General features: G+C 42.6%; 2 protein-coding genes across 5 annotated transcripts; both read left to right on the forward strand.

The window, feature by feature from the left end:
* Positions 1-21,451: 21,451 nt before the first annotated feature.
* MLH1 (MUTL-homolog 1) lies at positions 21,452-86,676 on the forward strand. Of its 3 annotated transcripts, none has more exons than XM_086482543.1 (16): positions 21,452-21,811; positions 21,984-22,156; positions 22,274-22,346; positions 30,888-31,022; positions 31,119-31,329; positions 31,423-31,571; positions 31,811-31,909; positions 31,991-32,060; positions 32,142-32,277; positions 53,515-53,609; positions 53,707-53,815; positions 53,901-54,066; positions 54,472-54,633; positions 54,722-54,890; positions 85,408-85,574; positions 85,657-86,676. In XM_086482543.1, exons 1-16 carry the CDS (start codon positions 21,581-21,583, stop codon positions 85,699-85,701), a joined length of 2,190 nt encoding a protein of 729 aa, XP_086338669.1. In that variant the 5' UTR covers positions 21,452-21,580; the 3' UTR covers positions 85,702-86,676. The 3 variants fall into 3 exon arrangements, with proteins under 3 accessions (XP_086338669.1, XP_086338670.1, XP_086338671.1); XM_086482544.1 differs by having other exon boundaries at positions 21,455-21,811; positions 54,722-54,851; XM_086482545.1 differs by having other exon boundaries at positions 21,458-21,811; positions 30,927-31,022.
* A 27,811-nt stretch (positions 86,677-114,487) lies between these two features.
* Positions 114,488-117,415, forward strand: LOC147440700 (uncharacterized). Of its 2 annotated transcripts, XM_086482547.1 has the most exons (3): positions 114,489-115,112; positions 115,392-116,455; positions 116,928-117,415. In XM_086482547.1, exons 1-3 carry the CDS (start codon positions 114,593-114,595, stop codon positions 116,997-116,999), a joined length of 1,656 nt encoding a protein of 551 aa, XP_086338673.1. In that variant the 5' UTR covers positions 114,489-114,592; the 3' UTR covers positions 117,000-117,415. The 2 variants fall into 2 exon arrangements, with proteins under 2 accessions (XP_086338672.1, XP_086338673.1); XM_086482546.1 differs by having other exon boundaries at positions 114,488-116,455.
* Positions 117,416-144,179: the final 26,764 nt, after the last annotated feature.

The following is a 144,179-nucleotide window of genomic DNA, read 5'->3' on the forward strand; positions in this document are numbered from 1 at the left end:
TTATTGTGCACAAATGTTAATAAGTACGCATGCTTAGGTGTGGAGATGACGTCTCCCGAACACCAAGTAGAGCTTGTCACTCTACTATGGAGATTCATACAGACTAATGTACAGACATGCTTGCAACAGATAAGGCTCTCAAGCACCAAATGGACTAGTCATCCATTCTAGAACGGTGTCGTAGGGTAAAATAGGGATCCTCTACCCGCTAGCAAACGGACTAATGACTAGGCTTTATCTTCTCTACCTCATGGTTGAGGACGACTCAGATTTCAAGAGAGGTAATGTCATAAAAACTTATATCTAATATTCCCAAATGATTTTCTCATGTTAAACTGATCATTTACTATGGGGAAGTACCAAGGGAGTAAAAGCTAGAATATTGGTAAGGTTGCCAGACCGGTCTCTGTCAGGGATCCAAAGGAGGGAAAATAGGGATCCAAACGGGAAAAGTCTGCAAAAGAGCAATGTGCTTTCAATGGAGCTTAAAACACCTAAGCTTCAACCCCATTAAGACTTCCATAGGCTAAAGTTCTTAATTTTAATTGTATTGTCCAAAGGCCAAAGTAGGGGAAATATTGGATGGTCATGGAAAGACTAAAAAGTCTTCCCACATCCCTAGGAAGGAGGGGGCAATCCCTTATTGTAAGGGATGAGAGAGAAACACACACACACACACACACGCCAAGGCTCCCCCTTTACACAAAGGGAATACTGGACACATGTCAGGCTCCTAGGCCAATTGCCCCCAATCTCCCCTCAGATCCTATTGGATGGCCATACAGGTGGACCAATGAGAATTAGGCTAGAGTAAATTTAGTCTAATCAATCTAAAAATGCTTGATAAAAGAACCAATAGAATTTAAGCTCCCTAGAAGACTATTGGACAATCTACCAAGGGGTCCAATGAGCATTCAATAGCCCAATGGCTTGCCTGATTCCTATTGGCTAGAAGACTAAGAGGTCCAATGAGAGTTTAGTTGAATTATTTAATTACCTAAAGCTCTCACAAAAGGGGAAAGGGGGACACTTGTCAAAAGGCTATCAAATATACTTCTAATTTGTGACTGGCTAAGCTTTACAGGAGCCAATGGGAGGCCAGCATGAGCAATTAACAAGAGGGGTCGACCAAGATGAGAGTTGCATTTTTATCTAAAACATTTCCACACACACACACACACACACACAAACAACTCATGTGTGCAAGAAGAACTCCATCTCCTTCTCCAAGCATTGAGAAGTAGAGGCCTACACCAACAACTCTTGGCTATGGAATGCAAATCCAATCAAGAGCCAAGTTTCAATGGCATGCTCGTCTCCTCTACCATGCTAATTACTAAGCTAAGTTATGCTATTAGAGTGATTATGTGAGGATAATACTTCTTTCTCGTAAGATACCTCTTCTTCCTCTCAATCTATCCTCATTCCCTGCTAGCTCTCACCATTTTTGAAGGTGTGTGAGGTCTTGGGACTGAGGCTAGGGACACTAGGTGTGTTTTTCAAGCATCATTTGGTGCATTAAGCTTCCATCTTCATTGCACCAACAAGTTTTGTCAAGGAACACAAGAATTGTATTGTACAAAAGTCTCCTTTGCTGGGAGAAGCTATAACACAAAGCCTTTATGGAGGGGGGACCGGCTCCATATAAATCCGGTCCTCAACTGTTTTCATTTGTTCTATTTCTCTCTCTTTTCAAGTATTGTCAATGCCAAATTAGCTAGGTATAAACTATTATGTTGCTTTCTCAAATTAAGTACTCTCTCTATGCTCATTAGAAACTTATTCTTAATAAAATGCTCACTATGTTATCAATTTCCGCTACACACAAGTTACTAGTGCATTAAATGTTACAAATCAGATCAAATCCTATAAAGAAAAGATTAAACACATCATTTAGAACATTCTCTCACTTGGGTGTTATGTGAAAATTCCACACGAGCAAAGAGTTATGGTCATAATACAGTTTGTTGCCCACTGCACATTTTAAAATTTTGGCCAAGCTCCTTGGAGAACCACTATATAGACTCATCGGATGAGCGAACCCACTTAGAAAAATCAAAATCTTGATCAAACTTGCTGATAAATGTATTTGAATTTTTGAGGTCACTTCGTGAGTGGAGCTACTAAGCATTCCATTTATGGGGTTACCTACACATGTAGGGGTGCTACCAAGGGGGAGTACCATATGATGTCGTGAGTTGGATGATTTGTTCATATATGTTTTATGGTTTGCTTTGGTGATTTTATTTTAAGTGTTTGATGTCCATAAACTTATATGGGGGTATATGGTTAGCCAACCCTAACAGTGCGGGTAAATATAAATCCGGTGGCCTTCTTTTTGTGTTACTATTTCTTGCATGAGTCTCGTATGGGCAAAGCGATGTAATAAGGTGTCAGCCAATCATGCATATCATTGAGTTGTTTGTGGTATGCAAAGAGAGCGAGAGCGAGGTTTTGTGAAAAGTGAAGACTAGTACATCTGACGGCTGCGGCATGTCAAGAATAACATCAACATGTGGAGACTCAACGACATTGAGCTCCTCTATCTTCATACTACTTTTAGGAGGTGCAAGACTTACAAAAATGGATTTACCCTTTTCTCTTTTCAATAAACAAAAATCTTTCTTCATGTGTCCATTCTTGTGACAATGGTAACATCCAATGTTCCTGACAAAGAGCATAGCAAGAAAATGGCTTTTGTTTCATCATTGAATTTCAATCTTTAGAAGTCATCTCTGTGAAAACACTATTGAACTTGTTCAAATGCAAACTAACACCACACACACACGCACACGCACACACACACACACACATTCAGTGTGCATAGAGCTCTTGGCCTTGGACATAGAGCCATTGAGAGCTCTCTACTTCCATCGTGAGCTCTTGGCTTCAAGCATCAAGCTTTGGCATCCACATTGACATTCTTCTTCATCATCCAAATCCTAACATACAATTTTTGACATCCCTCTTTGGCATTAACATACGAATCGACAACATCAGCATCCGCATTAACTCTTGGTTTTTGCATCAACTTTGAGATGTGGCTATAGGATTGCAAGGGGACTTTAGCTATGCACACAAATGTTGTAGGTATATTTTTGTGCTTTTTGGAGAGCCTGTTTATGCCATATGCATCCAGGATATATGTATGATGCATGTGGGATTTATTGAGACACTCAACCTTTGTCTTTTACCTACACAAGACATATATAAGCCTCTTTCTATACACATATATAGGATTTTTAAAGGCACTTTTGGTAGTGACCTTTGCAGCAATTTCACGGTGAAATGATTTATGCATTCATAGGTGAGTTCTCAGAGTGCTAGTGAGCTCTTTTGAGAGTGGTATCCCAACAAGGATTACTATTTATTGATAACTTCCCATATGGTGCCAATTTGAGTGCACTCTGCATCTTGCACTAGTTTGGCACACTATATGGAGTTTTGGACACTGCCCTCATATGTCGTTGTGGACCCTATTTTTGGTACTTACCTAATCATTTTTTAGATTCGGTTCAAAAGATATTTTGAAATTGGACTGTAGTTCTCATGTTTTCTAAGCCTTTGGAGGGTCATGATGATGAGGTTTTCTTTGAGCTAGGATATTCTCAAATATTGAGATACCTTTGGTGATATAGGTTTGCTAGAGCACCCTTTTTATGAGGCCTCACCATAGGCTATGTATAGAGAGTACTAGGTGCATTTGATGCAGTTTTGGTAGTCTATTTTGGGTCAATTTTGACTTGTTTTATTTATCCTCTTTTTATTCTATGGTTTATTATATGCATTATTGGGCTGAGATTTTGCTCTCCGTATAGAGAAGACTATGTCTGATTTCTCCCGCGAGCCTACTTCATGCATTTTTTGCCATTTTGAGTCCTATTTTGAATTGAGATTTTACTCCTATTATAGAGGAGATTCTACCAAGATTTCCTCAAGATTCTCACCAAAATTCTTGGTATTCTTGCCATAGTGCTTAAATCTTGCAATTATGGCATGTCATCTCAGAAGGGCATTTACAACATGAAGGAGTTTGATAGCAGAAACTTTTCCATATGCAACGAGCATATTCACGATGTCTTAATCTAAAAAGGTCAATTGGAGCTCCTCTCTCTTTGAGTGCTTAAAGGGCGATGGCTACATGGTTGCATAGTGGAAAATGCTTGATGTCAAAGTTAGGTCCACTATTTGTATACACCTTATAGAGTTTGTGTACTTCACTATCGGTCGTGAAGCTATTTTTTAAAGCATTATGGAAGACGTTTTGCAATACATACAAGAGAAAGAGTACAAGTAACAAGGTTTACTTGATGAAGAAGCTATTTGAGCTTTGCATAAAAGAAGGCTGAATAGTTTTTGAACACTTAAACATGCTCAACGTACTTTTCAATTAGTTGGCATCACAGGCTTGATTTTGACAAAGAGGTGTGGTCTATCTTCATGTTATGCTCTCTACCTTCCTCATGGGACATTTTGAGCACATCCAGAAGCAATTTCTATGTGAGAGAAAATTTTTCTACAATGATGTGGTTGGTAGTCTGCTCAATGAAGCAATTCATAGGATATCTATGGAGCGTGCTAAGCGAGGTGATGCTTATGTCGTTAGTGTCAAAGGACAAAGGGGTGGGTTGCACTTAAATTGTGCTAAAAGTAAGGATCATAGGAAATCTTGGAGTAAATCTAGAGTTTCTTTGCGCAATGTTGAGTGTTGTCATTGTCATTGCAAAGGGCATATAAATAAAGACTATTGTGCATGGCAAAGGGATAATAAGAAGTCAAAGGAGCAGTCTAACAATGATGGAAAGGGCAAAGCTAAGATTTGAGGAGCTCAACATGATAGAGTCTCCTAAGACTTTAGATGTGCCTAGTGTCCTACCTCCCTTAGATATTCTAGTCTTTATAAGAGATCTTAGCCTAGATGATCTTGTTGTAGATTTGTTAGAATTGGATCATAGAATCAAGAGCAAGTTTCCATGTGACACCTTACAGAGAGTAGTTTTCTACTTATGCGCATACATATGTAATAGTGAAGCTCGATGATGCTTATGAGATTCAAATACATGGTGTTGGAGATATTAAGTTAGCTCTACAAAATGGCATGGAGTTCATACTCAAGAATATCATGGGTGGGAGATTGAGCTTTCTTTGAGCTCAAAGAAAGAGAGAAGCAGGTTACTCAATTCAGGGCAATTTGATAGTAGGTCATTGTTTTGCTCATTACTTGAATTATGGAAATCCCGATTCAACAACTTATTTTATCAAAACGTAGATCTCTTTGATCTCTATGATTTTATAGAAGATCTCATTAGATGGTTTAAGTGTAGTAATGTAAAAAATAAAAAACACAGAGGCTATTTTCTCAGGATAGGTTGTGAATTTGAGTTGAGTAAGAGAGAAGAGAGACTCTAGAGAGAGAGAAAGAGATAACTTCATCTCAACTTTTTGAAGGCCTCAAATACACACACTCTCAATAAAAAAGTGAAAGGGGCTTTGACAGAAAGAGAGAGGGATTGTGTGTATAGTACGACACACACACACTTCAATTCTCAGCATTCACAACCTGTTTTCCTACTTGCAGCATCGACAAATTCTCCTGCGACATCGACATGCATGAGTGAGGTGCCTCTTCCATAGAGGAGTGATACTCGACATCTACATCAACTTTGATGAAATTGACTACAAGTTTTCACATGCTCTCTAGTAGAAAGTAAGACAGAGAGATAATTTGTCTGCAATAAGATGCAGGTTATAAACTACTACTCATATCATTTTTATGCATTCTCTAAGAGCGGATTTGGGTTTCCATATGCGCGCTTGGACATGATGTATGTTCTTTGTGGTATTTCTTATGCATAGTCATTGACGGCTTCTTAGAGACGTCTCTTTAACATGCACAAAAAACTTTGGACACAATAGATCTATGAGCATCTTTGGTAATGATGGCCATAACAGTTCCAATGGGAGTTTGGATGCATATGGTTTATGCATGACTAGCACTTGAGAGTGCTTGTGCTCTGTTGAGAGTGTTTTACTCCTCGCAAGGAGTTGGTTCTGTGCTTTTGCTTGCATACTCATTGGCACCTCTTTGAGTGTGTGTCCTGCGGTTTTACAGTGACAGTTTCATGTTTTCCTCCAGTTTGCTTACACCGCTCTTTTGCATTGACATTGCAATGATTTTTTTCAGTTTCTCCGTTTGCTTACACCGCTCTTTTGCTTCTAAGAAGATCCTCCCATGCCATCATCGTAGCTCTGATACCAGCTGTGAGAGTACAGTGGTGCATGATGCATGTACATTGAGAAGGAAGAGGAAAGACAAAAAGGGGGAGATGGTGGAACCACACTTTGAAGTGAGTGTGTCTAGGGTTCCTTATTATGTACATGAGGAGGAAGTATAGGGAGTTAGATATTGCGGTAACCACTGGCTCTATACCCCAACATGTTTTCCTTGCTACATATGTGAGACCCTTAATGTTTTAGCATGCAACACTTTTCTTTTTTAATTTTGAAGCATGGTCTAGATCCTTTGGAACTTTATAAAAAAAGAAATGCATGATATTAAATTTGAGCCATGATATGGTTGTGATTCATGTGCGTTATTGGAGATTCCTGACAAGTTTATGTTGCGACCATCATATTAAACAGTCGATGTTGTTTTGTATTGATGAAATGGAGAATAGTAACATACATTTCAAAATGTATCAAGATTAAAACATAAAATTATTCAAATGAACCCATTTTAAGGCTTTGAGGCTATGATTCTTAGTTAGCTGCTCGCTTTATTACATTGCTTGGACTTTTGGGCTCAGTTTTTAGTATTCCTCCCTTCTGTCGTTCAAGTAGTACAGATAAACAAATGGTAGATTGTGCCCCTCTGATCTCATCACCTAGAGCATCCTACCATTCTTCAATTTCTCTTCATTGATGAGATTTGTAGGAAATGGCATTAAGGGCTACTAGGCTATACACAAAACCTTGCAAAGGAGGTCATATATGACTTATTTGCTACAATAGTTTAGGATTCCTCATCCAAAAACTTAAAGAAATCACGGAGAAGATAAAGAACCTATAATCCAAATTGAATGTAGCTTAGAGAAATAGAATTGTGGTTGGGGTTAGCAAAGAGAAAGGAAAATTGAAGAATATTGAAGGTCTCAAGCAAAGATGGGAGGCTACAATAGGACAATCAAAAGTATGGAGGTAAGATCGATTCAATTTCTTTGTTCGTACTTTGGATCTCTTTCTTTCTTTGAAAAACCTACTTAGTGTGTGTGCTCATAATGATTTGATGTAATATATTTCTATAATTATTCAAATCAGGTCCCTAGTTTAGCCAACTTACTCACATCGAAGCATGAAAGGTGTATCACAATCATTTTGTTAAGTGATACACCAATTGTTTCCTACAACGTGTTAGATGAGAGAAGGTTCAAGAGTAGTTGGTTTTAGAGTAGGTGTTTGTTTGCTGGCTTGGATCCTTTTCCATGAGCACCTTACACAACCTTGCTACGAGGGGGCTTGTTATACACGTGGTGGGAGGCCTATCTCATGGGGTGTTGTAGTCTTCATCCTCCTCAACTTTCCATTTGGTAGATCACATGTCACCTCCAGAGATGTGCCAATTTGGGATATTTTCACTAAGGAGCATGCTCGATCAGGCATTGACCTTGCACATTCTATTATGACTTTGGTTGGCTACTTATTATGGCATCTGCAACTAGTGAATATATCCAATGCTTTGCATGGTCCTACTTATCTCTAATACTACAAGTCCTTAACGTGTTTTGACTTTTTTCCAAATAATACGTATGAGATAGTATTGGATGGCTTGAGAGTGTGTCGAGCTTCATAAATGATAGTGGAGCATTGCATCATGGTACTGCATCACTCTACTTATGACTTCATCGAAAGCTTTGGAGTTCACTTTGAGGTATTTCTTTTAGTTCTTTGACATATTGGCTTGTCCATTGCCTTTACTATGATTATGTTCATCTTTCTTATTGTAGTGTAATTGCTCATTATTTTCATGATTCATCGAGCTGGTTCTAGACCCCTTGCTATGTTGTAGAGAGCCACTCCCCTATTTCATCATCCAGGATTGTAGCCTCTTGAATCTTACATGTTGTAGTAGCTCCCCAAGACATCACATGCTAGTTCCTGATTAGATTTGGTGTGGCTCCATGCAATAGAGTCATGTATTTATTGCTTGCTTCATATAGCTTTTATGTCAGCCCAGAGGTTTATGTATAGACCTTGTTTATGGCACTACTTCTGTCTTGGTAACTTGCTTAGCTACATGTCAAGTTTGTGTTTTATTGAATCATGATGATGCCATTATAACTGGATATGTGTAGCCTTTACTCTACCCTAAAAAGCAGAGTAGAGAGGAGATATCTACCACCGTTGATTTGGAGGATGAGGCTGACATTCCATCTAGTGCCTACCCATGTGATGGAAGTTAGTTAGCACTTTTTACTAGAGTTAGAATCACATGGCTCCTTTTCGAATTGTGCATTCATGTACCGGTGTCTTTGTTATTGTATTTGTTGATATTACTATAGATCGTGCCTTATTTATTGGAATGTGGTTTACAATTGTGTATTAGTTTTTGTCTGACCTTAGTAGAGGATACACAGTTGCTATCTCTAGCACCAACCACACAAGAAAGAAATGCACATCAATGGATGATCGTTGTGGCTATGGTGCCAGTGCCAGAACTTTTATTGGCAAGTTAATATGGATGTACATTATACAAAAACCAGATTCTCATTTATTGATGCCTACATCAAGTCATATAGCAAGAGTTATTGAATGAACATGTCCACATCTATGAGCTAGAAAACATGGTCTAAGCAAAAACTATAGAGCTCGAAGGTCTATGAAAGAAAGTGGGAAAATTTTTCAAGGAAGATTCAAAGTGGAAAGGAATGCATTGTTTTATGACGCGTTTTGAATCTAAACTTTAGTATATTGTATCATTATTAGATGCCTTGGTAAATGTAGTGTTTTTGCATATCCACATATCCACAATCCATCATCGAAAGCAGTGGTGGGGGCTAGACAGATCGCTATGTCGGTTTGAAACCGCAAGTTTGTAATTATGTGTCTATGTAAACAATACAATTATAACACTTATTAAGGCCTACTTTCGATAAATCTTCCCCACCCCTTACCTTTTGCAGGCCATTGTGACTCCTCACCTTGTTTGAAGGTGGTCTTTGGCAAACCTCACACACCAAGTCTCCAAAGAAAAGCTACACAAACTTAACAACGAATTGGAGCAGTCCAAGTGGTTCAGCCTCTGCCTTTCATGCCGATAGCTAGGGTTCAAAGCCTACGCCATTGCTTTGCACATGCAGTTTTCACAAATGGTCTGTGTTAGGTGAACTTGGCTAAGGGTACGAGGGTGTTCCTTTGACAAGAGCTGGATGCCAACTTTTCCTTTTTTGTTTGCAAATGGTTGGCCCCCACATCGGTGTGGCCAACCCTTGCCTACCCCAATGTGACCCAGGCTTCATCCCCTCCACTATTATACATTGAGTCCTCTATATAATAAGAGCACACACCCCCCCCCCCCCCCCCCCCCAGCCCCCCCCCCCCCCCCCCCAGCCCCCCCCCCCCCCCCCCCCAAATGGCAATTATAGGGTGGCCCTCTAGCTATAAACTTTGTGTCCCATACCACCCATCTTGAAAAAGCAACTCTTGTCCTCAAGACGCGGCCTATAGTCTAGAAATTTTACTAGGACCCTCGTTGAAGTGCATCGTCACCAGCAATCGATGGTATTTTTGTGTTATCCTGGCACTTCACGAGCCTTTGACTAGCTACCACCCTCGACTTGCAGTGTGGATGGCTCGCTCAATTAAGCATAGTAGTTGGTGTCGTGTTTGACATCGGCATCATTTTCAACGGGCATGAACAAGGATAGGGAACTGAGCTCGAACAATGGGCAAGAATAGGGACAAGGAACACTTGTCGAAGCGGGGGAGAATGACACGTGGAGGAGGGGTTGTCGAAATCCCTCCTCCTTTTATTGAATCTACTTACTATATTATGGAAAGACTTATTCAAGCTTGCCACGTGGCTATAAATAGGAGAGTGTAGGTTGTTCTATTGGCCGAGAGTACAATCAACAACGTGAAAGTGAGCTGGGGAAAATGGCTAATCATGCAAGATGAGAAAGAGAGAGTAAACTCAATTGATGAATTAACTAGCTTGAAAAAGTGATCATAAAAGGTGCTTATATAGCACAAAAGAGGCATCTCCACTTGCCACATGCATCTACTAAAAAAAGAGCTTGGATTTTCGGATCCACCTTTGTAGGGCACTTTTAGGTGAGTCAAACTACTCCAAAATGGGTTTACTATGTCTAGAAAACTCCCCCATGGGTAGTACCATGACTTGGGCCACTTTTGGTCCATGCTCCACATGCTCTAGGCCACCTAGGATGCCATGTAGATAGGGGGTGTTCTCATAGATTCATTTTTGGGCTAGACCAAAGCCCACAATCCCAACAACCCTCCCCTTGGGCTTTGGGCTAGAACTAGATGAAGAAAGATTAACACTCCAATCCAGAAGCATGGACAAGATACATCAAAATCCAAGAGACAAACAACATAACACTCCAATCCAAGAGCCACACTCTAATCTAAGAGCAAAAACAACGCTGTAGTCCAAGAGCCAAATCCTGAGAAATTTTTGCTTCTCTCTAATCCAAGAGCACCTTCGTCTTCTTCAATGCTTTGTCCTCAATTGCTTCATGGCCTTTGTCTTTGTATCCTCCCCTCAAACAAGTGCTTCTTTCCTCATTTGTCATGTGTCATAATGACATGCAACAACATGCTAAAAGATCCTATGAAAAAACTTATGCAAAGAAGTAATGCTTCTTTCATCGTTTGTTGTGCAATCAAGCTTTATTCCATGTGTCATAATGACATGCAACAACATGCTAAAAGATCCTATGAAAAAACTTATGCAAAGAATTAATGCCTCTTCTTCCATATTGGTCAAACTCTGAGAGCCTAAGCCTGCGATGTCTTTCATACACATTGTCACAAAGTTCTCACACATGGAAAGGTCTTAGCAGTTTTTAGACTCTCCAACGACAGTGTCTATCCCCTTACAATTATGCGTTTCAAAAGCAATGTTTTGCTTAGGATGCAATGCAAAGTGGGAGAGAGAGTTCTCACTTTATTTGTTGAGGAGAAGTCTACCTGCACCGGTGCACTTGCAAAAGAAAAGCCGCCATGGAAAATGCGTATAGCAGACCCACCAAGCTTTTAGATCTCAATTGCAAAAACAATGCTTTAATCCAAGAGCAAAATCTTGAGAAATGTCTGCTTCACTTTAATCCAAGAGCACCTTCGTCTTCTTCAATGCTTTGTCTTCAATTGTTTCATGGTCTTTGTCTTTATCTTTGTATCCTATTCTCAAACAAGGGCTTCTTTCCTCTTTTGTTGTGCAATCAAGCTTTATTACATGCATCATAATGACATGCAGCAACATGCTAGAAGATCGTATGAAAAAACTAATGCAAAGAACTAATGCCTCCTCTTCCATATTAGTCATACTCTAAGAGCCCAAGTGTGCGATGTCTCTTCTACACATTGTTACAAAGTTCTCACACATGAGGTCTTAGCAATTTTTAGACTCTCCAATGTCAATGCCAATGTCTATCCCCTTACAATAATGCGTTTCAAAAACAATGTTGTGCTTAGGATGCAATGCAAAATGCGAGAGAGAGTTTTCTCTTTATGTGAAGCTCCTCTTCATCGAGGTGAAGCTTATCTTCACAATAAGAACAATGAAAGCATTTCTTCTTTTTCTTGAAATTTTTGGTCTCCCTCCAGTTTCAAGTGATGCTTGACTCGTGGGAAGTGTTACTTAGGTAGGGCAGTCAATGGTGTGAAATGCCCCTTAGGTTCAGCTACTATGACTGCGTGAATGCCCTCCTCTATTGATCGGGCAGTATTGTTGATTGCTTGCGGTGTGGGAAATAGCTCTTGCCAAGGTGAAGGCTAAGGGCTTTGGTGGCTTCAAAGTAGAGTGCTGGATTGGGCTCTTGCGGAGCCGAAAAGCGATTACGTTGCAATTCACTATCGAGGAGGAGTCCGCATGCACCAGTGCACTTGCAAAAGAAATGCCTTCGTGGGAAATACCTCTAGCAGACCCCGCCAAGCTTGTAGAGCTCAATTGGACGGATTTTGGCATCCACTCGCCCTTGCCAAATAGGTCGATAGGGTTAGACCCCACAACACTCAGAACCAACACCCTATCTTGGGCAAGCTAACCAATTGGGCTCTCACAACTTGTTGTTTATGAGCTTCACAAAATGTATTCTTCAATTCAGTTGTGCAGAGTGTACACACACAAAGAACCCAAGAGCAGAAAGTGAGGTTAAACACCCTAATGAGATCCAAATTTAGAGCTTGAGGATTCAAATGGAAGCTCTTGATAGAGGCTACTTAACACACATAATAAATGCAAGAAAAACTCAAGCGAATTAATGCTAAGGGCACAAAAGAGGATGCAAAAACTACACTAATTGCAATGCAATGAAAACCTAGCAAAGATCCTAATGCTCCACTAATGCTCACTGACTGGCTCATTGGTATTGCCAAGAGCGTGCCCAAGTTTATTAAGATCACGAGTGATCAGGAAATTTAAGCTAGGAAGAGAGTTAAGGATCTAATTGGTGAGATAAGAAAATACTAATCCCTTCATGGCTTTGATAGCACTTGTAGGATCAAGAGGGATTAAGTAGAGTAGCATTCATGCTAACACACACTAATTAATTTGCGAATTATGCAAGATGAGAGAGAGAGAGAGAGAGAGAGAGAGAGAGAGAGAGAGTATGTAGATTCAAATGATGAATTGACTAGCTTGAAAGAGTGATTACACAAGGTGTTTATATAGCACAAAAGAGGCATCTCCACTTGCCACATGCATCTACTAAAAAAAGATATTGGATTTTCAGATCAACCTTTGTAGGGCACTTTTAGGTGAGTCAAACTATTCCAAAATGGGTTTACTGTGCCTAGAAAACTCCCCCATTATTGTACCATGACTTGGGTCACTTTTGGGCCATGGTCCATGTGCTCAGACATAATATTTTTTGGCGAGCGTTTTTTGGCGAGCGCTTTTTTGGAATCCAAAGTGCAGATTTCAAAAAGATTCTCTCTCTCTCTCTCTCTCTCGTTTGCGTGTGTGCTTTGGTATAACCTTTCTATCACCCAATTGTGGTAGATTGGTTATGCCATTTCCATCTTGAATAACATGTCTTGAGTTCAACTCTCTTCATCTGATAGATCTTCATGGTCTCTTGGAATAGTTTCCTATGATGTTAAAACAATCTTCTTCTTCTTCTCTTCTCTCTCTCTCTCTCTCTCTCTCTCTCTCTCTCACACACACACACACACACACACCTCGATCAAACATCCATCATTTATAAATCTCTCTCTCTCTCTCTCTCTCTCTCTCTCTCTCTTTCCTCTCTCATGTACACTCATACAAGCACATAAATAGATCCGAATCATTGCACGCTCTCTCTCTCTCTCTCTCTCTCTCTCTCTCTCTCTCTCAAACATCATAACCTATGTCAAGCAACAAAATAACCACCAACTGGACAATGCTACAATCGAGGTTAGTTTCTGCCTCACTCATGTACACTCGTACACAAGCACAAAAATACACAAGAATCATTACACACGTAGTCTTCTCAAATGTCATGATATACATTGAGCAACAAGCTTAACCACTAACTTGATAAGTCTCTCTCTATTCCATCACACTTGTGTGCACTCATACACATGCACACTCGTATACAAACACAAAAAATATACCTAGATCAAAGCACACACACTCTTTTCAAACAACATGATATACACCGTGCAACAAGATTAGCCATCAATCGGACAATGATACGTGCACACAAATCATTTGTAAGCCAATTTCAAATGTTAACAGTCCATAATAATCCAATTCAACTTTGAACAACATTAAAAGATTGCAATAACAAACCCACATAGACTAATATTAAAGGGGTTGAAAGTACACATCTTAAAACAACAACTACAATAAAATAGATATGAACCAAAACAAAACATTATAATATATTCATATGGTGTCAGGGGCTTATTTCTCTAACACTAGTGAAGAAAGGTGAAATATAGTTGTCCTCATTGCTAGTGTCATTGTTGGCTTCGTTGTTGTGATCGTTGGCTCCATTGGTTTGTCCTTGCTCAATAATGTATGCCATCCACACTTCTACCTAATGTCGTTTGAAGGCTATACACTCTTGTGGGGTGCGATAACCATGTTCCCCCCAAATCATGAGTGCATTGTCAAGAGCGACAACTTGCTCAATATCCCCTTCGATTAGATGTGCATTTAAATCAAGGCATACATGGCATTGAATATGGACATTGTGGCATCGTCGAATGCACAAAAATCCTCCGTGTAGTTGCGTGCACTTTTGTGTTGTGCATAAATTACTTATAGCATACACATTGTTGAGAATGTAATTAGCATGCACATTGTTGATGGGATCAACACAGGGGGGTGGTCAATCATGATGAGGGCCATGTCCACATTGTGAGGGTGGTCCACGCTGATCGTGTTGTCTGTAGGTTCCCCTCGGCATGGTAAATACGTCAATGAGAGAAGGCTAAAAGATTAGCTTGATCTTCCTCATGCATAATATTTGACTCCAGCTCTTTACGCAGCAAAGCAATCTTAGCCTCATTGCAACTTGCATAAAGACCAGCCAATATATCCCAAGCCTGTTTTGCAGATTTTGCTAAACGTATGTGAGGAACGATGGTGCGCTTCACAGACAACGCAATCAATGCATGAGCCTGCGTATCCTTTACATCCCAACGAGCTTGTTCTGTCGTAGGCAAAAGAACTCTAATAGCAGCAATCCTTGCAGCAAGACCTGCAACATCCTCAACATCGCCTACATCTTCAGAACCAGGATGTACATCAATGCCCTGCACAATATTCCAGATGCCCTTTGACACAAGAACGTGTTGCATCATATAAGCCCACATAGGGTAATTATCCCCATCCAACCTGTCCTTAGCAGCAAACATCTTGAAGACATCTGTGTTGTTGTCAGCTATGGTAAATGTTGCACCTGATGTGAAAACTGCCCGAAAATAGGAGAAACGGGGCGGGAACAACACATGCTATATAGCACAAACCATAGAGACTGCAAGGCACCTGTTATGCAAAAATCGGCACTAACAGAAATTTTGCACAAAATGACGAAATTGCATGTGTAGACCTATGAACGCTTGCCAAACCTCACTGTAATCGGAGAAAGTGAGCAGGCGTGTGTTGGAGCAGCTGGCGACTAAGCCCAGGAGGACGTAACATGCTCTGATACCAATCGTTGGAATTAGGGTTGCAGAGAAACGCACACAACTTGGAGAAGACGAAGGAAGCTCAAGGCACACTATAGAGAGTGTGTTACTTAGTGTGCAATGGAAAGATAGATAGCCCTAGAGTGATGGGTGTATATACAATGCTCAGAGGAAAAAACCTCCTAAAGAGGGAAAGAATGCCCCGACGGTCCTAGTTAGTTCACACACATCACTACCACATGTATATGGTAACATGATGTTGCTGCATCTATAGTTTTGCTAACCCTTGCTGGATCGCACTATGCTTGGGCCTTGAAGCCAAGGCTCTACTAGGGCTCCTCAACATTGGTGGCCCGTGTTGTTATCTACATGTCTTGCAAACTTGGTCTCCAACAACCCCTCGACTCCCTCCTCCCTGCATCTGCCCACTTTAGTCCCCCCTCGACTCCCCCGTTCAAATTTATTCAAATTTACCTAGAGTAATTGTTTTATTTTTATTTTTTAAAAGCACGCTTGCTAGATGAAGAGGTATGGTTAAGGTTGTTTCCAAGAATAGGAGTAAAGGAATAAAAATAGCCTTTCCATGAGGGATGTAGGCCAAAAGACATGGTAAGACCTTTTGCCCCTCTTAAGAAGGCCATTCAATGTTTACGAGATAAGGTTTCACATGTCCCAGATCATCACTGCTTTGAACAACTTGTGGGCTTTGGGATCAAAAGGAAGGGATTGTGCATGTGCCCCAAATAGCCACACATATGATTGTTGATCATTGTTCGAAACAAAAAAACCCAGGGTTGGTGTAATCCCACCTACGTATTTTGAAAGTGAGAACAAAATGTTCATGCGTGCATTTTTCAAGTTTTAGAAGAGAGTCTTTTTTCTAGCACTTTTGTTAATGCAATTAAAGGATCTTTTCTACTCTACTATGGAGAAGCTAATTCTCGGAGGCTACATGGTTGAAAATGCACGCAACAATGCAACGCTTGAAAAACCAAGGGGGTTTCTTTCTTTTTGTCTATGATGTTAGAACATCTGTCTGCTCACCTCCCCACCTCTATCGAATCTTGACGCCTGAAAAACCAAATGGTTCCTCTAGCACGAGGTTAGAACTTTTGTCTAGCCACCTCCCCACCTCTGTCGAATCTTGATCAACAAGCCAATTGTGTCGTATACTCTTTCTCTGTGTGGTCTTGTGCCTTCCTCTGTTTTGGCCTACCTACCACCCACTACCTCCACGTCTAGGGGCCACGTGGCTCAACATGGGCACTCAAGCCCCGTCCCCCATCTCGTCATTGCTCCTATGCATAGTTGTTCAACACTTTTGGCATAGAGGATTGTGATTGTAGAATGGTTGTCTTACTTCGCATGGCCTATCGGACTGTATGCTCTCTATGAATCTCCTCTCTCTCTCTCTCTCATCCCATGGCATGCAAAGTGCACGTAGCTTCCTTCTAAAAATTGCAGTTGGAGAAAATGTCAAGAGCGAATGCTCAATGCTCATCATAGGAGTGACCTTAGTGGGATGGGCCATCCATCTCTCTCTCTCTCTCTCTCTCTCTCTCTCTCTCTCTCTCTCTCTCTCTCTCTCTCTCACACACACACACACACACACACACACACACACACACACACACACACACACACACACACACACACACACACACACACTTTTTTTGTAAATTTATTTGATTAATTTACTAGCGGAAAACCTCAAAGCGAGGAATCCCCACCAAAAGGGTAATGTACAAGGGGAAGAACACAGAACTACTCAGTGGTAGAAAGTAGCTAGAAGCATTCATAGGAAAATCATGTCTCTAAGGTGATATCACCAACTTCCAAAGCAAACCGTAACGATTGCCTGAGGGAAAGCTTGAAGAGTGGAAACATGTTTGCATGAGTACGACGAAACATGTAAGCATTACGCTGACTCCACAGGGGTCCAATAAGCCCAGTATCTGACCCACATAAAGAAGACCGCAAAACGATGTAGGGCCGAAGAGAAAATGCCAAATACCCAGAACCTTTTGTGAAAAACAACCCCAGGAAAGCACAGCCACATACAAGCCGATACACGGCAGAGAGAAGCTTCCTCCACCAGAGATCAGATTTATGTATGTGCCAAAGGGCATTGCAATGATCAGCAAGCCATGATAGTGGTAGAAGAAGAGCATAAATTCGAGCTACAGAAATCTCTCTCTCTCACACACACACAAAATACATCAAGAGAGAGGACTCAATTGAGTGGGCAGTCATCTTTCTCTCTCTCTCTCTCTCTCTCTCTGCCAAAACCTAACCTCGTGCATTACTATAGGATTTTCAAGACCGAAATCCCTTAGCATAGCTACTCTCGAGTAATGGTGGCACAGATAGTTGCCTACAAAGAAAATGGTAGGGCCACTAGCTAGTCTGGGCCTTGGTGTGTAGGAGCCGCTAACAAACATGTCTATCAAGCTACAATCATGGAGAGAATGCATTAACGAGGGCTGGGATGCCATCTTCATGCGTGAGGAGTAGACACAGACTCCGCTGTCAATAGATGCAAGGTGTGCAAGTGCGACTGATGACGGGGGTGGTCGGACACATAAGGTGAGAAATGACACGTGTGCAACGAGGTGTGCACATGCACATGCATGTGTGTGCGCATGTACATCTGTTAGACTCATTGGAAAACCAAAAACGAAAGATGAAATTTAGTGTGGAAAGCTTCGAATATACTTTTCCATTAGTAGATTTTTTGAGTGTTTAGAGAAAGATTTAGTTCGAGCGTTGATTTTGGCTACGACATGCTGTGACATTCATGTCCAACATTCTTTTTAGTCCCTACTTCGACTTGCAAACATTAACTGTCTAGGGGTAGTGATTGAATGAAACCAAAACTATGTGTATAGGCTACCTGCACAAATGTCCCTCGCTTTCTCATCGTTCAAATCTCAAGGATGGGAATTTCGTGCACCTCTTGCTTATAACTAATGTCATAGTTACTTTGATGGCCCCGTCCATATTACTACTACAACTTTGTCATGCTCTCTTCCTAATGCATGTGATGTGGTTGGCTGCATGAGAGAGAGAGAGAGAGAGAGAGAGAGTATTTTTAAATGGGTGCTAGTGTATCTGCTCAACCTCAAGACTTGTTGAAGGCTAGTAGCCAATGGGCCTTCATGTTAACTAGAGACCTTCTAAGGTCTTGTCCTAGGTACTAGAGATACAAATGACACCACGCCCACTAGATCCTTGTGCTTGGAGCATGGTCATGCACAAGGAGTGTCCCCTGAACATAAATAAAGGGTAGTAAACTTTGGGAATAAGTGGCATCTTTACACGTAATTACTCATATTTATTAAACAAAGGAAAAATATAGGTTGATAGCAAGAGGGCCCTTGCTATGACGGTTCCAGTGATAAGGCCCTCGACACGTCACACCCACTGCCATCTGAGCACACTTGGGGCTTCCAACTGGCTCTCAAGTATGTGATAGATAGCCACATTTTCTCTTAGAATCTATGCCTGCCGTGACATGCATAACATGATGTGTGTGGGCATAGCATGCGCGGTGCTTTGGCCACATTGTGTGCCAAGTGGTGTTGAGAGGTGGCCTTCCCCGACAGCAGCCTAAGCTGTCGCATGGTGAACAAGCTTGATGTGGTGCCCTAAGTGCCGAACCTGTTGACATACCCAGTCTTTGCCTTGGCCTACAAGCATGTGGCCCAACCCATTTATCTATACAGGGACGCGCTCGGCCAAGAGTCTCCCATCTCGAAGGCCGCCATCCCATTGAGCTCAACTTGGGCTTCTCTGACCACATGACAACTTCTTACATAGCTTCCACAAGTGCGGTGCTTCAAACTGCGGGCTTACTTGCTAGCCATGGAGAGAGAATTTAGGCCATTCTGTAGCAGCCATTGAGAGATCATATCGGCTACAGCAGGTCCCGCGAGCTCGTAGAGTCGATCTATACTAAAGATAATAGGGGAGGGGATTCCGACTCCCCCCCCCGACACGTGGCGAAAGCAGGAGATCCGGCAGGTGTTCCCTGGCGCGCGGCAGCGGACAGAGCACTGCACGAAGAGAGAGAGAGAGAGAGAGAGAGAGAGAGAGAGAGAGAGAGAGAGAGAGAGAGAGAGAGAGAGAGAGAGAGAGAGAGAGAGAGAGAGAGACGGGACCAGTGTTCGGGAAAGAACGTTTTTCCAAACATACAAAATTCCTTTTCTTAATTTTGTCAAGAGGAAATTTTAGAAAATCGGGTCATTTTTTTTGGGTTTTTATTCTATTGTTCTCTATTTTGGGGCGGAATTTCTCCTTTTCCCCTTGCTCTCAACCGACACGATATTAAGCCGAGACACATTTTTCCCGAACACTGGACGGGACTGCCCCTCTAATTCATAGGCGGTGCTACGCAGCACAGGCGCCCACTGCTAATTTGTGGAAATTCCCTCAAATTCCTTTGCCTTAAATTTCATTGCCCTTCAAATTTTCCAAAGTTCCCAAAATACTCATGATTGTGAGATTAAGCAGATTGATTGTCTTTGGAGATGCTAAAACTAAAATTTGAGTTGGTTATGTAGGCTTTGGAGATGAACCTATCTATAAAGGGGGAGGGAATCCCCCCCCCCGCCCCCACCCCCCATGCCACGTGTCACTGTCTGCTTAATCTCGACGCCCTCGCGGCAGTGGCCTCTGAGCCAAACGCGCTGTTTCGCCACTGTTCGCGTTGAAGCTTGAGAGAGAGGGGACGCGAGGCGGGCCGTTGACACTGCGCACTCCTGCCTGTTCGCGCTGAAGCCTGAGAAAGAGGGGACTGCGTGCAGGTCTAATTTTTGAAGGCTTTGACGCCCTTCGAAGGCACTTTTACCCTTTAGTGAAGGGCAAAAATATTTTTACCCTTCAAAAGAAGGGTAGAATATTGAAAAATCTATGAGTAGCCCTTCTAATTTTTGCCTAAATATAGCTTAATGAAGGATAGGTAAAAATTTACCCTTCAAATTTACCCTTGCCTTGACTGCGCGCAGTGCAAGAGAGAGACGGCACGCGAGGCGGGGCCCCGACACTACGCACTCCTGCTCCTATGTGCTCGCGTTACCAAACGGCAGAGAGAGAGAGAGAGAGAGAGAGAGAGAGAGAGAGAGAGAGAGAGAGAGAGAGAGAAGACTCAGTAGAGGCGGCTAGGCAATGCTCTTTGCGCGCGAACACAAAGAGAGAGAGAGAGAGAGAGAGAGAGAGAGAGAGAGAGAGAGAGAGAGAGAGAGAGAAGACTCAGTAGAGGCGGCCAGGCAATGCTCTCTGCGCGCGAACACAAAGAGAGAGAGAGAGAGAGAGAGAGAGAGAGAGAGAGAGAGAGGAGGAGGAGGAGGAGGAGGAGGAGGAGGGGGAGCGAGAAAGAGAGCTAGAAAGAGCTAGAGAGAGAGAGAGAGAGAGAGAGAGAGAGAGAGAGAGAGAGAGAGAGAGAGAGAGAGCTTTACACACACACAAAGCGGAGAGAAGAGAGAGAGAGAGAGAGAGAGAGGGAGAGCTTGAGAGAGAGAGAGAGAGAGAGAGAGAGAGAGAGAGAGAGAGAGAGAGGGCGGCGAATAGACAATGCCTCTTTGTGCATGAGCTACATGTCTATTTGCGTGCATTGTAGATAGTGGTCGGGCAAAATCATTTTTTTCCAAACTTACAAAATTCTTTTCCTTGAATTTGCCAAGAGAAAATTTTAGAAACTTAGGATTATTTTTTTTGGGTTTTTACACTATTTTACTCTATTTTGGGGTGGAATTTCTCCTTTTCCCCTTGCCGGCGAGAGAGAGAGAGAGAGAAGAAGAAGAAGAAGAAGAGAATTTTTAACGTCGTGGGAAACTATCCCAAGAGACCTCAAAGATCTATCCGACAAGAGTTGAACTCAAGACTTGTTATTCAAGAGGGAAATGGCATAACCAATCTACCACACTTGGGTGATAGAGAGAGACTTGGGTGATAGAGAGAGAGAGAGAGAGTGTGGGGTAAGAGGGGCCATGCCGCCTCCCATTGTTATTCAAGAGGGAAATGGCATAACCAATCTACCACACTTGGGTGATAGAGAGAGACTTGGGTGATAGAGAGAGAGAGAGAGAGTGTGGGGTAAGAGGGGCCATGCCGCCTTGGGAGGCGGCGCCGTTTTACTAGTATAGAATAATAGAAGGTATAGATGACTATTTGAGGAATAACTTGAACTCCGAGCGAAGCGCCAGCTTGGCACAAGCGAGCGATGGAAGTAGAGGCAGTAGCGCCTGCGAAAGCTCTTCCTCCTCAAATTCGGCGTTTGGACGAAGCAGTTGTTAATCGCATTGCAGCAGGCGAGGTCATTCAGCGCCCGGCCTCTGCCCTCAAAGAGCTTCTTGAGAACAGCATCGACGCTGGTTCCTCCTCCATTGCCATCACTGTGAAAGAGGGCGGCCTTAAACTCATTCAAATAGCTGACAATGGCCATGGAATTCGGGTGAGCTAGATGGATAGATACGTTCCTCTATAAATGTACCGAGTCTCGAAAACAATTCCGCGCGAGCGAGAGAGAGAGAGAGAGAGAGAGAGAGAGAGAGAGAGGAGGTTGAACATGGTCACTAGTCCTTTCCCAGATAACGCTTGTAAAGATTATATTTTTTATTTTGTAGTACGAGGATCTTCCAATATTGTGTGAAAGACACACTACCTCTAAATTGAAAGAGTTTGAAGATCTCCAAACGATCAACACATTGGGATTTAGAGGCGAAGCGCTCGCCAGCATGACATTTGTTGCTCACCTCACTGTCACTACCATGACGGCTGATCAAAATCATGGTTATAGGTATGAGAATGTTGTTGATTTTAGGATGTTCGCTACAAGAGAGATGTGAGAAATCTACTTCTTTGGTTGATAGAGATGATTCACTTGTATCGACTCATGTTTTTCATACATTCGTAGAGCGTCATACAAGGATGGAGTTATGGAAGGTGAACCACGACCATGTGCTGCAGTCAAAGGAACTCAAATTATGGTATGATTTTCATAGCTATGTTTACATTTACATAGAGGTATTTTGTTTTCCAAAAAAAGGATTTTCAATAGAAACAAGATTCGAGAGAAACAAACATATCATAGTATAGTACAAAGGGAAGACATAACAGAGCTGTTCAGAATACAAGATTTTGAAGTAATAATCATAATCACAGGTGTTGTGGCATATAATAATGTTTTCTTTTCACACTGGTCTGGTGGGCCGAGCAACCTATGTCTTTACCATCAAGATAAGGCCATAGGACTCTAGAACCACGGCATCTCTCTGTCCTAACATGAGAGTACTACACACGTTAAATAAGGTTCCCTTGAACCATACATTTATTGCTCGGTGAACTAGATTGAGCCGTTTCAATGTTCTTGGGATCGTCTCAATGCTCAGGGGAGGCATTTGGACACATTTGAAGTATCACGAATGTGCGACAGATCTGGCTTCATTTAGATCAGGTGAACAATTGGATGGCACCCTTGAAGCAGGCTCCCTTGAGGTACAATTGTGGACTCTTGACCCTCAGAAGTCCGCATATATGATACAACAAATCCACAAAATGTATGAGATGCAGTAGGTGGCCTTTTCAGGTAGGAGAACGATTTTGCTGGGCTATATGGCCTCATTTACCAGCAGATTACGGTGCCTTTTATTACCCTTAATTACTTTGGGAACATGACATGTGAGGAACTTGTTTCCATGGTATGTGATCAGGGAGGACAAGTTGGGATAGAGAGGGGGATCCTTCCATGGTTAAATAGACAACGAGGATGTAAAATCCAAAAGAGATAAGTCAAAATGATTTGGATCTAGAGGAAAGCGCAATGAAGGACACACTTGTAAGATAAGTGTTACCATGATTTGGTAGTGATGTGTGTAAACACGCTTAGGAACACTGAGGCACTTTTGCTCCCTACTGGGAGGTTTTTCCCCAGATGCCAATCTTTCTAGGGTAACCCTTATCTTCATTTTAGTACACTAAATAATACCATTTTTGTTGTATGCTTTTGAGATTCTTCTTCTTCTTCTTCTTCTCCATCTTTGTATGCATTTCAGCAAGTGTATTTTCAACAATCGGTACTAGAGCTGCCTTCGACTACCGAGGCAACGTTGCTAGCACTCTTTTGGATCACTTTCTCATATTGAAGTGATATTTGGTGAGCACTCAAAGGTTGATTTGGGTGTCACTTTACCTTGTCATCATAGGCTTCTAGCAATCCTGTTAGGTCGATACTTGCAATCAGCATCTTCATGTTTCAATGCATGTTTGCAACGATGTAATTTGTAATGTCGAAGAAGTGCAAGGCCTCAATATGTCTAGTGCTCACACCAAGATAGCTACCGTCTTGGTGCTCATAGGTGCACTGCAACTGTAAACCCCGGTATACAGTGTTAGTGCTTCCGCCATAGCAGGACCTGTAGTTCCTTGAGAGAGAGAAGCCTCCTTGGGCAAAACGGTTAAACACAAACTCACATTCAAGAGACAAAAATCTCAAGGATTAGATAATAGTGCGTGAAATCAAAGCTTTGATACCAATGTGTCGGGTGCAACGGAAGTGTTTTAAGGATTTAGCTTTGATCTAGTACTCCGCACAAACACAAGGTTACTCTACTTAAAAAGAGAAACTGAATTGAACACAATGAATGAGAAAGAGAGAGAGAAGAGAGATGACACGGCATATCGGGTCCCAACCACCCTCAAGGGCCCCCTTGCTCTGTTGCCAGAACAAGTACTTGCTTTTATTACTTGCACAATGCTGTTACAATGATCCTAGATGCTGATGGGTACTTGCTAGTGGATACTTGGTACTGCGAGGCTAAAGACTAGGTGCTGAAACTCTAATGATTCTGACTAGGATCTGCAACTTGTTGGTGACATGGGCTGAATTTTGCTATGGCTGGAAAACGCTAGATGAGGCCTTGATCTGCGACAATGGGCTGTTGGAAACGCTGATGCTGTTGCTGAAGATGCTGAGGATAATGGCTGAAAACACTGGTATCAATAGGCTGAAACGTTGGAGTGAATGGGCTGAAAATGTCACAGGCTTGGGCACCCCAAGTCGGGAATCGGACACAACACACGAGAGAATCACTTAAAATACTTCATTACTTTATCACTCTTTATAATTGAGTCGACAGGGCCCAACGTAGTTCCGTGCTCAGAGGTATTGGCCCCAAAACCTGGCGCCCCTTTCGGTATTTCTTTATTGTATTAATGCTTGAGCAAAGGATAACTCCCGAAGGATCCTGTGCTCTCAGACTCTGCGTCCACATGCTCCGAAGAGTGAGGCCCCTAAGGGTCCTTATATTCTTACAAGGGATGCCCCAAAGCAGAGCCCCAAAAGCTATTCAACTCAAAAGCAGTCAATCCAAAAGCATCTGGTCTGAAATCTGCCCCAAAAAAGCAGTTTGCGGAATTCCGTATAGGCTCCCACGTCAGCACTTGTCAGTGTGAATCGCGGAAATTCGCATTGTCCGCCATGTCAGCATGTCAGGGTGAATTCTGGGATGCTGTATGGTTTACCACGTCATCAGCCAACTCTGTCCACGGATGGTCATGCCACATCATCATTTTGTGACAGAAAACGCCGGAGGTACTGGTTGAGGTGCTGCGGGTGCTGGTCTGATACATGGCGACAGGCTGGTCGCTGAAAATGCTGGAGTGCTGAGGGTAAAATGCTGGTTGTACTGAAGTGCTGACAGTCCTTAATTGCGGGTACTACGGGTCCTTCTTCTTCTAGTCCTGACTTGCTTGAAGTAAATCCCCATGTTACTTATATAGGGTTTTCCATGCTGGGTCGAGCAGAACTCTAAAGCCTCCACGATCTTGAAAATATGGGCTGAAATGTTACTCTTTATTAAATGACTTAAGAGGCATTTCACACGCCTATATGCTGAAATGACGATACTGTGCAAGAGAGGGTATGCAACTATGGCCCGCCTGAACATGCACGCCTTGCTAGAGGCTCACAAAGTGCCAGGCTAGGTCCTAACCTAAACTATGACTGATGCTAGAGTGTAACAGAAGCTTGTCCATGTGGCTCAACTGTAATGCGTACATGACACAATGTTAGGTGGAGCGGAATGACTATACTGTGCAAGAGGGGGTATGACCCGCCTGAACATGCACGTCCTGCTAGAGGCTCACAAAGTGCCAGGCTAGGTCCTAGGCTAAACTATGATTGATGCTAGAGTGTAGCAGAAGCTTGTCCACGTGGCTCATCTGTAATGCATACGTGGCACAATGTCAGGTGGAACGGATATATATATATATATATATATATATATATATATATATATATATATATATATATATATATATATATATATATATATAGAGAGAGAGAGAGAGAGAGAGAGAGAGAGAGAGAGAGAGAGAGAGGCACCGATGGGGTCCACCCTACCCTCTCAAGGTCCCCCCACATCGTAACCAATATGCTATATGCAAGATTGCGTAAATGGAATGTACTCAAATGCAATATCTCAATGCAAGACTCTACCCAACTCGTTGGATAATGGTACAATTAGTAACTCTTCAAAATGAAGCGCCTCTAGGGCTAATTTGACTTGTGGATGGGATTAGACTCAATGTGGGTTGTTGATTTGCACACCCATGGTAGAGGAATCAAGGGTTGAATGTTGGCTTAGATGAGGCGAGGGTGGGGCAGCAATAGAATCCCAACACCAAGCACAATGGGGGCGCCTAGAGAGGGAGAGGGATGGTATGCCAATGCATGTGTCAAAAACGCAGATGTAGGGTGACAAAGGGTTTGACAACGCAAGACCAAGAAATATGTGCACAAACCATTTATGCTAGAGGGTTCCACGACTAGAAAAGCCTATCTGTGGATGTGTGTGGACATGCATGTCCTATGAAGAGGCTCACAAAATTGCCGGGAATAAATCCCTTGGATTTTACGAAGATGAAGTAGTAGTATGTCCACATGGCACTTAAAGCCATGTGGACTTGACAACTCGAGAGTGGCAGAGATTTGGGGAGTTGACGTTCGAGAATGAGAAATTAGGTGCGAAGTCACTAGACAAGGGCCTAGACAAGGGGCAGAAGGAAGGCGAAGAGGTTCATTGAGAGGAAGCTAGGATAGCAGTTACACGTGGGGAACATGGCTTTTTTCGACCGAGTGTTTGACAAAGGAGGAGAACAAAGCAAAGACATTAAAAGTTGTTGAGGAGAGGAATGCAAAGAAAGCAAAGAAAAATTTGATGTTTCAGAGACGTTGTCACAGGACGAGCACCACGTGCCAATAGAAAAGAACAGACTGAACAGACTTTTAGCACTCTAATAACAACTGAACTGAAAGAGAGAGAGCACATGTGACACGAAGTGGTGGAATTCCATCCCAGAGAATACTGGCGCCAAACCTTGGCACCCCTCTCGGTATTTCTTTATATTACTTGAACTTAGTACAATGCCGGTACTCGCATGCCAGAGAATGAGCTCTCTGTGTTGCTAATTGGACTATTTTCTTATTTTTAATGATTAAATCTTTTTTTAAGGATATTTTATTATATGCACTAAGGACTGTTAAAAGATTGTAGCTACAGGAACTGCCATCAGGAACGGACAACTCTGAAGTGTCAATTGATGGGTGACGGTAAACATCGCGAAGCAGTTTCCGTAAGTTCGGTGGAAAGGGCAGGGTTACAAGTGCCCCTGATGCGTCACATGATGGGTGACGGGTGCATCAGTAAGGGGGCATCCCGTAGGCTAAGGAGGAAATCCGAACTGAGTAAGAAAATACGCGTAAGAACGTAAGCACAAGAATAAAGATGGGTTCAATGAAGCTATTTACGAAAAGCAGGAACAATCGCGGGAAGGCATACGCTTTCCCGCGGGGAATCTATGTTTGCATTGCATTCGTGCATGTGGTTGCATCCAAGGACGCCTTGGAAGTGTTGTTAAATGCATTGGTTTTAACTTATAAGGTTTTATTGAGTTTTTGGGCAGGTTCAGACCAATTTTAAAATATGCCGGCCGCTCACTTAATAAGTGGGTAGTCACTTAGAAGATAAAGCAACAAAACTAGCCAGCGAATTCTCTCTCCCTATTCCGGGTAGAACAACAGAAAAAAAAAAAAAAAAAAAAGACGGCCGCGATCTCTACGCGAGCATGTATTTGTGCCGTGGCCAGGGAGCTATAAAAGCACCACATGCCCTCACTCACAGGAGGTACCAACATCAGCAAGAGAAGACTCTGCCGCAAGAGATCGCGAGACTACGAAGCACGGAAGTCGCTTTTCCCGCGCAAGAGCGACAGGTATCTATTGTGGATTCGCCATACGAAATGTTGTCGCGTGTTTGTGTGGTTTGTTTTGCAGGAATCTCGCGTCTTACGGGAAGGCCCTTCACGGGAAGTACGGCTTCACGCCTAAGTCCCTTACAGGAAAGTACGGCTTTGCGCCTAAGTCCCTCACGGGAAGGAATGGCCTTGTGCCCAAGCCCTTTACGGGAAAGCACGACCTTCGGGTCTAAGATTACAGAACGGAGGGGTTTCCTCGGGTTCTCGTGCTTGTATAAGAATTCTCCCTGAATAAAAGAATACTCTTAACGCGGGGGGACCAGCCCATCTTCTGGTCCCCAATACTGTGTCGATCTTCTCCCTTCTCTCATGTTTTCAAAGAATTATAATTTTCAGATTTTCTAAGTGCTCGTGTACGCTCCCGTTTTGTGACACTCTGCACATATTTAAAGGCCCTTGGCCTCAAAAGCAGTAAATTGAAAAGCATCTAGTCCGAAAGCTTCCAGCGGAAAATCAGGAAACCCAGACAACTCTGCCACGTCAACAGTCGGCATAAAACGCGGAAATCCGTACAGCTCTGCCACGTAAGCAGGCCAACGCAAAATCCGAAAATCTATACAATCTGCCACGTCAGCAGGCCAACGCAAAATCTGGAAATCCGTACTTCTTTGCCACGTCATTAGCTTTTGTGTGTGTGAGGGTCCAACTTTATTTTAATGCTTTTATGTCACTTGGGACGGGTCCCATAAGTTGGTGGGAACTTCTTCCGCTTCTTCTTCTGCTACTGCTTCTGCTCTTAGGGTTTAGGCCCCTCGGCCGTGATCTGAAGGTTGGCTCCGTTCTTTAGTGACTTGACACGTCAACAGTTTGTGACATCCCCCCTTCTTGAAAAAAAGTAATCGTCCGCGACTACAACATACCTGCAAAACAAGTCAAGTTAGCTCAAAAATTTCCGAGGGTCATTCCGAGGGACAGGCCGAGAGACTAAGTTTTCTCATTCCAAATCGGAACTCTTGATTTCTTGGGTTGTTGGCTTCCCAGAAGAATCTTATCCAATAAGGAGCGTCATTCCAGATCGGAACTCTTGATATCCTGGGTCGTTGACTTCTTAGAAGTATCCCAAAAAAGAAATATTTAGTGGTTGGCACATCACAATGCAACACAAATGCTCACATATGCATGTTACAAGACATAGAAACATAAAGGCACTGATGAACACTCCCCCTGCAAATAACCATCTTGGTCCGAGCCATGAGCTGTTCATACTCATGGCCCAGACCCTTGTGGTTAGTTGCGGGGGGAGTATTGAATGATTGAAAAGCTGTTTTTACTCATGGCCCGGACTTGGATGGTTATTTATGGGGGGCGTATTAAGAAGTCTAAGCAGTGGTTACTCTCAACACCTCCAAACGACACATGTTGCGGTTTGGGGGGCATTTGGTTGTAAAAGGTCTCCATATCTCATGGCCCGGAACTTTTTAGGTTATTTGCGGGAGGAGTGATGAAGAAGTCGTTCTTGATACCACTGTCACAGGACGGGCACCACGTGCCAATAGAAAAGAACAGACTGAATAGACTTTTAGCACTTCAATAACAACTGAATGAAAGAGAGCACACGCGACACGGAGTGGCGAAGTTCCACCCGAGAGACTACTGACCCCAAACCTTGGCGCCCCTTTTGGTATTTCTTTATATTACTTGAACTCAGTACAATGCCGGTACTCCACCCTTTGCACCTTCGTACCGAAGCATGCTAGAGAATGAGCCCTCTGCACATATTTAAAGGCCCTTGGCATCAAAAGCAGTTACATGAAAAGCAGTAAACTCAAAAGCATTTGGTCCAAAAGCTGCCAGCGCAAAAGCTGGAAATCCATACAACTCTACCACGTCAGTAGTCAGGGTAAAATGTGGAAATTTGTACAGCTCTGCCATGTAAGCAAGCCAACGCAAAATCTGGAAATCCGTACAATCTGCCACGTCAGCAAGCCAGTGCAAAGTCAAGAAATCCGTACTTTGCCACGTCGTTAGCTGGTTACGCTGTCTTTTGAGTGTAGAGGGTCCAACTTTATTTTAAGCCTTTATGTCACTTGGGATGGGGTCCCATAAGTTGATGGGAACTTCTTCCGCTTCTTCTTCTTCTATTGCTTCTGCCCTTAGGGTTTAGGCCCCTCGGCGTAAACCGTGATCCGAAGGTTGGCTCCATTCTTTAGTGACTTGACACGTCAGCAGTTTGTGACAGATGTGGTAAGATGATGAGTCTTCAAAGCTTTGTAGAGGGTGGGGCAAAATGCGGGATCAAGTGGCACTGATTTTCTTTCGCAGCGGAGCCAAGGCCAACTTCATTTTGCCATAGATGGCGGTAAAGTAAGGAGTGAATCTTGAGGAAATGGGGCCACAAATGGATGCGACTTAGTGGCACTAGGGCATGAGGTTGCAGTGACATCTTTGATTGGCAAATTCCGTTTGCATGTTCAAGAATACGTTTGATAGGAGGACTTTCCATTTAATGCCTTTGGAGGGGTGTGATGTTCTCTTGGGGATGCTTTGGCACTACAAGAACAATGTTATAGTGGACTCTCGGGCCAGGAAGCTCTTGTTGAAGGACCTTTTCTTCTTGTACAATTCATAGGGGAGTCTGGCCCTATTGTATCTGCGTATGTAGATTTTGAATTGAAATCACACTCATCTTTGTTAGAGAAGGGATTCATCTGAGTGTAATTGAAATGCTTCTGAGTTAGGGTCTGAGCGATTGAATTTTCTCAACCTGCATCAAGATGTTTTTTGAAAAGCCTTCTTGGCGATTGTTCTCCTGAAAGACCAGAAAACCACACCATGGACCTTGTACCGGGCAGCTCACCTCCCAATAAACCTGTGTACAGAGTTAGCCCAACATAGTAGGAAGAGATCATGAGCGAACAGAATCAGCTTTTGGCCAAGGGTTTGATTCAATCAAGTTCATCTCCCTCTTGTTCACAATGCTTCTTGTTCATGAGAAGGATTGACCTTGGAGAATGTGCATTAGACTACCAGGCTCTTAACAAGATCACCATCAAGCGTAGATTTCCAATACCCAGGTTTGATGATACAACGTAAATTAACCGTAGAAGACTTGGACTATTAGGTACCTGTAGCTTAAACTGCAGAACATTTCAAGCAATAGAGTTGAAAATTAAACAACAATGAAGGCCCAGGCCTTACAAAAGTAGCTAAAGACTTTTCAGTGGGTGATAAACTGGATCTGTGTTCTTGCGTCTCTTTCTGCCTTTTATTTTCAGGTAGAAAATTTATTCTATAATGTTGCTGCTCGAAGAAAGGCTTTCAAAAATCCAGCTGAAGAATATGGACGAATACTGGATGTAGTTAGCAAGTTTTCTATTCACAAAAATGAAGTGAGCTTTTTGTGCAAAAAGGTGCAGAACAGTTGCTTACCATGTTTTTTTATTAGGGCAGTCCAATCTTTTGAGCTTGAAACTAATTTGCAGAGTTTTCCTTTTGGTTGTTTCAAGCATGGGGACAGTCGTGCAGATGTTCATACCATGGCATCAACAACCAGGTTGGATGCTATAAGGGCTGTTTATGGCCCAGGAGTTGCACGTGAACTGATTGAAGTGTCAGCTTCTGATGATGATCCCCTACGAGCTGAGTTTGAAATGAAGGGTTTCATCACAAGTGCCAACTATAGTGCAAAGAAAACAACTTTCGTACTGTTTATCAATGGTATTTATCGCTTGCTTGTGGATGGATAATCTATACATTTGTACAGGCTTGAGCACGTAACATAATATTTGACTGATTTTTTTTATTGAGCAGACAGACTTGTGGAATGTTCTGCTTTGAGGAAGGCCATTGAGGTTGTTTATGCAGCTATTCTACCAAAAGCATCAAAACCCTTTGTGTATATGTCTATCTGCTTACCATCTGAACATGTGGATGTGAATGTCCATCCAACAAAAAAAGAGGTGAGTGCCTTCAGTATTTGTGTATGAGTATAAATCTGGGGACTTTTGACAGGTTCTACAGCCAAAAAGGGAGAGTGGAGTTTTGAAAATAGTACAAATGTACAAGTTGTCCTCCCATTATTAGGGCTGGTCTGCACATAAATTGTATTCCTGCACTGCATCTAAAATGTTTTGTTTTTTCCCGCCCTGTTCATTCATTGTGTACCAGGAAGTTGAGGTTTTGAATTATCTTGCATCAGGTGAGTTTCTTGAACCAAGAGGCTTTGGTGGACAGTATCCAGAAAGCTGTTGAGGCGAAGCTTATGACCTCGAACACTAGTCGCACATTTTATACTCAAGTAAGCTTTCACACTGTATTTGATATTTGTGCGATCTTAAAGGTTCAAGTCTTTTGTGTGTCTATTTTCTGTTTCTCTCAGACAATGCTTCCTGGAGCTGCTCAAGTATCAAATGGTATCTCTAGTGAAGGTTCACCAACTGCAAATGCAGGTGCTGATGGTTGGATCCCCGCCTTTGGTCAAAAGATACGTATGACTAGATGAAATGTGTAACCTTATGTGACATTTTCAGGTGTACAAAGCCAAAAGGCACCTGTCAATAAGTTGGTCCGTGTAGATTCTTCCAATCCTGCTGGAAGATTGCATGCATTTCTGCATAAGAAAGACATGATGGCATCAAATAGTGACAGAGAACTGGCAGCTACAAGGTTTCATATTACACTTTAACGGCTGTTTTTTGTGCTTTATTCTTGTGCTCTAGAATAAAGTCAGATTTTCTGATGTGTTGCTTTTGTCTTCGTTCCCAACTTGTATATTTTTGTTTCTATAGTCAACGAATTTTTTTTTTCCCCCTAAATAATAAAGTCTCTGAGATTAGTGGTTTCCATAATGATAGATTGCTAAGCTCACCTTTGTTTACTTTAGCTGTATAGGTTCCGTGTCCACGAGGTCCTCGATCTTCGTAGTTTTCACAAGGCTTTTGCCATAGTGCCAAGGGGCATTGACTTTGGGGATTGCGATTTAATGCATTGAGGGTGAGGAATCAGGACACTTATGGGGCTTATATAATCCTTTCTTGAAAGGTGATCCACACCATTGGTGGTCTACACTTTTATTACAAGGATAAGCTCCAAGGACTGGATTAGAGTTCAAGCAGCCTTCCTCTTTGTTATGGCTTACATAGTCCCATGAGGCAAATGTTTTATAACACACTACCAGGCCACCGCCTGCACACCTCTCAATGCACACACGCTTAGCAAGACCACCATTCAACGCAAACACGCCGCATCTGCAATTTCACACTCTTTGCACCACAAAGCGGTTCGCGGGCACACACCTCCGCTGGTACCGACACACACACAAAGAGCACGAGAAAAGAGGGGGGAAGGGGTAATATTGCTTAGCAAAGTGCACATACAACCATCACAATGCCGATACGGCAAGCTCCAACAAAAACCAGCCCTTAAGGCTTCACTCTTCGCCTTTTCAAGCTCTCACATTGCAAAAACTGAGAAAAAAGCCCCTAAAAAAGTTCAAAAGGTTTGTTTTATAGGGGGCCCTGCCCATTTTTGGAAATTTTGATCTTATTGGACCCTTCTGGCACCTCATTTGGCAACTCGGACACCACCTTGAATTGGCCCTTCAATCCTCTCTCTCTATCTTTGCCACACTTGTGATCTTGAGGAGGGGGGGCTAGCGCTAGTGCCTCTCTGCCTTCAATTAAAAGATTTGGCCTGCGCGGGCGTGTAAACCCACCTGCTAGGCGGCCCGGCCACATCATCACTCTGCAACGCCGACGCGCCCGACGGGCCTCCAACAAACAGCGCCGCAACACCAACCACCGCCATCGGAACACCACAAAGGTGCAGAGCACCACCAAATGGCCGCCCAGTAGGGCCAGGGCCGTGGGAGAGCCAACGAACTCCATAGCCTAGAGCTCTAAGAGCCCACGCCCCTTGTCATACCTTGGATATAACCACAACCTACTATATATACTATGCACTCTGCCGAGCTGCCCCCTCATGTGGGATTTTTAACGCCACGTGGCAGCTGCTCCTCATTTCGGCCCTCCAAACCCTCTCGAATCCTCGACAAAGACCTTAAAAAACCAAGTTTTCCTCCCCACTTTAATACTTTGCAACTTGATGCCTGGTGCTCAGATGGTCAAGCCGGCAAAACCACTTGAAAGCTCCGGCCCCTAGCTTTGATCCCTGAAACCCGTACCGCATTCCAAGATTCCCGAGCCCACAAACTGAGGCATCAACAACGAAAATTCATCTGATGTCACATTGCTGGCAGTTGCCACCAACTTCTACCTGACATATCTTGGCCATCGTGAATCCGTTTGATGAGCCGTCGATTCCTGCCAACTCCACATGATGTGTACTACCTTCTAGAACCTAGTCGAACCCAAAAACACACCAGATGGCACGCCTACATAAGCGGTCAAAGTGCCCCATAACTAGCCATGGCAAATCTCCAACTGGCCATAACTTGCTTGTATGAGCTCCGATGGACAATCCAAAAAGACCGGCATGCTCCATAACTCGAGCGCTTCACATCCACCCATTGACATCAGCTCTGGCCATCTGTCCCATCCGCCCTGTCCATCGGGAATCTTCCATGCGTTCCATCTTTAGCCAGCCATAATTTTCACATGGAAGCTCCGTTTGAGGAGCCGTCTGGACCGGCTCGTAGAGCATCTCGAATACCACATTCCAAGGCATAATCTCCACTCTGGACAGTTGGACCTGCCACCCCAATTTGCCCATCTTGAAGCCTTTTTGGCCTAAAAAACGTATTAGGCATACATTTCCCCGGCCTTTTGTCTGCCCAGGGCCTTTGCACATGCCTTAGCACTTTGCCTTGCACTTGTATGCACCCTTAGCATTGCTTGGCACCACTTCTAGGCTCGACCAATTGTGGTTGCAACAACGTGGCACCTGCAATGCAAATTGCAAAAATTCCATACGGCATTGCCACGTCAGCATCCGTACGATTTGCCACGTGAGCATGTCAGCTCATTTTACGAAAATCTCTCCTAGAGGTCAAGCTTTTGGTATTTGGGGTTTTAGGCCTCTCGGCCGGTGCTCCATAAGTTCTTTAAGTTGATTGATACAGTTTCTCTTGTCCACTTGGCCATTTCTCTTGCAGTTGGTCATGCCACATCATCACTTTGTGACATGAGCCATCTTTCTTACGAACAAAAAGAATTGGAGCAGCAAAAGGACTTATAGTGGGACATATAAAACCTCTATATAACAACTCACCTAGTTGGCGCTCTAGCTCCTCTTCATTAGCTTTGTTCAAACGATATGGAAACTTACTTCCAGGTTGTGTGTCACGTGTGCACTTCACTTGCGCTACGTGGACTTGCTTCTGCTACAGTCTAGCATGTCAGGTGCAGCGGAATTGAAATGGTGAAGATATAGTTTTACAGTTGCTTAAATCCTTCAACTTCTTTCCTCGCGTTAGTGATTTCTTTTAGCTTCAATGGTGGTTCCTTTTACTTTGCCCTGAAGAGAGGGCTAAGAGAATGCAATAGAGATGTGTAGAGGGAAAGAGAAAGAGAAAGAGGGAGAAGAGAAGGGCGACAGCCGATGGTGTCCCAACCAACCTTTTCAAGGCCCCTCCACACCGTTGCCGATGTGGTATTTGCTTTTGATTGCGTAAATGGAGTGTACACACAATGCAATACCTCAATGCAGACTCTACCGACTCGAATGATGGCTATAGCCGTGGTAACTCCTCAGGAAGAGGCACCTTTGGGGCTGATTTGATGCACCTTGGATCCTTCTCGATGTGGGATTGCGGATGGCCACCAAGGGGCTGATTTGCACTCTTGATGTGAGAGGAATGAAGGGCTGAAAACGCAGATCTCGATGATGGCGATGATGGACAGCAATGGAGGGAATGGCCGAGGTGAGGACTCAATGGCTGCCAGGCTGAAGGTTGAGCAAAACGCTGGGGATGTGCTCCTGTTGGCTAGCGCTCTCCAATTCTTATGATCAAACGCTGGCTGCCTGGGTCCCTTTATAGGTGGAATTTGCAGGTTAAGAACTTATTAGGCCTTAGTACGGCAAAGTGCCCACCAAGTTACCCAACAAATAAATCATAAAAATGATTTATTAGTATTGAGTCAGTGGGTCCAGTTTCGGATGAAAGTGTCGCACATCTCCCCAACCCGGAATCCGATCGACGTGGGGAATGGCTTGTTGGATTCCTCTAACCTAAAACTATATGCTTGTCATGCTAGATGCCCATTGTAGTGTAATAATATTTGTCAAAACGCGTGTATTAACCATTTATGCAAGAGGGTTCCAAAACCGGAAAACCTAATCTAATGGACTCGTCTGGACATGCAGGTCTTCCGAACATGCTCACAAAATTGCCGGTACTAATCCTCCTAGGATTCTAGACATCCCTATCTAGGAAGAAGGGGAAAACTGGCTCTGGAAGTCTATGAAGCATATCCACGTGGCACACAGAGCCATATGCACGTGACATCCCCTCTTGCTTAAGGTGAGGTACGGGTACCGATCTGCATGGCCTCCTTGTATGAGACAAGCAAATCTGAGTAATCGATGAAGAACTCCTTATCCACCCAAGCCGCTTTATGTGTACCTCGATCCTCGAACTTCAAGAAGTATTATCTTGCTTGCTTCTATGTTCCGTGCTTATATCGATGCAAAAAGATCTGCTCCGGCTCCATAACTTCGGCTTCATCAATTATCTCCGGTTGCTCCTCGTTTGGAACGCTCCGTGAAGGATCACCCTGAAACAACTTATGCCAAGAAACATGGAAAACATTATGCATTGTTTAAGAAGGTGGTAAACATTATGCATTGTCCAAGAAGGTGGTAAACGTAATTGCATGGAAACATAATTTACCATTTTGACATCGGAAACGGACCATACATACGAAAAGAGAGTTTAGGACACCTCTTACCAACTTGCTTGAGACGTTACTTCATGATCCTTAAAAGCACCCAGTCACCCTCCTTGAATGAGACATTTTGCCGGAACTTGTTAGCATGCCTAGAATAGGACTCTTGAGCCTTGCTAAGCTGAAGCTTAACACTCTCGAGCACCTCTAGATAGGTTTGACTAACACAATTCGCATCATTAACTTTGGAAATGGACCTAGTCAACAAAGATTGAAAAGGCCGGCCAAATGCCCCCTCATAAGGAGTACGACAAATCGCACTAGAGAACGAATCATTGAGGACAGCTTGAACTAATGGCAAATATTGCTCCCACTTAATTTGCTTATCATGCACATACGATTTGAGAACATCAAATGCCAATTGGTTGTAAATTTCAGTTTGTCCATCAGACTATGGATGAAATGCAGACGAAAAGTTTAACTTAGTGCCAAAATTTTCAAACAAAGCACGCCAAAAATGGGATGTGAACTTAGTATCACGATCCGACACAATAGACTTGGGTAGACCACACAATGGATACCAATGCTTGATGAACAATCGTGCAACATCTTGTGCAGTGACATTGGCCTTGGAAGGGATTAACATGCAAAATTTGTTGAACCTATCAACGATGGTTAGACTTTGCGTGTTCCGTGCAGACGTCCTCAAATGGTCCGTTAGGGATAGGCAACGGCGTGGGTAGCCCTTGTTGCTTACCATGAGGAACTTTTTGACACACATCACACTTAGTAACATAATTGTACACATCCTTACACATCTTTGGCCAATAGAAAAACCATTCAATGTTCTCCAATGTAGCATTAATACCCCTATGACCACCCGTCAAAGCATCATGTGGGTCATGCAAATGGGTGCTCAGTGAGAAGATAGCACCCACAAGCGGTTCCTAAAGAAAAGCCAACCATCACGAATGATATAGTTGCACGGATCTTGTGCATTTAGTGCTTGTAACCAGAGCTTTTCAAATTCAGAACCCATGTAATTGTCTTTGAGATCATCAAAGCTAACACCTTGAATAGAGAGAAAAGAATGAGACGCTAGAGAGAGAATTTGACCTTTGCTACTCAATGCATCTGCAACAGGGTTAGCTTTGCCAGGGACTTACTCAATCATACCACCAAACGGTTCAAAAATTGAGACCATCGTGCTTGCCTATCACTCCAACGTGCACTAGGCATAGATTGAAGCCATTTAAGTGCTTGATGATCTGTGTGAACGACAAACGCACTCCCATAAATGAAATGCTTTCAATGCTCTAGTGCATGAATGAAAGAGAGAAGTTCTTTATCATAGACATAATAATTTTTCTCAGCACTATTTAGTTTACGAGAGAGAAATGCCACTGGATGGTTGTTCTGCTGTAACATTGCGCCAAGGGCAATGTTACTAGCGTCAGTCCACACCTCAAAAGGCTCATTCCAAGAGGCGAGGGGAGGCATGGCGCCTCAGTGACGGCTACTTTGAGCGCTTCAAAAGCACTCTTAGTGGCATCGATCATGACAATGCGCTGACAACGAGTCTTGACACCCTTTAACAAATCTGTAACAAACTTGGACACCCCAAGTCAAGATTTTGCCACGACACAGCAGAGTTTCACTTCCAATCAACTGACAGAACGAAAGAGAGACGACACGGCCCGGCGTAGTTCTGTGCCAAGAGGTATTGGCCCCAAAGACTGGCGCCTCTTTCGTTATTTATTTTTATATTACTATGTGTGCAAAGTACAACGGAGCCCGCGGGTGCTCACTCTCAATCTCTACGTCCAGATGCTCTCAGAAGTAAGCCCTTAAGGCCACTTATAAAGATTACATAGGGTTGCTAAAAGCAGAGTCCCCAAAAGCTTCTAAAATTAAAAGCAAGAGTTCCCAAAAGTTGCCAGGACTAGAAAACGGGATTCCGTACAGATGTCCGTAAAAAGCGGAATTCCGTACAGTCGGCAGAATCACGGAATTCCGTACGCTGCAACCACGTAGCTTGTCAGAGTGCTTTGCGGGTGATCCGTACGCTGTTGCCACGTCAACAATCAATGCATTTTGCGGGTGGCTCTGCCATGTCAGCAAGTGTATGTGTGTGTGTCGGGATGGCTCTGCCATGTCACCAGTTTGTGACATACCCCCCTCTTGAGAGAAATGTAATCGCCCTCGATTATGCCTGCAAAACAGACAGAGGCCATAAACCGTCTTAGTAGACACTGACTGTTAGTACCGACGCACTAGACACGACACATCTAGCACTTGTACAAAATGACAGTCACATCACAGGACATCACTTAACATCACAAGACATCACATGACAAATCACAGACAAATTAATTCCAAATCTCAGACCATGACCATCGGCAACGTATTTAGTAATCGCATCTAGATCCATTCCAGACTTCACGGATGCCGATTAACTAATCCTTATTGCAATCATGTCTATAGAGATTTATGAGACCGAAATGTTGCAGTCATTTCGTCTTTCAGTTCTTGCACTCAAACAAATCAAGTACAAATCCATCATATTCATTGTCGGGAATTTCTGTCATAAAGTCATACAACAGAATACTACTCAGCCCATTAGTATCCCTGAAACCCAAAGGGGACATCAATGACTCTATTCAAAATTGGGGTAATCTGTTGACGAAGGAGCGGAGTGACTCCCCTCTTGTGCAAACCTGTTGCACTAGATTCACCCTCGCTGAATTCGGGGTTCTATCGCATCTAGACTATGCTAAACTGAATGCTTCAAGGTAAAGTTCCAAAATCTGAGGAGTATCTTCTAGGTCCTCCTCCTCCCTCCATCCACTTCGCATCCAATGCAGGATGGTTCTTGAATTTAATCTAGGACTGCCTAATCACTTTACCTTTTATCTTTCTGTCTTTGTGTGCCAAAATCTGTTCTGGAACGAGTATATCTCCTCGTTTTCCTCCACTTCGGGCTCCCCATCATCGGGCACATCACTTTAAAAGGCTTCAATAGACTCACATGAAATGCATTGTGAATCTTCCAAGTATCGGGCAGCTTGAGACATCATTTATCTTTTCTTTTATCTGGAAAGGATCATAATACCTCATGCTAAGCTTTGGAAAAAGCCGCTCCTTTCCCTTTTTCTTTCTTAGACGTGCCTTCTCAAAACTTAAGAGCACCCAATTGTCTTCCTTTAATTTCAAATCTCGTCGATGTCGATCTGCTACCTTTTTATGTCATTCTTGAGTTTCCTAAAGCCTCCCGGACCTTGGCAAATGCAGTGTCCAAGTCCCTCATGTACTGGTCGGCTTCAAAAAATCTTATTTTAGTGCTAAGGACCCTAGGGTGGAACCTTCGGAGCACCTTCAATGATCTCAAATGGTGCCTTTCCTGTCGAAGAGTGGATCGTGTTATTGTAGGCAAATTCCACCAAGGGAATGCTTTTCTCAAAGACTTTGTCATGTAGTGGTGGATGTCTAAAGCTACGAAGCCACACACTCTAAGGACTTGGCAAGTCTTCAAGAAAAATTTTACTCGAAGTTACATGCCATTTGACGTCTTCCTTCGGAGTGCAGCTTCTGGCATATGGTGGTATCTTGAAATGTTTGCCACAAAACCCTAATAGATTAAAACTTGAAATTCCTAGACATCTATCATCAAGTGTCTCTCCTCGAGCTGATGACCTTGGAGGCCCAATACGATTGCTATGTCATTGGATTGCCATCATCTCTACAAAAACATTGTCTGTCAGAGCCAGTTTCGACCATTCAAGAGCTTATGGACCATGCTGCGGTCGGCTACAACCTATGGAAGGAATCTAACCCTATTTTGGTGCAGGTCTTAGGTTGGAAAGCGAATCGTCTTTTTGAGCTCTCGACTGACCAAGATGCATCAAAAGGCTTTTTAAGTTTGATTTAGAGACGTTTTAAACTTTGTTTGAGAACGTGTTTGAGGAATTGTTTGGAATCTGTTTGAATCTGTTTTGAATGTGGCTTGGTGTGGATTTGACAGTCGTTTGATTTTGGTTTTGACACTGGTTTCAATGATTTGTGATTTACTTCTCGGAGTACTGAAGAGAATTGATGCATTGATAATGCTTGCACATACTCATTGCCCGAACCCTTGTGGTTATTTGCGAGGGGGAGTATTGAATGGCTGAGTGCTGTTTTTACTCATGGCTCGGACCTGGATGGTTATTTACGGGGAGAGTATTGAATGTTTGTGCTATTATTACTCATGGCTTGGACTTGGATGGTCATAGACGGGCAGAGTATTGAAGTCTAAGCAGTGGTTACTCTCAGCACCTCCAAGCGACACAAGCTCGGTCAGTGGATCGTTTGGCTGTAAAAGGTCTCTATATCTCATGGCCTAGACCTCTTTAGGTTATTTGTGAGGGAAATGATGAGGGAATTGTTGGGCAGTTCATGGCTCGGACCGGGATGGTTATTTGCGGAGAGTGCTCATCAACGACTATATGTTTCTGTGTCTTGTAACATGCATATGTAAGCATACTGTGTTGCATAGTGATGTGCCAACCACTAAATATTCCTAATTGGGTGAGATTGCCTAGGTATGTAAGTTTAGTGCATTAAGACACTCGTTATAGATCAGGCGGTCTAGGTGTGATGGCTAATTTTGCTACACCGGAATATCAAGAGCTCCAATATGGAATGAGAAAACTGAATGATCCTCGGAACGACTCTCGGAATGACTGTCCGAGCTAACTCGAGTTGTTTTGTAGATATGCTGTAATTGCAGACCATTACTCTTCTTTCAAGAAGGGGGCATGTCACAAATTGTTGACGTGGCAAGCCACCCGCGATCCGGTGGGTTAGGGCTCCCCGAGCCTAACCCTAGTCAACTTCCAGGTCCCGACTGAGGAGCCTAAATCCTAGAAGCACTAGGGGAAGCAAAAGTTATCACCAACTTATAGTTCCGTGCCGATTGGCCTACTCTGGCATGCTTCCGCGTGGAGATGCAGAGTAGCGGTGCCGGCGTGGTACTGAGTTGAAGCAATATAAAGAAATACCGAAAGGGGCGCCGTGGTTTCAGGCGAGTGCTCTCTTGGGTTGGAACTCCATCACTCCGTGTCTCGTGCGCAGTGTTTCTCTTTCAGTTCAATTGTTTTGAAGCGTCTGTTCAATCTGTTCTTTTTCGTTGGCACGTGGTGCCCTTCCGTTACAAAAACTTGTAGATATTGGCCGAGAGGACACTTGGGGGTTAGGGTTAAAAACCTAGCCTCAAACAACTTGTAGATTATAGCCAATGGGACTAGTGCATCTTGGCTTGTAATTCGGCCGTGCCGTGTCGAATCTCCTCTTCTCTTTGTCTCTATTCAAGTTTATTCAGTTGTTTGGAATTTTCTCATGTGTGTTGCATTAGATCTTCGGCTTGGGGTGTCCAAGTCTATTGCAAAATCTGCTCCAAGTAAGTAATGTCTCCACAGAGTTAAAGTGGTATCACTGCTGGTGGGGTCAGCCCAACTTGAGCAGACGCATCATTGGTGTGAACATGCTGTAATGCTTATAAAAGGTACAAAACTTAAATGATAACTCCTCTTTTCTGTGTACAACTTCTCGTTCACCTTCTCTTATCCTCTATCACTTGCTCTCGCACACACTCGATAGCCATGTCTATCTGTGACTCGATATTCTTTCTGTGCATTGCTCTACAAGTGGTATAAGAGCCATGGTTGTGGCAAGGTAGAGGATGAACATGGTTCCCCGTGTTGTCCTTGACGATGTAATCCCTTCATCTTTGCAGATGGTCTGCGTAACTGGTTACTAAAGCCTCTTGTCACTTCGCTTGTGAAGCGATTGCTGGAGAAAGGCTACCGCGTGGGTGTCACTGTTCGCGATCCTAATGACCCCACCAGGACATAGATTTTTAGAAATCTTCAAGTTGGAGCAGAAGAGAGGTTGCAGCATGTGAGGGGACAGCTGCTCGAAGAAGGTGGGTTTGATGATACGGTGTATGGGTTTGATGGAGTTTTTGATAGCGCATCACCCACCAAGTTCTTGTTTGAAGACCCCTATAGACACTGTATTTAGCCGATGGTAGCTGGAACTGTGAATGTGCTCAAGTCATGCACATCGTGTTTACATCCTCTGCAGCATCTTCAAGGTTTATGCAGCTCGAGGACGTGGAGCAATGGGGCTTGATGGGGAGCTACAAGCTACAACAGATGGAAACGGTAACGCGTGGGCCATAAAGGCGGTGGCTTGTTGTCAGCCATGATGTCAAGCAAACCACATTTTTTTTAATAAGCTTTAAGTGGCCTTTTGACTTGAAGGGCTTGTGCACACGAAAGTCTTTTTTTAATGTATGATGAATATGTTTGATCATGATGATATGATGTATACGATGATCTATGAAAAACATGATGTATGATGAAAACCCCTCAAGTCATTCTTGTATGAATATGATGATGTTGTAAAGGAATTAGACACTACCACAACGATATGATGAAGAATGAGGCTGCAGGTAAGACCTTCCCTATTACCTGCACATAGCCTAGGATGAGTGCTCTTGTGAACCTTTGCGATGAATCCATCATGAGAATTGCCATGATGTATCAAGCACTACACCTAGATGTATTAGTAGAGCCTAGGGGTTATGATTACAATTATGACTACGCCAAGTTAGCTGAAGGGGGTGTGTGTGTTGGGGTCACCCCAACTTGGGCGGACACATCATTGGTGTGAACATGTTGTAATGCTTATAGAAGGTCCAAAACTTAAATGATAACTCCTCTTTTCTGTGTACAGCTTCTCGTTCACCTTCTCTCTTATCCTCTCCTCTCTCACCTGCTCTCACACACACTCGATAGCCATGCCTATCCATGACTCGATACACTTTCTGTGCGTTGCTCTACAACTGCTAGCAGCTCTTTCTTGTATATTTGTGCAACCCTCTTGGGTCTCGAGAACATTCTACTCTCATAATCTATGACATGGCCCTCCTGCATGAAGACCGCTCCCAGAGTGCTACCACAAGCATCACAATAGACCTCAAATGGCTTCTGTAAATTTGGCAATATCAACCAAATGTCAAATTCTCTTTCAGTGTATTGAACGTTGCGACTTTCGAGGATCCCCAAGAAAACGGAATACCTTTTTGAGTTAGGGTATGCAAAAGCGAAGCAATCTCCGCAAACTTTCTAATAAACCGCCTGTAGTACGAGCACAAACTCAAAAAACTTGGAACTTCATGAGCATTCGTAAGATCTGGCCAATTCCGATTTGAGACGATGTGTCCCAAAAAGTTTATCTCATGTAGGAAGAACTCACCGTTCTCCCGTTGATAACCAATTTGTGTTTCTGCAGTGCTTTAAAACCCTGTAAGAGATTTTTTCTATGTTCCTCTTTATTTTTGGATAATACGAAGATGTAATAAAAAAAGGTGGCCACAAATTGTCTAATAGTCTATACTCTCAAAAATTAGGTCCATCATCTTATTGAATGTCGCATGAGCATTAGCGAGATTGAAAGGCATCACCAAATACTCGTCCAATCGGAAGGATGTCCTCTTGATCTCGTAATCCAAGGTCACCCGCACAAAATTTGGAATGAGCTTTCTTCTTTGCTTTCTATGCCTACTCCTGTGCTGATTTGGAACTTTCTGGTTTTTCCTCAACTGTTCTTTCTTAGGACACTTACCAAGAATGTGCCCTTGTTCCTCACAACCTTAACACTTGCCCCTCTTTGTAGTACTCAGCACGTTGCTCTATTGTCAATTATGGGCCGGTGGGTTTCTTCTCCTACTTGCCCTTCTTCTTTTTCTTCATGAAAGATTCTTTCCCCGTTGACTTGGACATTGGCTCGCCCGATGAAGAGCATCTAGAAGCTCATGAAACATGCAAATGACAGTTTTGCAATGCATTCACGCTCCTTGATTTACCAGACTTTTGCTTCAAATAGTATCCCGGATCTCTTTCAGTAAACCACAACAAAACCGCTTCTTCTGCTTCAGGAAAGGGACCTTCCAAAAGAAGCAACTGTCAAAAAGGTATCCCAAAATTACTGACAATATGTAGCCAAGGTATCTTCTTCCGCATCCTTAGATGGTTCCAAGCTGTAATCACGTCTTTTGATACTCCTCGATCAACCATGCCGAAGTGATTAGTTTCTTGAACTTTACCCACGTTTTCAGAGCTTTTTGTACAAGAGCTCTGTATGAGAATTTCCTTTAAGAAAAGACGTCACCTTTTGTACCTTGGAGGCTTCTGAGAAGTTATCATCAAAGAAAGCGGTGTCAAATTGCTATTTATAGGAAACAACTTGATGGGCATCCTTAAAATCTGAAAAAGTGTCAAACCGTATGGCTTCAGCCGCCCCATCCATGAACTCTTTGGTCTTCTTTTTTTCTTTCCCAAATAGTCCTACTGAGTTGGTCTCATAAGGTGGTTCTGCTTTTTACCATAGATGGTACCAAAAGCGTGGGAATCACTGTCCAAACTGTTTGAAGAGGACAAGATGTCCTCCTATGAACTACTAAATTGCTTTCTATGATTTCTAAACTTCTTAAGTTCTTGGATCTACTTTTCTTGGTTTTCTTGGTCTTTCTCCGCTTCTTTCGCCTCTTCTCATCCTCGTTGGAATCAGAGGAAGAAGAACTACTTAAACTCTCCGAAGATGAAGAAGAAGACAAAGACGAATTGGGGTCATCCTTGAAGCGAGCATGCTTCTTCGATCCACTAGCTGCGTTGAAAGTTGATTTCCGGCCAAGGTAAGCAAGATAGTCCTCTGACGTTCTTTCATCATTTGATTGATCTTGCGCTCAAGAGCTTCGTCAAACTCTTATTGCGAGTATAGTTTTTGCTTTTCTGCACGTGGCTTTCCTTTTGTCTCCATGGCCGACTTGATGGGGGACTGGACGGTATCTTGCCATCAAGCGGGTGATTCTTCAAATACTTCACATAGTTCGGGTCCGTGGAGTAATTGATCATTCGTTTGGCACACGTGCCAACCTAAAGTTGACGCCGGTACTTAAGTCTTGTTGAGATCCCCCTCTGGAAACTTGTCATTTTCTTCTCTTGATTCCTGGGAAGGAGGCTTGCTCCCGTTAGTGGAATCTCCATTAGTTCTCTCCCTTCCCTCACTAGGATTGGAGCGCTGTTCATCTTCTTGGAGTTGGGTGGTCGGTGGAATACTGTCCTTTATGTCAGATTCATTGCTAGAACCCATTGGGTTGTTATGTCCCTAGACATCAAGATGGGCGCCTGAGCTATGTCCGACCACTGTGAACCGACCATGCGTGTAAACGCACCCTTAGTTGAAGGGAGGTTAAGAAGTCCAATAGATAGGATCGAGGTCTCATTTGTGAGCCATCTTGTGTGATCACCATGCTTGGACTCTAGGCCATTGGCAGCTCTACCCACACACCCGCTTGGTGAGGGCTCGGTGGTATGGGACACCAGCCCTTGCGGTAGAGGCTAGCTCGTCAGCTACAGGCTCCCAGCCTCAGGGGTGAGTCTGTATTGGCTCTATGGCTCGGAGGTGAGTGTGATGTTCGCTCTCTAGGCTTCTCTTTATGTGAGTATGGCTTGTGTCATGTCGTGTGGAGGATGGATTGGGTGAGGGACTAATGTCACAAATTGCTGACGTGTCAAGCCACTAAAGAACAGAGTCAACCTTCAGATCACGGCCGAGGGGCCTAAACCCTAGAAGCAGCAAAAGATGTTGGAGTTCTCACCAACTTACAGATCCTCGTCGAGTGGGTCTATTTTTAAAGAAGTTCCTGCCAACTTATGGGACCCCGTCCAATGGGGCGCACGTGAATTAAAGAGAATAAATAAAGCAAGACCCACACACACACAGGAGGACTTGTGTATTCAGTCGATGACGTGGCAGCATGCTGTACGGATTTTCGCGTTTCACGTTGACTGTGCTGACATGGCAGCCTGTACGGATTTTTGCGTTTCATGCTGGCTGTGTTGACGTGGCAGCTTGTAGGAATTTCCGCGATTTACGCTGGCTGATTTTCAACGACAGCTTTTGGGCCAGCTGCTTTTGAGTTTCAAGCTTTTCATGTAAGTTGCTTTTGAAGGCCAAGGGCCTTTAAATAAATGCAGAGGGCAGCTTTGTCTATGGCACGCTTCAATGAGAAGGTGCAGAGCGTGAGTACTGGCATTGTACTGAACTCAAGTAATATAAAGAAATACCGAAAGGGGCGTCAAGGTTTGGGGCCAATACTCTCTGGGGTGGAATTCCGCCACTCCGTGTCGCGTGCTCTCTCTCTCTCTCTCTCTCTCTCTCTTTCAGTTTCAATTGTTATTGAAGTGCTAAATGTCTGTTCAATCTGTTCTTTTCTATTGGCATGTGGTGCTCGTCTTGTGACAATGGTATCAGACCATTAGGCGTGTGCTTTCCTGAAAGCATACTGGTCCTACAAAAGAGCAGACAGAGCAAATTGGAGGCTACTGGAATTTTATTTGAAGTATCTTCGGGTCCCTACCTCGGACTTATTAGCCACTCCCATCCTTACTTCATCGTGCATCGGGCACTCTATCGTCTTCATCGGTCTGTCTTACAGGGCATGAGCCAAAAAGATCACTTGCAAGAGAAGAATCGAAGATTTGTTTCGAGTTGCTGTCTTTATCAGATGCAGTGTCATGTAGTGGTTGAAGTCTATAACTACCAAGCCGCATGCTCCAAGGACTTGGCAAGCTTTCAAGAATTTTTTTGCTTGAAGCTATATGGTTCCTGACATCTTCCTTCGGAGTGCACCTTCTGGTAGAGAGGGGTATCCTGAAATGCTTGCCACGGAAACCCTAGCAGATTACGACTTGAAATTTTTGGACATCTCTCACGAGGTGTCTCTTCTCAAGCTTATAACCTTGGAGGTCTAGTGTGATTGCTATGTCTTGGGACTACCATCACCGCCACAAGAACATTTTCTGTCCAACAGCTTATGGACCATGGTGCAGTCAGGATTTAGCTACGACCTTATGGAAGGAATCTAACCCTAATTTTTGGTGCATGTTTCAAAATGGAAAGTCAAGTCGACTTTTCGAGCTCGGTTGATGTCGAGATTGCTTTTTAAGTTTGAATTTTGTCTGAGAATTTGTTTGAGAACTTGTTTGGTGAGCCTGTTTGGAATCTGTTTGAAATGGATGGTATCTGTTTTGAACCTATCTTGGTGCCGATTTAAATTGTTTGACTTTGGTTTGATTACTGGTTTCAATGCTTGGTCATTTACTCCCGGGTGGAGTAGTGAGAATGATGTTTGAGAATGTTTGCACATACTCATGGTCTGGACCCTTGTGGTTATTTGGCGGGGGGAGTATTGAATGCTTGAAAAATATTGTTGTTGATGCTCCCGGCTCGGACCTTGTTAGGTTAAGCGGGAGGAGTGTTCATCGGCGACTTTATGTTTCTATGTCTTGTAACATGCATATGTGAGCATTTGTGTTGCATTGTGATGTGCCAACCACTGAATATTTCTAATTGGATGAGATTGCTTGGGTATGTAATTTTAGTGTATCAAGACACCTGTGGAAGATCAATGTGGTCTTGACGTAACGGCTAATTTTACTACGCCGGAATATTAAGAGTTCCGATCTGGACAAAAGGAGAAGCCAACTCCTTAACAACAAAAAAGAGCAAACTGATTGTCCGTCGGAAATTTTCGAGTAACTTGAGTTGTTTTGCAGATATGCTATAATCGCGTACAATTACTTTCTTTCAAGAAGGGGGAATGTCACAAATTGTTGACGTGTCAAGCCACTGAAGAACGGAGCCAACCTTCAGATCATGGCCTAGGGGCATAAACCCTAGAAGCAGCAGAGGAAGTTGAAGTTCTCGCCAACTTATAGATCCTCGCCAAGTGGGTCTATTTTTAAAGAAGTTCTCGCCAACTTATGGGACCCCGTCCGATGGGGCCCAAGTGACCTAAAGAGAATAAATAAAGTAGGACCCACACACACGAGGACTTGCGTATTCAGTTGAAGACATGACAACAGGCTGTACGGATTTTCGCGTTTCACGCTGGCCGTGTTGACGTGGCAGCATGTACGGATTTCCTCGTTTCACGCTGACTGTGCTGACGTGGTAGCCTGTACGGATATCCGTGATTTACGCTGAGTGATTTTCAGCGCCAACTTTTGGGCGCGTTGCTTTTGAGTTTCCAGCTTTTCATGTAAATTGCTTTTTCAAGGCCAAGGGCCTTCAAATAAGTGCATAGGGCTAAGTCTTTGGCACGCTTTAGTGAGAAGGTGGTGAGCTCGAGTACCGGCATTGTACTGAGTTCAAGTAATATAAAGAAATACCGAAAGGGGCGCCAAGGTTTGGGGCCAATACTCTTTGGGGTGGAATTCTGCCACTTTGTGTCGCATGTGCTCTCTCTCTCTCTCTCTCTCTCTCTCTCTGTCTCTCTTTCAGTTTTAGTTGTTATTGAAGTGCTAAAAGTCTGTTCAATCTGTCCTTTTCTATTGGCACGCGGTGCCCGTCTTGTGACAACTAACATTGTTATTAGAGCTTCCTCTAGCTCGTACATACGTCATGGAAACTTGCAAAAAACCATTAGAGCTCATGAGGCCGTGATGGGCTAGCTTGACAGGTTCTCTACCCTCTTGCATAGGGTGGTATGGGACGCTAGGGAGCAAGGGGGGACACATGCAAGCCAATGGTGAGAATCTATGGCTTCGTGTGTGGAGGTTGATGCTAGCGACAATCACATGGTTGCTGGGTGTGTTTCAAGGGCGGTTAAGCCTCTCCACGGGATGTTTCTCGAGAAGCTTCCCCTCAAGGTGGTCAAGCATCAAGGGCAGTTAAGCGTCCCCGCAGGATGTTCCTGGGAATCTTCTTTTCCATCTCCCGTCGCTTCTGATGCCTCTCTTGTAGCCGTGCTCTGACGTAGCTGGAAGAGATGCAGAAGCAACCCTTGGAGATTTTCGCCATGCCGGTCCAGTTTTTGTCTGCGGCCCTGAGCACTTTGCCTCTTTAATTCCATCTCGACCCCTCCAAAGGGGCGTGGAAGGAGTGCGAAGACACTGCCATTGACTCTTGGTTGGTGAAATGGACGACCTACTCTGATTTGTATCATTTTTACAGTTGCCCAATGCATCTGTTAGGTACAAATCATGGTGCAAGGCAAGGCCTACACATGGTGGGCAGGGTTACCCCCTCAACCGATGACTTGGGGGCAGATTTTCAATCGGTCGTTCGTGCTCGAAATTGAATGCCCCAAGAGGACACTTGGGGGTTAGTGTCACGAGGACGTGGCACCTGCTAACCTTAGTTGTTGGTTTCTTTCGGATGATTTTTATTTAATTTTTGGGACCCTCTTTTTGAAGTTGCAAATGGCCGGTCATTGTATGGCCAATGTGAAACGGCTGACGGCCGAGAGTTTCACATGCATACGGAAAGCCCTTGTCGCCACGAGTTGGTTGGGCCGATCGACATTGGAATTCGAGCAGTAAAAGTATGTCTACGCATTTAGGCCCCTCGCCACACTTATAAGTTGGTGGGTACTAGGAAATAACTCAAAAGAGGCTAAGTGGACACTTGGCGGCTCTTGATGCATTTGCTAGAACCGTCAGCAAGAGGGGGCGCCCAAATTGAGAGAGGGGGCTGATTTACTCATTGTGAGCTCTATAGTGTGTGTGTGAGTACTTGGTGCAGGTGATGAAGCTTTATGGAAAGCTTGCCTTGAACCTTCTCCCTTGCACTATGTAGCGCGATGATTCCTCTCTTGCGCACCTCTCTCCCCTTTTGAATACAGAATCGTGATGCCCCGCTCGAGGGCTACTCATCTGTATGTACAGTTATGTGGGTTCATGCGCGTATGCCGAGGCAAGAGCCTCTTGTCCAAGTACTGGATTAGCTAGTTGCTAATCCCCCGTAGGTACATGTGAATTCGGAGAGATTTCTCGCGAGATATCTCGTCCAATTCAGAGGGGAAGTAGCCCAACAAGTGCGGGAGTACGAGGGCTCGCTACGGATGCGTTTGACTTGTGAAACGGAGCCCAAAACAGGAAATTACAGCTTGCTGTGTAAATTTGCAGGTTTAGGGTCTCGGTCCTAATCGGTCCCTATTACCCCCAGGAGGTTCGGGGAAGCGAGGGGATCGTTTAACATGTCATTTGGTGCAATTTTAGGGCAACAGAGAATTCAGCGTGATGCAGATTCTCGCCAAGGTTTTGTAAAGTGTCCGTATGCGTCGGGAAAGTCATCTTGTGCGTGGGGATTTTGTCTGTGAAGTTTCCTAGTACAGTTATGTTGCCGAAATCAGGCCGGAACAGGTCTTTTTCAGCGTGGATTATGCGGGACAGCTCGTAGAAATCGCAGATTTTATTCCCTTTTTGATAAGAATAAAGAAATACCAAAAGGGGCCAGTCTTTGGGGCCAACAGGTTGTCGACGTTTCCTTGGAGCGCTCTAGCTTTCAAGGCGTGTGTGTTCGAAGTGTTAATTCCAATTACAGGCTTTATTTGCAAAGTTTCTCTGTGTCCTAAAGTCTAAAGTAAAGTTTCAGGTAAAAGCCAAAGTCCACCGCCCTACGGGCCAGTTTCAGTTAGGGTTAAAAAGCCTAGCCTCAAACAACGTGTAGAATATAGCCAAGTGGCCAAAGGGGGTTAGGGTTAAAAACCTAACCCTACCAACATACTAGAACCTGGCCGCATAATCACAGGGGACGCCCATTTTTTGGCTTCTCGTCCCCACTTGTCCTCCCACCCTCTTTTTTACACTAAAAATCCATTTGAGCCCCGTCCCCCGTCCCCCGAGCAAGACCCAATTGGGTAGAGATGACATGTGGCAGCGTTGTACGACAGTCCCCGTGATTCTCGCTAATTGCTGACGTGGTAATACGGATTTCCGTGATTTATGGAAGGGCCTAGAGGGGGCATGCTTTTGGGAGTGGAGCTTTTGGGCATTAGTGCTTTTCATGTTACTGCTTTTGGATAGGCGAAGGGCGTTTATAAGTGTGTCAGGGCCTCCCTCCTCGGTAGATAGCTTGGGAGCACCACGAAAGAGAGGACTCTCGGACATTGTACTCTTGCAAAGTAATAATAAAGAAATATGGAAGAGCCACAGTCACGAGACGGGCACCACGTGCCAACGAAAAAGAATAGATTGAGCAGACTTTTAGGACTTCATCAACAAATGAATTGAAAGAGAGAGAGAGAGAGAGCACACCCGGCACGGAGTGTTGGAATTCCACCCCAGAGAGTACTGGCCCCAAACCTTGGCGCTCCTTTCGGTATTTCTTTATATTGCTTGAACTCAGTACAATGCCAGTACTCGCGCTCTACACCTTCATCCAGAAGAGTGCCACAAGCTGAGCCCTCTGCACATATTTTAAGGCCCTTTGTCTATGAAAAGCAGTTTACAAAAGCAGATGCCCAAAAGCTACCAGCATGAAAGCAGAAATTCGTACAACTCTGCCACGTCAGCAGTGAGCGTAAAACGCGAAAATCCGTAGAGGCCTGCCACGTCAGCATGTCAGCATAAAATTCGGAAATCCGTACAGGTTGTCAACGCAAAGCCGGGACTCCGTACCTCTGCCATGTCATCACAGCCAAGCAATTGAGTGTGTGTGTGTGGGCTTGCTTTACTTTAATGTCGTTGGGTGACTTGGGCCCCATCGGACAGGGTCCCATAAGTTGGTGGGGACTTCTTCTGCTACTTCTTCACTTAGGGTTTAGGCCCCTCGGCCGGGATTTGGAGGTTGGTTCCATTCTTCAGTGGCTTGACACGTCAACAGTTTGTGACAACCACCAATCTTTGGGACTAGTGCATCTTGGCTCGGAATTCTGCTGTGCCGTGTCGAATCTCCTCTTCTCTCTTTCTTTATTCAAGTTTATTCAGTTGTTTGGAATTTTCTCATGTGTGTTGCAGTAGATCTTTGGCTTGGAGTGTCCAAGGCTATTACAAAATCTGCTCCAAGTAAGTAATGCCTCCAACTAAGTCAGAGCGTGGATCACTGCTAGTAGCTCTTTCTCGTATATCTGTGCAACCCTCTCAGGTCTCTAGAACATTCTACTCTCAAAAGCTATCCTGCATGAAGATCCCAGAATGCTACCACAAGCATCGCAGTAGACCTCAAACGGCTTCTGTAAATGTGGCAATATCAACCAATCGTCAACTTCTCTTTCAGTGTATTGAACGTTGCAACTTTCGAGGATCCCCAAGAAAACAGAATAGCTTTTTGAGTCAGGGTATGCAAAAGCGAAGCAATCTCTGCAAACTTTCTAATAAACCGCCTTAGTATGATTCTGTTCGTGTTGCTACCGATTTCTCGCTTGGAGTGTCCAAGCCTGTAACAGATGTACTTCATAGCATGAGTCCTTGAGCCACGATTTCTGGGTTTGTCCATATGCGCAGCCCGTGCGGAGGGTGGTTTATGGTTTGCTGATCAGAATGGGCGTTCATGATGGGTTTGTGATGTGGGGGCAGTTGCATGGCTTTTGCTATTCCGGGGTCACACTCTATTTCAAGGCTCTCCGACAAATCTGGTTTTCATGCTTCCATCATTGGGATATAGATTGGGCACTCTACAGCTAGTTCCAAATACTGTGCATCAGCTGGACTTCTATCGAAGGGATACAGTTTTTACTACGATCTTGACAGCTATCTGGACTGAGCTGCTGCATACTCTTCGCAGCCTGTGGGTGGCGGGCTCCTCTAGGGCAGGGGAGAGGCGTAGATGCTCTTCCTCTGGACATTGGTGAGATCTTCTGTTCAGTCTGGACCATGGGCACATCACATGGCACGCCGCATCTCCCCAGTGGCTTATTTTGCATTCCTCATACTTGCCACCTTGATGTGTAGATACCACTAACATTGTAGTCTCCGTCTTGTACATCCCCTGGGTGATAGGCCTCTGAGCATCCCCAGAGGTCTCTTATGTACACATTAGACAGCCACCTTTTCTGCCAAAAGAAAAGAATAATGTAACAGGGCAACCGACAAAACGAATCTTTAAGCATGTAGGTACAGTGTACACAAGGGAGTTAATATCACCTGGAAATACAGAAAGAAGGTTCTCATGAACATTAAGTGTACCATCATAACACGGAGCGGTATTTTTGTTGTTGTAACTTTTCTAGACGGGCTGTGCGACAAAGACGAAACCCCAATGAGAGTGCAGATTTGACAAGTGTGCAAGAGCTGCTGGAAACTATTGATCAGGAGACACATGCAGGTGTTGGCTTATAGTTCATTATGCAAGGATCTTGTGTGCTTCTCATTGCTGGTGTGTTTGTCCTTGCCATTAATTTTTTTCTTTTCTTACACTGCAGGCTTATGGGACATCTTGAAGAACTGCTCGTATATTGGAATGGCAGATCACTTGTTGGCCTTATCTCAGCATAAAACTCAATTATATCTTTTTGATGTTGTGAAATTAAGGTATGCCATTGCTTTTTTTCTGTTCATCTACAGCATCCCTGTCAGCCTGCTTAATTTTAATTAATCCAGATGTTTGGCATCTCAGTAAAGAGCTGATGTACCAACAAGCTCTTCGGCGATTTGGCCGTTTCAATGCTATGAGTTTGACAAATCCTGCTCCGGTTCATGATCTTGTGCTGCTAGCTTTAGATGAGGAGGAGCGTCTTGGGAGATGGACAGAAAGTGATGGCTCAAAGGATGAAATTGCGAAGGTCCACTATCTTGTTAACATTCATTTTACAATATTTATCATTTGTGACTCAATCTTGGCACAAGTGGGAGGAAGGAGCTGTATGATGTGGTCCCTTGTCCTCCTTTCCTGTGGATCTGATAAGATGGCCTTGCAAAGCACCTTCTATTAACGGAAACTCCTCACGTTTTAAGGATCAAGCTTCCTGCTCGTGATAAATGTAATCGAATGTCTTTTTTAACTAGAAATTGGTGCATTAGCTGTAGCGTCTTTGCTCAGCAGTGTCCTGTATGTTTGGCGCTGTTTAATAAATTGGTTCTGAAGGTGCTTTCTGGAAGTTTATTATAATATTCATTCTTATTAAAAATGGGTACATGTTGGGATTGGAGAGTACTAAGTTATGACATTATTATGGTTTTTTTGACAGTTAAATACAAAAATCTTACTGGCCAAGGCTGAAATGTTGCGGGAGTATTTTGCCTTTGACGTGGATGCTGCTGGAAATGTTTGTACAATTCCAGTTGTGCTGGATCAGTACACGCCAGACATGGACTGTCTGCCTCGGTTTTTACTAAGCCTGGGAAATTGTGTGAGCAAGCGTTTTCTTTCCCTTTCTATCTTAGCCAACAATTTTTAATGTTATCATTGTTGCAGTGAATTTCTCTCTTAATGTGTAGGTGGACTGGGATACAGAGAAAATGTGCTTTGAGACCTTTGCTGCTGCTCTGGCTGATTTTTATGCTATGCACCCACCAATGCTTCCTAATCCTACTGATGATGGGCTGAGTTTTTTCAAACTTCAAAAAGGTCAAGCTTCTTCACAAGCAGAGAAAGCATCTCAAGAAGGTTTACCTATCCCACCCCCCAAAAACCCCCCATCCCTCCCCCCCCCCCCCCCCTCTACCCCCCCCCCTCTCTCTCTCTCTCCCCCCCTTATAGATCTTTGAGGTCTCTTGGGATAGTTTCCTACAACGTTAAAATTCTCTTCTTCTTCTCTCTCTCTCTCTCTCTCTCTCTCTCTCTCTCTCTCTCTCTCTCTCTCTATACCATGGTTATGGTTTTTAGCACTTCAGCCACTTGGATGCCTAGATCTGCGCATCAATGTAAACTATCAAAGGGCCACACTTCTCTCGGTGGGCGACATCAGAGGCTTTGACTTGCACGAGTGACGAGCATGTTCATTTGGTGCATTAGAGAGGCAGTGTGTACATGTACAGTTTCATGAACCGCATACAAAACTGTGGCTTTTTGATACTATAGTCACTCACACTACTGTATGGACTAGCAATTTGAGGACCAAGCCTTTACCATATAAGGAGACTGCCACTAGTGGACCAATGCTTCCTAATCCTACTGATGATGGGCTGAGTTTTTCAAACGTCAAAAAGGACAAGCTTCTTCACAAGCAGAGAAAGCATCTCAATAAGGTTTACCTATCCCAATCCCCCATCTCCCCGCTTGTTGGATAGGTCTTTGAGGTCTCTTGGGATAGTTTCCTACAACATTAAAATTCTCTTCTTCTTCTTCTTCCTCTCTCTCTCTCTCTCTCTTTCATTTCTCTCTCTCTCTCTCTCTCTCTCTCTCTCTCTCTCTCTCTCTCTCTCTCTCTGTTAGCACTAGAGTCTTCGCGACAGCTGGCATTGCAGGGAGATAGATCATGTTGGTATGCAGAGATGGCATCTTGGTTTCAGTTACATGGCTTTAGTATGGATCGGCTACCCCCATTTCAGTACTCTTCGGATGCACCCTCCATCTCCCTCACTCGGGCAGATATTACCAGGCTCATCAGACAGGACTTGATTCAGTTGGACACGAAGAGGACATGGATACAACCTACGCATGATCTAGGTACGAAGATGACTTTCTATAGAGAGCATCTTCTACAATTCACGGAGGATGGTTTTGTGATCAGACCAAGATACATGGACACTCATCTATCCCACGGGATACGATGTGCTATTAGTCAGATACGCACATCCTCACATCAGCTAGAGATCGAGACAGGTAGATTTAGAGGAGTACCCGTTGAGTCCAGGCTTTGTCAGGTGTGCCAGATAGAGCCAGAGACAGAGCTACATTACATATGTCACTGCCCAGTATACTATGAGATACGAGGCCGCTTTCACTGTCTATCAGAGAGGGTTTTGGGCCACTTTCTAGAGTCGTGAGATACCAGGATCAGAGATGCCTCGGATTATACTTACTAGAGATTTGCAAACACAGAGAGGACCTCTTGAAGAGGAGCACAATGAGAGAGATCCTGCAACAGCGGAAGATTACAGATTTCTTTTAGTCACAGACAGAGGAGTCCCTCGCAGCATAACAACACCAGAGGCACCAGAGGCATACTGCTTGATCGGGCGATAGAGTTGGGGCGGTCACGTCGCCCACGGATGAGGGGGCCCTCTCGACATCGACGCAGATTGTGATAGAGGATCCATACCATACTCGCGTGACATAGGAGTCGTCCCGACAGAGTCCCTACCTTGGAGGACATTGAATCTCTATAGCCTTTTGGATACTGATGTATATGTATATGATGCCTCGACTGTCAGAGAGCTCCATTGTATCAGCTCACAACCCCCCCCCCCCCCCCCCCCCCTTTTTTGTATTCCCTTTGTATCAGCTTTCACCCCACCCCTACCCACTATTTTCTTTTCAGTTCTTTGTACTTTTTTGTACCCAGACCTGGTATTTGATTCACCGCATGTAACCTTTTGGTCTCATAGGTCATTTTGGCCTTTTGAAGACATTAATATTACATTTCCCTCTATGACTGTCTCGAGTTATGAGGTACCAGGATCAGAGATGCCTTGGGCTATTCTTGCTAGAGCTGCGCAGACACAGAGAGAGAGCCTCTTGAGGAGATCAGATAGAGGGAGACATTCACAGAGGGAGATCACTGATTTCTTTCGTGTGGAGACGCGCCAATCAGAGGAGCAGGATCTAGAGCAGCCTCTAGGACCTACCTGCACTAGAGGTATACTGATTGATAGGGCCATGTGAAACCGGCCTGTTCAATCCAAAAAGGGCGGTAGACTTTACTTTAAACCTTGATTTAGCTTTCACCCATTATTAGTCGTCTATTTTACCTGTACTTTCAAGACACAACAAAGGGGAGAGGGATACAGGCTGCTAGATTGCACCTGTATGAGTAGACGGACACCAGATTGGCCCCTAACTTAGGCGCCCCTTTCGGTATTTCTTTATTATTCAAAAGAGGGAATAAACGCTGTGGTTCCTACAAGCTGCCCCGCACAAACTCGGCTGAATTTCCACTGTTCCAGCCCGATTTCGGCAGCATAACTGTACTAGAACCCTTCACGGTCAGTATTCCCACGCATTGACCGACTTTCCCGAAGCATACGGGCACTTTGCAAAACCTGGCGAGAATCTGCAGCACGCTGAATTCTCTGTTTTCAGCCCTGAAAATGCGCCAGATCGCCTGTACAGCGGTCCCCTTGCGTCCCCGAACCTCCTGGGGGTATTAGGGTCCGTTTAGGGCCAAAACCCTAAACCTGCAAAAATACACAGCAGGCTGTAATTCACTGTTTCGGGCTCCGTTTCGCGTGCCGGTCGCATCCCTAGCAAGTCCTCGAGCTCCCGCACCTGTAGGGCTACTTGCCCTTTGAATCGGACGAGATTTCTGGCGTGAAACCTCTCCGAATTCACCTGTACCTGTGGGGGGATTAGCCGCTAGCTAATCCAGTACCTGTGCAAGAGGCTCTTGCCTCGGCAATCGCGCATGAACCCACACAACTGTACATTGGTCAAATGAAGAGCCCACTAGAGGGGCATAACATACTGCCAAAGGGGAGAGAGAGGGCAGTGCGTAGCGTGCAGGGCATCACTCCTGGCACCGCACTGTGCATAAGAGGGAAAGCAAGCACTCCATAGCTCTTAACCTGTGACAGAGACTTGCAAAATGAGCCTCCCAACTATAAATCACGTTTTTGCCTTCTCTATAAGTAGTAAACTGGCCTCAGAGTGCCAAGTGTCACTCATTTGTGCATTTTCCCGCTTTAGACCCTCGGGTCTAAAAATATCTCACCTGCAGCCTCTGTTGACTTGGCCACAGAGTAACAAAATGATCCCCATGTCAAACTGCACGTAATGACGCCAACACATTTTCAGGTCCCAAAATAGCAGTTCCCTAAATTTTAGGAGATGCTGCCATTGTATCTTTCTAGGTCATCCGACCCTCTTTGTACACTGCGGCCACATCCAGAACTGAAATGTAGCCTCTGTAGCAAAGGATTCCACTTTGGCTAGTCAATGACCCCACTTGGCTAACCATAGTCCTTGTCCAACCTTAGTGCTCTCTTGCCCTCAGGCCTGGACTCCCTCTGGACAGTTCCACACTAGCTATGCAATACAGGGCAGTTAGATTTCCCGAGGGGTGTTTCCAAAAAGTGAAAGTAAATAGATAATAAGAAAGAAATCAACAAAAAGGATAGATAGTAGTCACACGCTGGTGACATACCCCCCTCTTGAAATCTCAAACGTCCTCGTTTGCATCTATGTCGTCCATGCTTACTGTCAACACTGATGTATTCAACACCTGTCGACACATATACGACACATACATGCTCATTGTCAACCCTCGTGTATTCAACACCTTGTTGACTCATGTATTGCCTGCGTGTGAACCCCGTCCCAATGACATAGTGGTAGCTGCGCACTGTGCCATTGCTTTGAGTCACTAACTTTCCAATGACAAAATGGTAGCTGCACATTTTGCCACTGTCTTATAGTACACGTTGGATCCCGTAACACTTTCGAGCATACCCAAACCGACAGTTTAAGAATGCAGTTACACATGTACTCTTTAATAGAAGCAATCACTGTATCCTTGACAGACTGACAAGAAATACTCACTTCTATAGCACTAACCAAACTTTTGGACATTCCATAAGAGCAATTGCCAAACTGACAATCTGTACAGCTCTAACATTCATGTAACAGGTATTTGATTTGAGCTCACTTTAAATACCATGTACATCATTTGTTTCAGAAGCCATTGTCACACTGACAATTCATGTAGCTTTGAAACTCAAGGGGTCAAGGTAGGTTGCAAATCGAAGGCTTCCAGGTAAAGTGATAACACAGTTGGTGAGTGTGCAAGTTCACCTTCTTCCATCCACTTAGCATCCATTGGTGGATAGTTTCTGAACTTTACCAAGTAACGCCTAGCAACCTTGCCTTTCACTTTCCTTTCTTTGTGTGCCAAAATCTGTTCAGGGACCAAGATCTCGTCAAGTTCCTCGACTTCCGGCTGATCTTCAGCTGGCATATCTTCTGGCACATCACCCACATAGGGTCTGAGAAGACTCACATGAAACGCATTGTGAATCTTCCAACTGTCAGGCAATTTCAGCCTATATGCAACATCACTGATTATGTCGCATACTTGAAAAGGCCCATAGTAACGCATGCTGAGCTTTGGAAAGAGTCTTTCCTTGCCCTTCATCTTCTTTAACCTTGCCTTTTCAAACCGTAGAAGCACCCAATCACCAAGTGAATATACCACTTCACGACGGTGACGATCAGCTGCTTTCTTTTGCTTTGCCTGAGTCCTTTCTAAGGCCACTTTGACCTTCTGGTACATTTCATCCATGTCCTGAACATACTTATCTGCTTCAAATATCTTGTCCTTTGTATGCAGTATGGGAGGAACTTTCTTGCCACCTTCAACTATCTCAAAAGGTGCCTTGCCAGTTGATGAATGCACTGTATTATTGTATGCATACTCCACCAATGGCAAATACTGCTCCCACTTTCCTTTATGCTCTGACACATAGCACTTCAGCAGATCTAGGACAGTAGAATTTGCCTCTTCTGACTGCCCATCTGTTTGAGGATGAAATGACGAAGAGAATTTGAGCGTGGTACCCATATTCTCAAACAAGCCTTTCCAGAACAAACTTGTCATGCGTGGATCACGGTCGCTAACAATCGACTGTGGCATGCCATGATACTTGAAAATATTGCTCATAAACAAGCGTGCCATCTGATCTGGTTTTATCTTCTTCCTGACAGGAATAAAATGAGCCTGTTTGCTGAATCTGCAAATAATGGCCCAAATACCATCGTTTCCTGTCTGCGTTTTCGGAAGATCAAAGATAAAATCCATAGCAATACTTTCCCATGGTTTATCTGGAATAGGTAGTGGTTGCAATAACCCTGGTGCCTTTTGCCTGTCAAACTTGACCTTTTGGCATATTAGGCATTCTCGCACAAAGGCATCCACATCCCTTCTCAATGTAGGCCAATAGAAGAATGTCTCAACCGCTTTAACTGTAGCATCAATACCACGATGCCCTGCATACGGTGGGACATGACTCTCTTCCATAACTTTGCGTCGCAATGGCTTTGTGACACACAATCTGCCATGCATCATCATGAACCCATCTTTAAGAAGATAGTGTTCATGACGTTGTCCATCCATTAGTTGCTCGAAGACCCTTGCAAAATCTTCATCATTTGCATACTGTTCTCTCATATCATCAAGTTCATGATGATAAGGAATCGACACAGCTGAAATTTGTGGCTTCCTTGACAAGGCATTGGCCACAACGTTCTTCTTGCCTTCCACATGCACAATCTGAAAATGGAACATGGACAAGATATTTGCCCATCGCATATGCTTCTCAGATAACTTTGTCTGTGTCAAGAAGTATCGCAAGGTCTGATGATCCGTTTGGACAACGAAATCTGCACCTAGCAGGTAGTGTTTCCAACTTAAGAGCGCATGAATCACAGCCAGTAACTCTTTCTCATAGACCTGCATGGTCATCTCTGGCCCTTGCAAAATTCTGCTCTCATAGGCTACTACCCTGCCATCTTGCATTAGCACAGCACCAATGCTACTACCGCAGGCATCACACTGGACCACAAATGACTTCCTAAGATCTGGCAACACAATGACTGGATCCGAAGTCATCTTTTCCTTTAAGAGATTAAAAGCTGAAATCTCTTTTTGTGTCCATCTAAAGGTGACTGCCTTCTTTTGAAGAGCATGTAAAGGTGAAGCAATCTCAGCAAAATTTCGGATAAACCTTCTGTAATAGGAGCATAGTCCCAAAAAGCTTCGGACATCATGCACCGTCTTCAAATTTGGCCATGACTTGATCGCTTCGACTTTTGCAGGATCCATTCTGACACCGTCCTTTGAGACAATGTGTCCCAGAAAGTGAATCTCTTCCAGAAAAAACTCACTTTTCTTTGCATTGATGAGCAACCTATGACTGCGTAGCTCTTTGAACACAATGGCCAAGTGATGCCTATGCTCCTCTTCATTCTTTGAATAGACTATCATGTCATCAAAGAATGTACCAACAAACTGCTGGTGTGGACGGAAAATTCTGTCCATCATCCTATTGAACGTAGCAGGAGCATTTGTGAGACCAAAGGGCATCACTAAAAATTCGTAAAGGCCAAACGTCGTTCTAAAAGCAGTCTTGTGCACATCCTCTGATCTAATGCGGATCTGATGATACCCACTCTTTAGATCTATCCTGCTAAACATAGCTGCTCCTTCTAATTTGTCCATAATATCATCAATTCTAGGTATAGGGAACCTATTCTTGATGGTATTCTTGTTCAGTGCACGGTAGTCGATGCACATACGCCATGAGCCATCCTTTTTCTGCACCAACAACACTGGAGAACAGAATGGAGATGAACTGGGCTGAATCAGCCCCTTTTCTAACAGCTCCTGTACTTGGCCCATTATCTCTTTCTGCTGAGCCGCACTAACCCTGTACGGAGGCTTATTTGGTGGGCTACTGCCTGGCACCAAATCTATCGCATGGTCCTCGGGTCTCTCTGGCGGTAATTGAGACGGTAATGAATCGGAAAAACAGTCACTATACTGTTGTAAAAACATTGACCTTTCTTTATCTAGCACAGATAAATTTGATTCATCACAATCTGACACTTCACGTGCAAAAACCAAGTACGCAGAAAGATGCTTTTTCATTACAGAAGTAATAGCAGAAGCTGATACAGTAGGAATAGACTCCCCTTTAAGCTTTACATCCAGAATGTGAGTCTTTCCCCTGCTCTGTACAGTGATCTTTTTGTTGTAGGCATCCATGATTCCCTGTACACGAAACAACCAAGGAATACCTAACAACACATCACATCCGTCCAGTGGCATGATGTAAAATTCTTCAGCATCTACATAGGACTGGATATGTAGACGCAACTTTCCGATGATGGGTGTCACAGCCTCTGTATGGCCAGGACATGCCAAAGCTGCCTCTGCTGTATACCCCATCTCTTCAGGTCTGATTCCCAACTTTGAAGCCAATTCTGGGGAAATGAAGTTGGCTTTGGCACCTGGATCAAAGAAGATAAGCACTGTTTGATCCCTAACCTTTCCCCATGCTCTGCAAAGCTCACTTGCATCTGAATTTGGCTTGTCGCCCACCATATCTGGCACTAGACCAGCCATGGGCTTCTTTCCTTTCTTGTCTTCCTTGTCTTCAGAATCAGCTGGCCTTTTCTTTGTAGGACAGTTGTAAGCAATGTGGCCAGGCTGCTCACATATAAAGCATTTGTTCTCTGTCCTCAGGACCTTCTTTTGCTCTTCTGACTTGCGAGGAAAACGTCTTTTCCATTTCTTTGCTGGTCCTTTTTCTGATTCAGCCGTAGCTTTGTCTTTCCCTGCGTTGGCCGACTCCTGAGTCCCTTTAGGAGCCTCATTGGGAACGTGCTTCTTGGCTGAATTTTTCTTGCCTGATCCTGCCTTGACGCCAGTGTTAAATTCACAATCTTCTCCCTTGAGCAAACCATTGCCAGTGTTTGCTACCTCGATGAGCTGCGTCAAAGTAGTGACTTTTGTCTTCGTGCAGTATTTTCTCAATCCTTTGGGTAGGCCACAACAGTATTTTTCAATCTGTTCTGTCAATGGCACAAACCTATAGGAAGTTACTGGAAGTAGAGCTTTCCAAAACTTCCGATTGTAATCATCCAGATTTCTGCAAGTGGCAGCATTAAGCTGGTGCCATTCTGTCATGACATCTGCTTCGAAATCATCAGATAACCATGCTGCTGCAAAAATCTGCTTGAAGTAAATCCATGTGGACGGAGCTTGCCCTTGAAGCAATAAAGTTGTCCACCATTGTCCCGCATTCCCTGTCAAGAAAGTGGCTGCCTTGCGGACCTTTGAAGCCTCTGTAAAATTTCCCCCTGCATAGGCCTTGTCAAACTGCTGGAGGAATGAAAGAGCCTTCTTCCTGTCATCAAACCCTGTAAAGGTCGTGAATGACACTCCTTTGCCACCTTCTTTGTACGGAGTTGGCCTCTCCAGCGGCGTTAAATTGTCATATGGAAGTGACTGAAACATGGGAACACTATTAGGGTTCATCTGTGTTCCTTGGCCGCTATTAACTTGACCTGGAAACGCCATATTTGGCTGCTGATTTGTAATTCCAGCCATACCAAAATTTGCTTGTGGCATCCCAAATTGTCCCTGAGTGCTTTGAAACCCTGGTTGCATACCCATGACACTGTACATGGGGTTAGGCATCATCGTTTGAGCACCCGCAAACACTGTTCCTGGCGTATAAAACTGATTTCCAGGTGCATGACCAGCCATGCTCTGAAATACCGATCCACCTCCAAAATAGCCAGGGTGTACTGAAGGTGGTGGGAAGACCTGTTGCATAGCCTGTAAGTTGCTTCCCTGCCCATTAGAACCAGCTATAGGCTGCTGAAAGGTGGCGGGCTGAATTGGTACAGCTTGAAAAACTGGCATCTCAGCCACCTGTTCTTGCACCTTAGGCATACGTTGTGGAGACTGCATGTTCTCCGTCAAGTGTACAGGTGTTTCCATTGACTGTGCGGTATGAATCACCTGTGTTCGAGCCTTAACAGGCTTTTGAATATGATCCAGTGACCCAACTTGCTGAGACGGAACCGGAGGTTGCAGAAAGGCTAAAAACCTTGGGTTCTGCATTACTTGTGTGAACATAGCCATAGCAGTAGCCAACTGGGTCCTGAATATATCATCATCAGTCTGTGGTGGTCTTGAGGACTCACCCACTTCATGTGTCTGTTGACCCTGTGAAGAGGAAACCTCTTCAGTCACATCATCTGGTCTGTCAGCCATAATTGCAATTCCCTGTGTCTGGTCTATGATCCCTTGTGTCTTCAAGCCCAAAACTGACCAAGGCTCACTTCTATGGGAAAAAGTGATTTAATCCCGTCGATGGAACCATGAAACCGGCCTGTTCAATCCAAAAAGGGCGGTAGACTTTACTTTAAACCTTGATTTAGCTTTCACCCATTATTAGTCGTCTATTTTACCTGTACTTTCAAGACACAACAAAGGGGAGAGGGATACAGGCTGCTAGATTGCACCTGTATGAGTAGACGGACACCAGATTGGCCCCTAACTTAGGCGCCCCTTTCGGTATTTCTTTATTATTCAAAAGAGGGAATAAACGCTGTGGTTCCTACAAGCTGCCCCGCACAAACTCGGCTGAATTTCCACTGTTCCAGCCCGATTTCGGCAGCATAACTGTACTAGAACCCTTCACGGTCAGTATTCCCACGCATTGACCGACTTTCCCGAAGCATACGGGCACTTTGCAAAACCTGGCGAGAATCTGCAGCACGCTGAATTCTCTGTTTTCAGCCCTGAAAATGCGCCAGATCGCCTGTACAGCGGTCCCCTTGCGTCCCCGAACCTCCTGGGGGTATTAGGGTCCGTTTAGGGCCAAAACCCTAAACCTGCAAAAATACACAGCAGGCTGTAATTCACTGTTTCGGGCTCCGTTTCGCGTGCCGGTCGCATCCCTAGCAAGTCCTCGAGCTCCCGCACCTGTAGGGCTACTTGCCCTTTGAATCGGACGAGATTTCTGGCGTGAAACCTCTCCGAATTCACCTGTACCTGTGGGGGGATTAGCCGCTAGCTAATCCAGTACCTGTGCAAGAGGCTCTTGCCTCGGCAATCGCGCATGAACCCACACAACTGTACATTGGTCAAATGAAGAGCCCACTAGAGGGGCATAACATACTGCCAAAGGGGAGAGAGAGGGCAGTGCGTAGCGTGCAGGGCATCACTCCTGGCACCGCACTGTGCATAAGAGGGAAAGCAAGCACTCCATAGCTCTTAACCTGTGACAGAGACTTGCAAAATGAGCCTCCCAACTATAAATCACGTTTTTGCCTTCTCTATAAGTAGTAAACTGGCCTCAGAGTGCCAAGTGTCACTCATTTGTGCATTTTCCCGCTTTAGACCCTCGGGTCTAAAAATATCTCACCTGCAGCCTCTGTTGACTTGGCCACAGAGTAACAAAATGATCCCCATGTCAAACTGCACGTAATGACGCCAACACATTTTCAGGTCCCAAAATAGCAGTTCCCTAAATTTTAGGAGATGCTGCCATTGTATCTTTCTAGGTCATCCGACCCTCTTTGTACACTGCGGCCACATCCAGAACTGAAATGTAGCCTCTGTAGCAAAGGATTCCACTTTGGCTAGTCAATGACCCCACTTGGCTAACCATAGTCCTTGTCCAACCTTAGTGCTCTCTTGCCCTCAGGCCTGGACTCCCTCTGGACAGTTCCACACTAGCTATGCAATACAGGGCAGTTAGATTTCCCGAGGGGTGTTTCCAAAAAGTGAAAGTAAATAGATAATAAGAAAGAAATCAACAAAAAGGATAGATAGTAGTCACACGCTGGTGACACCATGGAGCTTGGGAGATCTAGACGCCCGCGATTGCGAGGATCATCACTACATCGACGGAGGATTCATCAGAGGATCAGGACCATTATAGCACGATATGGGAGACGCCCAGCCATAGTGCTTACTATGGAGGACATTGATGAGATTCGCCAGTGGCCGATGGTGGACATCCTGGGACCCTGATGTGCAGATGCTCCCTCACCCTCAGCTTCTTCATTTGCATGAGTTTGTATCATTGGATTGTTGTACTGGCTAGAAAGTCTCTAGTCAATGCCCCCCCCCCCCCCCCCCCCCCTAGCTTGTCACTACAGCTTTCAATCTAGTTTTTCTTTCCTAGTTTTTTCATCTTTTCAGTTCTACAGACAGTGTATCAGATACACCATTTTGTAACCGTGATGGTCTCATAGGTCATTTTGGCCTTTTGTAGACGTAAATATATCATTTCATTTCATCTCTCTCTCTCTCTCTAGAATCCCATAATATATATCTTTGTTTTGTACTGTTGATTAGGTTATTTTGTTACTCTGACTTTGTATCAGATCCACCACCTTGTAACTTTCTGGTCTCATAGGTCACTATGGCCTTTTGAAGACGTTAATATACCATTTCATTTCATTTCTCTCTCTCTCTCTCTCTCTCTCTCTCTCTCTCTCTCTCTCTCTCTCTCTATATATATATATATATATATATATATATATATATATATATATACCATAGTTCTGGTTTTTAGCACTTCAGACACTTGGATGCCTAGATCTGCGCATCAATGTAAACTATCGAAGGGCCACACTTCTCTCGGTGGGCGACATCAGAGGCTTTGACTTGCACGATTGACGAGCATGTTCATTTGGTGCATTAGAGAGGCAGTGTGTACATGTACAGTTTCATGAGCCGCGTACAGACTGTGCCTTTTTGATACTTTAGTCACTCACACTCATGTATGGACTAGCAATTTGAGGACCAAGCCTTTACCATATAAGGAGACGGCCACTAGCAGACCATGATGGGCCAGAGATGGAGCATCATAATGGCTGGGAAAATATGGAAAGACCATAGGTCATGATGATATCACACATGATGATTCCACATGATATCATTAGAGCACAGATTGGGCCAGCACCCATGGTGATTAGGGGGTTGCTCCGCAGGTTGATATACTAACCCTTTTAGTACAAATTGTATTATCCTACACTCGGGTCAGCCCGATCAGAGCTGAACCATATCATTAGACCGGACACATAGAGATGGGATATAAAGAGGACCTGGATTATACCTCCTTTTCCCCGTAGAATGGGGATGTGACATTACTAAATAGTAAAATCACTTTCTTCAGCTCTCCAGAGATGGCTTCGGTTACGCGGATACCTAACTATGATATATATTATGCATGGCTATTGGCCAGATATGTACCTCATCAACATATCAGCTGAGGATAGAGATAGGCAGATGGGAGGGTATAGAGGCAGAGGATTTGTTATGCCAGCTCTGTAAGAGGGAGGGAGAGATGGAGGAACATTATAATTGTATATGTACAGTGTACTAAGACGTCGGATGGAGAGGACATTGCTTGTTTCAGGAGGGCTTTAAGTCACTGCAGTGGGTCATGCAGTTTGAGTACCAAAGATGTTTGGGGTTTTTACTCTTGGAATTCGGCCCCACAAGGCATGCCACGATTACTCACTTTTTTAATGCCACACGTCCGAGCCTGAGGATGGGTTTGGATACTAACTGAGCTTTTTTGACATCAGCAGACACACACCATCGAGAGGCTTCATCTTCTAGACGGGTCATGCTTGATAGAGCAAAGGCACTTAGTATATCGAAATGCCATGCCCACCCGGGAGAAGACCTGGACGTTCACATCATAGACAATTAGAGCTTTTATTGAGTGTCACAGCAAGAAGACGCAAAAACCATGCAAATATACAATTGTCGTTGAGAGATACTGTGATAGAGATTATCAATGATATCATGTATGTTTCGAGACTATGAATGCATTTTTAGCTAGGCAGTTTTTCAGTCTTTTGAGCTTTCGGCTAGGTTTTCTATTCCCTTTTTTGAGAGAGAATTTTTTGTTGTATGCACAGTGTTTGGTCTCGTAGGCCACATCGGCTCTTCGAGACGTTAATATATAGTCTCTATTTTATTACCCAATAAAAATTGCCACGAGTACAAAATAATGATACAGCAGTGTCAGTAGGTACAGACTCTGTTTGCGTGACATCTACATATATCTGCTGGTGCCCTGTTGGCACCAAGCAATGTAATGCCGCATCCTAGCTACTGTGGAACGCTAGTATGATCCTATTCGTAAAGATCTGTACTTGAACTCTACTCAAAGGAACAGAAACTTGATGCTTGTGTCTAAGTCATATGCTCTCTGCTCAAAATCAAAGAAAGATCGACCTCCCATGCGTTTCCACAACTAAAATGTGGGAGAAGGACACCACTAATCCTCAAAGATAAAAACGATAGGCAGGGCGCAAAATGTTACGTCTGTGACCACACAAACCTTCCCATCATATCATCAAACTGTTGTTATGTATTAAGTACTCATATCCAATAAGTGTCTATCTTTATCCAAATCTGTTGCCACAAGGCCTCCCCAATCATGGAAGACTCCCATGAGTGGTCATGTGATGCATTAAACCCTAAGCTATGCATCACATGAAGATAAGATCCATCCAAAGAAGGCCATATCTGGGATACTTCATGGACCGTGGACAAAAAGGTGAATGGGCAAACACACGGTTGAAGGAGTATGTGAAAAGAAGGGGTGCCGGAAAGATGAGGCTCCCTCTCCTCATCGTGTCTGCTTGTTGAAGAAGCAACAAGTGTAATTGGCTAGAGGGCGGTAGACTTTAGCACCAAATTTATCGCATGATCCTTAGGCCTCTCCGGCGGCAACCGAGACGGTAATGAATCAAAAAAACAATCCCCATCCGTCAGGACATTGCCCTCTTCGTCATACTCTTGCTCTGCCATCACGGACACATGTGCCTGATGTAGATCATCCTGTCTCTGACCAGCATCATCCTCTACTGCATCTGTCGAAGTTGTGCGATCTGATCAGATTTTATATCTTTCTGACAGGAATAAAATGGGCCTGCTTACTGAACCTGCAAATGATGGTCCATATACCATCATTCCCTGTCCGCGTTCTTGGAGGATCAAAGATATAATATATAGCAATACTTTCCCAGGGCTTATCTGGAATAGGCAGTGGTTGTAACGATCCTAGTTCCTTTTGCCTGTCAAACTTGACCTTTTGGCAAATCACATATGCTCGCACAAAGGCATCCACATCTCTCGTCAAAGTAGGCCAATAAAAGAATGTCTCGACCACTTTCACTGTGGCATCAATACCACGTGCCCTGCATATGATGGGACATGGCTTTCTACCATAACTTTATGTCCTAATGGCCTAGTGACACATAGTGTCCCATGCTTTATCATAAAACCATCCTTGAGGAGGAAGTGCTCATGGCATTGCCCATCTTGCAACTGTTTAAAGATCCTTGCAAAAGCTTCATCAATAGCATGCTGTTCCTTCATGTCGTCAACTCATGATGATAAGGAATTGACACAGCTGAAATTTGTGGCTTTCTTGATAATGCATTAGCCACACCATTCTTCTTGCCTTCCACATGCACAATGTGAAAGTGGAACATAGAGAGAATGTTTTCCCATCGCATATGCTTTTCGGATAACTTTGATTGTGTCAAGAAGTATCGCAAGGTCTGATGATGTGTTTGGACAACAAAATCATTACCTAAAAGGTAGTGCTTTCAATTGGAAAGCGCATGCTGTTTCTCATAGATTTGCATAGTCTTTTCTGGCCTTTGCAAGATTCTGCTCTCGTAAGCTACTACCCGACCATCTGGCATTAACACTGCCCCAATAGTATTGCCACACGCATCACATTGGACCATAAATGACATTTTGAGATTTGGTAAGACAATTACTAGATCGCGCTAATGCCTCTAGCCCAATGGGAATCTGATGGTATCCACTCTTAGGGTCTATCCCTGAAAATGGCTGCACCCTCTAAACGGACAAGAATATCATCAATCCTTGGAATAGGAAACCTGTTCTTGATTGTATTCTTATTCAATGCAAGGTAATCAATACACATGCGCCAAGAGCCATCCTTCTTCTGCACTAGAAGCATTGGGGAGCAAAATGGTGAAGAACTAGGTTGAATCAGGTAGGCTACAACCTGGCACCAAATTTGTCGCGTGATCCTCAAGCCTCTCTGGTGGCAATTGCCATGGTAATGAATCAAAAAAACACTCACTAAACTCTTGCAAAAATGTTGACCTTTCTTTATCTAACATAGATAAATTTGACTGACAATTATCTGAAACATCACTTGCAAAAATCAAGTGCACAGAAAGATGATTCTTAATTACAGAAGTGATAGGCGAAGTAGATACAATAGGGACAGACTCCCCTTTAAGCTTTACATCAAGGATGTGAGTTTTGCCCCTATGCTGAAGGGTGATCTTCTTGTTGAAGACATCTAGCACTCCCATGTATACGGAACATCCACGAGATTCCCAACAGCCATCCACTCTCCCAATGGTATGATATAAAATTCCTCTGTGTCCACATATTGAATATGCAGACGCAACTTTCCAATGATGGGAATAGCACACTCTGAGTGGCCAGGACATGCCAACCCTGCCTCTGCCGTGTACCGCTGTTTGATCCCTCACTTTACCCCACGCTTTGCATAACTCATTGGCATCTGAGTTTGGCCTATCACCCACTATATGTGGCACTAACCCTGTCACGAGGCTGTGGCAACCACTAACCTTAGTTGTTGGTTTCTTTCCCTTGATTTTTATTTGATTTTTGGGACCCTCTTTTTGAAGTCACAAATGGCCGGACATTGTATGGCGAGTGTGAAATGGCCGACAACAACGAGTTTCACCCGCAACAGTGAAGGGCAGGTCGCCACGAGATGGTCGGGCGAGTCGACATTGAAATCCGAGTAGTAAAAGTGTATCTAGGCTCAGTTCAAAGTCATTTAGGCCCCACGCGACACTTAAAAGTTGGTGGGTACCACGAAATTAACTGAAAGAGGCATAAGGGACACATGGCGGCTCTAGGTGATATTGCTAGACTCATCAGACTACACTGCGTGTGTGAGTAGTGGGTGCAAGTGATCTTTACAGGTACGCATAGTTCCATCGCGAAGGATTGTGAAAACGGAGAGTTTTCTTGCGTGAAAACTCGTCCTTTTCAAAGGAGAAGTGTCCCATTGCGTGCGGGAGCACTTGAGACAGGCGTAGACGTGTTCGCTCCGCTCAAAGCGATCCAAAACAGAAAATTACAGTCTGCTGTGTTTTTCTGTAGGTTTAGGGTTTCGCACCTAAACTACAAGAGATCATCAGGGGAGCCTCGGGAAAGCCTCAGGATGCGTGTACAGGGTTTTGGGCACGCGAAAGTGATGAAACAAGGAATCACAGCATGCTGAAATTGACTTGTAGCTCACCGAAAAGCGCCTTGACGTGTATTTTTGAGCTATAGGGGATTCACACCGTTATGTTGGCGAAATTGGGTCAAAAAGCTGCAGTTACAGCCATGGACAGGTTTGGACAGCTTGGTGAGAGTTAGGTGAAAGCGTTCGGTGGTTTATTTGCAATAAAAATAAAGAATACAGAAAGGGGCGCGAGTCTTTGGGGCCTACAGGGTGTCAATGTCTGCTTGGAAGCACTCTAGCTGCCAAGCTGTGTTTTCGTTTGAAGTGTTCAATTCCAAGCACACGTTTATTCGTGGAGTTGCTTTGTGTCGTAAAGTTCAAGTAAAGAGTCGGGTGAAAGCTAAAGTCTACTGCTCTCTAGCGAGTCTACGGACCCGTTTCATGGTTCCATCGTTGGGAGAGAATCACTTTTTCCTTAAAGAGTGAGCGTTGGTCGGTCTGCAGCGAAGACACAAAGCACATGAACTTGGAATTACACTATGGCTGAAAGTACGAATGACACGAGGGAAGAGGGTTCCTCTTCACAGGACAGATGCAAGGCTTGATGCCGAATCCCATGTATGGTAACATTGGCATGCAAGAAGGGTTTCAGTGCAATCAGGGTCAGTTTGGGGTGCCACAGGGCAATTTTGGCATGGCTGGTTTTTTCGATCAACAGGCACATATGGCTCTAGTGACTCAGAATGTCAGTGGCCAAGGGGCGCCGATGATCCCTATGATAGTGCAGACAATCCCTATGATAATTTGGGAGCATTGGAAAAGCCAAAAGCATACAAAGAAGGTGGTGCAGCTGTGAAGTTTGATACTTTCAGTAGCTTTGAGGATAAGACAAAGGCTCTTACTTTCCTTCGGCACTTTCCTTTGGCAATTTGATGCAGCTTATGCAAGGGGAATCTTACAGAGGCCTCCAAGGTTAGGAAAGCTGCCACTTTCTTGAAAGGCAATGCGCTTACATGGTGGATGACACTGTTGATGCAAGGACAGATACCCGCCACATGGATATACTTCAAGCAAATTTTTGCATGTGCGTGGCTGTTAAATGAATTTGAAGCTGATGTCATTACGGATTGGCACCAACTTATTGCGGCTACTTGCAAGAGCCTACAGGAGTTCTGTAAAGCGTTTCTCTCAGTAACCTCCTATAGGTTTATGCCACTGACAGAGCAAATTAAGAATTATTGTTGTGGGTTGCCTAATGGGCTTCGTGACTAGTGTACAAAGAACAGAGTGGCTACCCTTACTTAGCTTATGGAAGTTGCCAACACTGGTCATGCCTTGTTGAAGGGAGAGTACAATGGGTTTCAGGGCAACGTGAAAGAGGGTCAGCAAAAGAAAAATTTAGCAAAAGAAGCCCTTTGTGAAAGCGACTCCTAAAGCATCTCAGGGGTCAGAAAAGATAGAGAAAACTAAGGACTCAGCCGAGACGTGTGAAGGACAGGCTAAGAAAAAGAAAAGGAAGCCTTTTGTGCGCAAGTCGTTTGAGGAAAAGAAGGCTTTAATGGCTGAGAACAAATTTTTATATGTGAGCAGCCTAGTCATTTTGGTGCAGATTGTCCCCAGAAGGGGAGGCCAGCTGACTCAGAGGACAGGAAAGGAAAGGAGCCCAAACTCACCACCGGGTTAGTGCGGCCAAACTCCGATGCCAGTGAGTTATGCAAAGCACGGGGTAAAGACAGAGATCAAACATCCCTTATCTACTTTGATCCAGGTGCTAAAGTAAACTTTATCTCACCAGAGTTGGCCATCAAGCTAGGCATCCAAGCTGAAGAGATGGGTTATACAACAAAGGCAAGTCTGGTCACTCAGAGTGTGTTACGCCTATCATTGGAAAGCTGCGTTTGCATATTCAGTCATATGTGGACACAAAGGAATTTTATATCATGCCACTAGAAGGATGCGATGCGATGTTGGGAATTCCGTGGATGTTCCGTATAATGGAGTGCTGGAGGTCTTCAACAAGAAGATCACCCTTCAGCATAGGGGCAAAACTCACATCCTTGATGTAAAGCTTAAAGGGGAGTCTGTCTCTATTGTATATGCTTTGTCTATCACTTCTGTAATTAAGAATCATCTTTCTGCGTACTTGATTTTTGTACGTGATGTTTCAGATAATTGTCAGTCAAATTTATTTGTGTTAGATAAAGAAAGGTCAGCATTTTTGCAAGAGTTTAGTGACTGTTTTTCTGACTCATTACCGTTTCAGTTGCTACCGGAGAGGCTTGAGGGTCATGCGATAGATTTGATGCCAGGTTGTAGCCCACCAAATAGGCCTTTGTACAAGGTTAATGCGGCTCAACAGAAAGAGATTATGGTCCAAGTAGAGGAGCTATTAGATAAAGGGCTGATTCAACCTAGTTCTTTACCCTTTTGCTCCCTAGTGCTTGTAGTGCAGAAGAAGGATGGCTCTTGGCACGTTTGTATTGACTACTGTGAATTGAATAAGAATATCATCAAGAACAGGTTTCCTATCCCAATATTCTTGACCGATTAGAGGGTGCTGCAATTTTCACGGAATAGACCTTAAGAGTGGGTACCATCAGATTCGTATCAGGCCAAAGGATGTGCACAAGACTGCGTTTAGGACGACATTTGGTTTGTATGAGTTCTTAGTTATGCCGTTTGGTCTTATGGATCGGATTTTCCGCCCACATCAAAAGTTCGTCGGTACATTCGTTGATGACATGATAGTCTATTCAAAGAATGAAGAGGAGCATAGGCATCACTTGACCATTGTGTTCGAAGAGCTACACAGTCTTAGGTTGCTTGTTAATCCTAACAAGGAGGAGATCCTCTTTGTTGGCCACATATAGTGTAATGTTTTAGCTACAGCTAGAGATGATATGAAAATGATTTTTGTGCACATAGAATGAATTTATGAGCTTATGAATTTATTGGTACCAATAAATTTTAAAAAATAGAACGGTTTTTTTGTTTTAATTGTGATCTGGGAATTTATCCGTGTTTGAATAGTATGATAAGTAGAGCAGTAGCCGGACGCAGTGCAAAACAGATTAGAACAAGCGCATGAATAAGATGGTGTCCCTAATGGGCTCAAAAAAGTCATAAATTTGCGTGGGTGGCCGGACACAATTTAAATACATCCCGGCGGGAGCAGACAAGCTGAGTCAATAGAGGAATGAAAATGGCCGAGCTAATTATGCTCCAGTTTGGTCATAAAACGAGTTTTTATGCCTGTTTTTAAGTGAAACGTTTGAAACCTTTAAAAATTACTGGTCAGGCAGTTTGAACGCGGCCGTTATTGAAGTATTAAAAAAAAACTCAGCGTGAGATTTAGAAAACTCCAGCGTTGGTAGTTCTACGGGCAAATTATCTCTCTCTTTCTCTCTCTCTCTCTCTCTCTCTCTCTCTCTCTCTCTCTCTCTCTGTGGCGCCATCTGGCAGACAAAAACCCAACACGAGGCATAAAAGGAGGTAGCGCCACTCTCTGCAGCAGTTTCCAGCCACACAAAGGCTCTCTTCTTTCCGCTCTCAGTTCAGTCCCCCACCCTCTTGTGGATTAAAATAGTATCTGGAATAGGAAACTAGACTGCCCACTGCTTAAGAAAGATTTGTCCTCCTCCTACAACAAATTCAATCCCTGACGTACAAGCCAACACTGGGAAGGAGAAAGGAAAAAGGCAGCTACTTAAAGGGTGGGGTAGCTTGAATGAGCAAAGAGTATTGATCTTGTTTGATCCAAGCTCCATTGACAACTTCATCTCATCGGATACCTCAGAATCTCTTGGTCTCACTACCGAGAGATTGGGAACTCCAATGGGTTCAGGATCAGCCTTTGAAGGCTTGAATACAAATTCCACTCCATCTAAGGACAGTTGAATCTGAAAATTAGAAAGTACTCTAATCGAGAGTCTTTCCTAGTTGCCTCTATACAAGGATGTGATGTCATCTTGGGTATGCCCTAGGATTACAAAATTCATCCCATCCCAGACTATGCTAGCAAGAAATAGTCTTTTTCCTTTGAAGGGCAGTAGTATGATGTAGATGCAAGTGCTAGTAATTGGCCTATTCCTATGGTCATTCACATCACTATTAAAAGAGAAATAAACAAGTGTCTTTCTGCTTGCTTGATTTTTGTCAAAGATAGAGAGATGAGTTCTGAAAATGTCTTGTCAAATTTAGATAAAGTTCAGCTAACTTTTCTTAATCAATATAAAGATTGTTTCACTGACACCTCTTGAGAGACCAGAAGATCATCATATTGATCTGATTCCGGACAGCTCACCTCCAAATCAGCCACCCTATCGGGTTAGTCTATTGCAACAAGAAGAAATCCTTAAACGAGTAAATGAACTTCTCAAGAAGGGTCTTGTTCGTCCTAGCACTTCTCCCTACTGTTCACCAGGTTTGCTTGTGCAGAAGAAACACGACACGTTTTGCATGTGCATCGATTATTGTTCTCTAAATAGATTTTGATTAAGAATATATTTCCGATTCTTCGAATTTATGATATCTTAGACAAGCTACAAGGGGCATGCATTTTCAGCCGCGTAGATCTCAAGAGCGGCTTCCACCAGATTTGTATTTTTAGTGAAGACATACACAAGACTGCATTTCAAACAACTTTCGGATTGTACGAGTTTCTAGTAATGCCTTTCGGCCTTACTAACGCTCCAACAACTTTCAATCGAATGATGGACCAAATATTTTGTCCTCATCGACAATTCACAGGAAATCTTCTTTGACGACATCTCTTCTCTCACACAGAGGAGGAACACAAATGACATCTATAGACTGTGTTCAAAGAAAAGCAACAACATAAACTCCAAGTTAATGCTAAGAAGAGTGAATTTTTCTTGACAAAGATTCACTATTTGGGACACATTGTGTCCCATAATCAAGTACGCATGGACCCAACAAAGGTTCAAGCTATTTCAGTCTGGCCACAACCTGGTTCTGTTCGAAGTTTCCTTGGCCTTTATTCCTCCGATAGATGCTTTATACGCCATTTCGCTATGCAGCTGCACCTCTCTATGATCTCACAAAGAAAAAGATATCTTTTGTATGGGGGGACTAAATAGAAGGAATCTTTTGAAAAGCTCAAGTAGCTTCTCACCCATGGACCCATCCTAATTGTACCTGATCTTCGGAAACCATTTGAAGTACATTGTGATGCTTCAGGCGATTGTGTTGGCTCAATTCTCAATCAAGAAGGCCATGCAATAGCTTATGAAAGTAGACGACTTCGTGATGCGGAGCTTCATGCTTCCATCTACGAGAAGGAACTCATGGTAGTCATCCATGCTCTCTCAATTTGGAAACACTACCTTCTGGGAGTAGATTTTACAATCAAGACAGATCATCAAAGTCTTCGATACTTTCTCTCTCAACGAAAGTTGTATGAGAAACAAATGCTGTGGGCCAATTTTCTTTCAATGTTTCATTTCCAAATTTTGCACACTTTTGGAAGTAAGAATGTGGTTGCAGATGCTCTTTCTTGATTGCCCCGAGTCAATGCCATAACAAGTATGCATCATTAAGAATTGGAATCTCTACCCGAGATGTACCCTGACGACTCCGATTTTGGTAAAATCTGGCAACAGCTACAAACTGGTAATGAAAATTTTCCCTACTCTATTAAAGATAGTCACCTTTATTTTCATCAAGCTCTTTGTGTGGCACGTCCACTTAGAACAAAGGTAATCGATGAAGCACATGCTTCTCCTTACGAAGGACACAGAGGCATAATGTCCATGACACATGCCTTAGAAAGATATTTTTATTGGCCAACACTACGAGCTGACATAAATAAATATGTCAGAAAATGTGTACCATGCCAAAAAGTTAAGTATGATCTCCATAAAACTCTTAGCTTACTTCAGCCCCTATCAGTACCCCAAGTACTATGGGAAAGTATAGCCATGGATTTTATAATGGATTTGCCACGAACCCCGAAAATGATGCAATCTGGACTATCATAGACAAATTTCGTAAGCAAGCCCATTTCATTCCAGTAAGAAAAACCATCAAAGCTGATAACATGGCCAATATATTTCTAGCTCAGATTTTTAAGCACCATGGCATGCCCAAAACGATTATAAGTGATTGCGACCCAGGAATGACAAGTAATTTCTGTTGAGCACTTTTTACGAACGTAGGAACTAAGCTGAGTTTTCTTCGGCTTATCATGCTCAGACAGATGGACAAAGCGAAATTACGAACTCCATTGTCCTAGACATTTGTAAGTGTTATGTCTCAGATTAGAAATATCTACCTCTCGCAGAATTTGCCTATAATAACACACTACATTCCTCTACAGGAAAAGCTCCTTTTGAGGTTATTTATGGCAAACCACATCTCCCCCCAATCCTTCTTACTAAGGATAAGATATTCGCAGCTGATGAATTTGTTCCGGATCTTACACACAAGTGAAGAGTGCCATCCTTGGATCTCAAGAAAAGCATAAGAAAGCTGTAGATAAGCATCGTCGTGATCTCAAGCTAATTGAAGGACAATTTGTATATCGTAAGTACTTAGTAAAGTTTAAGAATTACTCCCCTCTAGACACTTAGTGGATGATGGAATCAGAATTGCAAGATTTCTCAAAAACCCTTATTGAGTATCATGAAGCCTTATAGTTGAGGACAAGTGTTTAGGAGCCAGAGGGATATAATATCTTAGCTACGGCTACAGATAATATGAAAATGATTTTGTGGGCACAGAATGAATTTTTGAGCTTATGAATTTATTGGTACCAATAAATTATTTATAATAGAATGGGTAAATTTTTCCAACGTAATTTGGGAATTTATCCATGTCCAGATAGTATGATAAATAGAGGGGTAGCCTGACGCAATGTAGAACAGATCAGAACAAGCGCATGAATAAGGTGGTGTCCCTAGTGGGCTCAGACAAGTCATAATTAAATATTTTAACTGTGGCCGCCTATGCAAGTGGCCGGTCGGCCACAATGTAAATACGTCCTGATGGGAGCAGACATGGTGAGTCGATAGAGGCATGAAAATGGTCGAGCTAATTATGCTCCAGTATGGTCGTTTTTTGGGTGTTTTCAAGTGAAACGTTTAAAACTTTTAAAAACTTGTGGCCAGGCAGTTTGAGCGCGATCAAAGTTATTAAAATATATATATATAAAAGAACTCCCAGCGTGAGATTTAGAAAACGTTAGTGCTGGCAGTTCTACGGGCAAATTCTCTCTCTCTCTTCAGCGCCATCTGGCAAACAAAAACCCAGCGCTAGGCATAAATGGAGATAGCGCTACACATTGAACACTCTCTGCAGCAGTTTCCACCCACACAGAGGCTCTGCTCTTTCCGCTCTCAGTGCAGCCCCCCCCCCCGCTCTCTCTCTCTCTCTCTCTCCTCGCTGTTGGGGTCCCAAGAAGAGCGTGTAGAGGCCATGAAGCGCGCATGTGGGGTCCCACAGAACTTGTGTGCGTCCCTGCGGGGAATAGACTCACCTAGACAAGCATAGATTTGGCTGTCCACACAAATTTTAACACTCCGATTGTGTCCAAAAGCAGAATTCAGCCAAGAAGAACTCATGTGGGCACTCCCTACTCGAGCAAATAACAACAGAAGCATTTCCCGCTTAGGAAATCTCAATCGAAGAAGAATTAGCCATTCACGGCTACATGTATGAAAATTTCAGCCTATAGGCTTATGGATTTATGGATGAAATGTACAAGAAAATCAAGCTTGCCTTGGAGAAGACTCAAGCAAAGCAGAAAAGGGCTGTTGATCGTCCTTACGCGAATTGTTGTTTTCACCTGGTGATTGGGTGCTCTTACGGTTTGAGAAGGCAAGGCTAAAGAAGATGAAGGGCACGGAAAGGGTGTTTCCCAAGCTCAGCATGTGTTACTATGGGGTTTCTTATAGGCTGAAATTGCCCGACAGTTGGAAGATTCATAATGTGTCTCACGCGAATCTTCTAAGACCCTTTGTGAGAGATGTGCGAGAAGATATGCCAGATGAGGATCAACCAGAAGTTGAGGAACTTTATGAGATCTTGGTACTTGAGTAGATTTTGGCACATAAGGAAAGAAAAATTAAGGGAAAAGTTGCACGACAGTATTTGGTGAAGTTCTAGAACTATCCACGTGTGGATGCAAAGTGCATGGAAGAGTGTGAACTCCTAGTGTCAGCGAATTTATTGCAGCTTTACCTTGAGGCCTTCGGGTTACAGCCTACGTTTGCCCCAACTCAACGTGCTCGTCATGATGGAGATAGCACATCAAATGTACATACGACTCAATGCAATAGAAGTGTACATTGGTCTACAAATGCTAAGGGTATACCGTTCACTTCTATTGTAGATAGAAATGGCAAAAGTATGAAGGTTTCATTAAGTCATTTGTATCTATGTTTTATAACCTTTCCTACAGATACATGTGATGATGAAATGGTGCTATATTTGGCATGCAATCCTGGACGTTTGCGATGTCAACAGGGGGGTATGTCATGAGGCTGTGGCATCCACTAACCTTAGTTGGTTTCTTTCCTTGACTTTTATTTAATTTTTGGGACCCTCGTTTTGAAGCCACAAATGGCCATACATTGTAGGACCAGTGTGAAATGGCCGGGCAGACAAGAGTTTCATCCTCAGTAGTGAAGGGCTAGTTGCCACGAGATGGTCAGGCCAGTCGGCACTGAAATCCGAGTAGTAAAAGTGTGTCTAGGCTCGGTTCAAAGTCATCTAGGCCCCACTCAACACTTTTTTTTTTTTCTTTTTGGTTGAGAAAAGTGGAATTGAATCAAAGAGAAAACTGTAAAAATATACAATGAACCCACATCTAGGGGGTGCGTTTGCCCCATAGCTTAAGGTTAAATCATATTAGAGATAAAGTCTCTCATTTTGAATCTGATGGCACTATAAAAAAGGGGGACCTTGGTTCTCCATTGTTTCCAGTGAGTTTTCCTTTGAATACATAGCTTGGAACATCCAAAGCTTCCTTGGTTTCTTTACATAAAGAAGTTGCCAGCTAATCATTCCACATAACAGACCAATGAGAGTTGGCAGAATTTGAAAGTACAACTTGTAGTTTGGAGTTCCACATATACCATAGAATGGCTCCTCTCCAAATGTTCCACAGGGGAATATCCCATCCCTCACACTTTGTGGAGCACTTAATGAAGAAGAAAGGCAGCCTCCTCTCTCAACAATGGGCGCCTCGAGCTGATGTGGCTTACAGAATGGCTCACGGGTTGCCAAGTGTCTGAAATGCCCTCTTGAGTTAAATTCCTAGTACCCACCAACTTATAAAGTGTCGCATTGGGCCTGAATGACTTTGAACTGAGCCTAGCTGACCTTTTACTGCTCGGATTTCAGTGCTGGCTAGCCTGACCAACTCATGGCAACTTGACCTTTATTGCTTTGTGGATGAAACTCTCGGTCGTCGCTCGTTTTACACTGTCCATACAATGTCCGACCATTTGTGACTTCAAAAAAAAGGTCTCAAAAATTAAATAAAAATCAAGGGAAAGAAACCAACAACTAAGGTTAGTGGATGTTGCTAAATTGGCTTTATCTGACAGAAAAATAATTCTAAATGAATTATTTCTGGATTTATAAGTGAGGGTTTTCTCGCTTGGAACACCAAGGAAAAATAATTCTAAATGAATTATTTGGAATTTTAAGTGAGAGGGTTTTTCTTACTGGAGACATCCGAGTACAGAGTATTCCTAGTGCGTCATTCAAAGTAATGACGGGAGCACTGTGAACGGGAATATTTGTAAGGCCACAAGGAACGGGTACTTCTGATGTGTCACATCGGATGGGTGACAGGGAGTACCGAGAAGAAGTATCCGACCATCCAGGAACGGACATCTCTGATGCGTCATAGGATGGGTGACATAGAGCATCGTGAAGGAGATTGTACCATAAGTTCAGTAGGAAAGGACTAGGTGATGGGTATTCTTGATGCGTCACAAGGTGGGTGACGGGTGCATCGGAAAGGGGATATCCATAGTCGAGAGGAAATCCGAACTGGAAAAGAGGAATACGCGTAAAGACGCAAGCACAAGAATAAAGATGGGTTCTGAGAAGCTTTTCTTAAAAAGCGGAATATTTTAACGAGTTTTCCGGGAAGAGCAAACGCTTTCCCGCAAGGTATCTATGTTTGCATTGCATTCGTGCTTGTGGTTGCATCCAGGGACGCCTGGGAAGTGTTGTGAAAGGCATTGTTTTTAACTTATAAGGTTTTATTGAGTTTTTGGGTAGGTTCAGACCAATTTTAAAATATGCCGGCCGCCCACTTAATAAGTGGACAATCACTTAGAAAATAAAGCAATAAAACCAGCCAGCGAATTCTCTCTCCCTATTTCGGGTAGAACATAAAAAAAAAAAGAAAGAAAAGAAAAAATCCCGGCCGCGATCTCTACGCGAGCAACTATTCGTGCCGTGGCCAAGGAGCTATAAAAGCACCACATGCCCTCACTGAAAAAGGAGTTACCAACGTCAGCAAGAGAAGACTCTGCCACCAGATAACGCAAGAGATCGCGAGACTACGAAGCACGGAAGTCGCTTTTCCCGTGCAAGAGCGACAGGTATCTATTGTGGATTCGCCATACGAATTGTTGTCGCGTGTTTCCGTGTCTTTGCAGGTACTTCATCGCGAAGGAGAAGCGAGAAGGCTTCGGCCTACGCTTAGGAATTCCGTTCCTGGGAATTGTGGGAACGGAATTCGGAAATTTTCTGCGGAGTCTCGACCCCGAGTACAGACGGAAAAAGGATTGAGAGCTCGTCTCTCGGATTTCCCTTACGGGAAGGAACGACCATCGAGTCAGAGATTTAGAACGGAGGGGTTTTCTCCGGTTCTTGTGCTTATACAAAAGATTCTCCCTAATAAAGGATTCTCTTTAAGGGGGGGGACTAGCCCATCTTCTGGTCCCAGTACTGTGTCGATCTTCTCACTCTCTCTCTCTCTCTCTCTCTCTCTATGTATTTCTCTCTATATCCTTTGGCTTCAGTATTAAGTGATAAATTCTATTTATCCGAGTATATTTTATATTGTTATGCGCTCCCGTTTGTGACAGTGGATGCCACAGCCTTGTGACATACCCCCTTGTTGACATCGCAAACGTTCTTGGTTGCATGCCAAATATACATGCCATACATGATTTAGTGTGATCAGCACCATTTTATCAGTTATGTATCAGCAAGAAAGGTTATAAAACATAGATAGAAATGACTTTATGAAAGCTTCATACTTTTGCCATTTCTATCTACAATAGAAATGAACATTATACCCTTAGCATTTGTAAAGCAGTGTACACTTCTATTGCATTGAGCTGTATGTACATTTGATGTGCTAGCTCCATCTGACCCATCTTTTGAGCACATTGAGTTGGGGCAGACGTAGGCTGTAACCCAAAGGCCTCAAGGTAAAGCTGCAATAAATTCGATGACAATAGGAATTCACACTCTTCCATCCAAATACTGTCGTGCAACTTTTCCCTTAACTTTTCTTTCTGTATGTGCCAAAATTTGCTCAAGTACCAAGATCTCATCAAGTTCCTCAACTTTTGGTTGATTCTCATTTGGCATGTCTTCTGGCACATCACCCATAAAGGGTCTTAGAAGACTCACGTGAAACGCATTATGAATCTTCCAACTGTCGGGCAATTTCATCCTATAAGAAACATCGCTGATCTTGTCAAATACTTGAAAAGGCCCCATAGTTATGCATGGTGAGCTTGGGAAATAACCTTTCCTTGCCCTTCATCTTCTTTAACCTTGCCTTTTCAAACCGTAAGAGTAACCAATCACCAAGTGAAAACAACAATTCACGTGAGTGACTATCAGCAACCCTTTTCGATAGTCATAGGTTATGGTGGACCCACTCAGTGGGTTAGAACACAAATAATGCACACTCCTACCAAGACGAGCCAAAAAAGGGCATCTGTGACTTGAAACGATTGCATATCTATGTCATACTCGCACACCAAAAGGGTTGATGCCTTGGAGTGTGGGCTAGATCCAATAGAAAAGACGGTTACAATCAATAAGAGAACTTTCAGGGAGTAGGACAAGGATCATCGCTGTCCATGGTGTTGTTGCCCTTTGGAAATCACGGATCTCCTCATTCCCTATGTCTGCACCAAGTAGATACTAGAGGTGCTCTGCAATTGCGTGATCACATCACCTCTCCATATCTGCCCTTAGAAGAAAACCGCATGGAGATCCCCTCCTAGCCTGCATGAATCTGATGACCATGGAACCAAGCTAAAACCTCGAGCTAAACATGGGTAAATAAATCCCAATACGAGAAAATTACCTCACTCTGGCCGGACACATCCACAAAACAGCCCTCACTCCCTACTACTTGTCCCTTGCAGAAACCAAGACCGACTTCACGAATCTAGAGAGATGCCATACATATTGATGTGTCTCTTGGTTGATGGTTTTCCACTGAGGAATGAAGACTCTAGAAAGTTCTAGAAGAAGCTAAGGGTCAGAAGAATCCAGGAAAGATGTAAGGACACTTCATTGTTGAAATTACAGTATAATCTCAGCCCAAGGAGCCTCTACACTACCATCATCATCATCGCCCTCCACATGTACCTCCTCCCCTTCAAAAATCCATCTCTCTCTCTCTCTCTCTCTCTCTCTCTCTCTCTCTCTCTCTCTAGCTTGCTGTGTTTTATAGTAGCACACCAATTCAGAAATCCAGCCCCTCTCTTGCTCTATCGCTTCCTCACTATTGTATGGCAAGGATGGGTGGATTTTGTACAAATTGGAAGACTACTTATGTTTGTGGTTTCTTTTTATGCTTGTGCACTCATGTATATCTTGCATGATCTGCAAGTTTGAGTCTACCTTGCATGATCTGCAAGGTTGATTGTGATTGAGCCGAATCCTAAGGAACTTGGATTGAACAGAAATTAATTTTCCTTCTGTGGGGGGGGGGGGGGGGGGGTGTGTGTGTGGACAACAAGGGGGGTTGCCCATCTTCAACACTCATGGTCTCTCGACTCTCGCTTTGGTGTTTGTTATATATTTTTCAAGGTTTACAAAGTGAACGCGTAAGAAAATTTGCACTCTATAGTAGTACGGGGCGCTTACATGTCTGGGCTACACTTTTGGATATCTCTTTGGTGTTTGTTATATCTTTTCCAAGGTTTACAAAGTGAATGCATAAGAAAATAAGCACTCTGTAGTAGTACGGGGCACTTACACACGTCTGGGCTACACTTTTGTATATCTTCATGGACCACGGACAAGAAGGTGAATGGGCAAACATATGGTTAAAAGGAATATGTGAAATGAATGGGAGCTGGAAGGATGAGGCTCTCTCTCCTAATACCGTCTCTGTAAGTGGCTCCTTTAGCTGTAAGTGGCATGTCCCAATTGGCTGAAGAAACCTCAAGCTCAGAAGCATCTAGATTTGGATGCTTCAAATCTGAGGTTTGGACCTTGGAAGGTTTCTCCTTCCTGTGTATTTGGTCTCTTCATCCTACATATACTAGGACAGTGTAAGTCTGTGTCTCTACCTGTGCTTCCCTGTCTGCTGCTGCTGACTCTATTGAGTCTTCTTTCTCTGTTGGTTATACTGGCTGCTGCCCGGACTCTCTACACGCATTGCTGTGACCCTCCTCTCTGTAAAGGAGGCAAGCGAGGCTTGCAGCATGACAACAGCAGCTGCAGATAGCAAATGCTTCTTCCAGCAAGAGTCAGACAGTGACACATGGACGCAGGAGGGAGCATTGTCTACTTGGTGGTTCCTACCGAACATTTCTCTCATCACACTGAATGACCGCCTGCTGGCAGGACTTGTGAGCAGCTTTGAATGAATGTGGTTTTTTTTTGTGTTCAATGCAGACCAATGTCTCTCTGAAAGTAGATCATCGATCCAGTCACAGGTCTGCTCAGTAATAAGCTCTTTGTAAAATGTGTTCATGGCCAAGTATGCCAGATGTACACGTCCATCCGGTCAGGGAACCTAAGAATTATGTGAATGGCTTCTCTGCTAGAAAGCAGAATTGCTGATGTTCAAAATGATCAACTAGGTGTCGATGGCTGTTTCTTTGTCCTAAAGATTTTGTTTTGCTAGGCTTTTAACTGTGAGGGTTTCAACACAAAGAAGCCATAAGTGTGGTGAGGGTTTCAACACAAAGAAGCCATAAGTGTGAAGAGGAATAGTAAATACGCATGGTCATTTTTTGCCCCTGGGATATTGACTGCATACCTGTTATTTGCAGAAGCCGACATGCAAATGGAGGACACTGACATTGATGAGGAACTTGTTGGAGAAGCTGAAAAAGTCTGGGCACAACGAGTCTGGACCATTGAGCATGTTCTTTTCCCTGCATTGAGATTGTTTTTGAAGCCTCCAAAGCACATGGCAACTGATGGAACAGCCGTTCAAGTAACAAAATGTTATTTTTTCTCGAACTTGAGTGTTAGAATATTTTTGCTTCTACTTTCAGTAAGACGAAGGAATTTTGCAGGTGGCTTGTCTTGAAAATTTGTATAGGATTTTCGAAAGATGCTGATCATACGAAAGAGAGAGATTTTTTGAGTGTATGGTCACCTTGAGGGACAGGATGCACTTCGCTGCAGTTGGTTGTTTACAACATGAGAGCACAGCTAGCGTCGAGATGTGGCTGCTGTTCTGTAGAAAAACCACAATTTTGAGGCCATATTTTTTACATACGAGTTGCATTTTGGGTCTGCAAATAGCAAGATAAAGTGCAGCTAGCGAAGATTATAGACAGCAATTGTTCAAGGAGCAGCTTATGTGGGATTGAGATGATTTCAGTCGCCGGAGATCGTTGGTCTACAAACCAGCGACAGTGCAGCAAGCAAGCATTACAGCCAATGAGGTTACACTATCCAAAGCGACAGGAATCTTAGGCAAGTGTAGTGTAACAGTCCTCGACGAAACAGTTTGGTGGAAATATGGATAATCCTGACAGCTCAAGGAGGAATGAGCACACTGGGATATGAAGTGCAACCTGGAAGTACAGATTCAACAATAGATCCTCCACTACTGTTGCTGAGAGGATCGTCTTTTGATGTACATAAAAGTCTCAACAATCTAGTTTCTTAGAGTGTGCATGTGCTGGTCAGTGTGTGTCTGCATGGTTGGTTGTTTGCCCACCCGCATAGGGACCATCTAACCTACCATTGGTCCCAAGAGGTTACGTTAGCCTAGCACCTAAAGATCTAAGGGGAACGATATTCCCTGGGCGGCGGGATACTTAACGCTAAGTTAGCTACAACACTTAGGGGTTGATACATGCAACGATTAATCTCCATCATGTACTGCTAGGACAAGGGTATCTAATCTAAATGTTAGAATCCTGATCAACAAAATGTGCCTCGTACTTTCCAAAGATTCCCTTGCTTCCTTTGCCTCCTTTAAAGGGCGATTCCCTTGCCTCTCTTCCAAACATTCCTTTGCCTTTTTTAGAGTTACTAATGATTTTATGCCTTTGTCAGGCATATCTCTATGTTTATAAGCATAATAATAGAGAAAAAAGGCATTCTTAAAAAAGATATAGTAAGAAGCAAAAACACACTACTGTAAACACGCTAACCTAAAAAAGTTAGTTGGCTTATTTTGTTTGCTCTAGCGACACCATTAAGAGGATTGGGTGATTGTGATTACAAATCAATTTACTATCACTTCGAGTACACGACGAGGTTGCACAACCCGTCACGATGATAACATGGTAATTTAGAAACAAGGCGTGTATGAGGAACTATCAATGTCTTGGTTTGCATTGGGATTGCCCTTCGGCACTACAGAGCTCAACCAACCGAAGGCTTGGTGTATGTGGTTAACGAATGAACTTTTGTATCCATTTATTTATATGGAATTACCCTAGCTAGATTAGACTATTCGACCATGTGCCCAGATTATGTAGGGAAAACTAACGATAGTTCTTAAGAGCAAAGGGTACAAGAATGTAGTGGCGTTCTCAACTCATTCCTTTGATTTTGAGTATAAATATGATCGGCGAGAAAGGTTAACCCAGCCTTGCTTGACACTTTGTGCCCCTCGCTCCCTAGTCTTGGCTTAGGATTCAGAACATCGAAAAGGTGCCTAAGCTTAGGGAACTGCTTACTTTAGATGAAACAAGGACTGAAAGAAAGAAGACTGAACTTAACAGTGGGTAAAAGATACATGCTTTACCTTGCAAGTTGTGAAAGCTTTCTTCTCAATAAGAGTGATAGTGAGTGGTATATAGCTTTATCGAAGCCCGAAATTAAATCGATGATGATCTCTCGGTTGTTTATGTGATTAGTTGATATATGTAATCCGTAATATTTGGATTCAATCGTCAGTTGTGTTTTTGGCCCTCAGGGTGTTCGCTTTGCCCGTGAGATGATTTTTTATACATGACGTCTACGTTTAAAACTATATAGGCAGTCCCTTTATGAATCCAACTTTTAAGCGTATCGAAGTGTAAGACAATCTGGACAGTGTCCTTGACCTTATTATGAATGGCCTGGATTGTCTCTACCTCTTCTGGCGAAACGTTTATTTCTGTTTTTGGATCTAGCGGCATATCTTGCTCAAGAAATGCTACTTCTGGAGTCGAAGGCAAGAGCTCAAACAAGGCTTTAGACATGTCCATCAAAGGTTGCGCATGGGAAACTATTTGTATGGCATGATGCGCTATCGCTTCTTGGAATAAGGGCAACTTCAAGAATTCTATGGCCTCTTTTAGGGGCATTTATGTAAGAGTGCAAATGTGGGGTATTGTGAATGTTTCAAGTGTTGTTGGAGTTGTTATATGTTACGTCCACGTCATAGATGAGGAGATTGAGTTTAGGACAATGGTCGAATGGGTGTCTTGTGTCCGGCATATGTAATGTGAACCCGATCAGTGTGGCCATTCACCTATAAAACTGGTTGGCAGAGTGCTAGTGGTCAACCCATGACACTAGATATGCGCAATGTTACTTTGAGGAGATGAGGCCGATTAGTATGGGACGCTCCGTCTTACAAGTGCATGTCTTTGAATGTTGGCTTGAGCTAGGGGATGTTAGATTTTAGGTATGGTAGGGTCAATCGGTGTTTTGTTAGATGTGTGCTTGGAGGTGGTCTAGGTAGCTCGGAGATCTTCCCTAATATTCGTTTTGGCTTACTTCTTCATTCCCCATGCCAAACTAGCAAGTCAAGTCCCTTTGGTACAAATTGCTACCGAACTTCCATTGCCTTGATCAAGCTAAGTTTTCACCACAAAAAGCAGTTTTCTATTAAATCTTAACTCAAAGCCTAAACTATGTGGTTGCATAAGGTCCTCTTCCAATCGTACTTTTTGTAAAGTTGTAAGTAGAGACCTCCAAGGAGTAGCATTGTATTGAAGAATTGTATTGTACATCCAAAATTTTTAGCAATGCACGAGTCTCTCTTTTGTACAAATTGCTACCGAACTTCCATTGCCTTGATCAAGCTAAGTTTTCACCACAAAAAGTAGTTTTCTATTAAATCTTAACCCAAAGCCTAAAGTATGTGGTTGCATAAGGTCCTCTTCCAATCGTACTTTTTGTAAAGTTGTAAGTAGAGACCTCCAAGGAGTAGCATTGTATTGAAGAATCGTATTGTACATCCAAAATTTTTAGCAATGCACGAGACATTTGTGCATTACTGGTACTTAATTATCAAGGCCAATTGCACAGGGTTTCTAATAACTACCCACAAAAGTATTCTGTGTAAGAGGTAAAATTGCCCTCTATGGTGTACTATAAGCACGAGCATCACCATAAAGAACATTAAAGCAAGGGGTTAGAATCTTGAGTCACTCAGATTTTCTATGTTCTAAGATGAAAATTTCCTTCTTACAACACTAATGTTTTTCCGAGTGGCACCTTCCTCATGTATGTCTTTCCACATCACTAAGGCTTGTTGGTGTTGTACATGCTGATGCGTATGTAGTTCATGATAGTTGAGAATACGCTCAAGCTCATGCGATTGAGTTGATGGTTCAATGAAATCAACCAGGATCTACTGATCAATAGCATTGTCATCCTTATGTAAGTGTTTACATAAACAACTTACATGGAATACCGGATGAATGTGAGTGCTAGGTTGTTATTGATGTCCTTATGTAAGTGTTTACATAAATGAGTCTTACCAAACGGCGAGCAACTGTTATCGAGCAAAGAGAAAACCGAGCGACTTTCTCACAAACATTGAGCAAAAATCCATGTGCTTCAGAACCTTTCTAGATTTATTGAAGCTTCCAACAAGATTATAGAGAAGTCTACATTTGGGTATCCTTAGACATCAAACATTTCGTAGTCATAGTCGTCCAAGGGATTTAGTAGTCAAAGTTCTTGAAGGGATTGAATATGTGTAGAGCAATTAATCCAAAGTTATAGTCATTATAGGGATTGGAGAGAGAGAGAGAGAGAGAGAGAGAGAGAGAGAGAGAGAAAGGTGAAGAGAGACAGAGAGGCTCGGCATGGTAGTGGCATCAAACCTCCCAAAATTAGAAAAAAACCCTTGAAATAGCCAACGTAAACTGTTTCAAGGTTTTATTTTTTTAGGGTTTTTGGAGGTTTGATATCACTGACACCATGCTGACTCTCTCTCTAATGACTCTTTTAGGTTGTTTTCTTTAGTTTTTGAAGGTTTGATGTCACTATCGTGCCCGTCTCTCTCTCTCTCTCTCTCTCTCTCTCTCTCTCTCTCTCTCTACCAAAAAATGGAATTTCATGTTGCTACCACGCCGACCTCTCTTCGAGAAAAGTGTACCTCAACGTAGCCTTGAGCCAATTTTTTTCACTTGTTTCTCTCACGAATGTTTTGGGTGAGCACTGGATGTTGAAAAATCAAAATAGTCAATAAAAAGGAGGGGGAGAAGGAGAAAATTCTCTTAGAAAATTCATGAAAATAGAGCCCTATTTGAATCTACCATAAAGGGAATTTAATATGTTTGCAAAATTGATCTCTCTCTCTCTCTCTCTCTCTCTCTCTCTCTCTCTATTCACAAATATAATAAAACCCATTAGGTATGTTGTAATAGGACTATTTTTCAAAGCTCTTAAAGTTAGAAAGAATGTTATAGGTTAGATCTTTTGTTAAATATGATATAAAAGATTGTTGAATAGTTTATGAGATAGAGAGTATTAGTTGAAGACAAACGTGTTCGAGATATTGAGGGAGAAAATATTTCTCTTCACAATACATTAAAGATGTATTTAGTAATAATTATTGAATGAAAGATCATTTGGCTGTAGAGTGTAAAAGAAACACGTTGTTAAAATGGAGGATTATATTAATATCAATGGTTTATTTTTATGCGTTTTAGCGTAAAATATATGGGTAGGCTCAAAATAAGTTGAAAAAGTAGTGGAGACCCAAAAATAGAGTTTTTATGAGTAGCGACCTAAAAGTTGCGTTTTTAGCCGAAAGAAGAGATTTTTCGTAATTATGTCCACTTAATCTTGTAGACCAAACCTGTTCCCATCGTTTTAAGTACTTGGAAATCTATATTCTGAGTTTGTATGACAAAGTTATGACAGAAACAAGTTGCCAACATCAGCAGCATGATAGCTTACAAGCAGCAACATGTTAGCTTACAAATAAATATACACAAGTAATATCTCTTTTGTTTTATCCAATCAAGAAGTGATTGCACTCTTTTATGATGGTACAAAATGATATTTTGAATTTAATTATCATGTTGATTTGGTTGCTCGAGTATGTTGTTTTGGCTATTTTGTAGACGATGCAGAAACCAATGTGTGATACAGGATCTATGCAAGGTGTTATGATATTGGGATTGTGATCGTGTTGTGATTTCGATTATGATCGTTGTTGCCATCAAGAGATTGAGATTGAAAGTGTGATTGTGATTGAGATTGAAATTGTGCACAAGATTGAGATTGAGATTGAGATTGCGATTGTGATTGAGAGTGAGAGTGTGATTGAGATTGAAATTGAGATAGCTCGAGGATGGTCGGAAGGTTATGAAATGAGCTATGATCCTTTTGTAACTATTATGCATACAGCCTCTTTATTTCATCTATTCACTCAGCGTACTATGTACTTTTCATTATGAATGTATTTCGCTCTCCCGTGTCGCATCACAAGTGGTATCAGAGGTTTCGATTCTGCGACATCGATGAAAGAATGCGAGAACGATTGACAAGAGAAGAAGATAAAAGTGGATGTATATGATCAAACGAGAAGCAGCGAAAATGAACCGATGACGATGATGAGGACTTCGATGCGGGAGAAGCAACGGTCAAATAATTCTTCAAGAAGGCTAAGCTCAATGAATTTGATGGCATAAGAAAGACATGCAAAGATTTAGAAGCGTGGATTGAAGAACTTGAAGATTTGGATTATGCTTTCAATATAGAGTACAAGACCACCAGAGTTTCGAATGCTCGAGCAAAGTGACCGATAAGGCAATACTTACCAAGACGGCTCAATTTGAGACTATTGGTGATGCAAAGGATAAAGCTATGTTATTTGACTCTCTTTTCATATACTTTATATCTTTGATGAATCTTTTGAAAGCTTCTATGATCCAATTCATGCGTAAAATTTGAGATTTAAAATTGAATTTCTTAATTGATTCGAGTAGTACACATTGCTTCTTGTCCTCTAATCTCGTTGAGAAATTAAACCTAAAATTAAACTGAGAAATTAAAAGACTTGTGGAATTAACTAGTGGTAATAAAATGTTCACGAAAGAACTAATTGAAAATTTGCCTTTTTCTTGAATAGTTAAAATCATAAAGGTAATTTTTATGTCATATAAATGGATGTGTATGATATGATTATTGGCATGGATAAGGTGACTGAAAATCACGTTTTGATTGTTTGTGAAGAAAGAAAAAAACTTCTAATGCGGATAGTCACACTATTCTTAGGGAAGAAAGGGATTCTAAGTCTATTCTAGTTTCCGTCATGAAATTGATAAGGGGACTTCGACAAGGGTGTGAGACCTTTATAATTTGTGCAAGTGAATTAAAGATGAACCTGAAAAAGAAATGATGAAGACTCCAAAATATGTTAAAAATCTTCTTGATGAGTTCAAGGATATTCTTCTTGATGACCCACTATGTATGCCTCCTCCTTAATCACTAGACCATGGAATATATCTATATCCACAATCTAAATCGTACTCTTAATCTCCTTACACATTAAACATAGATGAACTTAAGGAACTTAAACTCCAACTAAATGACTTGTTGAAAAAAGGGTTAATTAGATCTAGTGTGTCTCTTTGAGGTAGCCGTGTTCTTTCCAGAGAAAGAAGGATGGGACATTTATATTTGAACCAACACTAAAAGAAGAGGATTAAAAATTATATTTTGAAGATTCTAGAATTATGAAAACCTTCTTTGATTATATGTGATCCAAGGGGAGAACAAATGGGATGTGTTTTATATGGGAAGGAAAGAGTTGTGATATATAAATATAGAAAGTGGAGAAGACATGATTTGAACTATCTACTGTATGATTGAGAATTAGTTAAGAATATATCTTCACTCAACCATTACTTAATAATAGGTAGAAGCGGTGAGTTCAACTACTATGTGAGTATGATTTTAATCTAAAATATATGACTAGAAAAGAGACAAGGTCACCAACGCCTTGAGTCAAAGACCAATATGTAATATCATTTATGTAGTCCATAGTGATTTGTTTGATTAAGTTTGGTATGAAGTTTAACATTATCTCTTATCTAAATCCTCATGTGGGAGAGTTGTTTGAGAGGAAATTTTGTTTGCATAAGGATTATTTGTATTATCATGATTGCTTATATGTGTCTGTAAATTCCTCTATGAAATATTAACTTTTGTGAGATTGCCAAAACATTCTTTTATATAATCTTGTTTTAAACAAAAGATATGAGATAGTCAAATAGTCATTTCAAGGACAAAACTAGAAATCATTTTGATTGTAGAGTTGGGTAGCTTAAAAGTAGAAATCCTCTTAAAGTTTTCGTTAAGTAAAATGTATCCAGTAAAAGATGTCTCTTTGATTGACTTCGATATTATGTATGCCGAAAATCTCTCCTTCCAACTTTGAGGACATAGTTAATTTTGATCAGGGGAGAATGTAATAAGACTATTTTTCCAAGTTCTTAAAGTTAGAAAGAATGCTGTAGGTTAGATCTTTTGTTAAATATGGTTTAAAAGATTGTCGAATAGTTTATGAGATAGAGAGTACTAGTCGAACACAAATGAGTTCGAGATATTGAGGGAGAAAATATATTCTCTTCACAATACATTAAAGATGTATTTAATAATAATTATTGAATAAAAGATCATTTGGTTGTAGACTGTTAAAGAAACACGTAGTTAAAATTGAGGTTTTTATTAATATCAATGTTTTATTTTTATGTGTTTTAGCTTAAAATACATGGTTATGCTTAAAATAAGTTGAAAAGTAGTGGAGATCCAAAAGTAGAGTTTTTATGAGTCGCGACTTAAAAGTTGCATTTTTAGCCGAAAGAAGACTAGACCTGTTCCCGTCGTTTTAAGTACCTGGAAGCCTATATTCTGAGTTTGTATGACAAAGTTATGACATAAACAAATTGCCAACAACAGCACGACAGCCTACAAGCAGCAACATGTTAGCTTACAAATAGATATGTGACAAGTAATATCTCTTTTGTTTCAAAATTTATTATGGCCTATTGAAAATTATTAAGCCTATCAATGAATCACCTTACAAATTAAGGTTCCCAAATACTTGGCTAATTCATAAAGCCTTCCATATGAGCCTCTTGTAACCTTATAAGGGCAAGCCACCCAATGAACCAGTCATTGAAGAACCATTCGAGTTTGAAGGCCAAGAAGAGACTTTACAAATAGAGAGCATTCTATCAAATGCGGACAAGGTTTTAAGATGTGGTAAAGCTATCCAACAACAACTTGTCAAATTTAAGAAGTATCCTTTTGAAGATGCAAGGTTGATGCAAGACATCCAGCTTAAGGAAAAATAAACCCTGTAAATACTTACAACTTCTGTCAAAGGTAAGAACCGGTATGAACAAGTATATTCCATAGAGAATTTTGTCTTGTTTTGACTCTTAAGATTTTTTTTTAACGTGTATATATACCGTGAATCAAGCTTGTAATAGCTTAGTCTCTCAAGCACCTAGTAGATCTACTATGAAAGATGATTAGAGCTAAGTAAATACATGCTTGCAATAGCTAAGTCTTTCAAGCACCAAATGGAGTGAGTCACCAATGTGGAAGAATGTCAACAGGGGTAAAAAGGGATCCGACAAGACTAACTATTGTAAAGAATGAGGATGCAAGAGAGCTACACAAGACAAGCACAAAGCACACAGAGATGGAAAGCTTCTTCTTCTTCTTCACAGAAAAGAGAGTACAAAAATGACTAAGTGCTAAAGCTGAAAAGTAGCACATATGTACATGCGGTCACTAAGTGTGAACTCGTTAGAAGCGTACTAGGCTTGCACTATAAGTGTAGTCCAGCTGTAGAATCACTGGCAAAGATCCTCCGTGTCGGTCACCTAACGCGCCAGTGAGTAAATGCCGTAAGCGGCCAAGACCAGTAGTGGATGCCAGCTCAAGGTGTAGAGCTCGACATCTCAACAACTATGACTTTAATTTCCCTACTCCATAGTTGAGAACGACTATGATTTCAAGGGAGAGGTAATGTCATGAAAATTAAATTATAACCTTCTAAAATTAGTCATAGGTACAAGTCACGGAAGGATAAATCTATCCCGAGCAGCCTTGACCAAAAGTACATGACAAATGAGGTTAGCTAGAGCAATTATAGGAGTCTAAAAATAGAACGTAGATGTGCTACGTTCAAGTCATTAACATAACTCTTTAGACTCAAGTAAACCTTACGGTAAATTTCTAACTTGCCACAAATAGTCTAAGTTTAGTAGATTTTTGGGAGCATCTTGATGGAACCTCCAAAGCACTGTGATAAGGTTTTGCACAAGAGGTGAAGTTTTAAAGCCCACTGCGATCATATACAACCAATGTTATAACACGTAAAAAGTTATTTTGCAAATAAGTCTACTAAAAAGACAATAGTAACTACAATATAGTGTAATCCATGCATGATTTCTCTAGCCAACTCCTATCGCAACAAGTAATAAAAAAAGGCATTGCTTTCTAGATTCCCTATTTTCAAAACAGATTGAGTTAGTGTTGATGGAATCAACCAGCCTAAATTTTTAGTTGGTATCCTCTTTGTTTTGGTCACTTTTTCTGAAAAAAGTTATGCATATCCTTCCAGATGCTTGAACCATGATGCTTATTATACAACTTTTGATAACTTAACTCAAACCATACACCATATTGGTAGTTCAAGCTAAATCTAGAATTCAAAGATAACTTCTATGTGAAGTAAGGTATTAATGCAGACTTTCTAACACTAAGCAAGGGTGCCCATAGGTATCTTATTGGCTAACAAGCAGTCCAAAAGGTTTCAGATCTGACACATATATAAACAAATGTTGTTATCACTTAATATTATTTTCATTCTTTTGGAAAAAGATTTGCTACACTAGTTCTAGAAAATATTCCGTGATGTAGAATCCTCCAAATCCTAACAACAATAAGAAGAAAGGAAAGGCAAAATAAAAGGGCTAAAAGGTAAAAATAAACTTTCTCTTGAAGCGGTTGAATGTTATCGTGAAGATAACAAGTGTTTTAAGTGTGGAGAGCAAGGTCATTTTTCCCGGGCATGTCCAAGGGGAAATGAATGTAATGAACCTCAAAAACAACTATAGTGAAAGCTCTAAAAGACGAAGGCCATTGCAAAGGAGCATCCCTCTCTTATGCTTGAGAAAAGTAAGAGAGCATGATGCTTTTGATCCTAGCTCTACCCACAACTTCATTTCTATTGATCTAGCTACCAAGTTAGGAATTCATGTCGGGAGATGTGGTACAAGCCGATGGAGATTTCAAAGGGCAAGAGGCCTCAATCACTCCATTGATTGGGAAGCTAAGACTCCATGTGCAAAGCTATGTTGATAAAGAATATTTCTTCATCCCTCCACTCAAGCATGAAGATGTTATCCTAGGGGCACCATGGTTTGATCGCATGACTACCACTATGAAGTTTCTTGAGAGAAAAGTCATATTTTCCTATCGAGGCAAGTATGTTGCACTTGATGTAAATAGCACGGGAAACTCTATACCACTTGTACAAACTCAAACTTCAGAAAAATTAATGAAATATCTCTTTCTTGTTGCAGGTTTTTTGTCAAGGAGTCTAAGAAAGATGCATGTGTTCCTAATGAAGCTAAAAATGAAACTAAAGAGGAGCTACAATTCTCTAGTTTGTGTTTACAAATTACATTCCCAAGGAGCTACCTCCAAAAAGGGAACAAGACGATCATTCCATAGAACTTCTACCTGGTAGTTCACTACCTAATAAGTCTCCTTATTCCGAACTCACTGGCTCAACAAGAGAAGATGTGAGGCAAGCGAACGAGCTTGTAGAAAAAGGGATGGTCAAGCCTAGTTCATCTCCATTTTTTTCACCCATTCTACTAGTACAAAATAAAAGATGGTACTTATAGAATGTGTGGACTACCAGATACTTAATTGGATAACTATCAATAATAGATTTCGTGTTCCCAGGATAGAAGTTGATAAGCTATAAGAGTCTACTTAATATAGTAGAATAGATCTCAAAAGTGGGCTCACCAGATAAGGATAGTGCTTGAAGATATTCATAAAGACAGCCTTTGGAACAACTTTTGACCTATATGAATTCTTGGTACTCCCTTTTGGGCTTACCAATGTGCCGACTATCTTTAATCAAATAATGGAGAGGCTATGTAGACCTCACCAAAGCTTCATGAGAGTGTTTTTTAACGACATTATCATCTACTCAAAGACTATTGAGAAACATAAGCACCATCTTCAGGTAATATTTCAAGTCTTGAGAGAGAATAAGCTTTACATTAATCAAAAGAAGAGTGAGTTTTTCTTAAAAGAGATTCTGTATTTAGGTCATATTATCTCTCAAGCAGGAATCTGAATGGACCCTGAAAAGTTGGAGGTAATAAAAGGATGGCATATACCAACTAATCTACGTGAATTAAGAAGCTTTATAGGAATGTGTGCATAATATAGACGCTTCATAAAAAAATTCTCATTCATAGCAGGCCCATTGTATGATTTGACTAAGAAGAATGTTAAATTTGTATGGACTACAAAAGAGAATGAAGCTTTCAAAATTTGAAGGTAAAGTTTACCTCTCAACCCATTCTAATATTACCAGACCTTTCAAAGCCTTTCGAAGTCCAGCGTGATGCTTGTGGACAATGCCTTGGAGCTGTTTTGCTTCAAGAAGGGCATGCAATAGAATTAATATTAGAGTAGGACATTGGATGACCAAGAAAAGAATCTAGGCATATATGAAAAAGAGCTGTTAGCTATCTTACATGTCCTACATGTATGGAAGCATATCTCTTAGGCACTCCATTTATTTTGCACACAAATCATCAAAGTCTTAAATACTTTTTGACGCAAATTAGATTAACAAATGAGGTGGGAAAACACTCTTTCACATTTTAATTTTCATATCACTTACATAGCTAGTAAGCACAACCAAGTGGCCAATGCACTTCATGAAGGAAAAAAGTGAATGTTAAATCAATAGCTAGTCACAATGATCTATCCTCTATGATCGAGGAGTACGTTATGGATACAGACTTCAAAGATGCAATGTCAGTTATTGCACTAGGAAAGAAAAACCATACAATGTGCAAGATGGTTATCTTTTCTAGAGTTGTACCAAACCCAGAGCGAGTCTTTCCGAGCAAACAAAAAAGAGAGCAAGTTTTACTTCCATTCACTACCCCTTTTTGCTAAAGTGGGATACCTCCATCTCACTTCTCCCTCACACTGCTTAGCAGACAGCTAGAGACTACATCCCATCCCTTGGTTTTATTCAAGGTTTAACTTTTAAGATAAAGGGAATGCTTCCATGACAAAGAGGTAAAGATGTTTCATGTAAACCTCATTAATATTTAGCTGCCCAATTTCCTTTAAATATATCTCCAAATTTCAAGCCAAAAGAAAGCTTGCTATCGCTGTCATGGGCTTTATTGAGCCCCACCCTTTGCGATGGTTCCCTAAGTGTGCTCCTCCTCTAATTTTACCTTGCTCGCTGTGGAGTCCCATCTTCCCCTTTGCACCCTCTCTCTCTCTCTCTCTCTCTCTCTCTCTCTCTCTCTCTCTCTCTCTCTCTCTCAGGTAAAATCTCCTCCTTGTTGGGAAACATAGACCCTGATAGCACACAAAAAATCTATCTCTAACTTCACGCTTATGTTGAGGGACATCCACTCACTCCTCTCTCTCTCTCTCTCTCTCTCTCTCTCTCTCTCTCTCAAAGAGAACAAAGCGTCAATCCATCTCTAGTACAACAACATGCTAGCTTGAAGGAGAACATGAAGTCCATATGTTGGAATACAACAAGCATTGAATAGAAGTGCATAATTTTGCAAGTTAATGTTGAGGCTAAGACATGTGGTAAGCGATAGGTTGAACAAGGTGAGCTTCACAGAGAGGCAGATGGCATTGGGACCCTATCCTCCTCCCATTGGTGGTGGAGAGAGTGTTGCAGTAGGAGGAGGTCAGCACAGGGGCAAGGGCGGGGAAAAGATTCAAAGACTGGAAAGTTGGCAGTAGGTTGAGCAGGGGTGTGCACTGCAAAGCGGCAGGACGAGAGTGTGCAACGGGTCTGGTGAATTCTACCATGGTAACCATCAGCACCACTAGGCACGCTAGAACTTAGTGCTTGTTGGCAGCCCGATCGAAAACAACAGCAAGCAAGGAGGAAGGTGTAAGCGGTGAGCTGATCCAAGGGCATTGTTGCGGGCACACATGTGATGAAGGCTCTCCTTGACTTCCTATGTTGGAGTAATCTTCCCTGTGTGTGTGTGTGTGTGTGTGTGTGTCTTTGGGGGGGGGGGGGGGGGAGTAAGACAATCAATACACAAGACAACAGCTATAAAGGATGTACATGAATTGACTTAGTCTAGATTTTCAACCTCCCGTGAGCGTCCTCAAAACTCTGAGAAAATTAATCGAGAGCAAAACAAATGGATAAGAATTATGTACATAGGAATTTTCTTTTACATTGGGCATGGTTCAAAAGCTTAAAAAACCAATCTCCACCAATACAAAATAGGGGGTTTACACACTGAGAGACTAATTTGGTACTCACAGGCGTCTGTCAAGCTGGATTACAGCTGCCAACGTGCAGTTGCATGCGCAAAACACGGAGCATCAAAAATATGGACGGCGTACTACCCTTGCGCCCAATGGCTTGAAAGGTGAGCTCGTACGTCTGCAGTCATTGTTTCAACCAATACACGGGTTCTATTGAGCTGCATATGTGGGTCCATTTTTGGCCTGCCCAAAGGGCAAAGGCTATAGAGATTACTTTTCTTTTTGCTGACTAAAATAGGAAAAAGGTTGAGTTGTATTTTTAAGCATTTTTTGACATGTCAAAAATGTTGATTGGTTGAAATAAGATAGTGGGTACTCATTGAAATGAATTGTGTAAATCTAATGATGGGCATGTCTTGAGTTTTGAAATATAAAATGAACTCTCATATATCAAGGAAAATATTTTGGGTTGCCCAATGCCTTTGGAAGCATGAAAGGTTGACAGCCTTACATGTTAAATGATAAAGCTTTAGAGGCTCCACAAATCCCAAGAGTCACCTTTCCATTTTGAAATTTGTGTTACCAACCTTTTCATTTTGAGAATTTGGTTCACCCTTTGAAACTTGAGGTAACAGACTAAAGTTGTCATTTTTGTTAGTTAAAACTTTATGGAAGGAATTTATCATTTAGGGCTTTAACATTTAAAGATTTTTTATTTTTATTTTTAAAGATTTTAAAGCTAAGTTAGAACTTAAAGATGTAGAACTTTTAAAGTAACGTCTAGGATGATCCAATGAGGACCCATAGTTTTTTTTTTATTAGAAGGTAAAACTTTGAATTAAAGAAAGTGAAAATGTTACATGGATCCACAAGTAGGGGGACGGTCACCCCGAGACGCTAGAGTTTTAGGACTTAGAACTTTAAAGCTTTTAACGTGGGATTTACAACTTAGGGATCTACAGTTTTAAATTTGTAATAAGGGTTCTAGAGCTTAAAAATGTAGAGTTTTTAAAGTGGGGTGTAGAACATAGGGATCTAAAGCTTAGAGCGTAGAGCTTAAGGGTGCTTTTTTAATTCAATTCTATGTGCACGCTTATGTTTTTTTTTTTAAAAAGCTTAGAGATGTAGTGATTTTAAAGTGGGATCTACCCTCAGATCAAGGCCTAAAATTGACACCTACTTTTTTTGTCAAGGGCTATTTTGCCTATCAAAACAATCTCAAAATTGCCTGTCATTTTTTGTATTTATATCTTTAAGTTAACGTTATATATGGCCAATTATATAAGTTGATTGCATTACACAAAGCATATGAAAGTGGGCTTGAAAAATTGGATGTCAAAAAGAAATTTTTATCATGCCTGGCAGGCCTTGTGATTTTATCACTTGTTTAGTATGTGAATATAATATACCGACAAGACAATATGTAACTTGGTAGCACCCATATACATTCAATGATTTCTCGTCCTTGGGCTTTTTTTCCAGCCCCCTTCTCTCTCTCTCTCTCTCTCTCTCTCTCTCTCTCTCTCTCTCTCTCTCTCTCTCTCTCTCTCTCTCTCTCTCTCTCTGGGCTGGCAGTTGCCTCGCATTATACTTTGCTAATATAATGAAGCATGCCGAAAAAAAAGGTGGTCTCGCATGCCGGCTTGCGCTCCTATTTGGCATGGAAAGAAGGATGGAGTCAACACGTCGTCATGAGACGGTGGAGGCAACAGCTTCGCTAGAGAGAGAGAAAGAGAGAGAGAGAGAGAGAGAGAGAGGAGTTCTCGTTTGTAGATAGGTTGAGGACTTAGCAACAACAGACATGGTCTGCGAGTTCGCCATTGTTTCTTCCCAGCTGTAGCCTCATGGGATGGAGTGTAGAAAGAAGGACGATAGATCCCGCTACTGTTGTTCTTGCAATTGTCAGTGCTGCTCATGGAAGCTCTCACAAGGACATCCCTTCCTCCGCCTTCTGTGAACTCTTTGACAAACCCATTAAATTTGTACTCCTTTTGGCTCCTTTTAAATTAGAGCGAACAATACCAAAATACCCCTCTAATTTGTGAAAATTCCCAAAATACCTCTCAAATTTCAAACATTCTCAAAATACCCAGTAGTTTGTCATAAATCCCAAAATTCCCTTCAAATTTTCCAACATTCCCTGGTTGCGAGAGTAAATTTCTCTACAAACAAAAACTTTTGTAGCTTTTCATAAGAAATTAAAACTGCTTGTCTATCATACAAGATGCTAAAACAATTGTGACAAACTACATGCTAAGCACTCAAAAATGTTTCTCAGTTTGTCAAAAAGGAATAAAAATTTGAAAATCTCGAACAATCCAACCAAAATAGATACAAGGGTATTTTGGGAATGTTTGAAATTTGCGGGGTATTTTGGGAGTTTCCACAAATTAAAGGGATATTATGATAATTTTTCCTAAATTAAAATGTAATAATTGGTATATCAGCTTGAAGATTCCCTCTTGTTGGCCTTTTCACTTACTACCTTCGCTTCCTCTTGTCACAGTCACCTTGCCCTCACAATCTTCCATCCCTCCCTCCCTCTCAAAAAGCATCGCCACTCACATGCCAATGTCTTAGTTAGGCTATAGGCCTTCAAGGTGATGGCATCCAGGAAAAGGCCTTTCCTTTCTCAAAGAGAGAGAGAGAGAGAGAGAGAGAGAGAGAGAGAGAGAGAGAGAGAGAGAGAGAGAGAGAGGGGGGGGGGGGGGGGGGGCATATGGAGTACTGCCATTCATCCGAGAAAAATAGATTCAAATTTTGTTTTAAATATTGAAAGATGGCGATATAGATTTGGTGTTACCATAACACCCTTAAGCGGGTGCTCTACTGGAGCTTAAGCTTGGGTGCAAAGACAATACACTAGCAACAATGATTGAGGTTGAGAGACATATGCAAGATCAATTCAGCAGTTCTTTGTCGGCCAAAGACAATGGCCTGAGCATAAATAGCGGACATGGAAGCTGTGTAGATGGATCGACACCATATAGAGGAAAATTGATAGTAACAAATGGAGAGGTAATCAAGGTTGTCAAAGCCTTGTTGTGAGGCGAAGGGGCTTCAATAGGATTGGGCAACACAGATGATGGTTGTCTACGGAGGCGAAGGGGAACTGCAAGTTGTTGGGGGGGGGGGATCTAGGTAGTAATAGATTTATTTATTTCAAGTCTATTGACATTAAAATCTATTGATATTTTAAGTCTTCTCTCAGAATGTATTGGTATTTCTTTCAGTACAATAATTACTTAGTTTACTATGCTTAGATCGCTCAATGTTTTAAATTGCTTGATCTTGCTCAGTTTCTTCTTTGCTCGGAAAAGTTTGCTCGGTGTATGGAATTCCTCTCTTCGCTATGGCAATAGGCTATGCATTACACATAGTTTTTGTGAAAAGATTATGCTATGAATCTAATGTTCCACCTTACACAAGAAATAGAGGGATTCAAGCTACTCTCTAGCGAATAGAGATGTACTTTTATTGGCTAATAATGAAAAGAAACATACCGGACTATGGTGCCAAATCCATTGTATGTCAAAAGGCAAAGTATGATAGAGGGAAGTAGACTAGCTTGCTTCAACCATTTCCTATACCTGATTCCCCATGTGAAAGTATATCCATGGATTTCATTTTTGGATTGCCAAACTCCATACACGGGAATACAGAAATATGGACAATAGTAGACCGGTTTAGCAAGAAAGCAAGCACATTTCATACCGATCAAGAAAACTATTAAACTACACCACATGGCAACCCTCTTTATTTCACAGGTCTTTAAGTACTATGGCTTACAGGTCTTTAAGTACCATGGCTTACCAACATCTATAGTATCCCCAAGAATGACCATCAATTTTTGGAACGGTCTCTTTGAGAACTTGGGTACTAAGTTGAATTTTTCCTGAGCCTATCACCCACAAACGAATGGAAAAAGTGAGATGGAAAATTCAACCATCATTGATCTACTTAAAGCCTATGTTATGGAAGTAGATTAAAAAGATAAATGGAAAAAGAATTTACCCTTAGTAGAGTATGCATACTATAGATCCATCACACAATAGAAGCAAAAGGCTCCTACTGATAAGCATGGATGAGCTCTGACCTTGAAAGAAAATGATTCGGTATTCCTCAAGTTTCCAAAAGCACGCCTAAGCCACACTACAGGCAAGGGAACACAAGGACACCCTACGGGTCACTACAAATGCTATGCTAAGTTAGCAAAAAGATAATATGTATGGTCCATTTCAAATTCTTAAGCCTATTAATGAAATAACTTATAAGTTAAGGTTATCAAGTACCTGGCTATTCGTAATGCCTTTCATGTAAGCTTCGTGAAACCTTATAAGGGTGAGCCACCCAAAGAACCAATAATTGAAGAACCACCTAAGTTTGAGGGTCAAGAAGAGATTTTGCAGCCAAAGAGCATCCTATGACATGAGACAAGGTTTTAAACAGAGCAAGAACACTGCAAAACATGGATTGCAATCCATGCCCCTAAATTAACTAAAAAAAGAAAATTGTTAGCACAACTGGGATCAAGTTGCATTGGAGGAGACGCCACTCAAGTTTGGAATACAAAGAACAGTGCAGTCAGCAAAAACCAAAAGAGATATAAAATTTAGTTTGCAAATGGTCATTTCCACCTATGGATGGGAAAATTGATTCAAACCCCAAAAAAAGTGCATCAACAGCTTGAGAAATGCATCTGGAAGTAACTCTACAAGTTTTGTCCAAAAAGGTGGTTGAACATGGATCGTGATCCATGACCCCCAAGAGGAGTTTGGCCAGAATTTTGGTTCAAGATTGTTGCAATGGTTCTAAGTATGAAATGTGTCAAGTTTTGATTGTTTTCTCATCTCAAGGGACTTTATGTATCAGTGAAATCAAAGTTAGAGAGAGTAAAAAAGCTATGAGATTGAACAAGTCAAAACACTTAAATGGAACTTTGTAACTTGTTTGATCAAACATACGCTTAAAAAACCGTTTAACAGTGGACTTTAACTTGCTGGAAAGCCTAGAGTGTCCAAAACCGCTCCAAATCAGACACAACTCATCAGGTAGCTAGGGTAGGGGTACAACTCCAAATCATCAACAAAGCCAGATGGCAAGCAAATTAAACACAATCAGGGATCTAAAGGGCCACCAAATAACACTTATGGCAAAGTCGGGCAAATTAGACCATAACTTGAGAACTTGCTTATGCTTAAAAAGGGAACTGGACAAGGAGCATGTAGCATATGTCACAAAAATGAAAGACTGAGACATATCTTTTGAGATATCTTGTCAAATTTAAGAATTATCCTTTTGAAGATGCAAGGTGGATGTAAGGCATCCAGCTAAAGGATAAATAAACCTTGTAAATACTTACAATGAATCATGTCAAAGGTAAGAAATGTATGAACAAGTATATTTTATAAAGAATTCTGTCTTGTTTTGACTCTAAGATTTCCTTTAGTGTATGCATACCATGAATCAAGCTTGCGGCAACTTATTCTCTCAAGCATCTCTAGTAGACCTTGCCTATCTACTATGAAACATGATTAGGGCTATGTAAAGACATGCTTGTGCAATAGCTAAGCCTTCCAAGCACCAAGTGGAGTTAGTCACCAAGATGGAAGAATGTCGACAGGTAAAAAGGGATCCTCTACCCAAAGCAACAAGAATAGCTATGACTTTATTTTCCCTACCCAATAATCAAGGACAACTATGATTTCAAGGGAGGGGTAATGTCATGAATATTAATTCCTAACCTTCTTAAAGTGGATCAACCGGTCAAGGCTTGGACGAAAAGGAAAAAAGTCCATAAAAGAGTAAGGGTAATTGCTAACTAGTTATCTCAGTCATACGTACACGTCAAGGAAGAATAAATGTATTTCAGACAGCCTTGATCAAAGGTACATGACAAAGGAGATGGCTGAGAGAAATTATAGGAATCGAAAAATAGAAAGTGATTGTGATAAGCTCAAGTCATTAAAATAACTCTTTAGAGTCCAAATTTGAACTCTTAGAAGCCTTAAGATCAAATGCTAACTTGCTAGATATTGTCTAAATTTAGCAGATCTAAATTTAGCAGGTTTTGAAAGCATCTTGGCAGTACCTCCAAAGCACCGTGCTAATGTTTTGCACAAGCAATGAAAGTTTTAAATCCCAAAGGGTGAGTTTTATTTTTACCAAAGTTTACCCTATTTTAGCAAGCCCTAAATTTGCAGGTAGGTTGTAGCCCCGAGTCAACTTCATAAGCCTTCAAGGTTTGTGTAAAGGTCTTGCACCCGAGCTAATTGATAAAAGGGTAAGTTTATGGTTTTAAAAAAAATGACAGGGAAAAGCTAAAGATTAGGGAAAAGGGGCCATTTAAAAACCGGGCCCACAAAGAATAGACACCTTTTAGGGACATAGGAAGGCCAATAATGTACCATTTAACTCCAAGAAAGATCCAATTTGAAATCGTGGCTTAAAATTACATAAAAGATACATGGTGCCCCATTTATGGCCCTTCACGATCACATTTATTACTCCTCCTCATGACTACAAAGGCTCACCACCTTCACTAATTACAATCTTCTCATGATCGCGATCGCTTCCGTGTACTACCATACCACACCCAGAATCTGCACAAAGACCAAGCTACCTCATACCTGCACAAAAACACATTCATAAAAAATCAAGGCTTCCTCATCTCTAACAAATACAAAACAACCTCATATGATACAACATTCTCCTCTACACACATAGTACAACACACCCAAGTCTCACTCCGAACTTCGTATACCACAGTGCACCAGTACATCAAGCCCCAACCTGAGCCAAACCACATAGCAAAATCAGGAAAAATGCACACATGAAATCAATCCAAGGGTCTCACTTCAATATGCTTATACCATAGTACAACAATACATCCAACCCCAATCTAAGCAACCCCAGAGCAAATGTCCAGCAGACATCAACCAAAACTAGCCCATAACAAAACATGCAGTGAAATTATTACAAAACCAACTACATAGCAAAACCATGCCCAATGACTCATAGCGTGCTGTTGCACATGCGAGTAGGGGAACCCACAAACTTGCTACACTTGATTTTTCAATAGAGGTATATCTCCTTTCAAGTCACTGTGTCTACTTTGTTGTTTTAATCTATTTCAAAATATGCTTATAGTAAAATGTTGCTTCTAGTAAAACCAGAATATGAATGGAACCTTGCACGGTAAAACCATGCCCTTGCATTTAATAGCATACTCCTTATGGACAGAGATTAGCACACCTACACCACACTTATCTGCACCCAGTTTTGCTGTTTGAGCCCTACGACCAAACTTGTCAATGTATATGCATAGATATTAATACAAACACCATATAAACTCCATGATTTTTAAATAAAAAGTATAATACAAGCATAGAAATTGTTACAAACACCAGCCCTTTGCTTTTCATAGCATACTGCTCACACACCCATACCACCACACTAGCTCCAAACTTTTAGGAACTATTTGCATTTAACAACATAATGTCTTATGTTCATTGACAATGGTCATTCCTTTCTTTAATTTGTGATTTTCTTAAGAGTTATGCCATCAAAATTTTTACCAAAACATAACATTATTTCTCTGTTGCAGCCATAGTAGATATCAACTCACCCTTTTGTGAGCTCAACAAGCTATGCAAACCCAACCATGGCCTCTTCTACTCCGTGTGAATGCAAGGCTTGCTTAATCGAGAGAGATCCACGACTAGAGGGACTCTTATGTACTTCACTTTTGTTACATAAGAACGGAGGAAGGGTTTGCTGTTGTGGAAAAGTACCTGTAATACCAATTTTTATGTGCAAACACCCATGCAAGAAAGCTGCCTTTATCTCTCCAAAACAGACAGTCACTTGATGACAGGGGAGCTGTTGCAAGAATGGTGACATAATTTTGACAAAATTATAACAGAAACAGTGGGAAAACTTCACAGGCATATTCTTATTTTAGATGGACATGGAAGTCACGTGTCACTGGATGTGGTAGATTATGCTCATGAGAAGGGAATATATACCATCGCATTGCCAGCCCACACTTCCCACAAGTTGCAGCCACTAGATGTGAGTGTTTTCAAGTCACTAAAAATGAATTTTTGAAAGGAAAGAGATATTTGGTAGCAAAAAACTTGCTCTAGACAAGTCACAAAGATAGAGATTGGCACTATAGTAGCTAAGGCTATTGCCTCTTCTTTCACTGAATCTAATATTAAGGCAAGTTTTAGACCGACGAGCATTTGGTCGTTGGATTCAACAGCCGTTCGGTTTGAAGGTATGCCAAACCATATCAATTTGGTTGAAGAACCTACATATGATTTGGGGATAGAGAATACAACTACGAGTGATGAACTTTCTTCTCAAGTACAGAGCACACCAATGCAACAAAACATTGAAGATGAGGCAATCCTTGCCTTGAACAATATGGCTGCCCAAGTAGAGGTAGACATCAATGGAGAACATCGAGCTCAAGTCATGAGCTTTACACAATTGATGGACAATGAAGATGTCCTCGACTTCCAGAGAATCCCACATGAAATTCTTTACGAAGAGAACAATGCAGACAAGTTTAATGCAACACACATAAGGGATACTCCTTTGAGAGAAAACACTTCTCCAATCACGCCAAGGTCACAATTTACAAATGAGAATGCAAACATCAACTCATTAGAATCTCAAATGCCATTGGACAGGGATGAGCACATCATTAACCTCTTGTGAATACCATCAACAAATGTATGTGTAAGACATGTGCATCAGGAGGCATTTGTGGATTACACTAACAACTTGATTCTAACATCCCAACAATATACTACAAAGAAGGAGGAAATCGCCAAGGCACGAGAAGAAAAGCGTTTGGAAAAAGAGACAAAGAAAGCACAATCCATTGCAAAAAAAAAGAAGGATCGAACCACAACAAGCAAAACAAAGCCGCAAGAGTTGGGAGCTACAACAATTAGTATTTGAAACCAGATTACGTGCTATCATATGGGAAGGCCGTGCTACACGAGGATTATTTATAAAACTTTTGCACATTGATAATGAATATTAAGAATTTTCACGCAAGCAAAGGATGGATAAGCTGAACCTTAAACACCAATTGGTTCTTAGATAAACGCTTCACCCAATGCTCCACATATACTACCATAAAACCTCTCCTAAGACTTCTCCCCTTTTTGCTTAAGCCTCTTCTTGATGTGGAGCAACCCCTTTTTTATGTATGTTTTGTATCTACAAATTGCAACACCCTCTCCTTGATGTATGTTCTTTATTCATAACTACGTTTTTGGAGTAAACTCCCCTTAACAAGTATAGTTTTTTGATATATTAAATAAAGGCTTTGCTATGTAGTATAACCACCAAGCTACTGAAGAAATGTTTTGTTTTCTTCTATGTCAAACACAAATGCAGTGTCATCAGGAACACTCATATGTAAATTTGTTATTCTTGAAAGTTTAAATTTATACCTTCTACATTCAAGTTTTGTTGATTAGAAGAGTTATCTATTCTAAAACTCTCTAAAAACATGAAGAGTCATCAAGAGTAGGGAGTCGAGATTGCTGAGTGAGGTAGACACCTCACCTTGTTGTTGCTCCCAATCTTGCTACTGATTTGGCTACCATAAAAGCTTTCTTCACAAACATCATCATCCTCAAAAAAAGGCTGCAATTGTCTCTCAGCACCTCTGGCCCTAAAAGCCCTACATGTCCTGCATACAAGTGTGCACATTACATACAAAATGAGGCACAGACACTACAACATGCAGAACCACAAAGACTGAAACGTTTTAAAAGCACGAACTTGTAACCCATGCTGCTCAGCATGGTACTTTTTGTTACCATCCAAATTCTCTACCTCCATGTACTTGTCGAAGGAGGCATAAACATCCTTGCATCCCATGACGTCAAGACACAGTGGCAGAAGCATCAAAATAGAAAAAAACACATGTACAAGCACTATCTAACCGTAGGAGGAAAGCTACCCACCTCCTCTAGAAAATAAATGAGGCCTAGCTGAAGGAGATTGAGGGCGATCTTGAAACCCAGGCGATCCAAGACTCAACGTACGCGTAGGAGCATGCAAGGTTGGGCCTTTGGGAGGAGAATTGGGGGCGATGGCAAGTTAGGAATAGTCCTTGCGCTCATTAAATGAGTCTAGTGTGCAAGAGGCGTTACAGGGAGAGGAGGATAGGCCTGGTTAATAAGAATGTGAGAGGCTTTGGGTCGGATACGATATTTCCACGTGCCTGAGTGTGAATGGTCCTTTAAGCAAGTGTGAGAGGCGCATCCCAGGATGGCCACCGCACCAACATTTGAGTCACGACGACCTGGTGCAAGGGGATCCAAAGTCCTCCTTCACACTCCCAATTTTGTTACAAAGAAATAATATTTTTCTCCATATACCCACCTCCCTGAAGAGAAAATCTTCCACCTTAATTCCTCATGTGCAGTGTGTTGAGATAGGCATGGGACATCCCTCTACACCTCATTTCAGTTGATGTTGACACCTTAGTATATTTGCTGTAAACACAAGAATGAGCCAAGTTTACCAACCGTGCAATATCAAGGCCTATAAATAAAGCCTTGTGCTGTACATAAATATATGCTATGCAATATGATATCCTACTTTTGTGTGTACATCAATTTGTCCCTTTAGTGATTGTGTAACTTTTATTATTTGTGTGTAGCTCACTGTGTAACAATGGAGTCTTTCACCTTTGAGCCTCCTTGAGCTCTTTTCCCCTCCCGATCCTTACAACTGGTATCAGAGCCGATTAGCCCTCCATTAACATAACGATACCGCACACAATCCTTAGAATACCCATTTGTCCAATTTCCATCAAGCAAACACTTGTTTTGAAGGAAATTAAGGCTGCTAACCAAGCCCCTTAACCACAAAGAATCGGCCAATCGGGCATGGAAGTCGGTAGCTAATAGGAGAGAAAAGGAATTCAATCAAGGAGAGTGTCAAGTAGTAGCGAGCAGAGCTACAAGCTCGAAGCAAGGTAGATCTCGACACTGCATCAAAGCAAGGGAAGCAACAGAGTATCGAAGAGAGGAGAGAATCCAAAAGCAGTAAAGCAAAGAGCTCTTGAACTTTGTAGGTTGGGAGCAACTTGTGGAAAATCGAGCAATTGAGGGCAACATCGAGTGTAGACAAAGGCTGCAGAACCAGGCAAAAGCTCACGACATCAATTGAGAAACTCAAGCAAGAGATGATTGCTTTACACATCCAAAAGCAGTAAAGCAAAGAGCTCTTGAGCTTTGTAGGTTGGGAGCAACTCGTGGAAAATCGAGCAATTGAGGGCAACATCGAGTGCAGACGAAGGCTGCAGAACCAGGCAAAAGCTCACGACATCAATTGAGCAACTCAAGCAAGAGATGATTGCTTTACACACAAAAACTGCAGCGCTAGCCTCACTCAATGCAATTCAAAGCTCTATTGCAGCATTATTTGCACACGCACACACACACACACACACACACACACACACACACACACACACACACACACACACACACACACACACACACACACACACACACACACACACACACACACACACACACACACACACACAAGCTGTTGATCGACGAACTTCTCTTCCAATCTGACCTCGCGGATGCAATCACGGTATGAAGGCGCCCCCTCTTGCAGTTTCTACTCAGTGAATAGCTCCACGCTACTCGCATTGCCCTTTGGACGGTTTCTGCTTGTTTTCGGCAATCGACAGACTCAAGCTTTCATTTTTTTTAATAAATGCTTTGTAACCTTTTATGATATATAAGCCCTTGTACCCACGCACAGCTTGTCCAATCTCACGTGCCTCAGCAATAATATAATTGATATCCCCACCCTTGTAGCCAACATAGTCGACAAGCCTGCAAACTTGATAACAAGTCGCTCTCAAGTTCAACCGTCGTCAAGATTTTCAACTCTCGGATTCTCCGATACCCTTCAAGCTCTCAACCCTTGAAATTATTACGCTCGAATTTATCACACCAAGCAAAAGCGACTCCAAAGTTTTTTCGAAGCATTCACACGCAATCTTTTGATTTAAGTTTTGTACGTTAAATCTGTGCACTAATAGGCACATTAAGACTTGTAAATGCACAAGGGTCTTAGACACTGCCTTTATGGTAAGACCACCCTCACACGCACAAGATTTTCTCTCTTGTTCACTTGTGAAGAGTGACTTCACACTTGTGAAGAGGTGCTTCACAAGAGAAATTGTAAAGATGGTAGACAAATCTTTTTCTACCTGCTTGGGCTCTCGGAAACTCATGAGATTGTGCTTAAGAAGGGGAGGAGCAAGTATGGTTGCAGATGACAACAAAGATGAAGATGACAGCAACAACAGTAGCAGCAAAGACAAAGGGAGAGTCAACAATACAGAGAACACGGACGAGGACGAAGACAAAGAAGAGGAGAGCTGTCTCCATGTTTTTACTTCCCCCAACTACTTTTGCGAATATACTGATGTACTGTAAAATGGATAATCTTCCACCTTCTCTGTTTAAGGGGAGGACTTTGTAGTCTGTGTGACACCATGTAATGAGACCACTCAGTGTGTGTGACTATAGTCTGTGCGACTACCTCGGTTTGTGTGACCATTAGCCTGTGTGGCTTTAGGTCTCGATTCAACTTCATTCAATATAGTCCATGCCTAAGGGGAGGATTGTTGAGATAGGCATGGGACATCCCTCTACACCTCATTTCAGTTGATGTTGACGCCTTAGTATATTTGCTGTAAACACAAGAATGAGCCAAGTCTACCAACCGTGCAATATCAAGGCCTATAAATAAAGCCTTGTGCTGTACATAAATATATGCTATGCAATATGATATCCTACTTTTGTGTGTACATCAATTTGTCCCTTTAGTGATTGTGTACCTTTTATTATTTGTGTGTAGCTCACTGTGTAACAATGGAGTCTTTCACCTTTGAGCCTCCTTGAGCTCTTTTCCCCTCCCGATCCTTACACAGTGGCACATAGCGCTCTTGATCAATACCTTAGGTGGCCAAAATTGGTCAATTTTTACCCCTAGATCACCCTCCCTCCTTAGGTGGCCTTATATTGGCCCCTTTACCCTGAGGTTAGATCATCCCTTTCTCATTTAGTAAGTTGACTCTAGTCTTTGTTTACTAAGCTTGGTTAGGCCACATGTTCAAAGTAGCACACATTTGCTTTGGGTGAACTTAACAAGTGTGTGTGAATGTGTGTGGTGTCTACACTTGCCAAAGAAGGGTCCAAGAGAAGGAGGGACGAGTTCTTCATGCAAGGCAAGCTAGGACAAGTGCTAGGATAAGCAAGAGTTTCATTATGGGGTGTTCCCACCTCATTGGCCAAGTGTCAAGCATTCTAATCGAGGACTAGTTGCACACTTGCATAAGCATATAAGGAGGGGCTCTTTGGGATTTTTGCTCTCTTGCTCCTCTCACACACACACACTCTCAAAGTGCCAAAATTGGTAAAGCTCTCTCTCTCTCTCTCTCTCTCTCTCTCTCTCTCTCATGGGAGCTTTAGAGACAAACTCTATGCTCAAGCTCTTGGATATGGATGCAAATCCATGCCAATGAAAGTTTCTTCTTCTTCATCTCTACTATTCTATTATACTAAGCTATGCTAAGAGTTTGCCCATGAACAAGCGTACATGAAGTATCAATTCTCTTGCTTGAAAAATACTTCTTTTCACCCTATCTTCCTCTTTCCCCGCAAATCCTTTCTCCCCAGTGGGGTGTTTAGGGTTTAGGTCGAAGGAGAGCACCATGGAATCTAAAAAAACACCATCAGGCTTCTCGATTCAAGAAAAGCTCCACAAGAGCACAAACATGTATTGTAACAAAGCTCTCTTTTGAGAGGATCATGATAGAAGTCTTTTTGGAGGGACAAGCAAATCCAATCCTCTCTTTGAATTATGTGCATGATTATAGTGTTTTTAATGTGTGATTCTCCTTGTTATCTTTCTCTTAAGGAAACTCTCTCCTTCCATAATTAAATTCCACTGAATCTAAAAGTAACTATTAGATTCTTTGACAGGGTTACACCATGGAATCTTGAAGAATACCATCTTCTTGGTTTGAGAAGATCTCGAAAGAGCACAGGTTTTGTTGTAATCAAAGCTCTCTTCGAGAGAGAACTATAATACGAAGATCTTTGGAGGGAGGATTGACTCCAAGCAAATACAGTCCTCATCAAGTTATCAATTTTAACTGTGGTATTCTCTTTGAAGTATGTGCATGGTTTTCAATGTACTAATGTGTGAATGTGCAATGAAATCAGCTCGGGAGAACCTCTAGTCTCCTCTTTAAAATTCTCTTAAACAAAACTCTCTCCTTTCATAAGTCAAAATTCCGTTGGATCTAAAGTAAGTATTTAATTCTCTGACACATTGAACCTTGCTAAACAACGAACATGAGTGTGCACCTCTCTCTCTCTCTCTCTCTCTCTCTCTCTCTCTCTGTGTGCAACTTTATGGGCTCTGTAGAGCCTTGTGGGCTTTCTAGCTCTTGCAAACAACCGTCTGGACTGCACGTGCACACGCTCCTCTACTAGTTGGAGCCATTTGCATGATGGCCTCGTTGGACGAGAGCCATGAATGTGCATCTCTCTCTCTCTCTCTCTCTCTCTCTCTCTCTCTCTCTCTCTCTCTCTCTCTCAAGTTTCGCACATGCACGGTTGGGAGTGAGTCCGATAGAGGGTGGTCGTGCTCAACCCATCGGCAGCTTAAGCACATGCAAACCCGTCGGAGCAGTGATTCTTCTTGTAGCAACATGGTCCACACCTTTTCGCATGTTGCAGGCTACGCATACCAGTCAAACCTCTTTCCGCCATGCGGACGGCTTTCCACCGTCATGAACGTTAGAATTGGTACAACGACTTTGCGGTGCCGACGGTGAAGGAGGCAATGGCTGTGTATAGGGCCTGTGGTGGGCTCAATGTGCTTTTGCATCGGAAATGCTCACCGCCAGCTTGCATATGTGCAGCCTATCTGGAATGATATCTGAGTTCCCTCAGTGCAGGACTCTTAGGAGAGATCTTTGAGGTCTCTTGGGATTCTTACCACGTTAATAATCTCCTCTCTCTGTCTCTCTCTCTCTCTCTCTCTCTCACAGCAGCAATGAAAAGAAGACACGTGGACAAGTGAAAGAACGCTATCTTCATACAGCGTTTTTGGAGCTGTTACACCCCCCCGCCCCGGGCCTCTTCCCCCCGTCTCACAGCAAACACACACACACGCACGCTCCTAAAGTCGGTGTTTTGATTGGTAAAGCAGAAAATGCCTTCTGCGCCATGCTTGGACGGTGCCATCGTTCTAGGCATATGGCAGAGCGGGGGCAAAGCAAGCTCTCGGTCCAGGATCCCCAACCTCTTGCAGGAACGTTTGAATGGCTCACCTGAACAGGTTTCTGCTCTGTTGAAACGGTCTAAGAAAGCCATTAAAGGTTTCTCTCTTGGCAGTTACCAGAGTCTATGTGGAGCTAAATGGTTCTGTTCCGAGGCTCAGGAGGCCGAGTTTGAGACCTGGCAGCTTACAAACCTCTCCCAGGATCCTCAAACAGCTGATGCACATATGGGCGCATTTTCTGATCGCCATATTGAAGCTACACATGCCGATCCTTCAAGAGGCTTGCACATGCCTGTTCATCAGTTTGAAGAACGGAAATGTGGTGAAGGTGGCTCGATGAGCTCAGTTGTGGCCCCTAGCCATGCTGGTCATGTACATGCAGAGCACAAAGTAGATCATGTCTTTGCTGTATGGAAGGATCCTTCACCAGGATTGCAAGGAGCATGTGCAGGTATTGAGAAACCTTTTGAGCCTCCCTACAATCCTGATGATCATGTAATGCATCAAAATCACAATGCCGGTATGAGTCAGTCTTACTCTAGTCGTGAGGTTGACGCCTTTCAAGGTACTGATGTATCATATGCGGTGTCTGTTGATGCATGGGCAGCAAATGGTAGTAAAAGTACAATGCATTCATGTAATGGTATTCAGCTTGCAGACATGGAAGAACAACACACAAGTTTTAATAATGGCAGTGATGGCTCTATTTCTTATGCAAGTTTTTGCACAGATGGGCAGATGTCTGGAGGTGCAGGTGGCGTGGATAGTGCGGGTGGCATGGATGGCTCTCTCTCTCATGTGGATAATCAGGGTGTGCGCTTTGGGCATGTAAATGGCAGTGAGGATGCTTTAAAGCAAGGCATGGATGATAAGGAGGCTACCAATTCTCTGCGCAAAATTCCAGCTTTGCGCTTGCCAACTTATCGCACCCCCGCGTACCTGCAAAACTCTCTAACCGACAGCATACGTTATTTGGAGAGTTTAGGGGTAGATGGTGCCAAGATTTTTAGAGATGAACCAGTAGTGAGGTCATGCACCTTGGAGCACATCAAGGCGCTGGTTTCTGCTTTAGAACGGTATGGCATGGACTGCAAAGACGCAGGCCGAGTTTTCAAGTTGTGTCATAGAGTACTGCTGCTGGATCCAGAAAAGGATTTGAAGATTGCCACTAGCTTTCTGTTCGATGAAGCTGGTCTATTACCAAAAGACTTTTGCAAAGTGATAAGGCGGTGCCCACGGCTGCTGGTAATGGACCTTGATACACATCTTCGGCCCACTCTTCGCTTCTTACGCACACTTGGATTCGTGAGAATAGGTCATACGATTGCGAATAATCCGGCCCTTCTCTCTTATGATGTTGAGACTAAGATTCTGCCCAGGCTGAGGTTATTAGAGAGCTGGGGCTTCACTTACAGAGAGGCCGCCGCTATGGTGGTCCGGTTCCCTGCCATTTTCAACTACAGTGCAGTTGAGAATCTGCAATGCAAGTATGACTACTTGGTACATGAAATAAAAGCTGGCAAGAAGGATTTACTATCATTTCCCCAGTACTTTGGGTATAGTTTAGAGTCGAGGATACAACCACGTCACCAGCGCCTCGCAAAGATGAATGTGAGCTTGTCTATTCAAGCCATGTTGACGCTCTCGGATTCGGAATTCAATGCCAAGTTTCCAAATGTGGTTGGAGCTTCGAGGGAAGATGAGATCGGTGTTTCCTTATATGAATCCATTGAGGCCAAGCTCCATGATTCAAATAGGGAGTTGCCGAAGTCCACGAGCTTGGAGAATTCCCAGGTTCTTGTCAGTGTTTAGTCTTCCAATTGTCAAGAGATCTGTGAATATTTGTCTGTTTTTCAACATTGTACTCCATCTGTATATGATATAGATTTTCCCCAAGGTGTTGCTTTAGAGAGAGAGAGAGAGAGAGAGAGAGAGAGAGAGAGAGAGAGAGAGAGAGAGAGAGAGAGAGAGAGAGAGAGAAGGAAGCATGATGGGATTTCCTTCAATATATTTTCTTAGTTTGATGTTGTTTTTGCAATTGAACTTTCAATAGATTCTCTCTCATGTGGTTTCTTTTTTGCGTGTGCAGAGAGAGAGAGAGAGAGAGAGAGAGAGAGAGAGGCATTATATTTTTCTTGATACCATTGGCCACTTGGTCATAATGAAGATGATATGTTTGTTTTGGTATCTAGGTTAAATTTAAGCACCTTGGATCTATAATAGGGCTTTTTTTAAGAACTGACTAGTGGTTTGGTGAACTTGCTAGGCCTTTTCCCAATCAGATATTATGGAGGTGTCTCTACGCATGAAACGTAGTAGAGCACGTGCAGAATCTTAGTGTCGGTTGCGAGCATTGGAATTCGGTTTTGCTAACCTCAATTTGGGTGTTGATAACTTAAATGTAGACATAAGGGGGTGGCATGGTTGTATGCATCACCTTGTGTATACCATACACTAGAGAGAATGTTGGATGATGACCTACTATGAGACCTTTCACTAAGCTGCAAAATCTCAGAGCGCATGTGTTGTAGAGATTGAGATTCTGACTATTTTTTAAATGACCTAGCTGATGTCTAGGATGCCTTGAATCATGTTGAGCTTCAAGGAGGCTCTCTTAGTACCAGGACCTTCCATTGTGGATTATTCCAATAAAAGCACCAAGGGGATGGTGCATCTAGGAATGTATCATGCTGTCTTAAAAATGAAGATTGGTTGACTCGTTTATTTGAGAAACTTTTGGGTGCATTTGACCTATGTACGCTTGTTAAATTCTTGAGATGTCAATTTAAGTAGAAGTTCCACAAGTCAAAGTTGCTTGAGGCATGCTCTATTAAGTGTTTAAACACATAGAAGATGTTCTAGAGTTTGTGGATGAAGGTTGCGATGGAAAATAGCGAATGGAGTCGCTTGCAAAGTACAATTTAGTTCTATGACTTGCAAGTATATAAGTCTGTCTTGCATCTTTAGAGTTATGACAGAAACTTAGTAAGCAGGTCTTTGTATTGATTTATGCTCATGTGTGATTGGGTGAGGTGTGGGAGCATAACCTAGTTCTACACTCACTATTGGGCATTGGCAACATTACTATGCATGATGGAGCTGATCGATATATTGTCTTGTGGATGACTACCATGAGTCTATACCTTTCATTCGAAGGTGAATTTGGGCTTTTCTTCGAATTATGTAGGTATATATATCCTTACCCAAAAACTTCATCTTTTCATTTCTTTATAGTAGGTGGTATTAAATGGGTGGTGAATTGGCCCCTCTAGATCAAAATTTGGATCTTTATGCAAAGAACTACATATAAGACATTAATGTATGGCTCTATAATGAGCACTTAGCAATTTTGAAGATAAGAACCATGTGCACATTGTAGCAATTGATGTCGGATCTAGAAATTGAAGAGATTCAACTATTTGCACATTTGATCTTTCAAATGTGCGGTGACAAGTTGTGTAATTTATGATCCTTTTAGTGTTGCACTTTTTTGTTTGTGAAGCAATGTCATGCTTTTTCCTACTCCTATTATGGCCTACAAGTTCAAAGAAGAAATGAAAGAAGGTCGTGTGTAAAGATGTACTAGATGGTATTGTACATTTGGTCGCAAGCTACGATTTTCACACACACTACTATTTGCAAGAGGTAGTTTGTGCTCAGTTTTTGCTGCTTATAAGTAGCATTTTGTACAAAAACTCTTGATGTAAATTAAAATTGTTCTTTTGATGCAAATGTTTTTTGTGTCATTTGTTTTAATTTTTTAAATGTTATGTGTGTTTGGATTTTGTGCTACGATGTGACATACTTGTCATTGTGTGAAATTTTAAGCATGCTTGGTTTTTCGTGTTGTTGCCATAGGACGATGGAGAGGGGGAACACACCCGACACGCAGACAAACTTCCTCCCTATAGCCCAAGACATACACAACACCCCAATCCACTAGAGTTCAACTTTGAAACTCTCGACACATGTTAGCAAGCCACCGCTTGCCCTCACACCGACGCATAAGCGTGCACACCACAGCAACCCACGCATTTCACTGCTCGCTTCAAGCCACACACCACTGCCGCACACGAAACCACTCACTTCCATTCCGCACACCTAGATGGGGCTTGGGAGGGCACACACATCCCCACCGGCACCGCGCACACAAGTAGAAAAAGTAGAGAAAGGGGGCAGAGGGGAAACGACGCGAGAGAAACACAATTGAAGCTTCACCATTGCTCAAAACACTGTACACAACTCCTTTACATCAAACGGCACATCCACATGATCGTCGGGCGAGAAAACGCACACTTGGGGCTTTGCAGGCACACACCTCTACACAAAAAAGCCCACCCAATACTTACACACTCACTCTCTTGGCTATCTACAAGCTCATCGGTTCAAGGCCCTGACAAAAAGTCTACTGGAAAAAACTAAAAAAATGGTACAAATTGGACTTATATAGGGGGCATCCTCTCAGTTTTGGTATTCGAGCTATGATTGGTCCATTTGGCACTCCTAATTTGGCAACTTTGGGAGGGGGGTGCCCGCCTTGTTTTCATATGCTCTCTTTGAGGTGGGGTACTAGCTTGAGGGAGGGGTGCACTAGCGATATCGCTGGTATCCCTAGCATCTTGATTTTTTTTTTTCATTTAACTTCCTTTTCTCTCTCTCTTTTTTTCCACTTTGGGAACCCCCCTTTGCTCACCTTGATTGGCTCTTGAAATTCCCCTTTAACTTCACTCGTTTGCTCACCTTGATTGGCTCTTGAAATTTCCCTTTGACTCCACTCGAACTATCTTTGATCAACCCTTTTTATCTGGTCTCTAATTTCCTCTGGAGCTGCTTTATCCACCCTCGGTCTGTCCCTTTGCTTGCTTTATCCGGCCCTTCACTACCACCTCCCACAAGCCCTCTGTCTCCTTTACGCATGAAAGCCTCTCCCTTGTTGGGCTTTGTCTTCCCTCCAGCTCGCCTTACCTGCTCACTTCAAGCCGGGGAGGCACTAGCGAGGTTGCTAGTGCCGCCGCCCTTGCTTTCAAGAGATTTGGAGGCCGATGGCATGTGGGAAACACCCCCTCGGCGGGTCCTCGCACGTCATCCTCTGCAAGGCCTCCACAGACACCAACGCCGTCAGCTGGCTCTGTCGCCGTCAAAATGGGCCTTCATTGCCGCCGAGCGGGGCTCAGAGCCACCCACGCACAACCATAGGTAGCGCCTTGCGTGCCACACCATAGCCAAAGATAAAGGAGCTCTCACTCTCCCGCTTGTTCATGCTTCAAGGCGCTCACGCTGCAGCCCTTATAGCCCGCCAACTGGACCTTAGTGCCCGCATGTTCCCACCACGTGGCAGCAAGTGGCGCACCAGCCTTGCAAAGCCTTTAGAAATTTTATAAAAAAAAACATAAAAAAACCTTTTCTCTCTTGCCTTGCTTTGACCCCTTTCCAAATAGTGCCCAAAGCTCATGCTCCCGAGCTGTCAAGACCACTTCAAAGCCTGGATATCGGACTCAATTTGCACCTGCTTTCTCCGCGTTTCGGCACCCCGATGGCCTCGAATGACGCACCCCAATCGGACCCAAAATCATATGATGCAAAGTGATCGGCACGATCGCCAAAACTCACCTGACTCTAACTTTACATATGTAGCTCCAATCGATGCACGGTTAGTTTTTGCTAATCCCACATGATATGCCCTTCCTTCTAGGGTCCAGTCAAGGCCCAAAAACCACCAGATGGCACGACTCCTCATTTTGTCAAGTGGGCACAGACCCCACTCCCGAAAAACCTTATGATGGCCATAACTTGTTCTCTAGAGCTCCGATTAGCAATCCGAGAAGACCGGCATGGTCCACAACTCGAGCTCTGCAATCCTATCCACTCATATCTTCCCTGGCCACCTGCCCCCAGCTTCCCTGTCCGTCGAGAATCTGCAACACCTTCCATCTTTAAACCGCCATAACTTTTACACCAGGGCTCTGTTTGAGGAGCTGTCTGGACGAGCTTGCATAGCATTTTAAACTCCACAATCTAGGGCACAAACATAACACTTTAGGTTCACCATTCAAAGTCATACATGCACCATCACTCACATTGTATATGCCCGACCCTCCCTCCCATCCATGTAAAGCGAGATCTTCCTCAAGCAGATCCTGTACCTGCTCAACAGCCCATTGCACAGTTGCTTCTATCAGCATCCCTTTCAACCACCACTCACATACCTCCTTAAAAAGCTTGGAAACTGCCTCAACTTGGGAATATCCATCCACCATATAGCTTGCATGTAGCACTAGAAGCACTTCCACCTTTGGATCCACACTTGCCCTCTCACCTGCCATGCACTCAATTCCAGCATCATTGAGCTCTTCTTCGTCTATTGGCCCTTCAAGGTCAATTAGCACCACCTGCTTATCAACTTCAACCACTTTCGATTCAAGCACATGCTCTTCTGCTGCATCATTCTCCGCCAAGCAAGATAGGAACTCATCCTCTATCGCATCATCTAGGTCTCCTCCGTAAGCAAGGTTGCTCCATCCCTTTTGGAAAAACCATGTACTTGTTGCACCACCATAGGACATTCCACCGCCACTTTCACCAACGGGACCATTAGCATGGCGCCACACATCACCCTTTACCTGCATAACATCACTTGTAGGATTGGACTACTCCACTTGGTCTTCATCAAGCATCCCAACTTGCACTTCATGCTGCTCCTCACACACATTCATTGCCTCTCCACTCACATGCAAGAGGTCATTCTCATCATACCTGGATTGAGACAACCCGGTCTCCCAACTCGTGTCAGCATCCATAGAGTTGCTATCACTTGGCTCAACCTCTTCTTCAATCTTGAGCTCGAGAATCTCCTCTAGCTTCACCCCTTCGATCTCGTCTGCAAACCGCACTCTTTGATCTTTACCACACTTGAATGGAGCTTCTACAACCACACCTTGATTTGGCAGCACATGTTTTGCTTGACCTGGAACCACCTGTACATCCTCTGCAATTGGAGACGCTCTAGCCAGCATCCCCGGATAGGAACCATCTTGTCTCTCTGTATCCATAGAACCCTTGGTTCTTCTCGCACATGCACTTCCCTTTGCACCACCTGTGGCTGGACTACCCCACTCGGTCTTCATTAGGCATCTCAGCTTGCACTTCATCCTACTCGCACACATTCAATGCCTCTCCAGTCACATGCAAGTGATCATACTCATCATACCTGGATTGAGACGACCCAATCTCCCAACTCGTGTCGGCATCTGTGGAACTGCCATCACTTGGCTCAATCTCTTCCTCTGTCTCAAGCTCAAGAATCTCCTCTAGCTTCACCGCTTTGATCTCGTCTGCCCGATCTTTACCACATGCACTCTTTGAACTTTACCACACATCAATGGAGCTTCTACAACCCTACCTTGACTTGGCAACACATCCTTTGCCCGATCTAGAACCACCTGCACATCTTTCGCAAGTAGAGCGGCTCTAGCCGACATTCTCGACATAGGAACCATCCTGTCTCTCTGTAGCCAAAGAACCCTTGGTTATTCTTGCATAGGCACTTCTCTTTGCACCATTCTTGGCTCGGCTACCACCACGTCAACCTGCTTCGGTATCAACGCACTTGGAAAACTCCATCTAGCTTCGTGCTTCTTCAAAATCTTTTTGGTCCTCCCTTTCGCTAGAGCTACCACTTCTTCGTATGACACCGTTCTATCTATCTCAACCTTGTCGCGCACTTCCTCATGCAGGAAATCCTTGAATTTATTCAACTTCCAAAAATCAACATTCTCTCAAGCAGTTACCTTGATCAGCTTCTCCCAAAGGGCTTCAAACTCCCATATGAATGCTTGAAAATCTGCTTCCAAGCTTTGCTTCAAACTGTCCAGCTTTCACCTCACTTCATCCAGTTACCACTTCTTCGTATGACACCGTTCTATCTATCTCAACCTTGTCGCGCACTTCCTCATGCAGGAAATCCTTGAATTTATTCAACTTCCAAAAATCAACATTCTCTCAAGCAGTTACCTTGATCAGCTTCTCCCAAAGGGCTTCAAACTCCCATATGAATGCTTGAAAATCTGCTTCCAAGCTTTGCTTCAAACTGTCCAGCTTTCACCTCACTTCATCCAGCTACACATCCACTACATATCTGCTTTGAAAAGCCGCCTCTAGGACTTCACAATCTGCCTCTTCTTCATCACACAGGCCATCGAACGATAGCCTTGCTTTACCACGAACCAGGAGCGGGAACACTTGTACCACACCTTCTTCTCTTGATAAACCGCTCTCTAGAACGAACAATCCGTAATCTTGAAGCTAGGGTGTTTGCATTCTCGACACCAATGAAAATTGGAAAACCTGTCCATGCCATCTCTAGCAGCACCTGCTCTTTAAAGGTTGCACCTTTGGAATCACCAAGATCATTTCAACTTTAAACAGAAGCATCATATGCTCTTCAGTGGGGGCATCAAAAGATGGAGAGGGGGAATGGGGGAACACACTCAGCACACATAAAAACTCCCTCCCTATAGCCCAGGGCATACACAACACCGCAATCCACTAGAGTTCACCTTTGAAACTCTTGACACCTGCTAGCATGCCATCGCCCGCACTCAGACCGATGCACAAACGTGAACACCACAGCTATCCACGCATTTCATTGCTCGCTTCAATCCACACACCACTTCCGCACACAAAATCGCTCTCTCACTTCCATTCCGCGCACCTAGAAGGGGCCCGAGGGGGCACACACACATCCGCACCAATGCTGCACACACAAGCAGAAGAAGTAGAGAAAGGGGACAGAGGGAAAACGATGCGAGAGAAACACTATGGAAGCTTCATCACTAATCCAAAACACCATACACCTCTCCTTTACATCAAACGTTGCACCCACATGGTTGCCACGCAAGAAAATGCACACTTGGGGCTTTCCAGGCACACACCTTTGCACAAAAAAGCCCACCCAAGACTCACACACTCACTCTCTTGGCTATTTGCAGGCTCATTGGCTCAAGGCCTTGGCAAAAAGCCTAATGGAAAAAAAGCTAAAAAATGGTACAAATTTGACTTACATAGGGAGCCTCCTCTCATTTTTGGTATGCGAGCTCTGATTGGTCCATTTGGCAACTTTGGGAGGGGTGCTAGCTTGAGGGAGGGGTGCACTAGCGATATTGATAGTGCCCCTAGCATCTTGAACTTTTAATTTTCATTTAACTTCATTTTCCCGCTCTCTTTTTTTCCACTTTGGAAACCCCATTTTGCTCACCTTGATTGGCTCTTGAATTTCCCCTTTAACTCCACTCGAATTGCCTTTGATCTGCCTTTTTTAACTGGTCTCTAATTTCCTATGGAGCTTTATCCACCCTTGGACAGTCCCTTTGCTTGCTTTATCTGGCCCTTGATTGCCACCTCCCACAAGCCCTCTCGCTCTTTCATGCATGAAACCTGGGCCGTGCAAGGCTTTGTCTTCCCTCTAGCTCGCCTTACCTGCTCACTTCAAGCCGGGGAGGCACTAGCGAGGTTGCTAGTGGCCCAGCCCTTGCTTTCAAAAGATTTGGAGGCCGATAGCCCGTGGAAAGCCACCCCCTTGGTGGGTCTTGTCACGTCACCCTTTGCAAGGCCGCCACAGATAGCAACTCCATCAGCGGCTCCGTCACCTTCAAAATGGGCCTCCATTGCCACTAAGCGGCGCTCAGAGCCGCCCACACACAACCAAAGGCAGCGCCTTGCGTGCCACACCATAGCCAAAGACAAGGGAGCTCACTGTGCTCACGGTGCAGCCCTTATAGCCCACCAACTGGACCTTAGCACCCGCATGTGGGGTTATTTTCCCACCACGTGGCAGCAGGTGGGCGCACCATCCTTGCAAAGCCTTCAGAAATTTTAAAAAAAACATGAAAAACCTTTTCTCTCTTGCCTTGCTTTGATCCCTTGTGAAATAGTGCCTAAAGATCATGCTCCCGAGCCGTGAAGACCACTTCAAAGCCTGCATATTGGACTCAATCTGCACCCGCTTTCTTCGTGTTTCGGCCCCATGGCCTCGAACGACGCACCCCAGTTTGACCCAAAATCATCTGAGCCAAAGCGATCGGCATGATCGTCGAAACTTAACTGACTCTAACTTTGCATCAGTAGCTCTGACCGACGCACGGTCAATTCTTGCTAATCCCACATGATATGCCCTTCCTTCTAGGATCCCGTCAAAGCCCAAAAACCACCTGATGCCACAACTCCCCATGTTGTCGCGGCACAGACCCGGCCCCTGAAAAACCTTCTGATGGTCATAACTTGCCCTCTGGAGCTCTGATTAGCAATCCGCAAAAACTAGCATGGTCCACAACTTGAGCTCTTCAATCCTATCCACTCATATCTTCCTTGGCCACCTATACCCAGCTTCCTTGTCCATTATGGATCTACAATACCTTCCATATTTAAACCGCCATAACTTTCACACCAGGGCTATGTTTGAGGAGCCTTTTGGACAAGCTTGCACAACATCTCCAACTCCACAATCTAGGGCACAAACATAGCACTTTGGGCACTTTGACATGTCATCTCATTTGGCCCCTTCTAGAGCCTTCTTGACCTAAAGAGCCACATTAGGCATACACTTTCACTAACACCTGCCTGCCGAGGCCTTCCACATTGGCCGTTGCATTTTGTCTTGCACCACCCTCATCTTGGCATCAAGCATTTTCCTCCATAGAACAACTTTGGCTGCACCAACGGTATAAAAGTTGATCTATAAATAAATCAACCTAGTGTCCCAAAGTCACTAACTCAAACTTGGGAATGAACAATTTAGATAGAAACATAGCCAAGGATAATGCTCCTCTTCCTCAAGTCATATAAAAAAGACTAAGAAGAAAGAAGAGGAAAAAGGTGATGAGCACTAGAGAGCAGAAGGGGGGCAAAGAAGGAGGACATGTGATGTAAACAAGACTAAGAAGAAAGACGAGAAAAAAGGTGATGAGCAATAGAGAAAAGAAGAGGTGAAGAAAGAAGAAGAAGAAGAACAAGTGGAAAAGAAATAAGAGAAACATATTGTTTTCAAAATTCCATCATATATCAAACAACTTTCACCATGGTTGGAAGACTTTTTAGGTCCTAAAGGATTATTCTTGGAAGATTGCATGAACTATGCTTTAGGGATGGACATGCTACTTTCAACATAAATGGATTGGGTTGAACGTGCAAAGATATATCTTAGGGCTACTATAATTGTTGATGAAATGAAAGACTCAATTGGGAAAAAACTGCGCGTGGGAACTAGAATAATTGAAATGCAAACACTTATACACATTCAAAAGACTTGCAAATAAGAAACTTTACTGAATTTGTACTCATCATTAGTATCATCGCGATCAACTTTACAAGAGGTATTGCTTTACAAAATGTTTGTTGTGTATGAAATGAAAGACTCAATTGGGAAAGAACTATGTGTGGGAACTGGACTAATTGAAATGCAAACACTCATAAACATTCAAAAGACTTGCAAATAAGAGACTTTACTGAATTTGTACTCATCATTAGTATCAAGATCCTCAATTTTACAAGAGGTATTGCTTTACAAAATGTTTGTTGTGCAAAATAAGTTCTTATCATATGTTCTTTTTCCAAAGTGTCTTAGGGATATTTATGGGAGTTTCTTGTGCTGACATAGGGCTCCTTCTAAGAGTTAACTATGTCCTCCTTGGGCTCCTTCTCCTCCTCCTTTGTTTGGTTGTCTTCCTCCTCCTTAGCCTTTGCCTTTGTCTCATTTTGTGGATTTTAAAGAGTTTGTGTCTTCCTCCTCTGACTTTTTCGTGGGTAGATTTTCTCTTTCTGCTTCTCTTCCTTTGTATGCCTCTCTGCCTCTCACTTTGGCTCCTGACTTGTATCATTCTTTGCTTTTTACTTTGTCTTTGCCTTCTCCTCAGGGTGTAACTTGGTGCCCTTATTTATTTCTTGGCCTCTTACTTGGGGTTCTCCTTCCAATGTTCCTACCTCTCCAGTCTTTCCTTGACCATCTGGTGGTCTTTTAACGTTGTTAGGAAACAAACAAACTGGAGCATCTCTATAGTGATGTCACCCAAGAGCGTTGAAAGAGCACTACAAGAACATCAAAAGCTTTGAGAAACCCTTTTGAAGCACCAAAAATCCAACAAGAGTAGTCCCCTTGGGAATTTACTGGCCGTCACCCACCCAAGTGACTATGCCACAAAGAAGGAAGAAACCTGTTTAGGCACGGAAGTACGGACATCGCCTACCAATGCTCTTGAAAACAAAGATTTATCCTTCATAAAAAAAAACTTTAAAAGTACCCCTTCGAAGCATACATCACCCACAAGACGTATGGGTTTACACAACTCAACCTACATAGTTTTGCCCCAAAGCTGCCATACACTATAGGCTGCAAAGAACACACCATAATTCCAAAACCCCAACTCCAAAAGACATGATTTCAAACCTCAAAAAACCTCTGCAAACTCTATAAAAAAAGTGATGAAATCCTTTAAATCTAACCCACACACAACTATGTGCAAAATCAACGCGAACTGGATGTTGTAGCAGGAAGACTAGGTGTAGAGAGAGCTAGTCGAGGGTAAAAAACTGCATCCAAAGGCATCAAGAAGACAGAACGAGCTCAAACCTGCAAAATTATGAACTTTTGCTGAAATTTTTTAAGTTTTACATGAGTTTAGGCTATATAAAAGTCTCACTTCAAGAAACTCACCCACTGGCACTTATAGTAGCTCGACAACTGTCACTAGTGACAGTAGCCCGACAACTGTCACTAGACTAGCGACTTGCAGTGCATGTACATGTGCTTGCTAAAGCAAGCTAAAAACCCATAAAAAGAAATCCCACACACACTTTTGACATTGGGCGTCATGTTCGTATGTACAAATTTACAAAAAACGGGGTGTTAGAAATGCGCCCAACATAGTTTGCCACACCCCAGCCTGCTAGATCATTCATGATCTAGCAGCACAAAAGAGATCATGTAAACCACATGAGGGAGTCTTTAATTCATCCTTATCCTTACCCAGATGATCAAAAAATTCTTCAAAAGAAGGCTCATTCTCAATCACAGTCATCAACCTTACTTCTTCAACATGTAGCCATTCACACGTGCTTTACACGTGGTACCATTCAAGTCAACATGCTGATATGTGCCATTTGGAAACCTGTTTAAGACCAAGAAAGGACCTTGCCACTTGATTTGAAATTTCTTTTGAAAAGTGATATCAAGCTTACTATTGTAACGAAGAACCATGTCACCCTTCTTGATGTCCTTGTCCTTCACCTTCTCATTTGCCTTTGCTTGATTGTTCTTCAAGACCTGCTCATAATGCTCAAAAGCCAACAACCTATCCAACTATACACATTGCAAATATAGAAACCTTTCCTTGAGTGAATCATTGGGATCTTCTTCAAGCTTTAGCATCATCTTCAAAGCTGGTATCTCCACCTCAATAGGAAGTAAAGCCTCTTTGCCAAAAACTAGATGGAAGGGAGAGAAACCAGTACCTGATTTGATGGCAGTCCTGTAAGCCCATAGAGCACAAGGTAGCTCTAAATCCCAAGTCTTCACATTTTTTCTTGCCATCTTTGTAAGCATCCTTATGAGCTCTCCATTAAACCTTTCATTCATGCCATTGCATTGGGGATAATATGGAATAGTAAACTTGCGATGAACATGAAGCTTCTCACCGAGATAATCCACCAGCTCTCCCCTGAAACCTGGACCCTTGTTAGAAAGTAACTCCAATGGCATGCCAAATTTACAGAAAATATCTTTATATATAAATAAGGAAACATCTTTACTCGTGATGTGCTTAACAACTTTGGCTTCGGCCCACCTGGATAAATAGTCAACAACAGTAAGTATGTAACATTTGCCTCTAGCTGTTATGGTAGAGGACCTATTGCATCAATACCCCACTTCTCAAACACATAATAAGACACAATGGTGCCTCTAATTTTTGATTTGAGAACCCTATTTGCCATGCTTTGACACTTTTACAAGACTTGCACCAATGATGAACATCACGTTGAATGCTTGGCCACACATACCCCTCTTGCAAGACTTTATGCAAAAAAGTGATCTTTGAAGCAAAGTGACCACCACTCCTCTAAAATTTTGTAAATTTCCTCTTTCCAAGGCACTTTTCTCATCACAAGATTAGCCCCCTTCATATATAAGGCATCACCAAGTAGCACATACCTTCTGGCACAACGTAGGAAGGCATACTTTTTTGACTTGTCCAACTCTGATGGAAGCATACTTGTTTGTATAAACCCTTCCTCCCTCTCTAAAGATTCCCTTCCCAAATAAAGAGGAGAATCAACCCTTATCACATACAATTGTCCTACTGAAGCTTGCGCTGCACCATGTGCTTCTTCATTTTGAGACCTGTCCACATGCCTTAAACTCCAAGCTTCAAAATGCTTAAGCAGATTCTTCACTTGAAAACATATATTTTTTAGCCTTGGATTCTTACTTTGCCACACCCCAAGTACTTTCTTAACCACCAAAAGAGCATCACCTCTTACCCTCACACGATGGATGCCAAGCTCAAGGCAAAGGTTGAGTCCTTTCTCCAAAGTAGCATATTCGGCTTCATTGTTGCTTTGTGCTGTAAGCTTCAAAATATTTTTAGTTACCAAAGCACCTTGAGTATCATAAATTACAACACCTCCTGACGCTTCACCATGCACTTTCCTGTAAGAGCCATAAAAAAACAATAGATAGGCATTGTCTATGTCAGGAGCTTCCGTGTGCTGCTTCTTCACCACATCCTCCTTAAGAAGAAGAGGGCTTTCTTTATAAGTAGCAAATAAGCCAATGTAGCCCTTGTACTCTCCTCAACAAGAAAAGAGAATTGGAATTCTTGTAACTCCACAATTTACTTCATGAGCCTCTTTGACAAAGTAGGACTATTCACCAATTGAGGTAGAAGAGTGTAGCTAGCGAGGAATGTGAATGGTTTAGGGAGAAGGTAGTGCCTAAACCTTCTACATGTATAAATCACACTCACCATGATGAGCTCCACCTCAGTATAGCCTCTTTCCACCTCTAGCTTCACCCTGCTAGCACAATAGATAGGTTTCATGTAGTGGGAGTTGTTACCTCTTTGAAGAAGCATAGCTCCAATAGCATCCTTTCCTACTGATAGATTCACATAAAACTCCTTATCCCAATTAGGAGCTTGCATAGCAGGAAGAGAACCAAGAACCTCTTTGATACCTTGAAAAACTTCTTCACATTCATTTGTCCATTGTAGAGGATCCAACCTTGCTACTTGTTGTAGAGGATAAAAAAGTTGAGAGGACAAAGGTATGAACCTTGCCATATACTTCACCTTTTGAATGAAAGTAGCAATTTGCTTTGTATCCTTAGGTGATGGGAGGATCACCAAAGCCTTCACTTTGTCAGGATCCACATTAATCCCATTCTCTGAGATCATATGCCCCAAAAACTTCACTCTTGGTTGAGCAAGATGACACTTCTTTGGGTTGAGTTGACCTCCACTTTCATCATATTGCTTCAATGTCATCCCAAGATTTGCACAATGATCCTTTCTAGAGCTATAAACACAAAAGTCATCAATAAGATCCTTCACAAACTTGCCAAGAAAGGGAGAGAACACCTTATTGACGCGCTTTTGGTACTAGGCACAACCATTCATAAGACCAAAAGGAAGCACGCAATAGCAAAAGCAACCCCATGGTGTGATAAATGTGGTCTTATTTTGATCTTCTAAAGCCAAGGTGAGCTGAAAATATCGTGAGAATCCATTACATACACTATATCTCTCATGCCCTGCAATAGAATCAAGTATGTCATTTATGAAAGGAAGAGGGTATGTATCTCTCTTCATGGATGCATTTAAAGGCTTAAAATTAACACATATCCTCCACTTTCCATCCTTCTTGGGTGTGACAACAACATGACTCACCCATTCTGCAGTACTCCACAGGACATATGAAACCTGCTTCAAGAAGCTTGTCTACCTCTTCCTTTAAAGCATTAAGTTGTACTTGTTCCATTCTCCTTAGGTTTTGGCGTATAGGCTGAGCTCCTTCCTTGATTGGAATATGAATTTACTCTCCATTAAAGCCTCTAATTTCCTCATAATAAGTGATGAATAAATGGGGAAATTGTTGTATCATATGTAGGTACTCACCCTTCTCATGACTAGTTAAGTCGGGAGACAACATACCTTGTATCAGCTCCTGTTTGACATTAGGTTGAACTTTGGGTTGCATCAGCTCTTCAATTTGCTCATAAGGACCAAAGATATCCTCATTCTCCATAAGGCCAAGAAATCTTTGTTTCTCACCATGCTCTTCTTCAAGAAACAAGGAGGAAACATCTAGATCACTATCACTGATATCTTCCACTTCGCTGCCATCATCCCCATTGTCTTCTTCTTCACTTGAGTACTCTTCTTCATCACTTTTCTCATCACAATCAGAGTCCAAATATTTCTTTCTAGCCATGTCAAGCCTCTTCTTATCACCCCTTCTATTGTAGAGAGTGAAGGCACCATGTCCCAATCCTGCACAACTTTGGTTGCCTATAACCATGGTCTTCCAACGATGAGAGGGAAAGCACCAATGCCTGCGGGTATAACATGGAAATTTACCATCATTTAAAAACAAATACATCCACCTCCAAGTCCTTTATAACTCCCAAGCACCTCACCCTTTATTGATTGGCAAGCTTTATGCAAAAACCTGAATTCTTCAGCATGTTGAGTCCCAACTTTGATACACAAGCTTGAGTAATAACACATACCTGTGCACCTCCATCAATATAAGCCTCTCCAATGCACTTCCTCTTATGACATGCATCCATAATAGGGCATATATCAGGTAGCTCATTCAAAGACATGACTCTCACTGACCTCCTTGCAGGCTCCTTCTTCATGGGGTTGACTACATGCTTCCATTGCCTCTTTAACTTAGGACACATCTCCATGAGTTTCCCAAAGGTAACATCAGCCTTTCTACTCACCAAATCAGCCCGTAAAATATGATTTGGTTACCCTTCTCCCAAAGGAAAGTCAGATGCATTGTAATGTTGCTTGGGTTTTCTCTTCTTCTTCTCTTTACTTGTACCTGTTTCAACTTGTTTCCCTCCTTTATGGCTGGGACTTGCATCACTCATGTCATGATCTCTTGTAACCCTCTTACCTACAGGCATAATCGTAGCCCCAAATCATCCTCTTTCTTCTCCAAACGGATTATGCTTACCACTTTTGTTTTGCCCTTGTTTTCAGCTGTCAAACCGCTTGGCCCTGCCTCCCCTTTAATCTCAATATCATAATCTTGAGCTCGAGAAGAAATTTGTGGAGGAAGAGGAAACATGTCACCACCCATTCTCTTTGGCTTGTCACATTGAGGGATTTTATGACCCCGTTCACCACAATTGTAACATTGAAATATATCCCCTCATCCAGCCATGCCTCTTCCTCAACCACCTATAAATCCCTCATTGCTTCCATACCCACGTCCATATTCATAGCTTTGACCTCTTTCACCTCCAATCATATGCACACTAAGATTCTTCATAAGACCTACAACCTCTTGCATCTCCTTGCAAAAAGCATTCACCTCATGAGAAGCTTGTTGATCATAACTTGGATCCTTGATGAGGACCCTTGGTTGCTCTACTACTTTCACTTCAACCTTTGGCTCGACATTGATTCCAAGTTGATGAAGACTCTCTGCTTTCCACTCTTTATTCTTTGCAATTTCAACTGCCCTCTCAAAGGTTTTTGGCTGCTTAAGCTCTACCTTCAAGCGTAGGTCACTCCTCAAACTTGCAAGAAACCTATCCTTCTTCAACATTGCTAGAGGCGTTTTAGCCCCAAAAGTTGTACACCAATTTGTCCATAATGCATTGAATGCCTTCACAAAGTCTTCTATGGTCTGGCCTTCACCCTGTACCAAGCCTTGAATAGACTGCCATACCTTTTGTGGGTCTTCCACTTGTTGAAAGTGTGTAAGAAAAGCATGCCTTACCATTTCATAAGTCATAACTTGAGGAGGATGGGCTGATTGTAGCTTCTTTTTGTAGCCTTACAACCATTCCCTAGTATCTCCCTTCAAACAGAAGTAGAAGATTCGTAGCACCAACACTGGGTCTTGCTTGTCAGCAAGAAGGCAAGCAAACTACATTCTCTCAATGAAATCTTTAGAACTTCCATTTGATTAACCACTGAACTCCAAAAAACTAAATGCCATGTCTTCCAAAACCTGTAGACTGAAGGTAACTTGAAGCGATTCGTCGGTGGCGGGAACCAAAACACCGTTGAAAAACAAACAAAGTGCAGCACCTCTATAGCGATGTCACCCAAGAGCGTTGAAAGAGCACTACAAGAACACCAAAAGCTTTGGGAAACCCCTTTGAAACACCAGAAATCCAACAAGAGTAATCTCCTTGGGAATTTATTGGCCGTTGTCCACCCAAGAGACAAAGCCACAAAGAAGGAAGAAACCTGCTTAGGCATAGGATTACGGACGCCGCCTACCAATGCTCTTGAAAACAAAGCTTTCCCCTTCATCAAAGACCACTTTGAAAGTCCCCCTTCAAAGCATACATCACCCACAAGATGTATAGGTTTCCACAACTCAACCTACATAGTTTTGCCCCAAAGCTGCCATACACTGTAGGCTGCAGAGAACACACCATAACTCCAAAACCCCAACTTCAAAATACTTGATTTCAAACCTCAAAAAATCTCTGCAGAGTTCCCCAACTTCAAAAGACATGATTTCAAACCTCAAAAAATCTCTACAAACTCTACGACAAAAGTGATGAAATCCTTCAAATCGAACCCACACACAACTATGTGCAAAATCAACACGAACAGGATGTTGTACGAAGACTACGTATAGAGAGAGCTAGTCGAGGGCAAAAAATTGCATCCAAAGGAATCAAGAAGCCAGAACGAGCTAAAACCTGCAAAATTATGAACTTTTGCTGAAATTTTTAAAGTTTGTATATGAGTTTAAGTTATATACAAGTCTCACTTCAAGAAACTCACCCACCGGCACTTACAGTAGCACGACAGCTATCACTAGACTAGCGACTTGCAGTGCATGTACATGTGCTTGCTGAAATCCACACACACTTTTGACATCGGGCGTCATGTCCGTATATATGTACAAATTTACAAAAAATGCGGTGCCAGAAATGCACCCAACAACGTTAAGCATGGACCTCAAAGTTTTTCCCTTATCCACTAAACATGGTTTTCAAAGTAGCAACCCTTGTTGATCTAGTCAATAAGATTTGATTTGCTTCCAACAAGCATACAAAGAATTGATCCCAATACACAATCTTCCAACTAGCAGTTTGATAACCCTAATCTCCTTATTACGGTTGCAAAAAATTAGTCACCTACTAAATTTGCACTTCTTAGAACTCTTCATCCAAAGAAGAAGGATTCTAGTTGGAGGGGGTGTTACACAAGAGTGTGGAAAGAAACTATATTGCTTTACAACTTTTCTATCTTCACTCGAAAACATCACAAAATTATACGTAAACTTTAAAATTTTTTTATGAAGTCCAAGGTTTTTGGAATAGGCAGACAATTCTCAATTGTTTCCACAAGTGTGTTGAGGTAGCTCTATTTTAAGAAAAAAATCATATCAAGCCAAAAATTATCAAATACCTATAGTTGAGCAATAGGAGGAGAAAATGACACAACCTTGCCATTCCATGGGCTCCATTAATAGACTTTATAAAGTAGTAGAACTTTGTATTGACATCAATGGCTATTAGCCTCCAATGAGAATTGTGACCAAAGCAAACTAGTTTGTGAAAATAAATGACAAGAACAATAAAATGCAGAAATTTTTTTCAAACCACTTTATGTCTTATGGTAAGGACAAAATATGAGCTTACAACTCCCAAAGTTAAAATTGGAGAGCCATCTACAAAGGTCATTTACACTTGATTATGTCCTCAAATAATGAGAGATAGTAGAATCAACCACCTCCATTTTTTGTTGGAATCTTACATCATTTTCATGCATCATTAGTATCAAAAAGGGATTCAATCACAAATTAACAAAGGACATGCATACACCAAAAGTATGGCAACGGAGCTCACTCCCACACGAGGAGTTCTTCGAACAACTCCACCTATCTGAAATAAGTATACTTATGAATCTATCAACGATGAGCTATTACTAGCTCACGTATATCCTCATATGTCATACATGACGAGAAGACCTCTCTAAAAATAAACCCACATAGTCATACATAAGCACAATGTTTGTGCCGCATAATCCGCATTGAAACATCTTAGCAAAATTCTTCGACTAGAATGTCCGTCAGTCAAAAAATACAAAAATCAATAACCTGATACACTACCTCATTGGCTAGAGATCAAGACACATAGTTAAGCCAACCACCTATAACCACATACGGTATACATATCCTGGAGCTTTTTGCTAAAAAAAAGTACAATCTCATGTGCGCAATGTACCTGAGAGTTCATAAAAGATGTCCAAGATTTTATGTCACTCACCGACATATGTTCTCGGAAAAAACCATCGGAGTTGTGGGAGTGTCCAATGCGTGTGTCATTTTAATTGAGGAAGTTGTTGTTAGAGCCAAGGAGAGGTCAAGAGGAGTGTCGGATGCTCCCCCTATCTTTGTGCCGGAGTCTTACCGTGAGTCGGGTGAGACTTTTAGAAAAAACTAAAATCCGAGCGAATAAATGAGAATGGTGGTTAATACATACATTGATATTAACCTTGTTGGACGGGGAGCGACTCACACACCCATGAAGTGCATGCAAATACGACCTAGATCAACATAATGTCAATCGAGGACACAGATGACACAATAGGCACACGGAGGAAATCTCTTAAGCTTGTCAGGCTGAGACCATCCTACACATACAACACTCTAGAAGGCCAACTAAACCACAATCAAGAACCTCACTGCCCTCAACTACACCACCTAGCCACATACACACATACAGAAGGTAACTCACCTAATCATGCCAGATTCATACGAAACTTAAGGAACACCATCCCCTCACTAGGATACACCTGTCCCTAAGCTTCTACAGTCAAAACCCTCACTCTAAACCCATCTGCGGAAAACGCGTAGGATGACAGAACAGAATTTTGAAAGTGCCCGAAACTGAAATTTATGAGTACCTATGCGTAGCTTATGTCGCCACGATTCTATAGACTACTAGTACGCAGAAAACAGACATCGTTTGATACACTTACGGCCACAAATAGCTCGTAGATGCGTCAGCGTGTGTGCTTCGTCTTGCGTGGAATGCTTGGCGTCGCCGCGTAGCTTTCCTCGAGCCTACAACAATGGTGCAGTCGGATCTCCAATGTGTTGAACGAGCCACGCGTAGAAAGAGAGGATGAAGCTCACACTCACACTCTTTCTCTCTCACACACAGTAGACGGCAGCGCTAAGTTTTTGATTATGATAAAGTCTTTCTTTACAAAATGACCTAGGTACCTTATATGGGGTTGAAAGGGTCAAATGGATTTGTATTTACAATCTGGAAGTGCCATTGCACCCCGGCTTCTGAAACTAGAATAACTACTCATTACAAATGACGTTTATAGCCATAATCCGCAGCATTCTATAACTCGCAGAAGATAAGACTTTGGTACGAAACTTGAGTTATGTTGTGTTGTTGACCCAGCGGTCAACATTCCCCCCTTCTGCGTTCATGTCGTCCCCGACATGACCTGATTGTCGATGGCGATGTGGTCTTTGCTGTCGTTTTGGCTTCATCTGTTGCACTGCTTGTAACTTTGTCGAACCACAACAAGAACTATGATCCATTAGAGTGGACATCTATCATCATAACCATTCATCTTTTGAGATCCTCTGATTACTTTTATGTATGATCTTCTTCATTGGGGACTTCTTTGTTCCTGTGCAATCATGTTGTTAGTGTTGTCTGCAGCTTTGTCATTGTAGACCATTCTTCGACTCGCCATTGAGGAGAAGTATGCTATGATATGAAATTGGTGCTCCAATTCATTTGTCAATTGATTTGAGTAGCATTTCCTTATTGTTGATGTAGAAGGAATATGTACAAGAGGATGGTGATAGGTGTCTTTAGATTAGGGTCTAAAACCTGGATGACCAAAGGGAAAAAATCCGGTGGGAAAAAAAATGCCTTTGGTATACGCTCTTATTGGAGTTGAGCAGTTGAACGTGAAGTACATGTTCATGAAAGGTGAGTGCTTGGGTGAAACACGGAAAGAGTGCCTGATGCAAGTGCCAATTATGGGACACTCTATATGCATATGAGAAATTTGTCAACAAAAGCATGCAATGTGAAAGAAGGAGATGATGGGTGTTTCGAGGAATAAATGTAGCACATGTGACATCAAAAGATGTCTCAATAGCTTCTACCTTTCCAAGACGGGTTTTTGATGTAGAAGTTTCTCCACTCGTATGTCACAGTGCTCGGTACGTGAGTGTCTTTTGGACCTTCTCCTTCACTTCACCAGACTTAAGTACTTAGACTTCGACTCTTTTGCTCACCTATACCAGCATGAGCGACACAACGTAAATATTCTCAACTCTTCCAGCTTGAGCGGTACCTAGAATAGCTAAGACGCTTAGACCACAGAGAATATTACTTGAAGCTTTGGGACTAACACCTCACTCATTTTGTGGCGTAGCTACTCGACTCTGACTTGTATGACTTGTCGGTTGCATGTTGACACTGCTTTGTGACAAGTTCTTCAGCTATTGTAGTGGCTGCTGAGACATTCTTCGTGAAGTTTCATCGTTTTCCTGTACCTTCTTCTCTTTGTAGTGCTCAGGCCTCTCGTCAGTCTTTTCTTCATGCGAATTATGGAAATTTTTTATTTTTTCTTAATAATAAACAAAGAAAATCTTAAAACAAACTTAACAAAAGAAAAATCATTCAAATAGAAATCTAAATGCTATGTACACTATACACATGTCCCTAGGGGCTCATATATGGATTTTGTCCCCATACTCCTCTGTAACACTACTATGAGGGCATATACTCTAAATTTCATCAAAAAATTATCACAATAAAACGCAAAAATTCAATGCATCTCACAAAACATTGCCCTCTAATAGTCATAATGTTAGGTCCGCATTCAAAATGCCTCCCCCCTTCCTATTTGGAGTCATCCTTTACGACAGGGTATGGCAAAGCGTATGTGTTGTGCTTGGGCAATTAAAAGTTGTGCCTATGCATGCCTTGTAATGTAGCCCTATTATGCATACACAGTCAATGCATGGAAAAGATTTATGTTGTGCAAGATGTGGGTATAAGCAATTTGCTTATTGGCATTTGTTGGCGAGGCTTCCTATTCTAAGCAATGTAATGGTCTTTGAAGTTCTTGTATCGTTGCTTGATTGAAGCGACTTGGTCTCTTCTAGCTGTACTGTAATCGTAGGAAGAATTGTAAGAATTCAAGCGGCGATGCACTGACAACAGTTTTGTTGTTCTTCTTTGGGACCCATTTCTTTGCGATTATTGGTTGTTTTGTTGCTGACGCTCGTTTGGGAACCCATATTTGCCTGTGCTTCGTTTGTGTTTGAAGAGACTTCTTTGGGATCCACCTTTTTGTTGTGTGAGTCAACAGTGGTCTTTGCTTCAGCCCTTGTACGCTTGGTTGGGGACGGGATTCAGGCTTTGAAAGTTGATACTGTGGTTGTTTTGGAATCCAAATGAATTCTTGATTTTTTTGTGCTTGAGTTAACTTCTTTGGAGCCCAAACCTGAGTTGTGAAAGCTTGCGACTTTGTGATATTCTTATCCGTTCGTGCACGCTTTCCGTGTTTTTGTTTTGGTGTTGGATCTTGTGATTTGTCATTAGAGATCTTTGTCTTCTTGATCCATATCTGTTTTGGCAGATCTGGCTTTTTGGTATCCAGATTTGTTGAGATTTTTGGCTTTGACTTGTTGTCCTGTTCTGTTGACCTGTCATGGTTGTTGCTGAAGGGGTTGGTGATAGTGATGGCCTGAGTTGATGATAGGGGATGTCGTAAGATTCATCACTATCACTACTATCCTCAGCAAGGTTGACTTCTTGTACTTTCCCTTGATTTTTTGGCTGGTAGTGAAAAGTTACTGTGTGTTTGCTCGTGGGTGGTAGTTTCTTGGAGGACTTTTCTAGCCCATTGATTAGAGCATTGTTAGCTTGTTGCTCTGGTCGTATTCCTCCTAGCTGAGTCTTTGCATCCTTATTAGGAGCCATATATGAGGATGCTTGTGGTGGATGTGTCTTCATCGAGGACTTTGGAATCCACTTTTGATGCACTTTATTCATGTAGCGATGACATTGATTCCCGGGTCGTTGATCTTCTTGAAGCTCGAAGTGTTCTACAGAGTCATAGAACTCGTCGTCTTCTTCATCTTTTGATTCTCCGCATTTCTTTGTTTGCTCCTTATTTTGAGAGCTTGTTGATGTCTGGTTCTCTTCGTTTTCCTGGATTACACTCACTGCAAAATAAGGAACGACATCATAGCCATTTTCATCACAAAACTTTGTTGTGGGAGCATCCTCCACGACGCACACGTCCAGAGTAGCCAAGATGTGTTCCCATCCAAAAGGCTCTAACTCTTCTTCAGGAAATGGTTCTGGGATATAGTCCATATCCTCTATAACCCGCTCTAGGATACATTCCTCACGTTTCAAGCTACCACATTCTGAAGCTCTACACATCCACAGTTCTTTAGGCTTACCTAACCAAGCTGGAGGTTCTGATCCTGCAACTGTGGCGGAATCAAACTCCTCAACCGGTGTTCTCGTCACATCCCTATAGCTATGGTCCCTCAAGTTTATCTTTGTTATGGTTTCCATATGTCTTAGGTATATATGGTCATAACCCCAATCTTGGACCATTTTCAATTGTCGCATGAATGGTCTTCCCAGAATGACGTCATAGTTGTTCTTCTTGCCAAAGTCAACAACAGCAAAAGTGTGTTCATATTCAATGCCACAAGAAGTAACAAGTACTTTTTCGAGCAGTCCTAGGGGCTTTTCCTTGTGTCCGTCTGCAAGGTGCAGGGTCATTCGTGTGGATATCAAGACAGCTTTTCCCCATTTTTTCCAAACCTCTCTGGTTGCAATGGCCACATGAGCTCCACTGTCAAGGATTGCCATGGTTTTTACACCATTGAATTCCACAGGAAGGGTGGTGTTTCCATCTTCTCCCTCGTAATACTCGCCAACCTTGTTTAATGGCACTGGCCTAGTATTTGAGGCATTTTAAGCTCCTTGATGCCTTCCTCGATTTGAGTCATTGGGGTTTTTACACCAAATTTCTCTAGACATTTACCCACATGTTTGGTCTTATTCTGAGAAACTCGGCTAACATTATTGTACATGTGACTGGGGTAGATAGAATATCTACTAGCCCCTTTGAATCGATGGCCTTTTGGGAGACAGTCTCTGTGATGGGACTGCAACCACATCTGACTTGGTCTCGTACTCTCCCATGTAGGACGGTAGTGTTCTTAACGAATGGGGTTGACTATCCATAGATTGTACAGATCATTTGTCGCCCCAATACGATCGCACGTCTAGATTCATTTGAGATCCAGTCTCAAATTCCTCTATTGGTGGTAGAAACACTCCTCGTTCATCACTAGTCTTGTCTACTAGTCTTCTTAGGTCATCGGCTTCATTGGCCTCTCTGACTTGTTTCCACAATTCGTCAAGACCATCTATCTCTTTACAATCCTCAGGTATAGCTTTGTGAAATCCCTCGGAAGAGTTATCCGTGGTATTCAGTACTATCCTTGGTTCTAATGCTGGGTCTTTGAGGTTTGGTTTGTGCTCATGACTAGAATCTGGCTCTTTTAGTTCCTGGTTTGGTGGGATTACTTGTGTAGGCATGACACGGATCACATCCTCAGGTTTTGCAACTGGTGGTTCTAGTAAAGCTTGGGCTATTTGAATCATTTTCTGGCACATTTTAAACCTTTGCTTTTCTAGTTCCGCATCGGGATATGTCATCCACTTGTGTTCTTGGGTTTGGTTGTTTTTGAGCCTCACATCATAGGCTTTTAAGAGGGCATCTAATGTCTCATTAACCTTCTCTACCAACACAGATCCTCCTGAACCAACACTTCTCGGTTTCTCATCCGTGGATGGTTCTTCTAGAGGTTTAACCATTTGTGTAAGAGAAGGTGCCTCCTTTTCCTCATGTTGTTTTATCTTCTTTTCAGCTTCGGTAAGCTTCTCAGCTAGGGATTTTTGCTCTCGTTCCCTGCGTGCTTTCATCCTAGTCTTTCTAGATTTCCAACTATTTCGTTTGCTCTTGGTTTTCTGACTAGGTGCGTCTATCTTTGGTCCATCATCTGTCTTTGGACTCATGTCACTTCCCGTGTTCTTTGTCTCTGGATTCTCATCAACTTTCTTTTGAGCTTGTGCTCTCGTAACCACTTGAAATGGTACGACATTTTCATTTTCTAAGCTACTAGGTAGCTGAACAATCCCTGATACATTTGTCGTGATTTTCCTGATTTGGTTTGGGTTTTTCGGGCAATCGGGGATCAAGTGGGTGATGGCACACTCACGACAATAGGCATTTACATCAATGATCTCCGTATGAGGACATTGTTTGACCAAGTGGTTGTCACGACTTTTGTGACAATCTGTCTGTGGTTGAGGAGATTATTTTAGCATTTCCTCTTGGCTCTAAGCAAGCTTAGACCTAGATAAGCCGCTATTTGCAATGAATCGCAATGTCCTTTCGTCCATTTCATACCTTCTTTCTTTCGACTGAAACCCAGGAGGTGGAGGTTGTACCGGCCTCACCACTCCATGTGTTTCTCTCACATTTTGTTGCTCCGAAGGGCAGTACTCACTTTGTTTGCTATACCACATTGTAGCTGGTACTCGCGTTGGTTTATTTGATGCTTCCATCATTGACATGTATCTCATGTCTACCGGCATTCTAGCACCTGGCAGCGGAGGTTGTTGTCCTAAGACAAGCTGTGGCCTTAAAACTCCTACTGGTTCTGGCGCATTCCCCGTAATGTACCGGCCTCACCACTCCATGTGTTTCTCTCACACTTTGTTGCTCCGAAGGGTAGTACTCACTTTGTTTGCTATACCACATTGTAGCTGGTATTGGCGTTGGTTTATTTGATGCTTCCATCATTGGCATGTATCTCATGTCTACCGGCATTCTAGCACCTGGCAGCGGAGGTTGTTGTCCTAAGACAAGCTGTGGCCTTAAAACTCCTACTGGTCCTGGCGCATTCCCCGTAATGTATCTAGGTGGAGTAGGTGCTTCTGGAACAGGTTGTACATACCTCTCCCTAGCATTTTCCATGCTATAATAGCACTCTTCCCCCGTATGGTTCGTCCATTTTCTCTCAATTTCACACCAGTTCGGCTCTCCCGAATCAGACCTTACAAGAGGAATCAACCCCTTGACCAAGTCGTCAATAAGCTTTTCTTGATCAATACGTGCCGTTGGCTTGACAATGGACTCACTTATCTGTGAAACACTGTGCTGAGAGGATGTGTCATCTCCTTGACTCTTTAAGTCCGTTTCTTTGTATGCCTCACACTTATCCACTAGATAAAGAGCTTCTTTGATCAACTCGTTTAGCGCCATCCTCCTTATCATATGCAGATCCTTCTGAAGGTCTGCATCTCTCATTCCCTAGATAAAGATCAGCATCAGTAGTGCTTGCGTAGGTAATTCCGCTCTCGGACAAAGCTTAACATATCTCTTGAGCCGTAATGATGCTTTGCGTATTGATTCATTCTCTTTCTGTTTGAATCTATGGATTTGCGAGACCGTGTTGTGAGCAATGCCTTTTGGCGAGAATTCTTCAATAGACTCCTCAAACATCTCATCTAGGGTCTCAAAATTCCATTTTTCCACCGAGTCGAACCATGTAGCTGCATCATCTTCTAGAGTCAATCCAAATCCCGCAAATTGTGTCGCAAAATCTGAAACTTCCTCTGCTCTAATCACTCTTCTAAAGGCCGTTACGTGATCTCTCGGATCTTCATCTCCGGAGTATTTTTTGTTTACCCATTTCTGGACTTGGGATGGTCTAACCCGTCGATTGTCTACAAGTCTAACCAGAGACTCTCCCAATCCTTCTCTCGTTATCGCTCTTGAAGGGAGTCCTGGTGGCTCTCTTCTTGGAATTCCTATATGAATTCTCGTGTTTGGTGGAGGCATTTGTGGTCCTTCATTGACCAAATATCCACCTCTTTCTAGTACAGTCTGTGGATTTGTGCTTTCTACAACTCTGTATTCTCGTCCATACTTGTCGACAACTATAGATCTCCATTGACAGTCCACTCCGTATGTGTAGACATATAAGAGCTTGTAATCTGTTATCTCTTCTAGGTATGGATCTGAGCACCTATAAAGATTGACTTCATTGTCGTCAATGTATCTATATAGTCCTTCACTCTCATGACCAATCATCCAAACTCTCTCAATAAGATGGGTCTTTATCAATTGCAAGTTTGGAAGATTCATTGTGGGAGAATATTCCTCTATCGTCGGGATCTCCAAGCTTGTGTAAGCTGCGTTTGAATCTAGGGTAGACATGATTTCTGGGTTTAAGAGCTTTTGCTTGGTTCGAGTAGACTTAGTCCACTGTGTTCAAGTGCTTTGGTTAGGGAAAAGTCGAAACTATGTCCAAAACCGCAACCGTTTCGTCACAATTCTCGCAAATTGTCTCTTTCAGACACCCCTGACTTCCGGATGCATTTTGAGGCCTTAAACGATGTTTTTTTCAAAGTGGAACTAAACGGTTGCCGTCGGCATATATTTAGTTCAAGTTTTGCTCTAAGATCTGTAGAGCCGCTCTCAGGCTACGTTTTGATATAAAAACTTTTCCGATCCATTACCGTTTGTGAAAGTTATGGCCAAAACAGTGAAATGCAGTTTAGACTGGTCAAAATGAGTCCAAATTCAATTTTAAAAGAAGATTTGGGATCTCTGTGACACTGTGAACACTTCGGTATGGTCAAAAGTACAGTTGGACCCTAAAACTGGCCTAGAGACATCCTATGCGTAGGATGTCTATATGCTCAGAATTTAACAAAATTTGGTCCAGAGACTCCCCTTAAGTCCAGCAACACAATGGTATGCTCAGATTTGAGTTTGGATGTCAAAAGTGGCCTTGAGACATCCTACGCGTAGGATGTCTTTTTGCTCAGAATGACTTAAAATTTTCACCCCAGCTTCTCCTTGATGTGCTGATGTGCTGATCACAGTGGTGTGCTCATAGGTTGGTTTGGTGTCCTAAATCAAGCTGAAGACATCCTACGCGTAGGATGTCTTTTTGCTCTGTTTCAGCTCAAACTTGCATTGTAGCTTCCCCTTGATGTGCTAAACTCACAGCTATTTTTACTTTTTGATTCTGACACCTATAGGTTGGTCAAATGCTCAAGAATCTGTTCCAAAAGCCTGATGTTTGTTCTGATGAATTCCCAAGTTAAATCAACTCCAAATTGGACCAAATTTGCCCAGGAGGCTTATCTAAGGCTATATGACATCATGGTATGGTC

Source organism: Adiantum capillus-veneris, chromosome 15 (genome assembly GCF_014529385.1).
Source record: "Adiantum capillus-veneris isolate H3 chromosome 15, ASM1452938v2, whole genome shotgun sequence".
NCBI classification, from domain to species: Eukaryota; Viridiplantae; Streptophyta; class Polypodiopsida; order Polypodiales; family Pteridaceae; genus Adiantum; species Adiantum capillus-veneris.

Coding starts and splice junctions, on each gene's coding strand:
- MLH1 (XM_086482543.1), top strand. CDS start 21,581: ATGGAAGTAGAGGCAGTAGCGCCTGCGAAAGCTCTTCCTCCTCAAATT. Junction 22,157..22,273: donor GATCAAAATCATGGTTATAG/GTATGAGAATGT, acceptor ATACATTCGTAG/AGCGTCATACAAGGATGGAG. Junction 53,816..53,900: donor TTTGATGTTGTGAAATTAAG/GTATGCCATTGC, acceptor TTGGCATCTCAG/TAAAGAGCTGATGTACCAAC.
- LOC147440700 (XM_086482546.1), top strand. CDS start 114,593: ATGCCTTCTGCGCCATGCTTGGACGGTGCCATCGTTCTAGGCATATGG. Junction 116,456..116,927: donor CGAGCTTGGAGAATTCCCAG/GTTCTTGTCAGT, acceptor TGAACTTGCTAG/GCCTTTTCCCAATCAGATAT.